At 33.6% G+C, this 119,368-nt stretch overlaps 2 protein-coding genes and 6 non-coding genes across 10 annotated transcripts; 3 read left to right on the top strand and 5 right to left on the bottom strand.

Moving 5' to 3' along the window:
* Positions 1-69,925: 69,925 nt before the first annotated feature.
* LOC112275011 (endoglucanase 18) lies at positions 69,926-73,843 on the bottom strand. The gene is made up of 9 exons (XM_024504923.3): positions 73,527-73,843; positions 72,794-73,080; positions 72,342-72,554; positions 71,915-72,115; positions 71,525-71,602; positions 71,236-71,388; positions 70,926-71,034; positions 70,592-70,758; positions 69,926-70,440 (listed from the first exon to the last, which is right to left on the bottom strand). Exons 1-9 carry the CDS (start codon positions 73,657-73,659, stop codon positions 70,084-70,086), a joined length of 1,698 nt encoding a protein of 565 aa, XP_024360691.2. The 5' UTR covers positions 73,660-73,843; the 3' UTR covers positions 69,926-70,083.
* A 1,450-nt stretch (positions 73,844-75,293) lies between these two features.
* On the bottom strand, positions 75,294-77,853 carry LOC112274855 (G-type lectin S-receptor-like serine/threonine-protein kinase SD2-5). Of its 3 annotated transcripts, XM_073530067.1 has the most exons (5): positions 77,711-77,853; positions 77,318-77,343; positions 76,507-77,080; positions 75,917-76,378; positions 75,294-75,785 (listed from the first exon to the last, which is right to left on the bottom strand). In XM_073530067.1, the coding sequence occupies exons 3-5, from the start codon at positions 77,058-77,060 to the stop codon at positions 75,482-75,484; spliced, it is 1,320 nt and encodes a 439-aa protein (XP_073386168.1). In that variant the 5' UTR covers positions 77,061-77,080; positions 77,318-77,343; positions 77,711-77,853; the 3' UTR covers positions 75,294-75,481. The 3 variants fall into 3 exon arrangements, with proteins under 3 accessions (XP_073386168.1, XP_024360438.1, XP_024360439.1); XM_024504670.3 differs by lacking the exon at positions 77,711-77,853 and having other exon boundaries at positions 77,318-77,462; XM_024504671.3 differs by lacking the exons at positions 77,318-77,343; positions 77,711-77,853 and adding an exon at positions 77,245-77,290.
* Positions 77,854-100,805: 22,952 nt separating this feature from the next.
* Positions 100,806-100,921, bottom strand: LOC112275405 (U5 spliceosomal RNA). The gene has a single exon (XR_002967718.1). It is a non-coding gene; the product is annotated as a U5 spliceosomal RNA (small nuclear RNA).
* A 629-nt stretch (positions 100,922-101,550) lies between these two features.
* On the top strand, positions 101,551-101,624 carry TRNAV-AAC (transfer RNA valine (anticodon AAC)). Its single transcript has one exon. It is a non-coding gene; the product is annotated as a tRNA-Val (tRNA).
* A 3-nt stretch (positions 101,625-101,627) lies between these two features.
* On the top strand, positions 101,628-101,700 carry TRNAF-GAA (transfer RNA phenylalanine (anticodon GAA)). Its single transcript has one exon. It is a non-coding gene; the product is annotated as a tRNA-Phe (tRNA).
* A 6,574-nt stretch (positions 101,701-108,274) lies between these two features.
* TRNAF-GAA (transfer RNA phenylalanine (anticodon GAA)) lies at positions 108,275-108,347 on the bottom strand. Its single transcript has one exon. It is a non-coding gene; the product is annotated as a tRNA-Phe (tRNA).
* A 3-nt stretch (positions 108,348-108,350) lies between these two features.
* Positions 108,351-108,424, bottom strand: TRNAV-AAC (transfer RNA valine (anticodon AAC)). The gene has a single exon. It is a non-coding gene; the product is annotated as a tRNA-Val (tRNA).
* A 629-nt stretch (positions 108,425-109,053) lies between these two features.
* Positions 109,054-109,169, top strand: LOC112275404 (U5 spliceosomal RNA). The gene has a single exon (XR_002967717.1). It is a non-coding gene; the product is annotated as a U5 spliceosomal RNA (small nuclear RNA).
* The last annotated feature ends 10,199 nt before the right edge of the window (positions 109,170-119,368 follow it).

The raw sequence follows: 119,368 nt of genomic DNA on the forward strand, positions 1-119,368 counted from the left end.
AATATGCAATAACAACACACTTTTTTAGATATTCAATTTTAGTTTTAACTTTTTTACCTATGTGCTTAACAAGAACCTAATGTTGCTTCTAATTAACTCATCAGGCAGAGTTTCACCTAGGGTAGCTCATGTAGGGTTGAAGGCCGCAAATTTTCCCAGGTTTGCAGCTGTTGCAACCAGCTCTGGCTCCACGCTATCGTGATGTCGCACTTGTTCTACCCCCTTCCTTCTTCTGAAACCGTCGGCGCCACCAAAGCATAGGCCAATCGCACCTTGAAAGCCTCCACGTACGACCCCATCTTTGTTCAGGTGAGCTGCAGTACAGAGTTACTCCCCTCGTGAGTTGCACAACAAAATTACTTCCCTAGTGGGGTCCCTACTAATCGCACCCTAATCACTCTAGGAAAAATCCTAAATTTACTCCACTTTCCACATCAGGGGTCCTTCCTGTCATGTTGAGCGTGTAGGACAGTAAGGTTTGTAGCTAATAAAACCTCCTGCTCACACCCCTTCAAATGAGCGCACAATTTCTAAGGGCCCAACGTGTTTACTACAACTACTATCGGGGTTTCTTTGCACAGTGCGGCCAGTCCCTCCGGAGCGTCATCGTCCCTTTCGATCGTCTAGAGTCAGTCATGCTAATTTAGATAGCTGCTGTGCGACTCATACCTACTTTGCATTATTTTTTGGAAAACGATTAAATAAATCCTGCACCACGCAATGAGCTAGTGCGCGTGTCGGAAAATGCTCCCCAGATAGCCGACATTTCGATCTATGATAATGCCACACAAGAAAATGTTCAGGAATCTTGACAGAACTCACAGCAATCGTTGCAGCAACATAAGCCCATACTCCACTACGATACGGTGTGTGTGCTTCTTGAAGATTAGTCTCTGAACAGGTATCGACATTCCACTTTTGTCGATTTCACGCCGGGGTAGATTTTCCACGGTATGATGGATTTCGGACTTTGCAAACGCAAATGGGAGCTACCGTCACTACGGTCCTCATCCTTTTGTCTGACGGACATAACAAGGCTGACAGAAGTAGCGTCGCCGTCTGGCTCACACGGTTAGCAATTTTTCTGGAGGATTTTTTTTTTTTTTTTTTTTTTTTTTTCCAGTTTGACTAGTCGCATACTGAAATCCTGTGAGAACTGTGATTTGCATTGCACATTCAAACGCTCACAACAGCCCATGCCATCGTCAGCCACCCCCCCCCCCCCTCCCGCTTTCGTGGCTTCATCAAAAATAGGAAATGGCGCTGACTTGATTCAAATAAAAAAGCAAAAAGAGGTTACTCTTTAGCTCAAATGCTGACCCAGGTAATTGGTTGATCGGAAGCAGGACCAGGAAACCAGTTCGGTCGTGCCCCATGCGTGACGGGTCGTCTTCGTCGTCGTCCGCAGAGACCCAAACGTGGTCGCCTAAAAAGTGCCAATTCAAACTTCCGAAATGGACGAAAGCAGCGGGAGAGCTATGCACCTTTCACCCACTTAGTCCAAAGGAACAAGTATCTAGAAACCCTTTTTACATTTCTGTTATTTTCTTCCATTTCGGCGAATGCACCGGTGCCATCCACCCGTGACGGTCCTCGTGGTTACTGCTGCCAGCAACCTTTGTGGGCCATCGCCAATGGCTTTCACCCGTTTCTATATGATGCAGCAGCGCTGGTATGTAAGCGCCGAGCCTGATCAGATGGCAGCAGTAAAAAAGCGGCGAAAGGGGACCTTTTGTGAATAATTGCGTAAGGATAAGATGGGACGCTGTTGCATCCAGCCTGGTTGGTGCAGGGTGAGCACGACGGTCAATCAGATTGCAACTTCTTTCTTAAGTTTCGATGAAACATGGATTTCTTACAATTGGTTTGCCTTTTGAGTTCGGTTTTCTATCCCTCGAGCACCATCTGCGAATCAGGACCCCATCACTCCACCAAGCAGCATGCAAAGTTATTCTTGACATCTGTGCTTTTTCAACCGCGAATTTTGAACTTTAGAAGCACCTTCCAGCTTTTCACCAACTGTCTGGTGGAATTTTCTTCGAACTCTTTTCTTATTTTGTTATTTCAGGTTGCTTTTTGCCAATTCTAGTTACCAATATGTCACTGTCTCCGCTTAATTGAAGAATCCGCGCAGCTCCAACTTCTTGACCTTGTGAATGAAGATTAAGGTATGATCTTTCTTTCCTCTTTGGCATGTATTCTGTCAGTCGAGTCTCGTGTCCTCGTGTAAAGTCGGATCCTCGGACTCATGTGACCGTATAAAGAAGAGTTTCTTCACTTTGTGTCATGGGTAGTAGAATCATTCAGGGTGGATTTTATTTATTGTTCTCCCGGCGGGCCCAACACTTCAGCTACAGCAGCATTCCGAGCTCCGGTTGTGGCAGTGAAGCCCATGGCCTACCCGGTCTCCGCACGCACGGACCTACCTAATCGGGCAATACGAGGAGCTCTGATGCTCCCATGTCGTGGTCCTGTAGCTGAGGTAGTGGTTTCTTTTGGTAGAGACCTGCCGCAACAATCGTCGGGGGAAGCATGTCATGCCCGCATCGCATCCTTCAGAAATTCGATCCCACCTGTCCCACTGATGATCACTGCTCCTCAAGCGACGGCTCGATAATTGTGCAGCTCGTCCCTGGCGTGCGCGGTCCTTAAACCATCCAAAATTGGCATTCTCACTGTAATTATGAACTGCATTCTAGAAACCTGAACTATTCAGGTCGGTGATAACGAACTTACTCAACCAATCGAGATTCTCTGTTTCCTCCGCGGCTTTTACTTCTCTCAAATTCTCGACGAAATTCCACGTGAATGCATGAGCAAAGCATTACTTTGTTGCACTTCACTTGGACTTTTCTCCTTCACGTCTAGATTCCATGCCTTTCTTCCTCTGCGACGACATTTCATGCTGTGAAAGTTACGCTAGGATTTCATCCGGTCCTCACAATTAGCACAAAAGAGAACTGGAGTTGAAGAATTCACTTCACTATCATGATGTGCACATTTAAAAGTTCTGAGAAAAACTGAACCTAGAACTGAACTTTTTTTCAGTTTCACCAATTGGGTATATAATAAGGCTTGCACTTTTTTTCTTCTTTTTTCGTTTCCCCGATTTTCACATGTGCCTTTTTAAAAGCACAAATACAGAAAGACTGGTCTCGACTGGAGTTAAGTTTAACTCCAAAGGGAATTAAAAACCAATAAAAGGATTTGGGGGCTGTGAGCTTCTGTGTTCAGACGATGAGTCCACAGTTTAGGGCAGTCCTTGCCTGTAGCATGGCTCAACTAACTCCACACAACAGGAATGAGCTTAGACGAGAGCAGAGAGACGAAAATCTTGTGACCATGACTGCGGTCTAAGCAACTGGTGCATGACTCCATCCTCACAACCACAACTGGTTAATATTCATAGTAAATTGCTTATTAATTTGCATGTAAAATAACAATCGTTGCTGAAGGTGGTTTAATTCGAGACAAGTTCATCTCCAGCTTTGATTGCTTGTCAGTGTAATGTTATTACGAAACCACTTTTAAGGCTACATTATTGGTTTAATCAGTTCTTGTATTTGGATCCTCCCCAATCAACAGAACTGCCCAGTACCTTGTCCACCTGGAGTACCGGATGGGTCTGTATCAATGCCTACGTGGAAAATCTTATTGATTTTTCGGACGTTATAGAATATGACATCAGCTTTGAAATCAGCTCTGAACTCATCTTCACCCATTCTTTTTGTCTCTTTGTCGACCAAGCACTTTCCTGCTGAGGTGTACACGTTAAGTCTTGGTCCAAATTTATCCCACTTTATCCGAATTTATTCATAGCAAATTGCTTAAATTTCGTACGTGTCGACTCCTCGTTGATCCACGTGGGTTCTACTAATCAGTTCAAATATCCCGGAATACACCTGAGTTGGAGGCGTTTTCAACCCTACGTGGAGTATCTAATAAAGGTAGACGTGGCATGCACAGTCAGCGGTAATGGGGAACGGGTCTTGTGGGGGAGTTGGGCACCCTCTCCTTGTGTTCATGGGATAATCAATTATTGGTCAATGAGCTTCGGTTGGTTGTGCCATGAATGATCACAAGCTCTTTCATTTTGTCTGCAGTGATAAGGCAGCCGACCCATTTTTGCCGTAAGTGTATGAAAAATTACAAATGCCAATGTAGGGAATATATAATATCAGGAGTTGAGGCAAAATGTGAATTAGGGAATGTGAAACCATAAAGTGTTAGAACTGATTGGTATTATCATGTCAAGTTGATTGGAAATACACCACCCTATACATTGGAAATGAAGAAGGGGGAGGGGGTGATTGAGAATGGGTCAGCTACCTTAAACCATTTGAGAAAAAATGTAATTTATTTATTTATTATGTTATTGGAGTAAAAATTGAAAATAACCATGATTTTGTGTCTTTTGAAAGTTAAACCAATGAGAGTGAGAGAGTGAGAGCATCCATTTCAATATCTCAATGTGACACAAGTGTGAGGAATCTATTTCATCCATCTTGCACCAAAACTGTAATGATTGTACAAGAGATTTATTTATTATTGTTATTTTTTGACACAAATAGAGGTTACATCTAGTGCAGAAATAGCGTATATTGTACAGAAGATTTGAACATTTGAACTAGACCTAACATGTTTTTACTTTTATTTTTTTGAACACAACCCAGACGTTTTCACTTCTTTTTCCAGCCTTGAATAAAATGGATTTGTATGTCTTGGTAAGTATAATAGATGCTGGTGAGAAAATGGACACATTTTCTTTAAAATTATTGTTGGCTACCTTGACACGCTACTGATATTAAGCATTAACAACAATGATAATCATAATGATTTTTTTAATCTAGGACATGAGGAACAACAAATAAAGCCCTATCATTGCAAATCCCAATCTGAAGAAGGTCAACAAAAGTCTTGCTGCAAGCTTTGTGCTGAGGGGAAGTATAATTGATCTGGTCTCATGTCCTCTGTGCCAATTTGTTCACATGAGGCTGAGAAGGAATGGAGGGGAGCTTCTAAGGGAGTGTCAAGGCACTGGTGGGCACATGTTGTTTCACTTTCAACAGGAAGGGTCAGCCCACAAAGTCCACGATTTGATTTGGTCCCTTCAGTTGCCTCACATCAAGCATGTGTGTGAGTATGTATGTGTGCTGTGACTTAAAAACAGAATTTTTAGGGTTAGAATCATTCAGTCAAATCAGGAATTAAATGGTAGTCCTTGGTTGGGTCATGAAAAGAGACCATGCAATCATACCCAGCACAAAGGATGCAAGAAGTTTTTAAAGTCAATGGCTTCATTGCTGGACTCCAAATTATTGTGGAATTTGAGTTGACCCGCTCTATGTACCTTTGCAGCCTGGAACGAAGAAAAAATGATAATAATGCAGGCTCTACCGCTTCGACCGGTTCAATTTGGACACACCCACACAACCACACACGGAGACAGCTGTATTTATGTTCTCTCTTAGTGATGTAATTTTTTTGCAAGTAAGGTGATTTTGTTTCTATGCAATTAACATTAAAAATGGAGAATTCACCCAAACCCTGAAATCTATAGCCTAGAATCTATTGAGAAACTAGTATGTAAAACCTTGCAGCCAGCTGTGTTTTAGACAACAGGCTCTGCTGGAATGTTGAGCTTGCTGAGTATGATTGTTCTGACAGTCATACAGATCTAGCAGCAAACACTTCGCACTTTTTCCAAAGATAGTATATGTTGAAAGTAATGATATCGTTCCACAGGAACCCTTGCATCAGCACATCATTCCAGAGTCATGCCTCCTCCCCCTGCTTGAACTTTCATTAATGGCTGAGGAATGAACAACGATTCTCCGTTTGAAACCAGAATTTGAATTTAAATTCATTGCTGTAGGTTTTGAACCAAGCAGTCTGCGCTAATTTAGGTGGGACCTGGGAGATAGCGGCAAGCAGTGGTCCCACCTTCGAAAAAGAACGATTGATCATTCTTGGGGCTCCGAAATCTGGTCCTGCTCCTGGTCTCTCGGAGTGTGCCGACCGACCAAAATTAGGATGTCGATGATCCATCCAGGAATGCAATTCGCACATTCAAATTACTTCCCTTGTTTGAATAGTCATTCCGCGGCCTCGATTGGCGTGGCCTCGCCATTCCATGGACATGTGTTGTCGATCCACTGCAGCTCCGGCGGTGAAGATGCGAATCGATCCCCGCACAAGTGCGCGGGTAAGGCTCGACGACTAGAAATCGGCAAACAACCTCTCCCATCTTTCGAAACTGAGGCAACAACATCGAAGAGTTATCATTTGTCGCAATGAAGAACTTCTGGACTGCTTCAATTCGCGAATGGCTAGAATGGAGGCTTCCGATCACGATGCAAGCTCATCCGCTTTGTAAATTCTGCAGCACCCTTCATCCCAAACCCTAATTTGGGTGTCGGGCTTGGGGTCCTGCCGAGGAAAGCTTCCTTATTCTTCATCTCACAAACCCTAAAACTTAATCTTTTCTAATTACAGAAACCCATAAGGTTGTTATAGTTTTTCATAACATCTCATCCATTATTGCAAAATGGGTTGTTCACAAGATTATTTTTTGAATGCTAGGTACTTGGACTTTATTACAAATTGCCTTATGAAAATAACTTAGTTGTGTTAAAGACTTGGTTCTAAAGTGTGTTGGGAATATGTCTTGTTGTTGTGTCTTTAACAGTTAAAATTATAGAAACATATTTTGATAACCTCATTTAACAAACTTGGTTCATAGTGGGTCAATGTTCAATTAACTTTATTTTCGTGGATTAGAAATAAAATATAATTTAAATAAGTTTTTTTTTAACATGTATCAACACAATTAATATAATAAAATTCATTTTTTGGATAATTAATTCATTGACCTGGGAGATTTAGGACAATGATTATATTGTTGTTGTTATTATTACTATTTTTATGTTACAAAAATAATTCAAAAAATGTAATTTTTGTATTGCTTTTACTAGATCAAAAAGGGAACAAACCATAAAAATAATAGTCAGTACAACCTATAAACTTATGGCCAATTTTACAATAACCATGGTATGATATCTTTAATGATAGCATATTACAATGAAAATTTAATACCTGAAAACTGAATGATGCAGTACTTTATACAGATGTGCAGATGATTTTAGTGATTTACATATATATATATATATATATATATATATATATATATCTATATATACAATATATATAGATACAATATATATACATACAATAAAAAGATTAGAACCTTGCTCAAGATTGTGAAAATTTCTCCATCTTGACACAGCACTTTCAGTACCGTGTCTGTTGTTGACAAGTCGAATGTTGTCCTCATAATTCTGACTATACATAGAAAGCGAGATAATTGCTCCTGATTTAGAACACAGAATATTGACAGGTGCTGGTTACTGCAACAAACAGTACAAGCTGGAAATCAGCAAGAATAAGAACACGATCTGTGATTCACCTGGGATCCAGTGATCTGATCAAACCCAGTTTTTCTCTTCTTATTATAGGTGCAATATTTACTGTCAAATTGCCCAAAAATGACTAATATTGACGGCTCTCATGGACGGCTCCATGCAGGTCTACTAGAAACCAAGGCACTTGGATCCAAGTGGCAGCTGTGATGGGTTCATAGGCTCACAATGTATCTGCACTTATTTAAATATGGAAAGCCTGTTATCCGAGAGTTAGTTTGTTTCCTGAGCATGCAAGGCCATGTTCAGGAGCAACTTGGCTGTAAACGGCTGGTCACGACCTCAGCTTGGCAGGAAGCGTCATGGCCTGGAGCTTGTCATCAATGAGCTAGGGCTGCACACAAGCACTGTTTCTTCACGCTGTTTATAACTGGTCGAAGTCATGGAGTGTCACGATACCCCACTAGCATGCTACGGCTGCCGCAATCTGTAGGGGGATATGAGGTTTCTGCGTATGCCCACCATCAAAGCAGAAGCACAACATCTGTGGTCGTCACCGAGGTTGGATCCAAGCCTTAGAAGATCCTAACCATGTCTGGTTAACATGACAGGATTCTCCTCAGTTGAATATCTCGGTAATTGTCTGTAGAATTCAGGTAAACAGAATTGGCTGATGAGGAGTGTCAAAGTGCTCAAACAATAAAATCTAATCCCGCTTTTCTGGTGGTTATCTTGCCACGAGGGGAATAAGGAAATCATGACTCTAACAAATATTGGATCGAGTAAGCGGAGAGTTCCTGATCAAATCACCACGGGTACTACGATTTTCTCCCCGTCCATTGACAAAGTACTGATTACCGATTCGTTTTTTTTTTTTTTTTTTTTTTTTTTTTTCCCCTTCTTCTTCTTCTTTCTCCCCCTTGACTGACACGTTTCACTGATTGTGAGGTTGTTCCGATTGGGCAAGTTGCGGCTTTTCTCTCCCCGGTCAGTTGCTTGGGAGCTTGATTCATCGTGGCTAGCATCTTGGAAGAGGAAAAAGGTCGGCTGGAGGAGCCAATCTGATCACACTGCACCAGAAGAACCCTTTTTGTTTAACGGTAAATATCTTTCATTGTAGGATGGGGTGGGTCGGAGGCTCCATCACCGGGAATTCGTTGTTAATTCTGCCACCACGTAGTCAGCGACACACGTCACCGATAATTAAATCCACCTAGTCACCACTTTTCCAGCAGCATCAACAGTGAAATACATTGAAAATTCCCGAGAAATCGATCTAATTGCGTTCATCATGAATTTGCAAACCATTTGTCAGTTTCTACTTAAAAGAGTTTAACCCTCCCATGGATTAGGCTCCATCAACGGCCACTCTCACGGTGTCAGCCGTGTTCTGTGTTCGGTGCAACTCGTGATGTGGTAGAACGGTGGAACGGTTTCTAGATAACATTAGATAAGAATCCGATTAGCATTCGATCGCCAAGGGAAGGGGAACGTGTTTGTGTGTGTGCCAGCGCCGTCTTGCTGGAGAGAGTGAAGCATTGCATATTTTGGCAATCTGGGTAAGTGCCCTTGGAAAGTTTAAATTAAGAATCATGTGATGTGGAGGTAAGGGAACGTGCAGCATGGCGTGATCCAGAGTTTTGTGAGTGTTGGAGGATGGATATGGTGAAGGAAGATGGCGTGGAAGTGCCTTCATCTCGCGAGGACAAGGAAACCGGAAGCAATCCTTTTTCGCTACGTTGCCGCGCCGTGGGACTTTTTCAAAAAGGATCCGACTTCCGACGCAAATTCGATCGCGACGGGACCACAGTGTGCATGTAGGCATCCGGTACGTTGTTGCAAAAAGACCCTGTAGAGTTCGAACAAGCCGGCAAAATCTGGTAACGGTTCTTCTACTCCTACCCCGGACCCTGCCTAAGTAACAACTGGTGGAGAAATATCAATATTTTGACAGCAGTTTTTAGCCGCCGCGGAAGCTGAAAATGGTTCTCGGAACCACAGGCGATGGGCCTGAGTTCATGCGGTGCATGTCCTGTGTTCCTTAAGTTGTATGGTACATCTCACAAGCAACATCTTAGAAAACGCCATCAGTTGCTTGATTCCAACTTCCATCTACGCTAACGGCATCTTCTACTTGCGTGCATGTTGAGCTCTAAGATAATGGGACTTGTTTCGGATGTTAGCTTCTCCTGGCCGTCATGTTCAATTCACAGAAAAAAAAAAAAAAAAAAAAAAAACAAACAAACAAACAAAACAAAACAAACAAAAAAAAACTACTGGGGTGAAAAGGTCGCATGTTCCTCAAACATTCGCGAGGTCGACTTCAACAGAATTTGAGGAGGGATTTGCTGCAAAAAATCTCGGGCTTTCGAAAGATCCTCGAAAGGAGGTCAACGAGGTCGAAGTTATTCAAATAGTATCAACTTGAAAGCATCTCCCGGGCTTCGATTCTAGCCTCCGCTTCCACAAGTTGGAGTATCTGAACAAAAAAAACCCCGCACCGAGGTAGATGCGTTCAAAATATCGGCCCCCAGAGGATGATGGGCGCCGTCAACTGCTACTTCACAGCCTCTCAAATTTCACCGATTATTACAACACTAGAGGTGACCCTTGATCCAATGAGTCCTTTTGGTTTTTTTTTTAAAAGTTTTGTTCTTTTTCTTTTCTTTTCTTCTTTTCTTCTCAGAGATTCAGATTGACTTGGGCTGCAAGTTTGAGGTTCTCGACCAACTTGAAGCAAGAGATCTTGTGCAGGATACTCTTAATTAATTATGATCAAGAAGACGTTCTTCAGCGCCACGGAATCGTGAAGATACGGTGCAGTTTGTTACAATACCCTTAATTGCATGTCTTGCGGTTTCTCTTATTATTTATTCAGTTACTTGTTTCGTGCTTTTACTTTCCACACATCAGAATGCTTTGTTTTTAGAATCATACTATGTTGTATAGATGGCTTTGTAGCTCATCGATTGAAATGTGATGGTCTCTTTGTAAGTTTGCATTGGAGCATGCAAAGCAAATTATTCCTGGCTTTGTTTGATCAAGATAAAGTAGTTGACACATTTTTGATAACTTAATCATTTTAGCATATCTGCAATAAGTGTATGAAAAAATACAAAAATATCCACATGTAGGGAAATAGATATCAGAAGGATTTTAGGTGTTGTCACATAATTTTGCTCAAAAACAGAATTCATATTAATGTTTTAGTTGTAGATTCTCTTTAATCCAAATTTGATATATAGGTCAATCTAATTTTGACTAGTGATTGGTTACAAAATTGAGAATGTTGGATTCCAATTGAATTTTTTGAGCTGGCATGAAATCCTTAATTTCTTTTCTAATGATGCCATGGAATTGAAGTAAAATATAAATTAAGTAATGTAAAACCAGAAGGTGTCAAAACTATCAATATTATCATATCAAGTTGATCAAAAATATACCATCCTACAAGTCAAAAATAGAGGGGTGATCAAGAATGGATCAGCTACCTTAATCATGGTGATTTATGGTTTTCACAATTTGAATCTAGACTATAGATTTGTAGTAAGTAATTAAACAATTTTTTGATAGTACATGAAGACTTTTCTTGAAATTCAATCTTTACATCTCATGTTGGCTAAAAGAGTAAATACAAAAATCCTAATAAAGAAACATGATCTTTATTGCCATTACATCTAATTTAGTAGATGTGATCCTTATTAGATTTCAGTCCCATAAGTATTATACTTTTTTATCTCTAATTATAAGGTTTTTAATAAATTATCTAGATTTTAAAAACCTATCATATTTTTAACATGGTATTAGAACATCTATAGCTCTAAGAACCTCCTAGAGTGGTTCTAGAAATACAATAGATAGAGAAGAGTTGCTTAAATTAGGAAAGTATTAGAACTTGTTGCAAATACACATAGATTAGACTTATAATAATTTAATTTGAAAGACACAATGATGTAAGTGGTTTATTTCAAGGTTGAAGCTACATCCATTAGTGAACACACTAAAGAAATAGATTTCACTACAAAGACTATTTGCTTTGCAGTACAATAATGTCAATATCAAGTCAAGATAAAATCCTATCATATATCCTAACATTGTTATGTTATGTAAAAACTAATTTGAGAATGTAATAGGCATCTAATTGTAAGGGATAAATTATATTTGCAACAAAAAAAAATCTAATAATTCTAATAAAATTCTAAAAAATCTTACTTGAATCTTAATAATTATAGTAAAATTTTAATAAAATTTTAATGAAGCTTAAAGAAATCTTAAAAGAATCATTAAATAATTTCTAAAAAACATCAAAAAATTATAAAAATATTAAAATAAATCTTAAAAAAATCCTTAAGAATTCTTAATAAAAAATCCTAAAGAAGTTATAGATTTAAAAAAATAAATAAAAAATTAAAAAAATAAATTTAAATCTAATTAATAGATTATTCAAGTTTAAAGAAATCTTCACTCATCTTTAAAATCTAAATTCCAAGATCATAACTTAGTTGAATTTTAATAAATTTTGATCTAATTATTAAATTAAGCTTAAATTTATAAAATTCTTATAACAAGTAGATGCACAAGCTTAGAAAGTTTTACTTATCAATGCATTAAAATGCTTACAAAATTCTCATACATATAAACCTTATTTTAATTTTTAAAAATTTAAACTAGTAAAGACACCTCTCGCTTTGAAAATCTTCTAAAAATTCAATACTAATGCAAAGCATTGAAAAACAATGTGCAATAAAATCCTAGCAAGCATCTTTTATAGCCTTACTCTTTGATTAACAAAAATATTCCTAATTTTTTTGTAGAAGTTCAGTTTTGTGCTTTAAGGTTTGATTTCAATCTAAGCTCATAATTAATCATCTCTAAGTATTAATAGTTAATTTTTCTAAGAAATTTTTACCTTAAATTATTATTTATTTTTATCTTAAGATGCTTATGATATAAATTTAGCTAATTTATTTTGTTATTTACGATTATATAAGATAAATAAAAGTCCACTTTACAAAATAGTAGCATTATAATTTATTAGTTTTATAACTTCTTTGAATATTATTATCGTAGACATATATATTTATTCTAATAGTTACTCAGATATTATAAGTAAGTAAAATAATTTAATTTAATAATATTTTATAGAAAAGCTTCTTAGAAGCTTTATAGATACAATTTCATCTTTATATGAGTCTATAGGTGGTTGATAGGTTAAAAACTTGACCAACAAGTAAGCCACATGTTGCACATATTGATAGCTTGTGATATAAAATAACAATGTGGCACACATATAGGAAATTTGACTTACAATTTAAGACATATATTTTGCAAATTGCACATGTGTTGGAGGTCTTATAGAACATATCTACATAGCGTCTAATTAAATAGTATATATAGAAGCAAGAGTGAAGCCTTCTTTACTCTTGTCAATACCTTTTTAGTTTTTAGTCTTATTTTAGAAGTGCTTAATCTTCTTGTCTTTGACAAAAGCCATTCTAATTTATTATTATACCATCTTTGAGTGATTTTCTAATCTTTTTAAGTGATACAAGAGTGTATTGGTCTTTTAGTTCTTTGAGATTTTTATCCTAAATAGTTTGACAAGAATACTAACTTATTATTTTTGTCTTGTTTTTAGTAATGAGTGAATTATGTCGCTTCTATTATTTTTAAAGACAAGAATTCAAAGAATTTATGTAAACAAATAAGAAATGAATCAAATAAAGATGAAAAATTAGAAATATGAAAGTAAAAATATTTAATAAAAAATTAGAATGACTAATACCAAAGGTTAGAAAATTAAAGATTCTTGAAATTAGACTAGAAGTAAGAAAGAAGTAGACAAGAATGAATAAGGATTTATTTTTGTCTCTATATATACTATTTGCATAAGAGCCATGTGACAAAATTCTATAGGACCTCCAACATGCGTCTATTTTGGAAGACATATGTCTTAATTTACAAAGTAAATTTCCTACAAGTGTACCATATTACTAGCTTTTACTACAAGCTACCACTATATGTGACATGTGGCTAACTTATTAGCTAAGTTTCTAACCTACTACTCACCTATAAACATATAAAAAAAAATCGCATCTATAAAACTTCTAAGAAGCTAGTCCATAAGATATTATTAAATTAATTTATTTTAACTTATTTCTATCTATTCATATTATTTAAATAATTATAATTATATTTCTGACATTATCACTCTTTTTAGGCATGAATTCTACAATGAACAATGATAATATGTTGAAGAAGTTTAAGATGTAATAAATTATATTTGCCAAATATTTTAATCAATATTTCCTTCAAAGATAGGTAATAGATCTTTTCAGCCACCAATAATATATTATTACATAATAAGAAGACCATTCTATTATTTAATTTTTATTGAGGCCTTTGTAACTTTCTTCAAATAACTTTTTTGTAATACCATAAAGAATCATTTTTACTTCCAATAAAATCAAGAAACATCAAGAGTCTCTTCTAAGGTCTTGATTTCAAACACATAATATCTTTCTATCTATTTAAAAAAAAAATGTTGTTCTTGAAGGCCTTGATATTGATTATATTGTCTTAAAAATTATAATAATCATAATATCTTACGTGATACGTCAATAAACAATGGTTCCTAAGCTGAATTTTCTAGTTGTTAGTTTTTTATCTCTTTAACATTGTTGTAATACATGTTGTTTTATTTGAAAATGTGCAAGGCACCTAGATGTGAAAGATGAAGTTGTGTTTTATAAATATCTAAAAAATCTTAATAAGTTTCATCTATATAAGAAGAATTCAATTCAAATTTTAATTTAAAATTACTTAGAGCCAATATGAAGTGCTCAAAAAACTCTTTTTAATAACTTCAACTATATATAAATTCCAATTACCTTATTTTTTTTATAATTAAGTAATTTTGATTTTTCTTTGCAAGCCTTAATACTAATCAATGAGCTTGGCAAGCTATAACTCTTAATTTGATCATTTACTTGATGCCAAATTTTGCATACAAATGCTATTATGAATCTTCTATATACTTAAAAAAAATTCAGCTCAATCCAAATTACAAATTTTGAGAAAAAGCCCAAAAATTGCACTTATATTACTTGGCCGCCAACTTGAAAGTTGATGTATATGTTCCAGTAGTAATTTATCCTTCTCCAATAATTAACTTTAACTCAAAATTGATATATAGCTTGACCTTAAAGTCTTCTACTACCATGCAACTTTTCACCTTGATCCAATTAGTAGACCTTCAAATATTATAGAAATCCTACTCAACCCCAAACTGCCAACTTCTAATACCTTCTTGTACCAAAATCCATATATCTTTCAATTACATTGTTAGATTAATATAAAGTTTTATATATACTTAACACATCTAATTAACTAAGTATTGTCAAATTTTGAACTATAGATGTAATACCAATTGAATGAACTAGCCGAGAGTGCTAGTTCTAATTATATTGTATAAATCCCAAATCAACCATACAAATCTTGATTTTGAATAATAATTACAAAATCATTCTAAATCCACTATCATAATGTAACACAATTAATAGGAAAAAATGATGAAGAAATTATTATATAATAGAAGATCTTACTTCAAATTTTATAGCAAATTATCTTAAAAAATAAAAAATAGTCCAAAAGAAAGTAAGATTAAAGGTGTAAAAACTACCTTTTTACAAAATAAGCTTCTATTTACTTTGTAAGGCTATAAATAAAGTAAGAAAAGATAGATTAGAAAAATAAAAAATATAAGCATATATAGGAAAAAAATTAAGAGTTGATTTTAATAAAAATTAATTTTAAAAGATAAAATTTGATACCTAAAGAGGACTAGTTATCAACCTAAGTCAAAATTAGTCCATAAGGCACAAAACCAAGTACCTACAACAACTCTGGGGTTCTTTTATAGATTAGAAAATAAAATTTGAAAGCAAACTTGATAGAATTTTTTTGGATGTTGATTTTGAGTGATTTAATTGTATAGATTTTTTAAGAATTTTACAAAGTCACAGTTGTTTTGAATGATTTTCGAATTTGTAAAATAAAAAGATATTATATTTTAGATAATTTTGTGAGTTTGATAGTAGATCTATAATTCAAAATTTGAGGACTTATGTAAATAGTTGGTTGGAGTGTATGTTGTAAGTTTGAGCTCAATTAAATGATTGAATTGAAGGTTATTGAATTTCATGTAGGTTGAGGTCTCAGAAATTGAACTTTAAGGGGTAGTGTCAAGGAGAAGAACATAATAAAGATAAATAAATAAGTGAAACTTTTTTCAAAGAAAGATGACAGAATAGAAATAACTTGATATGTATATTAAAAAAAAAATTGGAATGGCTATTGCCAAAAGAAAAGAAAACTAGAGACCCTTGAAACTAGACTGGAAGCAAGAAAGGAGTTGACAAGAGTGAAGAAGGCTTCACTCTTCTCTCTATATATACTATCTAACTAGGGGCTACGTAGTGATGTTCTATAGGACCTCCAATATGTGTTGACTTTGTAGGACACATGCCTTGACTTATAAGGTAAGTTTTTCTATGTGTGGGCCACATAGTTAGCTTGGTCTTCAAGCTAATAACATGTGTGGTACATGGCTAACTTGTTGACCACGTTTCTAATCCCAAAAAGTCAATTATAGACACCTATAAAGTCAAAATAGTGTCTATAAAGCTTCTAGGAAGCTTCCGTAGTAAATACTATAGAATTAACTTACTTTTACCTACTTTTACTTACTTCTATCTATTTATACATGTAATTATTGGCTTACATGCATATGTCCGTGACATTACCTCTCTTTCTAGGGACGAGTTCCACGAGGAGTGATAATCATATGTTGAGGAAATCTATAATGCAACAAATTGTATTCACCACATACTCTGATCTTTGTTCTCTTTGAAGATGATTGATAGGACCTCTCAACTATCGGTAGTGTCCCATATTAGGGTGGAAAGACCACCCAATTATTTGATCATTGTTGAGGCCTTCATAACTTCTTTCGAATAGAACATTTGGAACACCATCAAGAGTTGTTCCTACCTTTAACAAAATCACCAAACATCGGGAGTCCCTTCCAAGGTCGTGATACCAAACGCGTTGTATCTTGCCATGTATTCGAGGAAGAATATGTCGTTCTTGAAGATCTTCATCTCAATTGTATCATCATAAAGGTTGTGACAATCGTAATGTTTCATCCTACAAATCAACAAACAAAGGCTCTTGAGTCGAATCCGTTGGTTGTTGGTTCTCCATTTCTTGAGCGTCACAACTATAAAGAAGCTACAAACAAGGATTGAAAATAGAATGTTATCTTGCCTAGATCTTGTTTCTTTTATAAAGAAGGTTTTCAACTTGATTTTGATAGATGTCATCAATGAAAAGCCTCCACTGCCTTTGCTGTATTTGCAAGATTCTTTACTGGCTCCCATGTACGTTCACTAATATCATATCCACACCAATGGACAAGATATTCCAATTTATTTCGACGTCGCCTTGAATCTAAGACTTCTCTGACTTCAAACTCTTCTTTATTGTCCACTTCTATAGGAGGAGGTGGAGCTTGTCTTCTCCTTGGTATGTCTATTGTCTTGTATGGTTTAAGAAGAGATACGTGGAAGACTGGATGGATTTTCATTCACTTTGATAGATGTAAATGATATGCAATTGGATTGATTTGTACAGAAATAAAAAATGGTCTAAACCTTCGATAGTCCAATTTGTTATAAGGACGAGTAGTCTTAATATTGTGATGAAGTAACCATACCTTATCACCCATGTAGAATAGTGGTTGTTCCTTTCGATAGACATGTGCATTGATCTTTTGTTGTTCTTGAGCTTCTTTTAACTGCACCTTCATCATTGCATGCAGCTCTAACAAATAAATTGCCAAATCTTTAGTAATAGGATTATGAACTTTTGAAAAGTCAAAAGTATCAAGTCGTAGATGATAATCATAATTAGCAAAGAAAGGTGTTTGTTTTATAGAAGAATGTATAGTGTTATTGTAAGCAAACTCTACCAATGGTAAAAGAGTTATCCAATCATCTTGTTGGTAATTAATGGTATATCTTAAATATTGCTCCAAAGCTTGATTAACATGCTTTGTTTGTCCATCAGTTTCAAGATGGAATGTCGAAGATAATTTTATATCCATTTTTAGAATCTTAAAAAGAGTTCACCAAAATCTTGATATAAATTGAATTCTCCTATCTGATATAATATTCTTGAGTAATCCATGATAGCGATAGATATTATCAAAAAAGAGTTTAGCTATTTCTTCACCTGTGATAGATTTTGTATATGGTACAAAATGTGCCATCTTGGTAAAACGATCCACTATCACGAATATAGAGTCATAAGAACCTGAGATTAGAAGATCCGTGATGAAATCCATAGAAATAGAAGACCATGGTTGTTTTGGAATAGGTAATAGCTGAAGAAGTCCGTAAGGTCGATGATGAGGAGTTTTTGAACTTGAGCAAACATCATAAGATTGTAAAAAAACTTTGACTGCTTTCCACATTTGTAGCCACCAAAAGTCCTTGGATATTAGTTCGAAAGTTTTATTGTACTCAAAATATCCTGCTACTGGAAAGTCACGACGAGCTTGAAGAACACATAATCGAGCTTCACCTTCTGGAACATATAGGCGTCCCTCAAAATATAGTAGATTCTTCTTCAATTCAAACTTGGAAGTATCATGGGACTTTGAAGGATTTCTCTTTATATCATGAATAAGAGGATCAGAAGACATACTTGATTGAACTTACTTAATGAAAGTTGAATCAACAGTTAAAGTTGATTTCATTGCTCAAAGATGAAGATGCTCTAACTTCAAGAGAATTGTCTGTTGTTGATCAAAAGCAGCATCTCGTATCTTTGATGCAAGCTAAAATCGTCTAAAGAGTGCATCTGACAAACCTTGTTGTTTTCTTGATCGATAAGTGATCTTGAATTTGAATCTTGACAAAGATATACTCGAATGGGCTTGGCAATGATTCAAAACATGTGCTGACATAAAATATTCAAGGTTCTTGTGATCCATATACAATGTGACTGGACTAGAAGCACCTTTTAGAAAATAGCACCATTCTTGGAACGAATCTACAATTACAAAAAGTTCTTTGTTGTGGATCTCTTCATTGATCTCAGCTATTGAAATTTTTTTGGAATGAAAAGTTATTGGATGATGTTTATTATCTGTTTCCATTCATGACAATATGGCACCCAAAGCAAAGTCTGATGCGTCTGTTTCCATAAAAAATGGCTTAGAAAAATCGATGCGATATAAGATTGGTGCAGAAACAAAGGCTGTCTTCAAAGCTTCAAATACTACTTCTGCTTCTTGATTCCATTAAAATTTGTCTTTGCAAGTCAAACATGTAAGTGGAGCTGCAACTTGAGAGAAGTCTTTGATGAAGTTCCAATAGTAGTTGGCAAATCTCAAAAAGCATTGAACATCTCTTACCGTTTTTGGGATCTTTCAATCCATAATAGTTTGAACTTTCTTAGGATGCATCATAAGTCCATCATTTGAAATGATGTATCCTAAGAAATCGACTTGAGTAGTATGAAATATACACTTTTCTATCTTGGCATAGAATCATGCATCTCTTAGTTTTTGTAATACTTGGTGAAGATGAAGTTCATGTTCTTCTGGGTTCTTAAAATAGATTAAGATGTTGTTTAGGTAATAGACAACAAAATCATCTAAAAACTCCTAAAAGACATCATTCATTAGATGTTGGAATGCTCCTGGTGCATTTGTAAGTCCAAAAGGCATGACGTTGTATTCAAAATGTCCATACCTTATTCAAAATGTAATCTTCCATTCATCTCTTTCTTTGATGCGTACCAAATTGTATGCTTCCTATAGATCTATTTTTGTATAGATCTTAGCTTGATTCAACTGATCAAAAAGTCGAGATATCAAAGGTAGTGGGTGCCTATTTTTGATAGTGATTTTGTTGAGTCCTTGATAATCAACATACATCCGCAATGATCCATCTTTTTTCTTCATAAATAAAATTGGAGCTCTTGTTGGAGATTTGGAATAGCGTATGAAGTTCTTGGCCAAATTCTCTTTAATATACTCCTTGAATTCAACTAACTCATTTTGAGATAAATTGTAGATTGGTCCAAATGGCGGTTGTACTCTTTCTTGAAGGTAAATTGAGCAGTCATAGGAACAATATTTTGGAAGTATATCCACATTCTTTTTCTCAAATATATCTTGAAAATCTTGATATTGGTTTGGAATGCCATTTGAAGTCTTTTCACCAATAGAAAAAAGTGTGGCATAAATGACATAAGGTGATCATTCTTTTGCAGCATGCAAAAAAGTACTTGTACCTACAAATATAGGTTTAATTATACTAGACTTATGACTTTCTACTTGATTAACTATACTCTTAGTTATACTTTCAGAAAAGTCAAGACTACGAGAAGTCCAATCTATTTTAGAGTTATATTTTTCTAGCCATGATAACCTTAAAATGATTGGATTAGAAGGAGATCTAATGATATTAAATATTATAAAGCTACTATGACCATTAGTTGCTATTTCTATAGGAAGGATTTTATGAGTAACATCTCTTGAAGACAACGGACGACCATCTATGACTTCTACATGAACATGTTTAGTTTTCTTTACTAAAAATATGCTATATCTTTTAGCAAATTTTTCATCTAAGAAACATGCTGAGGTTCTTGAATCTAGCAAGGCAGAGGCTTTGAGATGTTTAGGTCCTAGAATAACATTTATTGTAAAACATGGAGAGGGTTGTGAAGAGAGGATAGGATCTTCATTAGACGTTGTATAAGGTTTCAGCCGCACGGTTCCTATTGTAGCTGGACAAATTCATTTTTTAACATGCTATCTTCTTTGATCGCCGTACTCCTCATTGTATGGTTGCGTCCCTTCTTTGGGCAATGTTGAGTAGTGTGCTTAGGTTCTCCACAATATAAGCACAATCCTTCTTGACGATGACAAGTCTTTTCTTGCTCAGTAAGAGGTTTGAAATGTATTGCATCAATTTGTATATCTTCTACTTCCGAATGTATGTGTTGAAGAGCAATTGGTATTGCCATTGAATTATAGTAACGTTGAGGTCTACTTATACGATTCTCAGATTGGAATTCAAAAAGGCAATTGTCACACTTCACATCGAAGTCGATTGCTTGATTCAATGTTTGAAGATGAGGTAAGTTGAGTATTAATTTTTTTACCTCATATTATAATCTGTAGAGAAATTGGTTAATAAGTGCAACATCATCTCATTTGATATCAGTTACAAGTTGTTGAAATTGTGAAGCATATATTGTTACTGATCGATTACCTTATCATAAAATATGGATCTTATTGATTGCAACATGAATTGCATCATATTTTCTATATATGGATCATAACTCCATCAAAAAAGCCTCTAGATTATCCAATATTGGATCTCGTCGTTTAAGAAAAGATGAAAACCATGATAATGCTAAACTTGAAAAAAACATACTAATGAATTTAACTTGCAATCCTGGAGTTGGATAGCTTTGGGATTGAAGTTCAATCACAAGTTACACTTGATTGATAAATCATCTAAACTTTGATCTAGTACCATCAAACTTCTCAGGTAGGGCAATTCTTGCTTCTCTAACACCGGAAGGATGTTCCACCATAGGAAAAGGGACATGATTTGGTGTAGATGTTGAAGAAGCTTCAATCATTTTTATATCTTCACTTCCTACCAATATTGTTGTTCTTTGTGGTGGTAAATTGAGTTGATGCATCGCAAGCATTAATTTCCTCAATTACTCTTGTATTTGTGCCATTATACTCTTCATTTTAGCAAGTTTGGCCTTGATAGTACTTAGAAAAGAGAAGATGTCTAATATTGCTTTAGACAAATAGAAGGGGGGATTTGAGAAGAAAGAAAATACTAAAGACAATATCAGTTTAGAAGAAGGTAATCCGCAACTTCTAATATGCTTATGTCTTATCAAAAAAAAAGGTTAATCCACTCTTAATCAAGATTAGATAAAGCTTTGATATTGTAAGTATATTCTTGTCAATTTGTCAAGCACAAGAACATAATAAAGATAAATAAACAAGTGAGACTTCTTTCAAAGAAAGATGACAGAATAGAAATAACTTGATATGTATATTAAAAAAAAAATTGGAATGGCTATTGCCAAAAGACAAGAAAACTAGAGATCCTTGAAACTAGACTGGAAGCAAGAAAAGAGTTGACAAGAGTGAAGAAAACTTCACTCTTCTCTCTATATATACTATCTAACTAGGGGCTACGTGGTGATGTTCTATAGGACCTCCAATATGTGTTGACTTTGTAGGATACATGCCTTGACTTACAAGGCAAGTTTTTTTTACGTGTGGGCCACATAGTTAGCTTGGTCTTTAAGCTAACAACATGTGTGGTACATGGTCAACTTGTTGACCACGTTTTTAATCCCAAACAATCAATTAAAGACACCTATAAAGTCAAAGCAACATCTATGAAGCTTCTAGGAATCTTGCATACCAAATACTATAGAATTAACTTACTTTTACCTAATTTTACTTACTTTTACCTATTTATACATGTAATTATTGGCTTACATGCATATGTGTGTGACAGGTAGTTAGGATTTCTTAGATCTTTAGCAATCTACCAGTTAAATTAGAGTAAAATTTATATGTAAAGGTAATAGACTTGATTTGATACCTATATACAAAATTTGAGAATAATTGAATAATTTAAAAAAGAGATATTAATATTTGAAATTCAATACATAGATTGGAGTAAGAGGCTGACCAACATCCAAGCAAATTTTAGGATTTTTTTTTTTTTTCATAAGTATAATTATCTTCAAATTTTTTGTGCTTATTATTAACTTAGTTTTTGAAAAGTATATAAAGTTTTATATAAGATCAAAGGTGTAATTGATAGATATTGAGGTTTTAAATTATATTAAGATTAGTTTGAATTGATTAGATTTTTGTGAGAGTTTGATTTAGGATTACGATTAGATTAGAGATTAGGCTTTGATTAAGATTTGATTAGAATTTAGGATTGGACTAGAATTTAGGATTTGGATTAGGATTTTTTTAGGATTTACTTAGGATTTAGGATCTTTTTAGAATTTAGGATTTAAGATTTAGGATTTGCTTAGAGTCTAGGATTTAGAATTTAGGATTTGCTGAAGGTTTAGGATTTAGAGTTTGTTTAGGATTTAGGATTTGCTTAAGAATTATGATTTAGGATTTTTTTAAGATTTAAGATTTAAGATTTACTTAAGGTTTAAGATTTAGGATTTGGCCTAGGATTTGATTGAAGTCTATTAGGGTTTCAATTAAGATTAAATTAAGACTTAATTGAAATTTATTTAAGATATATTTGTGATTATTCTAATATTTATTTAAGATTTCTTAGAGATTCTTTTAAGGTTTATTGTGGATATTTTTTGACTCCTTTAAGATTTCTTATTGTTTCTTTTGTAATTTTTTAAAGATTTTTTTGAATTTGATTAAAGCTTATTAAGGTTTAATTGGAGTTTATTTATTATTTAAGTAGAGTTAGGATTTTTATGTTGTAATTTCCATTCCATCTTCCATAGCTAAGTGCTCGGTACATTCTTGAGCAAGAATTCACATAATATGACACCGCTGAAAACAAATCTTATACCTTTGGAATCAATTTCAAGCTACTTTATTAATTCTAATTATTGATCTTCAAATGCCTCCCTACTTTGCCTTAGGCAGTCATTTTAGTGGCTAAAGATTTGATTTGACCTTGTTCCACAAATAATTGACCTCTGATTATCAATCTAATTTATCCTAGGGATTTTTTAATCCAATCCTATCCTTAATTTAATTTTAGTATCAATCATACTAATTATTTATCTCTTCTAATCTAATTTGATCAATTTATGGTCTTTCTAAGGTAGTAAAAGAGTTTCTATAGCCTAAAAGATAAAATCACTAATCAACCTATAATCTATTAGCTATTAAGATAAGAAAATAAATTAAGAGGCTTTTATAAAATTTATGTCTAAATACCTTGAATTATCATTGAACCAAGATGATTAATTATTAGTTAGAAATTTATTTTTGATTATATTTTCACCATATAATTATATTACAATATGATAATATTATAAATATATAAAAACTATAATCAAAGATAGTAGGTTGAATGAAATCTTTCATAAACTAATATTATTTTTTGATAAATATTTTTTATTTTTTATCTTGATTTTTATAGATATTATCAATAAAAAAATATTAATTTTTTTTATTGCATTTGTAAGATTCTTGGCTGGCTTCTATGTGCATTCATTAATATCATATCCATTCCAATGAACAAGATATTTTAACCTATTTTGGTGCCACTTTCAATCTAAGACTTTTTTGACTTCAAACTTTCAATTATTATCTATTTTTATACAAAAATGTCACTTATTGTTAACATGGTATATCAATTGTCTTGTATTGCTTACAAAGAGACATATGAAATATTAGATGAATCTCCATTGACTTTGATAGATATAATTGAAAAGTAATTAGATTGATTTATTTATAAATAGAAAAAAATTTAAACTTGTGATAATCCAACTTATCACAAGGACAAATAGTCTTGATATTGCAATGAAATAATCATACCTTGTCTCTCATATTGAATTGTAGTTTTTATTTCTTATAAATATTTGTTTTGATTTTTTATTATTTTTAAGCTTTCTTTAACTACACTTTTATTGTTGCATGTAATTCTACCAAATAATTTGCCAAATCTTTAGTTATAGGATTATTAACTTTTCAAAAGTCAAAATTATTAAATCATGGATGATAATCATAATTTACAAAAAAATATCTTTATTGAGTAGGAAAATTTATCAAATTATTATATGCAAATTCTACCATTAGTGAAAGAATTATCTAATCATCTTGATGATAGTTGATATTATATTTGAAATATTACTCTAAAACTTGATTCATTTATTCTGTTTGTCGATCAATTTGAAGATGAAAGGCCAAAGATAATTTTATATCCACCTTCAATATTATTATTATTATTATTATATTTTTTTTTCCAAAATTTTGATACAAATTGTATCCCTCTATCTGATATAATATGTATTGACATTCTATGATAGTTATAGATGTTATAAATGAGAAGTTTAATTATTTTTTTACCTGAAATAGATTTTATACATAATATAAAATGTACCATTTTGGTGAAATAATCTATTATCACAAATATAGAATTACGTGAACTTGAATTTAGAAGATTCATAATAAAATCTATAGAAATAAAACACCATGATTGTTGTAGTATAGGCAATGGTTGAAGAAGTCCAAAAGATCAATAATGAAGAATTTTTGACCTTGAGCAAATGTCACATGATTGTACAAAGTCTTTTAGAGCCTTTCACATTAGCAGCCACCAAAAATCTCTTGATATTACCTTCAAAATCTTGTTGTATCCAAAATATTGTGCCGCTAAAAAGACATGATGAACTTGAAGAATATATAAACCTTCTTTTCTTTTTAGAACATATAAAAAACCTTTAAAATAGAATAGATTTTTTTAAAATTCAAACTTAAAAATATCATGAGATTTAGAAGAAATATTCTTGATATTATGAATAAGAAGATTATAAAGCATACATAATTGAATTTTTATGATAAAAATTGAATCAATAGTCAATATTGATTTTAATGCTAAAAGATAAAATTACTTGGGCTTTAAGACAACCATTTTTTGTTGATTAAAAGTTGTACCATTTTCTTTTGGTATAAGATAAGAATATGTAAAAAGTGTGTCTGGCAAACCTTATTATTTTCTAAGTTGATATGAAATCTTGAAATCAAATCTTAATAATAACATACTTCAATGAGTCTTGTGATAATTTAATATATACATTGATATGAAGTACTCAAGGTTCTTGTAATCCATATATATGGTGATTGGATTAAAAATATCTTCTAAATAGTGATGCCATTTTTAGAAATAATCTATAATAAAAAAAATTTATTTTATCATAGATTCTATAGTTAATCTCTAATGCTAAAAATTTCTTGGAATGAAAATCTACTAAATGAAGTTTATCATCTACTTTTATTTCCATAAAAAATACCTTAAAGGAGTTGACATGATACAAAATTGGTACAAAAATAAATTCTTTTTTAAAAGCATTAAAAGATGCTTTGACTTCTTTATTTCACTCATGTTTATTTTGACAAGTCAAATAATTAAATAGACTTATAACATGAAAAAAATTCTTAATAAAGACTTAGTAGTAATTGGCAAAGCTTAAAAAATATTATACATTTCTTACTGTTCTTGAGATTCTCCAATTTATAATAGGCTAGATCTTTTTGGAAGTATCAATAGGCCTTTTTTGGAAATGATGTATCTTAAAAAATCAACTTGAGTAGTATAAAAAATACACTTTTTATTTTTGGCATATAATCTTATATTTTTAAGTTTTTGTAATACATGATAAATATGAAATTCAGGTTTTTAGATATTTTTAGACTAGATTAGAATGTTGTCTAAATAGTAGATGAAAAAATCATCAAAAAAATCACAAAATATCATATATAAGATATTAAAAAATAGTTGGTACATTTATGAGTAAAAAAGATATGACATTATATTTAAAATGTCCATACTTAGTTCAAAAAGTAGTCTTTCATTTATCTCTTTTTTGATGCAAACTAAGTTGTATTATCTTTGTAGATCTATTTTTGTATAAATCTTTGTTTAATTGAGTTAATCAAGAAGTCTTTAAATCAAAAGAAAAGAATATCTATTCTTGATGGTGATCTTGTTAAATCTTTGGTAGTCTACATACATCCATAGAGATTTGTCTTTTTTTTAACTAAAATCTTGATATTGATTAAGAATACTACTTAATATCTTTCTATCATAAAAAATAAATGTGGTATATATAGTAAAAGATGACTCTTCTTTTGTTGTATGCATGAAAGCTATTGCACCTACTAGTTAGACATTTGGAATTATGTATGAATGCTTTGACTTCTTTATTTCTAATCCATGTTACAAGCAAAGTTTTGAAATTCAGCACCATATATAGTGGCTAATTGTAATCCTTGTTGTAAAGATAAGAACTTTATTTTTGCTACTCTTTCTTCATCACTTTTTCTAAATAAGATTGTAATCACTTTTAAGAATGAATTCAAATTATAAATGAGTAGTGAATCCTTTTCTATCAAAGATACAAACCAAGAAAGAACACTTCCAGATAGAAGTGTACTTATGAATAAAACTTGAGTAAATCCATTAGGGTATTGGAAATGATGCAATCTTAGATAGATCTTGACTTATTATACAAATCCTTAAAATTTTGATCTTGTTCCATTAAACTTCTTAAGTATAATAATTTTTTGATTCTCTTATTCTTGTAGAAAAAAGACTTCATGGATTTGGTTATGAGGTTGATCTACTTACTTTTCTCAACTATTTAATTTCTTAGCATAGACTATAGATTCTTTTTATAGGCATATGTATAATAATTTTATATTTGACATTAGTGATGTGTGAAATTATCATCCTAAGAATATTGACAAATTTGTGAAGATTTGTGATATTTGCAAATCTATTCTCACTTTTATCAAATATAGTATCTATTTATTTTTTATTTTTATTTTTATTTTTTTTATTTCAAACAAATCAATAAATCCATAAGTCATATTAAACGAGGATAATTCATAACTTTTAATATCAAATGAGAATTTTTATAAAAAAAAGTAATCTATTTTTTTTAAAAAAAGAATCAATGTTATAAAAATAAATGTCACTTTAAGATAGATAGTCTGCAACCTTTGAAACACAACAATAGAAGTAGAGTAATCCACTTATTTTTGAAAATAAGATAAGAAAATTGAATTAGTATTCTTGTGAATCGATCAAAAATAAGAAGCCAAAAAAGATATATTAATAAGTCAAAAATGAATCAAAGAGAGTGATAAACTAAAAATATAAACGTAAATATATTTAATAAGAAACTAGAATAGCTATTGCTAAAGACTAAAAAATTAGAGACTCTTAAAACTAGACTAGAATCAAAAAAGAAGTTGAAAAGAGTGAATAAGGCATTACTCTTGTCTTTGTATATATAATATACTTTAAAGCTATATAGCAATGTTCTAAAGAATTTTCAATACATGTCCTATTTATAAGATACATGTCTTAACTTACAAATGAAGTTTTCTATATAAGCATGACATTATTAGCTTGTACCATAAGCTACTAATACATGTAACATATGGCTAACTTATTGGCCAAGTTTATAATATATTAATTATATATAGATATATATAAAAGAAAAATCATGTCTATAAATTTTTTTTGGAAGCTTTTCCATAAGATATTATGAAATTAATCTACTTTTATATACTTGTATCCATTCAAATTATCTAAATAATTATAGTTATATCTGTGATAATGATTGTGTTTTGAAGGTTGTCGACTATCCACCTTTAATCTAATATTTAAGTACTAAAATAATGATTTTTTCCTTAAAAAAAATAGACTAGCTCTCTTTGTAGAAATTTTCATTTGGTATTAGAGGTTGTAGATTATTCTCTTCTAATTTGAGTTATAGATTTGTTTTGAATTGTCTATGGAAGTAAAAATTATAGATGCCATTCTTGAGAGAAGTAAAAATTAATTTATAACTATTGTAGATCTTCATAAACTTATTAACACTTTTAGAATAAAAATCTTATATATCTCTAATCTAAAACATGGAGGTAGTATTCCAATACCTATGTAAGAGGTCAACAATGAAGTTTAAAATCTATAGTAAGAAGTTATGCAATTGAGAGAAGCAAGTAGATGAAGTTTACAAATAAATTCAAAAAGCATTATTATTACAAGTATAAAAGAGACAAAGTTAAGTATGCTGGAGAAGTTTGATGGAATAAGATCAAAGTTTTAGAGATTCCTATGAAAAATAAAGCTTTATCTATAATTTTTTTCTATTATCCTAATGAATTTACTTAAGTTGGATTTATAATTGCAATTTTATTTAAAAGTGCTCTCTCTTAGTTTTTAACTTTGATAGAAAATAATTCACAACTCTTTTATGATTTAAATTTATTCTTAAAATGGTTTATGGCCATATTTGGAGAAAGTGATCAAAAAAAGTAGTAGAAATTAAGTTCTAATCTTTACAAAAAAAATCACAATTAGCCACTATATATACTATTAAATTCCATACCTTGCTTGCAATATGGATTGAAATGACAAAGCTCTTATCAATAAATTTTGATATAGATGAATTAATAATATTAAAAATTTATCAATCAAAATGCTAACAATAGACTCATTGGAATGATTTATTACTTAAGCCATTACATTCAACAATGAATTCTTTAAATATTGTCAAGAATAAAGATTTGGTTGAAGAGATATAAGTCAAGTTATGGTGATAGCTTCAAAGTTTATGAAAGCTTATTCACTAAGATTTAAACCTATGCAAATTGAAATAATACATTTCAAATCTTTTATTGAGTGAAAAAAATTGATGCTATCAAAAAGAATTGTGCTTATATTGTGGAGAATCTAAGCACGCTACTCAATATTTTTTAAAAAATCAATATAATTACAAAATAAAGAGTATGGTTGCCAAAGAAGGTAATGCATTGAAAAATCAATTTTTGCAACTATAATAGGGACAATATAGTTGAAATCTTGTACAAGACTTACTAAAGGTCATATCTTTTTTTTAGATCCTTATCCTTATTTTATAGTAGAAATTTGTTTAGGACCGAAAAATCCCAAAATCTTAGCCTCGTTAGATTCAAGAGCCTTGACTTATTTTATAAACAAAGACTTTGTAAAAAAAGAAAGAACTATCTTTAATTAAAAAAACCAAACTTGTACATAAAAAATTAATTGATAATAGTTTTTTTGTTCTTTGGAGATATTGCTTATGAATTTTTTTCTTTAAATGTAATAATTAGTGGTTATAATAGCTTAATAATATTTAATATACTTAGATTTCTTTTTAATTCAATTATTTTAGGATTATTCTGATTAAAAAAATATAACTTCCAAATGGAGTAGATTTCTTGTATCTTTAATTTTTTCACACTTTAATCTAAGATTTTACTAGCTAAATAGAAATCCATAAGTCCAATTTGTTCAAAATTTTATTGATAGGTGCAAGAATTTTCATATATGCTGTAAAAGAAAGATCAACTTTTGTAATATATGCCACATGTATTATTGATAGAATTTTTTTTTAAGTGGCATTTGAAGTAAAAACTAAGATTATCAAGACGTTTTTGAATAAAAAAATATAAATAGTCTTTCAAAGCATCATTCCTATGATTGTTCCATCAAACTTCAAGAAGAAGTTTAACTACCATTTGGACCAATCTATAGCCTATTACAAAACGAATTGGTTGCATTCAAAGAATACATTGATAAAAACTTGGCTAAGAACTTCATTTGCCATTTTAAATCTCTAACAAGGGCTCTTCTTTTATTTGTGAAGAAAAAAAAATAGATTTTTGGAAATATGTGTAGACTATCAAGGACTAAACAAGATCAATATCAAGAGTAGCTATTTTCCATTTTTAATTTCAAAAAATTTTCATCAATTGAATTAAACAAAAATCTCTTTAAAAATAGATTTATAAAGAACATAAAACTTCAAATAAATCAAAGAAGGAAATTAATCAAAGACTACATTTTGAATTAGTTATGGATATTTTGAATATAATGTCATATCTTTTAGACTTAAAAATGCACCAATTGCATTTCAACATCTAGTAAATGATGTTTTTTGATGAATTTCTTAATGATTTTATTTTCTATTATATAGACAACATTTTGATCTATTGTAAAAATATAAAAGAGTATAAACTTCATGTTTGTTGCATGCTACAAAAACTTAGAAATGTAAGATTATATGCAAAGATAGAAAAGTATATGTCTCATACTACTCAAGTTGACTTCTTATATTATTTCAAATCATAGCCTTATGATATATTTTAAAAAGATTTAGATTATTATAGATTGAAAGATCTCAAAAATAATTAGAAACATGAAATATTTATTAGGATTTGCTAATTATTATCAAATTTGTATTAAGATTTGTTTTCAAGTTGAAACTCTTTTTACACATCTAACATGTAAAGAAAACTTAAGCAAAGCAAAGAAGCTGAAGCATCTTTTGAAGCCTTAAAGATAATATATATTATTGTACTTATCTTGTATTGTATCAACTTTTTTAATACATTTTTTATGAAAATATATGCATTAGACTTTATTATAAATGTAGTATTATCACAAATTGAAGCAAATAATAAGCTCCACTCAATAGCTTTCTATTCTAAGTAATTTTCAATAGCTAAGATAAACTACAAAATCCACAACAAAGATCTTTTTATAATCATAAAATCATTATCTAAAATGACATCATTATGTAGAAGGCACTTTTGATCTAATCATCATATATGTGGATCATAAGAATTTTGAGTACTTCATGTTGGCATATATTTTGAATTATTGCCAAATCCATTGGAGCATCTTTTTATCAAAATTTGATTTCAAGTTTATTTATCAATCCAAATAATAATAAGATTTATCAAATATATTTTTTTAGATATTTTAATTATGGATCAAAGATGCATCTTTGATCAATAAAGAATAATTATCTTCAAATTGTAACATTTTTATCTAAGAATAATAAAATAAATATTAATTATCGATTCAACATTTTTCAAGCAAATTTAATCAAGTATGTTCTTTCATCCTCTTATTTATGATATCAAAAATAATTCTTTCAAGTCTTAAAATATTTTTAAGTTTAAATTCAAAAACAATCTATTCTATTTTTTTAAAAAATCATACATTTTAAAAGAAAAAACGTAATTACATATTTTTTTTTTAACTTGTTATGACTTTCTAGTAGCCAAACATTTTGGATACAACAAGTCTTTAGAGCAAATATCAAAAGAATTTTTGTGGCCTTAAATATATAAGATAATTGAAGACTTTGTATAATCATGTGACATTTATTTAAGATTAAATTTTTTTTGTTATCAACCTTAGCTCAAGGATATACATAGATACTTTAGTAAATATCTATATTGTAACATGACTAATATATCTCAAATGTCCAAGACCTTTTCAATCCATAGTAATATAAAACCTTATCACAAGATAGGACAAACTGGACCAGAACAAAACTAAATAGAATTAAATAGAATGGAACATAGAAGAAAAAATTGAGTAATTGAAATTAAGATAGAATAAAATAAAACATAAAGATAAAAAATCCAATTGTATTAAGAAAAAAGGTCTAAAGCCATATCTAACCAAATGCCTCAAAAGGCCTTAACTAGTTCTATTTATACTTTATTCTACTACCTTGGATTTTCTAGAATATTCTTAGGTGATGGATCTTACTTAGATAATTGCTTTAAATTCATTCTAAAAGGTTCTATAGTAGATCCCACTTAGATAACTATCTTAAGTTTTCTTCTAGAAGATTCTATGGTAGATTCTACCTAGATAATTGTCTTAAGATTTTTTCTAAAAGGTTCTATGGTGGATCCTATCTAAATAACAGCCTTAATTTTTTTTTAGAATATTCTATAGTAGATCCTATTTAGTCTACTAATCTAATTCCAATTCAAAAAACTTCCATGGTTCTAACTATCTATCCATATGTATACATATATCTTAACTATACCTTATTATAATTATTCCTCCTCTACTAATGTAAAATGTCCTTATTTTGTTCTTGAAGGTATCTCCAAATTATCTTTTGGCAATGGATGAGATTTTGTGCAAGTTCTCACGTTGCATCGTAAATGGAATAATCTTTCTAAAGAATTTTGTACTAAAGTTGTAGACATCCAGTACCATAGTAAAGGTAGCAATACTCAAAAATATTATCTATTTCATATTCTTATTAGTCATCAATTACAACTGGTGGTGGTCGTGGTTAGTATTGATCTGAAAAGTGCTTTGGCTCAGTATAAAATTCCTTTAGTTACAAAACATAGAAGATTAGATGGACTCAAATATGTGGCAGAAGTTAGAGGTGGTATATGACATCAAAAATTATTGCAGAAATGGAGAAAGGTCCAAGCTACCAAAGTACTAGTTTATGAATTTGGGTTGATGTAGCAAGTGGTAAGTTGGTATTGAAAAATAACACCTAATCATCCTCTTGGAAGATCTTGTGTTGGTGGTGGTTATCTACATATTACTTTTATTAATTTTATATAGTAAGGAGGTAGTGTCGTACTTCTTGCAAGGCCATTATAAGCTATTGTATAAATTCCTCCATGGTTGACATGTTGGTATTGATGGAATAATAAAAAATTGGTGGTATAATCAAATGCTAACCAATATTAAAGAAAAATTTTGAATGACCAATACTTCCTTGAATACTATCATTGTAAGCAAATTTCAAGGGCTTCAAGTATTCATCCCAGTCATTATGATGAACCACCACAAATGCCTTCAACATATCCTCCAAGGTTTGATTTGTACTCTCTATTTTGGAGATAGAAGGTTTTAGACATAGCAAGTTGTATGTCTAATAGCTTGATAAGGCTAGCTATTTTTATTTTTTTTATTTTTTATGAAGCATGGATTCTAATTTGAAACGATGATACGAGATAATCCATGGTGACAAAAGATTATATCAAAAAAGACTTATGCAAGCATTGGAGCATCAATATTTGAGTGCATTATGACCAAGTGAAGTTGCTTTGAGAGTTGATCTACAAAGATGGCAACTACGGTATGATTATGAAGCATCTGTAGCAAATACATAGTATGATCCATAGTCACCTACTTCCAATGTGCCGTAGGTAGCAAAATTGGATGCAATAATCTAAGAGACGCTATATTGCATGCTTTATTACTTTGACATGACTCATAAGAGCATATAAAGATTTAAAAATCATAATCCAAACTTGTCCAAAACCATGTCCTTGAGATCCAATCTAGAGTCTTCTCTCATCTTAGATGTCTAAATATTAGGATGTCATATCTTTCTTGAAGTATATGTGTTTGAAATATAACATTGTCAGGTATATAAATCTACTTTTTAAAATAGAATAAGCCATCACTAAAAATATAATCTTGTTACTATATATTATCTACCTTCAACCGATCGCTAACCATCTTGAAATAAACATTCTAATTAGTAGCTTCCTTCTATTTTGCCTCTTTGGTTAGATTTGAAATGACACTACTAGTAGTAGCAACTTCTGCTATGTCTCTCAATTTGTCCTTCAAATCTAATCTTTGCAATAAGCTATTTGGCACAATGTTGTTGTTGCCCTTACTTGTACTCAAGTGGATATCAAAAAGCTGTAATTATTCTTTCCAACAATGATGTCGTGATTTCATATTTTCTAGATGCAAATTGTATGGCAAGGATCAATGGTCACTTCAAACAACCATTGGATTCTTCAACAGATAGTGTCATTATATCTTTGTGGCATGTATAATCGCTAATTACTTTCAATCATGTGAAGAGTAATTATGCTCTACCTTTCTAATCTTTTGTAATTTATATACCACAGCTTGAAAGCTTGTAGCAAAGTCTTGTAAAAGACTACTTAAATAGCAAAGTCGGAAGCATTAATGTCAAAGATACAAAGAAGATTAGGATCATAGGATTGTAATATTGGAGCAATAATGAGTGCCTCCTTCAACCTATTAAAGGCACTTTGTTGCTCCAGTTTTTCATTCAAATGGAACACTCTTCTCCAATAGGTTCATCAATGATACAACAATGTGAGCAAATCACCAAACAAAACAACAATAATATCCAACAAGGCTTAAAAATGAGCGGACTTCAGAAGAATCCTTGGAAGTTGGCCAATCTTTTATTGCTTTCATCTTATTTTGTTCCATATGCATGCCTTTGAAGGACATGACATGCCCCAAAAAAGTGACTTTTGACTTCCAAAGTTCACATTTTGATTACTTGCAATAGAAGCAATTGTCTTGTAGTCAATGTAATACTTGTAGGTGTTATTCATGTTCTTGAGAGGTTTTTCGATGTACAAGGATATCATCAATGAAGATGACTACATACTTATTTAAAAGGTCATGAAAAAATCAGTTCATGTAATCTATGAAAGAGGCTAAAATATTAGAGAGGCCAAAAGATAAAACCAACCATTCAAAATGTCCATTGTGTATATGAAATAATGTCTTTTTTACATTTTTTCTTGTAATAGGTATTCACCAATAGCTACTCCAAAGATCTAATTTACTAAAGATGATCGCACTTTAAAGTTAGTCAAGAAGATCATAAATGCATGGAAGTAGATATGTATTTTTAATGATTTACTTATTGAAGCCTCAATAGTCAATGCAAAGGCAAAGTCTACTATCTTTTTTGATTGTAAAGAATACATGTGTTCTCCATAGTGATGTACTTTTTCAAATGACGCCTTTCTCTAAGAATTTATCTAATGTCATCTACAGCTCTTTAAGTTCTTTTGGTGCTAGGTAATAAATTAATCAACTTATTGATTTGGTTCTAAGCAATAGTTCTATTTAAAAAAGAGCACTTCAATTAAGAGGCAGACCATTAAGTAGATCGATTAGAAAGACATCTCAATATTTTCATATGAATTGATCTGCTAGTTCTATTCCTTTGGCTATCTTTCCTACCAATGATCTAAGATTTTGAACCACCATATATACTGGTTGTTTATGTTATATTTGTTTCTTTATTAAGCTCGTTCCTATGAATAAGTCTGTAATTGCAGATTGTCTTTCTTCTTCATTTGATGTGGAGGTACAAAGTCTCACCTTGCGTCTTCCAACTTTAAAAGAGATTATTTTTGCTATCCAATCAACTTGTTTATTTTCCATCTCTAGCTATAGCATTCTAAGAATAATATCATATCTTAGCTTTGTCACCTTAAACTTCTCTCTTAAGATGTAGGTGTCAATCAACCTCAATATATTTATTTTACATGTTTCATTTAATATGTTTTTTCAATCATGTACATGGTATATACTTCCTTCTTTGATTGTCTTAGTTTTAATTTCAAGTTAGTCAATAATTTTAGTTGAGATGTAATTTTTTATAGAGCGATAATCTATAAGTACTGGACATGATTATCTTCTTAGTAGTCTTATTAGATATACGAGTTGACTCTTTTTTATAATTGTTTAAGGCTATGCCATTTGTCTTTGAGAGATAGTAGCTATCTCCAATCGTGGTCCTCGGCACCTTTATTGAAAAGTCCCATTTTTCTACTCTGTCTCATTATCAATTTGATAAGTTTTAAAACTATAAACCTGGCTTTTTTTGATGTTGCTTGAATTTTAATGCATTAAAAAACCTCCAATTTTATGGCTTGATTCTCAACAATAGAAATATAATCTCTTTTGTATCAATATTTGTCATCTTAGTGGTGTCAATGATCCTTGTAGGACATCAATCTCCATTAGCATTGGTTATTGTATCATAGTATTAAATAGGGGCATAAGACTTTGTGCTATAGGTTGTGCTCCATAACTTTTGAAATCTATTGCATTGACCTTCTCTACAATCTGAATTTCCTATTTGAATGTTTGTGGATCTTTTAGCTCCACCTCTCATAGGATCCGAAGTATCTAACCTCGTAGGAATCAATCAATCATCTTTGCCTTCAAAATATTACCAATTTAGAGATATAGGGATTTGAATCAAGAGACATAATCTTACATTAACCTATATTATATAAGATTTATCAATTAATTGCATGCTATCTTTACCGCATTGATGGACCAAAATTGATTTCTAAACTTGGTCTCAAACTTCTCTCAATCATAAAATCCACCTTAAGCTCTATAGCTTTGAACTCAATGTTGCCACCAAATGACTGCCGCATCTCTCAAATAGTTGGTTGCATATATAATTCTTTCATTGGTATTTGCCTCAAATAGTTGAAAGAATTGTTGCATGTTGAAGAACTATTGACATACATCTTCTTATCTTGAAGTCTCAAAAAATGTACTAGGCTTATTCAATTTCAGCCTAGCACATGTCGACTCCTTTATCCTCAAGGCTTCTATTTGCTCTTGTTAAGTAACTATCTAGTCTAAGAGGAGTTGTATTTGAGACTTCATCTGGGATTACTCTACTATATCTTTCGTATTATAATTTCTTTGCTGGACTCTATTATAGTGATGCCTTCTCACTTTCCGGTTGACTTTTTAAGAGTAGTTCATGGTAGCCTCAAAATAGTACCCAATGTAACTATAACAAATGACCTTAGACTAAATGATGACTATTGATACATTACCAAAAGAACACTTGCTCTGATACCAATGAAACAATATTGATCTATCTCAAATGTGTAAGATCCTTCTAATCTATAGTAACATAAAATTTCATGACAAGATAGAAGAAACTAGATTAGAATAAAATTAAATTGAACAAAATAGAATAGAACAAAAAAGATAAAATTGAATAACCAAAATTAAGATAGAACATAAAAAATAAGAAGATATAAAATCCTATTATATTAAGAGAAAGGATCTAAAGCCATACCTAATCAAATGTCTCAAAAGGCCCTCACAAGTCTTATTTATATTTTATTCTACTACCTTGGACTTTCTCGAATATTTGTAGGTGGTGGATCTTACTTAGATAACCATCTTAAATTCCTTCTAAAAGGTTCTATAGTAGATCGTACTTAGATAACTATCCTAAGCTTTTTTTTTAAAAGATTCTATGATAGATCCTACTTAAATAACTACCTTTAATTTTTTTTAGAATATTTTACGATGGATCCTACCCAGTCCACTAACCTAATTCTAGTTCTAGAATAGGTTTTAACTATCTATTTCTATGTGTCAATAATACATATATCTTATCTATATCCTATTACATATATGATTAGATAGAAGTAGGTAAAAATAAATAAAAGTAGGTTAATTTCATAATATCTTTTAGAAAAGCTTTCTAAAAGCTTCATAGATGGTGCTTTGACTTTATATGTATTTATAGTTGATTGATAAGTTAGAAATTTAGTCAACAAGTTAATTACATCTTGATAGCTTGCAAAATAAGTTAACTATGTAGTACTATCATGATGTAATACGACAAATAGGTGAAAAATATGAAGGAATTATTATATTGTAGAAGATCTTATTTCAAATATTATAACAAAATATCTTAGAAAATAGAAAATAGTCCAAAAGAAAATAAAACTAAAGGTATAAATACTATCTTTTTGCAAAGTAGGCTTCTACCTTCTTTGTAAGGCCATAAATAAGGCAAAAAAATAGATTAAAAAATAAAGAATATGAGCATATATAAAAAGAAGCTAAGAATTGGATTTAGTAAAAATTAATCCAAAAGGACAAAATTTGATATCCAAAGAGGACCAATTATTAACTTGGGTTGAAATCAGACCCTAAGGCACAAAAATACATACCTAAGGTAATTTGGGGGCTTTTTTATAAATTAAAAAGTAAAATTAGAGAGAAAATTTAAATTTTTTAAAGCATTTATTTTGAGTGATTTGAGTATATAATGACTTTGCAAGACCTTTGCAAAGTTACAATTGTTTTGGGTGACTTTAGAATATGTGAAATAAAAAAAATATTAATTTTTGGAGAATTTTATAATTTTAATAGTAGATCTATAGTTTAAAACCTAAGAACCTATGAAAATAAGTATCTAAAGTGTATATTATAGATTTGAGCTTGATCAAATAGTTGAATTGAAGGTTATTAAATTTTAATTAGGTTGAGGTCTCAAAAATTATACTTTGAAAGGTATTTAGGATTTCTAAGATCTTCAATAATCTACTAGTTGAATTAACATAAAATTTATGTATAAAGGTAATAGACTTAATTTTCTATACATATGTAAAATTTGAAAATAATTGAATGATTTAAAAAGGAGATATTGGCTTTGGAATTTTAATATTTAGATTCGACTAGGAGGCCGGCGAATACTTGAGCGGATTTTAAAATTTTTCTTTTATTTGGCAAGAGTGATCATCTTCAAATTTTGTATCCTTATTTTTAACTTAGTTTTAAAAGTATATAAGTTTTTAAGTAAGATCAATGGTTTGATTAATAAATATTGAAATTCTAAATAGTATTAAGATTAGATTGAGTTGGTTAAGGTTTCATTAAGATTTGGTTTAGGATTTAGGATTTATCTAGGATTTGATTTAGGATTTAAGATTTATCTAGGAATTGATATAGGGTTTAAGGTTTAGGATTAAGTATTTAAGATTTTTCTAAGATTTGATATACGATTTAAGATTTGTTTATGATTTGGCTTAGGATTTAAGATTTGATTTAGGATTTAGGATTTGTTTAGGATTTGGTCTAGGATTTAGAATTTTTCTAAGGTTTGATTTAGGATTTAGAATTTGCTTAGAGTTTGAATTAAGATTTAAGATTTTTTTAGATTTTTATTTAAGATTTTGGATTTGTCTAGGATTTGATTGAAATCTATTAGGATTTCAATAAGGATTAAATTAGTATTTAATTGAGATTTATTTAAGATGTATTTGTGATTATTTTGATATTTTTTAGGATTTCTTAAGGATTCTTTTGAGATTTATCGTAGATTTTCTTTCAATTCTTTTAAGATTTTTTATTGTTTCTCTTGTCATTTCTTTTAGGTTTATTTTGAATTTGATTAAAGCTTATTTAGTATTGTTAAGATTTAATTAGATTTTAAATAGTATTCTATTAGAGTTAGGATTTTGTTGTAGGAATTTTTATTCTACTTTCTACAGCATGATGCATCTCAAGCAAGACTTCACATAATATGACAATGCAAAAATAGAAAACTTACCTTATAAGTTAAGATACATGTCTTATAAAGTCAACACATTTTGGAGGTCCTATAGGACATCACTATGTAGCTCTTACTTAAGAGTGTATATGGAGGCAAAAGTGAAGCCTTCTTTACTCTTGTCAATGCCTTTCTAGTCTTTAGTCTTATTTCAAGACTTTTTAGTCTCTGTATTTTTGGCAATAGTCATTTTAATTTAATAATATATCATCTTTGAATGAATTTTTAATTCTTTTTAATGTCATAAGATTGTATTGAAGATTTCTTTCTTTGAGATTCATATCTTTGATAATTTGACAAGAATGCTAACTTATTATTTTTGTCTTGTTTTTTAAAATGAGTGGATTACCTATTTCTATTATTGTATTTTAAAGGTTGCAGATTACCTACCTTTAAATATTTTTTTTTTTATTTTCTAATACTGATATTTTCTTCAAAGAGAGTAGATTATCCCTCTTTGTGGAAATTTTTATTTGATATTAAAGATTACAGATTACCATCCTCTAATTTAACTTTTTAAATTTGTTTGAATTTTTTATGAAAGGAAAGATTATAGATGCTATTTTTAGTTGAAGTGAGAATAAATTTACAACTATTGTAGATCTTCAAGAGCTTGTTAATATTCTATGAGTAGAAATCTCACATATTTCTAATGTGAATCATGGAAGTACTAAGCCTATGCCTATAGAAAAAGTTTAAAGTCTACTATAAGAAGTCGTGTAGTTAAAAGAAGTAAGTAGATCGACCTTGCAATCAAATCTAAAGAATTTTGCTTCTATAAGTATGACAAGAACAAAGATTACTATGTGTGAGAAGTTTGATGGAATAAGATCAAAATTTCAAGGATTTTTGTAACAAGTCAAGCTCTATCTAAGGTTGTATCTCTTCCAATATTTCAGTGGATTTACATAAGTTAGATTTATAGGTGCACTTCTATTAGGAAGTGCTCTCTCTTAGTTTATACCTTTAATGGAAAACGATTTGTAACTCTTTTATGATTTGAATTTATTTCTAGAAGTGTTTATGGCCACATTTAAAGAAAGTAATTGAGAAAAAGTAGTAGAGACCAAGCTCATATCTTTACAGCAAGGATCACAGTTAGCCACCATATATGCTACTGAATTTCAAAATTTAGCTTGTGGTATGGACTAGAATGACAAAGCCTTTATCAATTAATTTTGATATCAATTGAAGGATAATGTCAAAGATTTGTTACTAACAATGCGAAAGGCTAAATCTTTGGAGCAATTTATCATTCAAGCTATTATATGTCATAATTGATTATTTAAAAGATATCAAGAATAAAAATTTGGATGAAGAAGAATAAATTAAATAATGTCGAAAGCTCCCAAGTTTTTAGAAACTTATTCATCAAGGCCAAAACTAATGCAAATTCATACAATATGTCTTAAATTCCTCACAAAGTAGGAAAAGATTTGACAATGTCAAAAGGACTTATGTTTATATTATGGAGAAGCTAAATAAATTACTCAACATTATCCAAAAAAAAAATATAATCACAAAATGAGAAGCATGGTTGCCTAAAAAGATGAGGTGTCAAAAAACAAGTTTTTCCAACTAAAATAAGAACCATATGGTTGAAATTTTGCATAATTCCTAATAAAGGTCTTGTTCTCTTCTCAGACCATTCACCTTGTTTTACAATAGAAGTTTATTTAGAAACAAAAAATCACAAGGTCTTAACTTTTTTAAATTTAGGAGCCTCAGCCTATTTTATAGACAAAGATTTTATAAAAAAAGAAGAAATATTGTTAATCAAAAAAACTAAATCTATATATGTGGAAGTCATAGATGGTTATTCACTATTTTCTAGAGATGTTATATATGAAACTATTCCTTTAGATGTAGCAATTAAAAAATATAATAATATAATAATATTTAATGTAATAAGATCTTCATCCAATTTGATTATTTTAGGATTATCTTGGTTAGAAAAATATAATCTTTAATTAGATTGGATTTTTTATAATTTTAATTTTTTTAATATTTTAATCCAAAATTCTATTAGTCAAGTAGAAAAATATAAGTCTAGTATATCTAAACCTTAGTGGTAGGTGCAAGAGCTTTTGTGCATGGTACAAAAGAAGGGTTATCTTTTGCTTTATATACCACATCTATTTTTGATGGTGAAAAGATATCAAGTGGTATTCTTAGCTAGTATCAAGATCTTTAGGACGTTTTTGAAAATAAAAATGCAGATATTCTTCTAGAACATCATCCTTATAATTGTTTTATTGATCTTCATGAAGGAGCTCTACTACCATTTGGATCAATCTACCAGCTTATCACAAAATCAATTGGTTGCACTCAATGAATACATTGATGAAAACTTGGCTAAGAATTTAATACATTATTCTAAATTTTTAGTCGAGGCACCTATCTTATTTGTAAAGAAAAAAGATGGATCTCTACGGATGTCTATGGACTATCAAAGACTCAACAAGATCACCATCAAGAATAAGTATCCTCTACCTTTGATTTCAGGATTTTTTAATGAATTGAAGTAATCAAAGTTTTATATAAAAATAGATCCATAAGGAGTATATAATTTGATATATATCAAAGAAAGAAATAAATAGAAAATTTTATTTTGAACCAGATATGGATATTTTGAATATAATGTCATATCTTTAGGACTCATGAATGCAGCAATTACTTTTGAATATCTAACATATGATGTCTTTTATAAGTTTTTTGATAATTTTATCATCTATTATTTAGACAACAACTTAATCTACTCTAAAAATACAGATGAACATGAAGTTTATGTTTGTCATATGTTACAAAAACTTAGAGATAAAAGATAATATACAAAGTTAAAAAAGTGTATATTCCACACTACTCAAATTGACTTCCTAGGATACATCATTTCCAATGGAGGGCTGATGATGGATCCAAAGAAGGTCTAGAGTATTATGGATTAAAAGATTTTAAGAATAGTAAGAAATGTGTAATGCTCTTTGGACTTTGCTAATTACTATCGGATCTTCATCAAGAATTTTTTTTAAGTTGCAGTTCTACTTATATGTTTGATTTGTAAAAGTAAACTTAAGTGGAATAAAGAAGTCAAAGCATCGTTAGATGCTTTAAAAAAGAAATTATTTCTATACTAATTTTATATCATATTGACTTTTCTAAGGTATTTTTCATAAAAATAGGTGCATCAAACTTTTCTTTGAATGCAATATTATGACAAATGAGAATAAATAAAAAATTCCATCTAGTAGCTTTTCATTCCAAAATTTTTTTAGCAACCGAATTTAATTATGATATTCATGATAGAAAATTCTTTGTAATCATAGATTCATTTCGAGAATGGCGTTATTACTTAGAAGGCATCTTAAGTCCAGCCATCATATATACATATTATAAGAATGTCAAATAATTCATATCAACATGTATTTTAAATTGTTGCAAAGTTTGTTGGAGCATGTCATTATTAAGATTTGATTTTAAGATCACTTATCAACCTTAAAAATAATAAGATTTATTAGATGTTCTTTTTAGATATTTTTATCTTATATCAAAAGAAAAAGATGCATCTTTTAATTAATAAAAAATGATTCTCTTCAAGCTGGAGAATTTTCACCTTCGATCAACAAAATCAATATTGACTATTGATTTAATGTTTGTCAAGCAAATTCTATTAAGTATATCCTTTGATCTTCTTATTTATGCTATTAAGAATAATTCTACTAAATCTTATGATACTTTCAAATTTGAATTCAAGAACAAGCTACTCTACTTTGAAGGACAATTACACATTCCAAAAGGTGGGACATGATTATGTATTCTTTAAATTCATCATGACTTTCCAGTAATTAGACATTTTAAATATAACAAGACTTTAGAACTAATATTGAGAGATTTTTTATGGCATTAGATATTGAAGGTAGTCAAAGATTTTGTACAATCGTGTAATATTTGTTTAAAATTTAAAACTCCTTGCCATCAATCTTATGTACTTCTTCAGCCATTATCCATTCTAGAAGAACTATGGTCTTTTATTTCTATGGATTTTATCATAAATCTTCTAGTTTTAGATTCATATGATTCTAAATTTGTGATAATAGATCGTTTCATCAAGATGGCACATTTTGTACCATGTATAAAATCTATTACAGGTGAAGAAACAACTAATTTTTTTCTTAATAACATCTATCACTATCACAGATGGCTAAGGATATTATATCAAATAGTGGGACTTAATTTATATCAAGATTTTGGAAAACTCTTTTTAAGATTTAAAAGCAGATATAAAGCTTTTTTTGACTTTTCATCCTCAAATTAATAGATAAATAAAATAGATGAATAAAATTTTGGAGCAGTACTTTAGGTGTACCATCAACTATCATCAAGATAATTGGAAAATCTTTTATCATTGGCAGAGTTTGTATACAATAATTCAATACATTCTTCCAATCATCAAACACATTTCTTTGCCAATTATGGTTATCATCTACAACTTGATACTTTTGACTTTTTAAAAGTTGATAATCTTGTAGTGAAAGATTTAGCAAATTATTTATTAGAGCTACATGCAACAATGAAGGCGCAATTAAAGGAAGCTTAAAAATGACAAAAAATTAATGCAGATGCCTATTGTAAAGAACAACCACAATTCAATGTAAGTGACAAGATATGGTTACTTTGTCGTAATATAAAGACTAATCACCTTTATGACAAATTAGACTATCATAGGCTTGGACCTTTTCCTACTAGTGAACAAATCAATTCTGTTATTGATTATATCTATTGGAGTCTATGAAGACCTACTCTATAATTCATGTATCTCTTTTTGAGCCATATAAGACAGTAAATATCTTGAGAAGAAGATAAATGCCACCTCTTCCTATAGAAGTAGATAATAATCAAGAATTTAAGGTAGAAGAAGTCTTAGATTTGAGGCAGTGTTGAAATAGATTAGAATATCTTGTTCATTAGCATGGATATGATATTACTAAATACACATGGGTGCCAACAAAGATCTTACAAATTTAGCAAAGAGAATTGAAGCTTTTTATTCATAACATCCATCAAAACCAAAATGAAGAATAGAAAATCTTTACTATAAAAGAAACAAGATCAAACAAAGTTAACACTTTAGTTTCTATCCTTTTTTGTAGCTTTTGTATATTTTTGATACTAAGAAGATAGAAAATCAAAAACTAGCATATTTAACTCAAGAACTTTTATTTTCAGACTTATTAGACAAGATACTACAATTCTTACAACCTTTAAGTAAACAAAATCAAGATGAAGATCCTCAAAAAATACATGTCTTTCTTCAAATAGATAGAAAGATATATTATATTTGATATCATTGTGAGTCACTAAATTGACTCATTTAGAAATTTAGTATAAAAATTTACTTATTGTCCTTAAAATTATAGATTTTGTGAGTTAATAGTAGAATTTTTGAAAAAAAAATAGAAATTAGATTGCTTATAGGAGACATGTAATCCAAGATAGAATTTATTAAGACAAATTTCCATGATGAATAGTTTTTTGTATAGTTGATATTAAATGATGGCCAATGGGAGTAACCCTCATTGTAAAAAGAAAGGAAAGAAAAATTATAAAAAATAAAAAAGTTAAAAGGTGACCAAGGTGGCTAGATGGTCTTGTTCATTCTTGTTCTTGTTGCTATTTATTGATCTTGTTGTAAATTACTAATTGTGCATTGAAAGAGCATGCTGGAATAAGTAAACATCAAAGAAGGAAGGTACTTTCCCTCTCCATAATCTTGTTGTTTCATGAGCCATGCAACCAACTTGTAGCTAGTATCATTCAAACTGGAAGGATCATAAGGATTCATGCTATCAAGCATGTGCGATAGCAAGGAAAGAAAAGCATTGACTACAGTTAGTTTCATCAACTTTTTGCTTTAGAAAAATGTTGCACTGAGGAGTGGGATTGTTCAACGCAAAAGACAACAATGGAATGAATCTCAGAGATACATCAGTGATCTTCTTTGAAAGAATACCATGGCTACTCGGCTTTAAGACCGCAAATTGTTAGAAGCAGCTCTGAAAGAGAATAAAAGTCGTTCCAAGCTTTAATCACTGTCAATTTTTTGAATAGTCGGAATCCAAGATTAAGTACAACTTCAACGACTAGCAAGATTACCAATTTTTATTGTTAAAATTTTTTCGTGAATAAAAAATTATTTTGTATGAATTTAAATCAATGGAGATGAACTTAGGATTTCAAATGGTTGAGTTATTAGAGATGACAATGATCTACAATTGGATGAATTCTTATTTATGGATAAAAATTCATTCATAAATAGAATTTTTTTTCAAATAAACTTTGAATTTTGGAATGATATTTAATACTAATAAAAAATAATAATAATTAATAATAATAATAATAATAATAATAATAAGATAAAATAAAAATTATATAGACTTAAATTAAATCATATAAATTTGTCTTTCAAGTGTATATTGTTGATTGAATTATTTGATTACCTTGTGTTAGAGTTGTGGTATTTTTTAAGTGGTTGTATTGTTACTATGGAGTTGATGGTAGGATTTAATTGATAGAAAATTAAAAAGTAAATAAAATAAGAAATAATTTAATCAATTAAATTTTAAGCTAGTTGATATTGATTAATTAGAATAGATTACACATTAGAGGAATTTATTTTAATCATAGTTGGGATTTTTTTTGGATTATAAAATATCTAATTAAATAGTAATAGATACTTGTTAGAAATTTGGATAATTACATCATTGTAAATTAGAATAGACTCTTGACTAGTGGAGATTTATTTTTCTTCACAATCACAACTTTGAAAGAGACTCTTGATGTTTGGTGATTTTATTAGAGGTAGAAACAACTCTTCATGGTATTTCAAATGTTTTATTTGAAAGAAGTTATTGAGGCCTCAACAATGACCAAATAATAAGATAGTCTTCATGCCCTGGTATGGGACACTATCAATGGCTAAGACGATCTATCAACCATCTTCAAAGAGAAGAAAGATCATAGTATGTAGCAAATATAATTTATTGCATCTTGGATTTCTTCAACATATGAAGACTACTCCTTGTGAAACTTGTTTTTAGAAGAGAAGATAATATCATGGATATACATGGATACTCTAATAAATATCTATATGATTAGATAGAAGTAAGTAAAAGTAAATAAAAATAGGTTGATTTTTTAATATCTTTTAGAGAAGCTTTCTAAAAGCTTTATAGATGCTTCTTTGCCTTAATATATATTTGTAATTGATTAATAGGTTAAAAACTTAGTCAACAAGTTAACCACATAATAATAGCTTACTGATTAAGCTAATTATATGGTGTATATGTAAAAAACTTGCCATATAAATTAAGATATGTGTCTTACAAAGTCAAAACGTTTTAGAGGTCCTATAGAATATATAACTCTTAATTAAGAATATATATGGAGGCAAGAGTGAAGCCTTCTTCACTCTTGTTAATGCTTTTTTAATCTTTAGTCTTGTTTGAAGACTTTCTAATCTCTTTTTTTTAGCAATGGCCATTCTAATTTAATAATATATCATCTTTAAGTGATTTTCTAGTTCTTTGTAGTATCACAAGATTGTATTGAAGATTTCTTTCTTTAAGATTTATGTCCTTGGTACCTTATGGATTTCTTCAACTATTACTTATTTCAAAACAATTATGGTCTTTTATTTCTACAGACTTTATTATGGATTTTCTAAGCTCAAATTTAAATAATTCTATATTTATAATAATAGATCAATTTTTTAAGATGATATATTTTATATTATATATAAAATCAATTAGCAATAGAAAAACAATTAAGCTTTTATTTGATAACATCTATCACCATCATGGATTATCTAAGGATAATATATCAGATAATACAATTGAATTTGTATCAAGATTTTGAGGAACTTTTTTTAAGATTTTGAAGATAGTCCTTAATGTATTTTTGGCTATCCATTCTCAAATTGAGAGCCATTTGAAGTGAATGAATTAAGTTTTGGAATAACAGTTGAGGTATACTATCAATTATCAAAAAGTTGATTAAAAAAATATTTTATTATTTATTTATAATAATATAGTATATTATATTATTCAATAAATATTTTTTTATTAATTATGGTTATTATCGATGACTTGATATTTTTGAGTTTTCAAAATTTGATAATCTTATAGTAGAAGATTTGACAAATTGTTTGTGAGAGCTATATGTTAAAATAAAGAAGCAACTAAAAGAAGCTCAAGAACAATAAAAAATTAATGGAGGTGCTTATTGTAAGAAATAACCTCAATTCTATATTAGTAATAAAGTATGATTATTATGTCATAATACTAAGTTTGTTTGTCCTTGTAATAAGTTGGATCACCATAGACTTAGACCATTTTTATATATGAATATATTAATTCAATTGCTTACAAATTATACCTACTAAACTCTATAAAAATCCATCTTACATTTCATATTTCTTTTTCTGAGCTACATAAGATAATAGATATATGTAAAAAAGAATAATACCACCTCTTCTTATAGAAGATAATAATAACTAAGAATATTAGATCAAAGAAGTTTTAGTTTCAAAGTGGCTCCAAAATAGGTTAAAATATCTTATTTATTGGCATAAATATGATATAAGTGAATATACATGAGAGCCAATTAAAAATCTTTCAAATACAATAAAAAAGATTGATACTTTTTATTAAGAATATTCATCAAAATCAAGATGAAGGATTCATTTAATCAATTAAAGATTAATTTAATCAAGATGAAGAATTAAATGTTAAAAAAATTACAATTTAAAAAAAATTGTATTTGATATTCTATCATTGTTTATAATTTTTGTATATATATGGCATTAAAGAGATGGAGAATCAACACCAAGTAGATTCAACTCACGAGCTATTATTTTGTGACTTATCAAATGTGATATTGTAATTATCACAACCTTCAAGACAATGTAATTAAGATGAAGATTCTTAAAAAAATATATATTCTTTCTTGAATAGATGGCAAGTTATAATGCAATTGATATAATGATCTTATTAAAGTAAATAAATATTACTATAGGTATGATAAAATAAATAAGTATTATCTTAGATAAGTTGTTAATTGTCAAAGGGCAGCAAAAGGGTGAAGAGAAGTAACTAAGGTGGTGGCTAAGGTTTAGGTGGCGGCTAAGTTAAGAAAGAACCTAGGATTTAGTTGGATAAAGTAAAAATGGATGTAATATCAAAAGGATGGAAGTTACTTCATTGATTAGCAATCACCACCTATAAATAAAGGATATTGGAAGTAGGAGGTATCTCATTCTATACTTCTCTTGTGTGCAACCTTGTTAATTTTTACTTACTTGTTTTTGCTTGTTGTATTTTTTCAATAGGTTATGGACACACTTACACTTTTTTGTGCCATTCAAATAAGTTAGTGTCATTCTCTTGTGGTTATACTTGTATGGAATAGATTTTATGGTATTTGTTGATGTTAGGATTTCTAAGATTGAAATTTATATTTTGAGCATGAAGAGGTACTGACTTTGATCTTATAGATCTCTAACATTGCTTTGTGGGTTCTTATCTCCTAAGATTGAGAGTTTAAGATGTTATAGAAAGACCTTGATAGTGTCTTTTGTTTTGATGATGTTGTTTCACTTATCTTATATAATATAATAAAATAGCTGATTCCAAAGAGTGAGAGTTCATAATAGTGAGATTTATTGGAATACACATACTTATTAGAAGCTTCATAGCTTGAATTGAGAGTGTTTTGAGTAAGAAAGCACTCATTTGTTCACAAGAAGGTATTTTGAGATTTTGCTAGTGTTATATTGTTTTGTTGATTTCAAGCTCATAGTCACTTCTTTTCTTGATATTTTTTGATAGATCCCTTTTTAGACATGGCTTCTAATGAAGGTGAAGGTTTGAGAGTGATTGAAAAGTTTAGAAGAGAAAAGTTTTGCCATTGGAAGGTCAAAATGGAGCTTTTATTGGTATCTTTGGACCTTTAGAACATTATAGATGAAATTAAAGACGCTTCAAGCATATATGTAGATGCTAAGAAAAGGAAGGACTTCAAAAGACACAAAAAGAAGAATTTTGGTATAATTTCCATCAATTTGGATGAAGCCAACTTTTCTCACATCATCTCTTGTAAAAGACTAGCAGAAGCATAGAAGACTCTTTGTAACATACATGAGAGCAAGAACTTGTCCAACACCATCTTCTCAAAGAGGAAGTTCTTTACTTGTAAGATGGAAAAAGGTGAAGATCACATGGCTCATGTCAATAAGATAAAGGCTCTTGCAAATCAATTAGCAATTCTTGACAAGCCTTTCAAAGAGGGAGATATTGTCATGACTTTTTTGATGAGTCTTTTCGAGTCATAGAACTACCTTATTGGTTGAAGGATGAGCATTAAAAACAAAGGATACTGAAGGTATATGCCGATTTTTATTGGAAGATGTTATTTATTACTATAATTGTATTGAAAGAATTACAAGAGATATGGATGAATTGGATGCAAAAAAAGCATGAAAATTCTTTAATAGAATAGGAATTAAATTATAATTAACAACAATATATAATCTAGCATATAATCTAAAATTTAGGATTTAATTAGGATTTCTTTAGAATTTAGTTAGGATTTATTTAGGAATTTTTTTAGAGATTATTTAGGATTTGGTTAAAATTTATTATAGTTTGACTAAGATTTGGTTAAGATTTGTTTAGAATTTGAATAGGATTTATTTAGAATTTTAAATAGGATTTATTTAGGATTTTATTAGAATTTGGTTAGAATTTGTTTAGATTTTAATTAAGATTTCTATTTTAATATTTTATTAAGATTTCTATTGTAGTATATTTTTAAATTCTATATTATTTCTTTATGATTTCTTTAAAGATTCTTTAAGAATAATTTTTATTTCTTACATAATTCTTTTAAAATTTTGATTGAATTTGATTGATGTTTGATTATATTTGCTAATCATTAATTTTAATTTGTTTAAGAATCTATTAGAGTTGTTAGGACTTGTTATTGTAATTTTTCTTTTATCTTCCACAGTTAAGTGCTTGGTGCATTCTCAAGCCAAACGCCACATAATACAACAACACACTTCATTTTGAAAGATACAACAACATAAAATTCCATCTTGCTTTTACTTATACAAGGTATCATCAGTCATCGTATACAATATATTTTTTAAAATCAAGTATTTTTTAATTTTATCACTATATATAGATAGAAATAATTAAAATATTAGATATTGAATTAATTTATTATATTTGGATGTAATCACATCGATGGTAAATAATTTTGTATGAGGTAGGATATTATTGATAGGCTCATTATCTAATATATTGGATAAACTAGACATGTGGTCTACATTGGCATGTTTCTTTCCTTGTCTGACGTTAATAATAAAGTTAAATTTTTGAAGTAGTAACATCCATTGAATAATGTACCAATAAATTGTGGTTTATTAACCATATACTTAAAAGTATCGTAATTTACATGAAACACAAATATAGAACCAAGCAAATAATGCCAAAATTTTTGAACATAATAAATTATTCTCAAAGCTTTCTATTCAGTCATAATATAATTTCGTTCAGCCACAATTAATTATTGACTAACATAATATATTGGATGATCCAAATTTTTTCATCTTTCTGACTTAATACGGATCCAATAGCAACATTGGATGCATCAACGTAAACATAAAATAATTTCATCCAACAAGATGCAACTAGTATTGGTGCACACATCAATTTTTATTTCAATTTCTCAAACATAATTGTATATTCCTAAGTCCAAATTGAATTAGATCTATCTAATGGTGGTTTTTTTAAGAGATTATTTAAAGGTTGATATATGACTGCAAATGAATGAATAAATCATTGATAATAATTAACATAGCTGACCAAATCATGAACACTTTATACTATTTTTGGCTTTGATAAAGTCCATATATGAGTAATTTTATTCGGATCAATAGTAATACTAGTCAATGAGACAATATGTTCTAATAAGTTACTAGAAAGGATTCCAAATTGGCATTTTTTTAAATTCAAAGAGATTCCATAATGGCCAGAGCGATCCAAATACTTATTGAGATATTCCAAATGATCAACCTTCATATTGAATGTGTAAAAATTATCTAAAAATATCTCCATCAAATATCATAAATGATTCTAAAAAGCTTGCGTCATTATCTTTTGAAATGTAGCTGAAGCATTACATAATCCAAATGGAATAACTTTATAAGGAAAGGTCTCTCAGTCTGTAGTGAAAGTAGTCTTTAATTGGTCTTTTTTTACAATTTTAACATGATTGTAACTTGAAAATCCATCCAAAAAGTAATAATATTCATGCCCGACTACCACATCCAAGATACTATCTAAAAAAGATAAAGAAAAATAATCTTTCTTGATAGCTATGTTTAATTTATAAAAATCTTAATAAATTCAAATTTTTCTATTCTTCTTTTACATCATTACAATTGATGAAATCCATTCACTATACAAAACTAGATAAATAAAATCTACATCAAAAAGATTGTCTAATTCATCTTTTACTATAAAGAAATGTTTTGCATTGAGTCGATAATATCTTTGCCAAACTGGTATAGCATTCTCCTCTAAAATAATTTGGTGCTCACAAACTTTAATAGGAATGCCTTTTAAATCCATATATGTCCACCCAAAAGAAGATTTATGATTTAAGAAGAAAGCCTTCTAATTTTCCAACTCGATATCCATAATTCCATTGTATATTTTGAAAACCTTTGATATTTCATTGGTGCCTAAGTTGAAGGATTGGTATACAAGTTCTTCAACAACATCCAATTTGATTTTCTTCTTTGGCTCATAATCTTTCATATAATCCAACAATTTGGAACTACCCAAATCTAATTTCAATGCACTGACTTCATTAATCACAAAATTATTCATCCAATCGGCAATAGCATGTAATAGCATTCATTAGATTCACACTAGAGCCACCATCTACTTGAACTCCAAAAATAAGAATACTATCAATGAATACATCAATAGTTGATGCTCCTTGATTAGGATTTAAACTAACTTCATAAATTTTTCTATTACGAGACCTATATCTTATTAATTAGGAATTCAATATAGAATGACATTTTGGTGCTATCGCCAAAAGTTGCTTCATTATAATAAAGGACTGAATTGCATCCAAATCTTTCAAAATATCATACGGTTCCATATTGGTATTGATTCCTAAGACCCTCTTCTTTTTCATGGATTTCAACTTAATCCCTTGAGATAATATATCTTTCTTTACAGAATTTGGATGTAAAATAGTTGAATGAACTTTTTTGAAATGTTTATCCATAAGAAAATCCTTCAATGTATAAGATGGCTCTTAGAACTTTCTAGATAATGGTATTGATTTAGGTTGAACCAATACCTCGGTACTAAGAATATCATTGGATTGTGTAGACGATGTCGTGATGTAACACGACTAATAGGTGAAAGAGTATCAAAATTATTATAATGTAGGAGATCTTAGTTCAAAGTATTAGAATAAATTATCTTAGAAATATAGTTAATAGACAAAAGGGTAGTAAAACTAAAAAGTACCAATACTGCCTTTTTAGAAAAGTGACTTCTATTTACTTTGTAGGACCATAAATAAGGCAAAATAAAATAGATTAAAAAAATAAATAATATAATCATATTTAGAAGGAAGTTAATAGTAAATCTAGTAAAATTTAATTAAAAAAAATAGATATTTATATCCAAGGAGGGCCGGTTAACAACTTGGATCAAAATCAGACCTTGAGGCACAAAATTGAGCACCTATGGCAACTCGGAGGTTCTTTTGCAGATTGGAGAGTAGAATTTGATAGTAGATTAAATAAGGTTTCTATGAGCATTAGTTTTGGATGATTTGGATTTGTTATAACTTTGTAAGAGTTTTACAAAGTCAACATCATTTTTGGATGACTTGGATTTTTTGAAATAAAATAGGATTGATATTTCTAGTATTTTCAAGAGTTTTATAAAAGATCTACAAGTGAAATTTTATAGATTAATGATCATGGTTGTGCTTAATATGTATTGTGAATCTTAGCTTGATCTAACGGTTTAATTGAGGATTATTGAGGTTTAAGTGGATTGAACTAAGATAATTAGATATTAATTAGAAATTCAAATTTGATTATAATTTCACTATATAGTCGTATTACATCACGACATCCACTCTCCCTTAACATGTGCATCCTTTTGCATACGCCAAATGAATCATATGTCATAATTGGCATCACGCCATCTCTTCATTTTTTTCATCAAATCCTTCATTTCTATTTTCACCATCCTCTTCAAAACAATTGTCTTCTTCAAAAATATCAATATCTTTAGTATGATCTTCCATATTGATTTCTCTATCTCGTCTTTTAAAAATCTTTACTCGCTTCCCAGCAAAAGGTATTTTCAACCTCGTACCATCTAATTCCCTTAATGAATATGTGGCATTATCATGAATTATTTCTACCACATATGATCTAAACCAATGTTTTGAAAACTTCCGTAAAGTACTATGTTGGTTATCCAGACTGCTATCATAAATAAGTACCCAATCATGTTCTTCAATTCTTCTAGGTTTCAATCGATGTTGCTTATCAAATCGAGTCTTATTTCCTAACCTTATCTTTTGTAAACTTTTTAATCTTAATTCCACATCTTTTGATCTTTGTTCAAGTTGTCGGATTCTAATTCCTAATAATTCCTCTCTTATCAACCCATCTTTCTATGGTAGCATACTCCAAGTTGGTACATTTTCTTCAATTGGCATAATTGATTTTTGACCTGTCATAAGTTCCACTAGCATATATCTTATCATCGAACTATGTGTTTTTTGATCAGCCCATAATGCATAAGGTAGAAGTCAAGGCCATTCTCTTAGTCTTCCATTGCAAGCTTTAACTAAGGCTTTTATAATTGGTAGATGTCCACGTTCACTCTTTGCATTCTCTTCTGGATTATAAGCAGTAGTCAATGATAATTTGATCCCACATCTCTTAAAAAAATCACAAGCTTCATGTGCATCTAATTTTCATTGATCTGCAGTGATCTTTCTCATACATCCATAATGACAAATAACTTCCTCAACTAAAAACTTACAAATTCCCTCTGTGAACTTTGTTCTTAGTGCCCTGCCTTCTACTTGGTTTGATAAATCTTCACGAGCCAAAACTAAATATCTCATTTGCCATAATCCCATTGGCATAATAACTAAATTCACAATCCATTTAAAATGAATAGCCAAAGGATATGTCGGATACAACCCATCTCGATGTCATATATTTGAATACATCTGACAAGTTATACAAGATTCTACAAACAAAGTTACATCTCAATATATATTCTTCTACCAATATCGTTCCTTCATTTTAGCAAAAGTAGTCCAAATTCCTCTATGTCCTGCCCATAGACTCTCATGAAACTCTTTGAGTAGTTTTTATTGATCTTCTTTGGTACCTACTACTCGTCTAGGCATTCCAATTTTTTTCTTTGGTGTCTTCCATAAAAACCCTTTTTGAAGCAAAAATCCATAAACCTTCATTCTTATTTGATTAAATTTTTCTGTTGACCAATTCTCTTGTTTAGTCGAGGTATTCAAATAAAGACCAATTTCTAGTAATTCTCCTTCATAAAGCTCTCCAAAAAAACATCTTGTCTTTTTTATTAAGATTTGATATTGAATAGAATTTTATTTCGACATCATCAATATCTTCAACCATCTCGTCTTCTCTTTCATATACTGCTCGAGATAACATATCTGCTACTGGATTGTCTTTGTCCGCAATGTGCCTAAATTATGGATTTAGTGATTTGATATAAGCAATCCATCTCAATATTGTAATATCTGATGTTGTACAATTGATAATTGCTCCAAGTAAAGGCAAACAATCTGTTTCAATTACCACCATAGCTCCAATCAAATAATCCTTTTCAGCTTTCATAGCTGAAATAACTTCCCATAGTTCCCTTTTCACCTATGAATATGTACGTTGGCGAGTACTTAAAACTTTAGCTCCAAATTGCACTACAAATCTATGTCCATTTGAGTCATGTTGACCTACAGCCCATCTAATGGCAATCAGACTAGTATCCACAATAAGAATCACTGATCTATTACACTTATAATGAACCTTTTTCAACATTGGAGGTGATATCAATAATTTCTTCAATCTTAGCACTACTTTAACATGCTTTTCTTTCCATTTAAATCGATAGCCTTTGCGTAACTATTCATACAATGGATCTGATATGTGAGCATAATGAAAAATCTAAATACGATAAAATACTTATGTACCTAAAAACTTGTAAACCTCTATTAAAGAACTAAAATCCTTTTTCATTCTCTCAATTGTATCAACTTTAGTCGGATTTGGTTTTCTTCCATAAAATCTACATAAATGTCCAACAATCACAACTTCTTGTATTCCAAATGTAGATTTTGTATCTAATAATGTAAGATGAACTTCTCCAAGCCCACTCAATATCTTTTTACAATCTTGTATATGATCAGCAATATACTTGCGACACCCCCTCTTATCTAAAGTTTCATCCTTATCTTCTTCTTTACATCCTTTTATAAGAACATCATCTAAAAAAGGTATAGTCTTCTTAGGAATAAAATCTCTTAATACCTTATTCATCCCATTCATCATATGTACAATTGAGTTGATTGAATATTCTATATATATATTCTAATTAATATATATTTTAACTAATCCAAGTAGTATTTTTATTGTTGTCATATCTCTACTTCCTTCTTCAAGTTGAAATTGGTCATAGCCCGAATATAAATCATCCATTGAATAGATTGCCCTTCCTACAAACGCCTCAACAAATTCATCTACTATAGGCCCAATTCCTATATTTTTGTTAGTTATTGCATTCACTGGTTGCATATCTTGAATAAAATGTAATGACCCATTTTTTTTAGGCATTGTAAACCATCGACTAGAATATGGTGCAAAAAAGGGCTCCAAAATCTTCATCTTTATCTTTTCTTTTAATAATTCCACCAAGCTTGATAAATGTGCCCTAGATATTAGAATTGGCCTTAGATTCTAAGGTACATATGGTACAGTGAAAATAACCATAGATGTTACAATATTTAGATCCTTACATCTAATTTCATAAGATTCAAAGGCAAATGATCTACCTTATTTTGCCAATATCTCTTTGAAGCAAGTAATTTCCTCTGGTAATAAAGAACTATCAGAACCAATCTTCAATTCTTCAAAAGTCTCTTTAATAAACTTAAAAACCAATATTCTTTGGATCTCTCAAGCTCCTTTCTCTTGATGCTTCTTCCATTTATTCTTTAGAATCTTCTAGCAAAGGTCCGACAACCGATTTAACTTTCTTATCTATTATCTTATATTTTGTTTCAACTATAACCTCCGGTATTTGAAAAAATTCAATCATATCATAAACTTCTCTTGAATGAATTGATTTAATTTTATCATCATTACTTAATCTAATAGACGCAATCAATTCCACAAGATCCTCCACTCCATTTTCTTTATAAATATCAGTAATCTTTTCATTATTTTCTAATATACCTAACCTATATAAGTATTTTTCAATAGTACTTAATTCCTTCCTTTCTTTTCTTTTTAAATCATCAATCTTCTTATATATAATGCTTCCATTTTTAAAAATGCTAATAATTCTTCCAGTAAAGGTATCTATATCTTGTGCGAGTACCTCTCCTTCTATACCTCTATAATCTCGCTTTATAGTGGTACTGTCACGGCCATAATCATGTAAGCTAATAATTACATATAGAAATAGGTAGAAGTAAGTAAAAGTAGATAAAAGTAAGTTAATTCTATAATATTTAATATAGAAGCTTCCTAGAAACTTCTTAGACGCTGCTTTGACTTCATAGATGTCTTTAATTGACTTTTTGGATTAGAAACGTGGTCAACAAGTTGGCCATGTGCCACACATGTTGTTAGCTTGAAGATCAAGCTAACTATGTGGCCCACACGTAGAAAAACTTGCCTTATAAGTCAAGGCATGTGTCCTACAAAGTCAACACATATTGGAGGTCCTATAGAACGTCGCCACGTAGCCCCTAGTTAGATAGTATATATAGAGACAAGAGTGAAGGCTTCTTCACTCTTGTCAACTCTTTTCTTGCTTCTAGTCTAGGTTCAAGAGTCTTTAGTTTCTTGTCTTGTGGCAATAGCCATTCCAGTTTCCTTTTAATATACCTACTTGTTTATATTTTGACTTATTATATCGAGATAGCCTTTTTGTATATATTTTCCCTCATCGTCTCTTTGTCCTTGACAGATTGACAAGAGTATACTTACAATGTCAGAGCTTTGTTTTTCTTGAGTGAGAGTGGATTACCCCTTTCTCTTGACAAGACATAAGCGTATTAGAAGTTTGCGGATTACCCACTTCTAAACTGATATTGTTCTTAGTATCTTCTTTGTTATCAAGTCTTTCTTTTCTTTTGTCTTGAGCAATATCAAACAAATTTTTCTTCTTAGTGTCATTATGGCAGAGCTTGTTGAAATGAAGAGTGCAATGGCACAAATGCAAGAGCAAATGAGGGAGTTAATGCTTGCGATGCATCAACTCAATTCACCAAGACATGAAAGAACAAGAATAGCAGAAAGTAGGGATATAGAGATGATCGGAGCTGCTTCAACATCTACAACAAATCACGTTCCTTCTCCAATTGTACAACACCCTGTAAGCACTAGAGAACCAAGAATTGCCTTACCCGAGAAATTTGATGGTACGAGATCTAAGTTTCGAGGGTTCATCAATCAAGTACAATTGGCAATTGAACTTCAACTACAAAGCTATCCAACTCCAGGATCACAAGTCAGGTTTATTGGCACTCTACTTTTTGGTTCTACATTATCATGGTTTTCGTCTTTTCTTGAACAACGAAATCCAATATTGGACAATTTGGAAGCTTTTTTGGTGGAGTTTCGATCTATGTATGGTGAACACGATGCAACTCGTGTTGCAACAAATAAGATCCGAATTCTGCGACTAGGAAATCGCTCAGTAACAGTGTATGCTTCACAATTTTGACAACTTGCAATTGACATCAAGTGGGATGATGCTGCACTCATTAATCAATTTCTTTATGGATTGCAATACGTAGTAAAGAAATTGATGCTCAACTTACCTGATCCTCAAACTTTGAATCAAGCAATCAATTTTGCGGTAAAATGTGATAATCGACTTTTCGAATTTCGATCCGAGAATCATTCACAAGAACCTCAACGTTATTACTCAATGGCAACATCAACATCTTTGCCAAACATACATTCAGAAGTAGAAGACATGCAAATTGACGTGGTACGTTTAAAACCCCTAACTGAGCAAGAAAAAATTCGTCGTCGTCAAGAAGGATTATGTTTATATTGCGGAGAACCTAAGCACACTGCTCAACATTGTCCAAAGAAGCGACGCAACTATAAAATGAGGGGTACGACGGTCAAAGAAAACAACATGTCAAAAAACGGATTCGTCCAGCTACAATATGGACCATGCAGTTGGAACCTTGTACAATTCCTAATGAAGGTCCTATCCTCTCCTCAGAACCCTCTCTTTGTTTTATAATAGACTTATATTTAGGATCTAAGAATTACAAAGCCTCTGCTTTATTAGATTCAGGAGCCTCAGCATGTTTTTTAGATGAACAATTTGTTAAAAGTCGTAAAATACCTTTTGTACAGAAACCTAAACTAGTACATGTAGAAGTCATAGATGGTCGTCCCTTGTCTTCTGGAGATGTCACTCATGAAACTCATCCTATAAAAGTAACAATAGATGGTCATGATAGCTACATAGCTTTTAACATAATTAAATCCCCGTCCAATCCAGTTATTTTAGGTTTATCCTGGCTAGAAAAATATAACCCTCGAATAGATTGGAATTCACATAAACTTGACTTTTCCCAAAGCGTTATTAATAGTTCTACCAACCAAGTAAAAAATTATAAGTCTAGTATAGAAAAACCCATACTGATAGGTGCAAAAGCATTTATATATGCAACAAAAGAAGGATCAACTTTTGCTATTTATGCTACACCTATTTCTGAAAACGTAAAGACTTCAAGTGGCATTCCAAGTCAATATCAGGAGTATCAAGACGTTTTTGAAAAAAAGAATGCAGATATTCTTCCTAAACATCGTCCATATGATTGTTCAATCGACGTCAAGGAAAGAACTCAGCCACCATTTGGACCAATTTACAGTTTATCGCAAGATGAGATGGCTGAACTCAAGACATATATTGACGAGAATTTAGTGAAGAATTTCTTACGCCATTCAAAATCTCCAGCAGGAGCTCCAATTCTATTCGTAAAGAAAAAAGATGGATCTTTACGAATGTGTGTTGATTATCGAGGACTCAACAAGATCACAATCAAGAACAGGTATCCATTACCTTTGATATCAGGACTCCTTGACCAGTTGAATCAAGCTAAGATCTATACAAAAATAGATCTAAGAGGAGCATATAATCTAGTACGGATCAAAGAAGGAGATGAATGGAAGACTGCGTTTCGAACTAGGTATGGACATTTCGAATATAATGTCATGCCCTTTGGACTCACGAATACACCAGCTGCTTTTCAACATCTCATGAATGATGTATTTCGTGAATTCTTAGATAATTTTGTTGTCTGCTATTTAGACGATATCCTGATCTATTCTAAGAACGTCGAAGAACATGAAATACATGTTCGTCAAGTATTACAAAAACTTAGAGATGCAGGATTGTACGCCAAGATGGAAAAGTGTGTATTTCACACTACTCAAGTTGACTTTTTAGGATACATCATTTCAAATGATGGTCTCATGATGGATTCTAAAAAAGTCCAAACAATCATGGATTGGAAGATTCCAAGGACAGTAAGAGATGTCCAATGTTTCTTGAGATTTGCCAATTACTATCGGATCTTCATCAAAGATTTCTCACGAGTTGCAGCTCCACTTACACGCTTGACTAGTAAAAATAAATTTCAATGGAATCAAGAAGCGGAAGCAGCATTTGAAGCCTTGAAGACATCGTTTGTCTCTGCACCAGTCTTATATCGTGTTGACTTTTCCAAGGCATTTTTTATGGAAACAGATGCATCAGATTTTGCCTTGGGTGCAGTTTTATCACAAATGGGAACAGATGACAAACTTCATCCGATAGCTTTTCATTCAAGAAAATTCTCAGCAGCCGAGATCAATTATGAGATCCACGATAAAGAACTTCTTAAGATCGTAGATTCCTTTCAAGAATGGCATCATTATCTAGAAGGCGCTTCTAGTCCAGTCACTGTATATACAGATCACAAGAACCTCGAGTATTTCATGTCAACACGCGTGTTGAATCATCGTCAAGCTCGTTGGAGTATGTCTTTGTCAAGATTCGAGTTCATTATCACTTATCGGCTAGGAAAACAACAAGATTTGTCCGATGCCCTATCTAGATGTTCTTATTTTGCACCAAAAGAAGGAGATGCAGCTTTTGAGCAACAAAGAACGGTCCTCTTGAAATCGGAGCAATTTCATCTCCGAGCAATGAAATCAACATTGACTGTTGATTCAACTTTTCTCAAGCAAATCCAGTCCAGTATGTCCTCAGACCCTCTTGTTTATGATATCGAGAATAATTCTTCCAAGTCTCATGATCCTTCTAAGTTCGAGTTCAAGAATAATCTATTATATTTTGAAAGATGCCTATATGTTCCAGAAGGAGAAGCACGTTTACGTGTTCTTCAAGCACGTCATGACTTTCCAGCAGCAGGGCACTTTGGATATAATAAGACTTTGGAACTCATATCAAGAGATTTTTGGTGGCCACAAATGTGGAAGTCAGTCAAAGACTTTGTACAATCATGTGATATTTGTTCAAGATCAAAAATTCCTCGTCATCGACCTTACGGACTTCTTCAGCCATTACCTATACCAGAACAACCATGGTCTTCTGTTTCTATGGATTTCATCACAGATCTTCTAAGCTCAAGATCTTATGATTTTATATTTGTGATAGTAGATCGTTTCACCAAGATGGCACATTTTGTGCCATGTACAAAATCTATCACAGGTGAAGAAACAGCTAAGCTTTTCATTGATAATATCTATCGCTATCATGGATTACCTAAAGATATCATATCAGATAGGGGAACTCAATTTGTGTCAAGATTTTGGAGGACCCTTTTCAAGATTTTAAAAGTGGACATAAACCTATCTTCGGCTTTCTATCCTCAAACTGATGGACAAACAAAGCGCGTAAACCAAGTCTTGGAGCAATATTTAAGGTGTACTATCAACTACCAACAAGATGATTGGACAACCCTTCTGCCATTGGCAGAGTTTGCTTATAATAATACGGTACATTCTTCCACGCAACAAACACCTTTCTTTGCCAATTATGGCTATCATCCACGACTTGATACTTTTGATTTTTCAAAAGTTGATAATCCTGCAGCAGAAGATATGGCAAATCGGTTGTCAGAGTTACATGCAATAATGAAGACGCAATTGAAGGAAGCTCAAGAACGACAAAAGATAAACGCAGATCTATATCGTAAGGAGCAACCACAAATCAACGTGGGTGATAAGGTATGGCTACTTCGTCGCAATATCAAGACTATTCGACCTTGTGATAAGTTGGACTATCGTAGGCTTGGTCCCTTTTCTGTTTCTGAACAGATCAACCCAGTTGCATATCGGTTACATCTACCGGAGTCAATGAAGATCCATCCTGTATTCCACGTGTCTCTTCTTGAACCATATAAGACAGTGGATATACAAGGAAGAAGACAAATGCCACCGCCTCCTATAGAAGTAGATAATAATGAAGAATTTGAGGTGGAAGAGATATTAGACTCAAGGCGGCGCCGAAATAAGCTGGAATATCTTGTTCATTGACGCGGATATGATATTAGTGAACGCACATGGGAGCCATCCAGGAATCTAGCAAATGCATCAGCTAAAGTCAAAGTTTTTCATCAACAACATCCATCGAAACCAAGATAAAAATCTCTCTTATAAAAGAGACAAGATTGAGGCAAGATAACATTCAATTTCCTATCCTTGTTTGTAACTTCTTTGCATTTGTGTCGCTAATTAGATGGAGAACCAACAACCAGCGGATTCAACTCAAGAACCTTCGTTTGCTGACCTGTCGGACGAGACATTACGATTGTTACAACCTTCAAGACGACGCAATCGAGACGAAGATCTTCAAGAACGACATGTTCTTCCTCGAACAGATGGTGAGATACAACGCGTTTGGTATCACGATTTGGGAAGGGACTCTCGATGTTTGGTGATTTTGCTAGAGGTAGGAACAACTCCTGATGGTGTTCCAAATATTCTATTCGAAGGAAGTTACGAAGGCCTCAACAATGATCAAATAACTGGGTGGTCTTCCCGCCCTGGTATGGGACACTACCGATGGTTGAGAGGCCCTATCAATCATCTTCGAAGAGAACAGAGATCAGAGTATGTGGCGAATATAATTCGTCGCATCATAGATTTCCTCAACATATGATGACCGCTCCTCGTGGAACTCGTCTCTAGAAGGGGGGGTAATGTCACGGCCATAATCATGTAAGCTAATAATTACATATAGAAATAGGTAGAAGTAAGTAAAAGTAGATAAAAGTAAGTTAATTCTATAATATTTAATATAGAAGCTTCCTAGAAACTTCCTAGACGCTGCTTTGACTTCATAGGTGTCTTTAATTGACTTTTTGGATTAGAAACGTGGTCAACAAGTTGGCCATGTGCCACACATGTTGTTAGCTTGAAGATCAAGCTAACTATGTGGCCCACACGTAGAAAAACTTGCCTTGTAAGTCAAGGCATGTGTCCTACAAAGTCAACACATATTGGAGGTCCTATAGAACGTCGCCACGTAGCCCCTAGTTAGATAGTATATATAGAGACAAGAGTGAAGGCTTCTTCACTCTTGTCAACTCCTTTCTTGCTTCTAGTCCAGGTTCAAGAGTCTTTAGTTTCTTGTCTTGTGGCAATAGCCATTCCAGTTTCCTTTTAATATACCTACTTGTTTATATTTTGACTTATTATATTGAGATAGCCTTTTGGTGTATATTTTCCCTCATCGAGTCTTTGTCCTTGACAGATTGACAAGAGTACACTTACAATATCAGAGCTTTATTTTTTCTTGAGTAAGAGTGGATTACCCCTTTCTCTTGACAAGACATAAGCGTATTAGAAGTTTGCGGATTACCCACTTCTAAACTGATATTGTTCTTAGTATCTTCTTTGTTATCAAGTCTTTCTTTTCTTTTGTCTTGAGCAATATCAAACAAATTTTTCTTCTTAGTGTCATTATGGCAGAGCTTGTTGAAATGAAGAGTGCAATGGCACAAATGCAAGAGCAAATGAGGGAGTTAATGCTTGCGATGCATCAACTCAATTCACCAACACAGGAAAGAACAAGAATAGCAGAAAGTGGAGATATAGAGATGATCGGAGCTGCTTCAACATCTACAACAAATCACGTTCCTTCTCCAATTGTACAACACCCTACAAGCACTAGAGAACCAAGAATTGCCTTACCCAAGAAATTTGATGGTACGAGATCTAAGTTTCGAGGGTTCATCAATCAAGTACAATTAACAATTGAACTTCAACCGCAAAGCTATCCAACTCCAGGATCACAAGTCAGGTTTATTGGCACTCTACTTTTTGGTTCTGCATTATCGTGGTTTTCGTCTTTTCTTGAACAACGAAATCCAATATTGGACAATTTGGAAGCTTTTTTGGTGGAGTTTCGATCTATGTATGGTGAACACGATGCAACTCGTGATGCAACAAATAAGATCCGAATTCTGCAACAAGGAAATCGCTCAGTAACAGTGTATGCTTCACAATTTTGACAACTTACAATTGACATCAAGTGGGATGATGCTGCACTCATTAATCAATTTCTTTATGGATTGCAATACGTAGTAAAGAAATTGATGCTCAACTTACCTGATCCTCAAACTTTGAATCAAGCAATCAATTTTGCGGTAAAATGTGATAATCGACTTTTCGAATTTCGATCCGAGAATCATTCACGAGAACCTCAACGTTATTACTCAATGGCAACATCAACATCTTTGCCAAACATACATTCAGAAGTAGAAGACATGCAAATTGACGTGGTACGTTTAAAACCCCTAACTGAGCAAGAAAAAATTCGTCGTCGTCAAGAAGGATTATGTTTATATTGCGGAGAACCTAAGCACACTGCTCAACATTGTCCAAAGAAACGACGCAACTATAAAATGAGGGGTACGACGGTCAAAGAAGACAACATGTCGGAAAACGGATTTGTCCAGCTACAATAGGGACCGTGCAGTTGGAACCTTGTACAATTCCTAATGAAGGTCCTATTCTCTCCTCAGAACCCTCTCTTTGTTTTATAATAAACCTATATTTAGGATCTAAGAATTACAAAGCCTCTGCTTTATTAGATTCAGGAGCCTCAGCATGTTTTATAGATAAACGATTTGTTAAAAGTCGTAAAATACCCTTTGTACAGAAACCTAAACTAGTACATGTAGAAGTCATAGATGGTCGTCCCTTGTCTTCTGGAGATGTCACTCATGAAACTCATCCTATAAAAGTAACAATAGATGGTCATGATAGCTACATAGCTTTTAACATAATTAAATCCCCGTCCAATCCAGTTATTTTAGGTTTATCCTGGCTAGAAAAATATAACCCTCGAATAGATTGGAATTCACATAAACTTGACTTTTCCCAAAGCGTTATTAATAGTTCTACCAACCAAGTAAAAAATTATAAGTCTAGTATAGAAAAACCCATACTGATAGGTGCAAAAGCATTTATATATGCAACAAAAGAAGGATCAACTTTTGCTATTTATGCTACACCTATTTCTGAAAACGTAAAGACTTCAAGTGGCATTCCAAGTCAATATCAGGAGTATCAAGACGTTTTTGAAAAAAAGAATGCAGATATTCTTCCTAAACATCGTCCATATGATTGTTCAATCGACGTCAAGGAAAGAACTCAGCCACCATTTGGACCAATTTACAGTTTATCGCAAGATGAGATGGCTGAACTCAAGACATATATTGACGAGAATTTAGTGAAGAATTTCTTACGCCATTCAAAATCTCCAGCAGGAGCTCCAATTCTATTCGTAAAGAAAAAAGATGGATCTTTACGAATGTGTGTTGATTATCGAGGACTCAACAAGATCACAATCAAGAACAGGTATCCATTACCTTTGATATCAGGACTCCTTGACCAGTTGAATCAAGCTAAGATCTATACAAAAATAGATCTAAGAGGAGCATATAATCTAGTACGGATCAAAGAAGGAGATGAATGGAAGACTGCGTTTCGAACTAGGTATGGACATTTCGAATATAATGTCATGCCCTTTGGACTCACGAATACACCAGCTGCTTTTCAACATCTCATGAATGATGTATTTCGTGAATTCTTAGATAATTTTGTTGTCTGCTATTTAGACGATATCCTGATCTATTCTAAGAACGTCGAAGAACATGAAATACATGTTCGTCAAGTATTACAAAAACTTAGAGATGCAGGATTGTACGCCAAGATGGAAAAGTGTGTATTTCACACTACTCAAGTTGACTTTTTAGGATACATCATTTCAAATGATGGTCTCATGATGGATTCTAAAAAAGTCCAAACAATCATGGATTGGAAGATTCCAAGGACAGTAAGAGATGTCCAATGTTTCTTGAGATTTGCCAATTACTATCGGATCTTCATCAAAGATTTCTCACGAGTTGCAGCTCCACTTACACGCTTGACTAGTAAAAATAAATTTCAATGGAATCAAGAAGCGGAAGCAGCATTTGAAGCCTTGAAGACATCGTTTGTCTCTGCACCAGTCTTATATCGTGTTGACTTTTCCAAGGCATTTTTTATGGAAACAGATGCATCAGATTTTGCCTTGGGTGCAGTTTTATCACAAATGGGAACAGATGACAAACTTCATCCGATAGCTTTTCATTCAAGAAAATTCTCAGCAGCCGAGATCAATTATGAGATCCACGATAAAGAACTTCTTAAGATCGTAGATTCCTTTCAAGAATGGCATCATTATCTAGAAGGCGCTTCTAGTCCAGTCACTGTATATACAGATCACAAGAACCTCGAGTATTTCATGTCAACACGCGTGTTGAATCATCGTCAAGCTCGTTGGAGTATGTCTTTGTCAAGATTCGAGTTCATTATCACTTATCGGCTAGGAAAACAACAAGATTTGTCCGATGCCCTATCTAGATGTTCTTATTTTGCACCAAAAGAAGGAGATGCAGCTTTTGAGCAACAAAGAACGGTCCTCTTGAAATCGGAGCAATTTCATCTCCGAGCAATGAAATCAACATTGACTGTTGATTCAACTTTTCTCAAGCAAATCCAGTCCAGTATGTCCTCAGACCCTCTTGTTTATGATATCGAGAATAATTCTTCCAAGTCTCATGATCCTTCTAAGTTCGAGTTCAAGAATAATCTATTATATTTTGAAAGATGCCTATATGTTCCAGAAGGAGAAGCACGTTTACGTGTTCTTCAAGCACGTCATGACTTTCCAGCAGCAGGGCACTTTGGATATAATAAGACTTTGGAACTCATATCAAGAGATTTTTGGTGGCCACAAATGTGGAAGTCAGTCAAAGACTTTGTACAATCATGTGATATTTGTTCAAGATCAAAAATTCCTCGTCATCGACCTTACGGACTTCTTCAGCCATTACCTATACCAGAACAACCATGGTCTTCTGTTTCTATGGATTTCATCACAGATCTTCTAAGCTCAAGATCTTATGATTTTATATTTGTGATAGTAGATCGTTTCACCAAGATGGCACATTTTGTGCCATGTACAAAATCTATCACAGGTGAAGAAACAGCTAAGCTTTTCATTGATAATATCTATCGCTATCATGGATTACCTAAAGATATCATATCAGATAGGGGAACTCAATTTGTGTCAAGATTTTGGAGGACCCTTTTCAAGATTTTAAAAGTGGACATAAACCTATCTTCGGCTTTCTATCCTCAAACTGATGGACAAACAAAGCGCGTAAACCAAGTCTTGGAGCAATATTTAAGGTGTACTATCAACTACCAACAAGATGATTGGACAACCCTTCTGCCATTGGCAGAGTTTGCTTATAATAATACGGTACATTCTTCCACGCAACAAACACCTTTCTTTGCCAATTATGGCTATCATCCACGACTTGATACTTTTGATTTTTCAAAAGTTGATAATCCTGCAGCAGAAGATATGGCAAATCGGTTGTCAGAGTTACATGCAATAATGAAGACGCAATTGAAGGAAGCTCAAGAACGACAAAAGATAAACGCAGATCTATATCGTAAGGAGCAACCACAAATCAACGTGGGTGATAAGGTATGGCTACTTCGTCGCAATATCAAGACTATTCGACCTTGTGATAAGTTGGACTATCGTAGGCTTGGTCCCTTTTCTGTTTCTGAACAGATCAACCCAGTTGCATATCGGTTACATCTACCGGAGTCAATGAAGATCCATCCTGTATTCCACGTGTCTCTTCTTGAACCATATAAGACAGTGGATATACAAGGAAGAAGACAAATGCCACCGCCTCCTATAGAAGTAGATAATAATGAAGAATTTGAGGTGGAAGAGATATTAGACTCAAGGCGGCGCCGAAATAAGCTGGAATATCTTGTTCATTGACGCGGATATGATATTAGTGAACGCACATGGGAGCCATCCAGGAATCTAGCAAATGCATCAGCTAAAGTCAAAGTTTTTCATCAACAACATCCATCGAAACCAAGATGAAAATCTCTCTTATAAAAGAGACAAGATTGAGGCAAGATAACATTCAATTTCCTATCCTTGTTTGTAACTTCTTTGCATTTGTGTCGCTAATTAGATGGAGAACCAACAACCAGCGGATTCAACTCAAGAACCTTCGTTTGCTGACCTGTCGGACGAGACATTACGATTGTTACAACCTTCAAGACGACGCAATCGAGACGAAGATCTTCAAGAACGACATGTTCTTCCTCGAACAGATGGTGAGATACAACGCGTTTGGTATCACGATTTGGGAAGGGACTCTCGATGTTTGGTGATTTTGCTAGAGGTAGGAACAACTCCTGATGGTGTTCCAAATATTCTATTCGAAGGAAGTTACGAAGGCCTCAACAATGATCAAATAACTGGGTGGTCTTCCCGCCCTGGTATGGGACACTACCGATGGTTGAGAGGCCCTATCAATCATCTTCGAAGAGAACAGAGATCAGAGTATGTGGCGAATATAATTCGTCGCATCATAGATTTCCTCAACATATGATGACCGCTCCTCGTGGAACTCGTCTCTAGAAGGGGGGGTAATGTCACGGCCATAATCATGTAAGCTAATAATTACATATAGAAATAGGTAGAAGTAAGTAAAAGTAGATAAAAGTAAGTTAATTCTATAATATTTAATATAGAAGCTTCCTAGAAACTTCCTAGACGCTGCTTTGACTTCATAGGTGTCTTTAATTGACTTTTTGGATTAGAAACGTGGTCAACAAGTTGGCCATGTGCCACACATGTTGTTAGCTTGAAGATCAAGCTAACTATGTGGCCCACACGTAGAAAAACTTGCCTTGTAAGTCAAGGCATGTGTCCTACAAAGTCAACACATATTGGAGGTCCTATAGAACGTCGCCACGTAGCCCCTAGTTAGATAGTATATATAGAGACAAGAGTGAAGGCTTCTTCACTCTTGTCAACTCCTTTCTTGCTTCTAGTCCAGGTTCAAGAGTCTTTAGTTTCTTGTCTTGTGGCAATAGCCATTCCAGTTTCCTTTTAATATACCTACTTGTTTATATTTTGACTTATTATATTGAGATAGCCTTTTGGTGTATATTTTCCCTCATCGAGTCTTTGTCCTTGATACCAACAATACTTATTACAACCTATTCTAATATATTGTGATAATCAAAGCACCTTAGCTTTTGTCAATACTACTAACTTTCCTGCACAAACTTAACATATAATAATTCAACATCACTTTTTTAAGCAATTAGCTCCACTTAAAAATTTACAATTCATTTGTTGTCCTATTCAAGACATGAAAGCAGACATGAAAGCAATCTTTACGAAGGGCCGGTCATCTACCAATGCTTGGCATGTTTGAAAGGGTGTTGGAATGCAGCCCTTACATCCAATGTTAGCTAAAAACCTGTCCTATTTCCAATAACTCGCCTAATGAGAAGTGCCTGATGAAGATTGAATCTCAGCATGCTAAGACCTCCTCATTCAGCTTAAATCCATGAAACAGATTCGCAGGAATGGACGAGGTGAAGTGATCAATGTGCTAACAGTCTCGGTCCCGCACAGAGGACAAATTTCTCCGACATATCCTGCGTTCTTTCAGGGGAGTCTTGCGGAACAAGTCCAAGAGTCTTTCAACTTGCAATCATCTAATTGATTGTACAGACACGGCTCCATTCTCAAATTCACCTCTCAATATGAATGTCCCACCATATTACGGCGTTATCATTACTCTATTTTTTTATTTTTTATTACATAGCACACATTATCACGACCTCCGATAGAATTACCGTATCAGCGCAACCTCGAAAGAATGGGTTGATTGATCATTTGTCAGCATTCCATTGCTGCATCATGATTATGTGATCACAACGACAATAAGCTTGTTTTTAAGGAGCTACCAGCACTACACGAAACTACAAGATAATTCTGTGGTCTAAACAACAAATGCATTTATGTCTGAAAAGTGGGGAAGCCTAGAATAAGGTCAGGCTGTGTTCCCCAGGCTTCAAATTCATGACAAATTTCGCAATGACGCCAACGAATGCTGCATTTATGTATGTAGTTGGCTCTGTCTGCGAAGAGACATTCCTAAAATCAGTGAAATTGTCGGCACTGTTGGGCCCTCCGACGATGGCGCCCGTCAAGACATTAGGGTTTGGGTTATTGCTGTGGAACCAGTCGACGTAGCCTTGTCCGCAACCAACATGCTCAGGGCTCACACGGATGGACGCTATGGAGGCGCCTCGGTGATGAAACTGGACCGGTGGATTCCTCCCAAACCCCGCCATGTATGATCGCTCAAGGGGATTATTTCCTAATACGTAATCGAGCTGCAGCATTCGCAACAAATTCTTCGCATTAGATAGGATCCTCCATAGTCAAGAGCTGTCAACATGGTAACATCTAGCTTTGGGTGGTAATGGATCGATGATGGTCCGCAGAAAGTTTCGATGAACGTAACTAATCTCGAAGAAGTTTTACCTGAGATTTGGCGAATGCCAATAAATTGCTGGATGTGAACGAACTTGAGCTTCCACAGACTAGCGCCCGATTGGCTGCGGCAAGTGCGTCCCCATATACTGCGGCCAAGAACGAAGATCCTGCAACGTATTGCATGTTTGCGCCTTCGCGAATGTAAAGCAGGCCGCCTGCATTCCACGGATAGCCTTTGTGAGATCTAAACTATTTCACAACTGCCATAAACTCACACAATGCAAGATGATATCTGTACACATGGTACAGCTCGACTGCTCTGGAAGAAAGGAGAACTTCTATCACAAGAAAAAAGTATACGAGCGATCACGAATGGTTATACCTGGTGTGTAAGTTACAGTCTTTTGTGAGCTTTGAGGGAGAGTGGAGCATAAAAATGCATCAGCCTTGGCAGGATAGCTTTGAAGAGATGTCTCACCAGAAAAATACAACTGCCAATTCAATGACGTCGTCAAACGAAGGAATCATAACCCTTGAAAGCTCATCCCAATTTACATGACCTCAATCAATGCAACTGCTCCTGATCCTGATTCAAGAGCAGGTTGAAGCTGTAGTTTTTCTGTATTTGTTCATGATACTGACATAGCTGAAAAACTTCCAAGCGAATCAGTTTTAGGGCTTAGGACACTTACACTTGAGAGAAGAATTTGTAGTCCGGCATGTTTGTTGTCCCAGCTGAACTCTGATATGACGTAGCTCAAGCTGCTGTTATCCACCACATATTGTAGAAAAGTTGGCAGGCTCGATGCCTTGTATAGCCATGCCGCTGCCCACAATAGCTCATCCTGCGAGACATTATCAAACACGGAGACATCGTTGGATCACACAACAACTGCGGGTTAATGTATTGGGAACCATAAACAAAACAACACCCTGTTTCATAAACCCAAGCATTAATCACAGTTTGTGAAGGAAACCTACGTCGTAACCTGATGTGGAGCAGTAGAAAGGGCAAGCATCCGAGTAGGCGCCGCGGTAGGAATTTGCGAAGTCGAAAACCTGCTCCCAACCCAATCAACTCATGAAAGCATTCAGTGACCATGTAACTACTACAATCAATTCAGGATCAATAGAAACATTTCCCGTAAAGCTAAGAATTTCTACACATCTCCCAAAATCGTGTCTAGGGAGTTGTCAATGTTAAATATTTCGAGCTAACATTGGACTCGGGTTGCATTTTCGTAATTACCAATAAATCTGTCTTGGCGATCTATCTGTATTATATTGTCTACTATCTAGTAGAGAATTCTTTCGAAAGTATGGATTGAAATGCCGACCAAGTTCAGTGATACTATTGGGGAATCTCTGTACCGTCATGGCCGTGTCAAGAAGCTTCTCAGAGTAGACTGCATCATCGTCTTTGAACACAATAGAGGCTGCTGCCAGAGCCGCAGCAGTTTCTGCGGCAACTTCTGTTCCCGGAGACGATGCGTTGATTTGGTGAACGGTGCGTGGAGTGTCCATGTCCTCTGGCCTTTCCCAGCAATTGTGGTCCGAATTTGGATCCCCAGCCTGATAACAAAAAAAGAAATAGATGAAGAAAAAAAGAAGAAAACTTAAAGCTTGATCGAAATTACGCAAACAATGAGTGTTGGTAAAGTAAAGAGCACGATGTAATTTGGCCCTGACAGATCTCAAAATGTCGATCCCAAAAACGTTGACTGAAGGATGTCCTGAATGCATTCAAAACTTTACCAAGAGATCCATATTGTTTACGGTGTAATTAGTAGCAGCTCACCTGAACCCATAGCTGGGTAGGACCGGTGACACACTTGAGAAAGTAATCCGTGCCCCATTTGACAGATTGCTGCGCATACTTGAGCTGTCCTGCGTTTCTAAAAGCGTCTTTATACTGGATCACGCTCCAAGAAAGCATGGTAATTGAGAATGCCATCGGAAACTGGTACTTCACATTGTCGCCAGCGTCGTAGTAGCCTCCCGTGAGGTCCACCTGCACGTCTCAGTTGTCCAACAATTTCAGCATTTTACTGCATCGAAATGCTTCAGCTGTCTGTCACGTAGTTGTGCGAGTTCGACCTCATCTAAGCAATTCCAGGTGCACTGATACTCAGTAATTACTGACTGCAGCGTCTCATGGACTTCGAAATGTTGCAGATTAGTAGTGCGAAGGTTCAAATTACTGATAACTCTTGATTGGTGGTTTAAGATATAAGATTGTGATGAGCTCACATTGGATTCGGAGCCATCCGTAAGAGCAGAGTCTCCCCGCCATGTCATGCGTTGGTCTTCAGGGAGCTTTCCAGATCGTTGCCCCTCGAAGAATAGGATACCTTTGTACAGTGCTTCGGTGTAATTGAAGCCGCAATCAGTCCTTGCGGTGACCTCCAGTGTAAATAACAGCAGCACCACAGAGATTATTATTGGGATCTTGCAGTCGCAATGTGAAGCGAACTTCGGGTTCCTCAGCAGTTTTGTTGCTTCTTTCATTTTCGAAGAATGAGATCTTCTTCCACCACCTGTTTACTTTTTTAAGTATACAACAATGTCATGTATATCGAAGGGCACCAATGCCTCACCGAAGTTATCCACCCGAAAACTCAAAAAGCAACGATAATCTTTTGAAATTCTGATTCAGGAAATGTTTGTTAGCAGGTACTGGCATTTCTGTTCGTGGATTTGAGCAAGGGCCTGGAGCTCCTGGAATTATACACTCCCATTGGCCCTGGACAGATGCTATCACAAGCGTAGAAATGTTGGCAGATGTGTTTCTCAAAACAGGATCCCTACACATTCTAATTGCGTGCTTGACTTCAGAAAAATTCTTATAGCTTTTTTGCAAACTACACAAGATTTGCACCGGTCAGGATTCGCTCACAGTAGACAAGCGGCACCAGATGATAGGTCCAAATTTCACGTAACTTCAACCTGAAGACAGTGGTTTCGTAAGGGTCAGGACTCATACCCGACTCATGCTGATCTACGCACAATGAAAGTAAGTTTCGCAATGCAAGGCCTTTCCGAAATCGACTTTTTAAGCTCCAAAATTGGCAGATGCGGTAAAGAATACTGTGAAACGAAGGCAATCCGAATATCATGTGTCGATCTGTCAATTAGCCTACTAGTTGAGCGCCGGGACATAATCAGACTGGAGTGCAGAATCTCCGACAGATTAATCAGTAGGTACTCTTCCTTCTGTACAATTGCATTGTCTGATGTACTTGAATATGAGGAAAAAAATAGGCGATTGACTTTGGTGCGGTAGGAAGTGGCTAAGTGTGCGCTGCTAGAATTAGTTACCCAAGTAATCAGTTTGTGTCAGTGATCAAATTTGGTGACTGACCGTTACTGTCTGAGGAATATGAAAGACCAAACGTTTCAGCCAGTTCGACACTCTTCCGTTACATCTCCCCTGACTGGCTGCATAGAACTAGGTGTGAATTCACCGAATCTTTACCGACGCCATTGTCAAAATTGTTGTCCACACAGAAGTCGCACTCATGGCCCAGTTTTAGCAGCCAATCCCTAAACCTCTTAGAGTTTTAGCACTGACCCATTTCAAAACGTGGGTCATTGCATCGTCATTGTACTTAGTCGGATCTGGGAACAGACTTCACAGGTTAGTTCCATTCAACACTTGCTTTCTCAGCTTTGGTTCCACATCCTCCAACCGCAGAGGCAATTCTCACCCGGTTGCTTCATCTCAGGTAAGCTAAATCAGGTCCCCAGTCCCCACTTCGAAGTTGACGAGCTCGCTATTTGGAATGATCAACTGGAAGACGTCACTTGTTCCTTTGAGTGCGGGCATTCTGGTCGGAGCCAGACGAAGCTTTAAATTGATATTTATTCTACTCTTAAGTTTAATGAATTATTCACCATTATATCTACATGCCAAACTAATATCAAATAAGATGATGTAGATTGACAAAACTGATAGAAAAACTACAACTTCAATACTAGTTAATAATTATAATTCAAATAATAATAATAATAATAATAATAATTTTGATAAATAGATGAATTGAAAAATTTCAACATAAGAATAAAATAAAATAAAATAATTAAGGTAAAAAGATGTCTTCATGGAATTTTATGATATGATTCTAATTGATTTGTAAAATTATAAACAAAAAAAATTATATCTTTTGGTGGCTTTTCTTTATAATTATTTCCTTGTTAATAGATGTCCATCTTGAATGTGAAGTCTTTAAAAAATTAAAAGCTCTTAAATAGATTTTATTCAAATAATATATCTTGTTAAAAGTACAACTTTATTTATTAAAATCATTTTGAGACCAAAAGTGTTGGAAAATGTTTTCAAAAATTATATGATAAATAAAAGTATATACTTTATATGTTTATTAAGTGTATATTACATAATAAATTACTTTACATTGCAATTATAGTAGGTTATCAATAATATTATTTATAATTAAACATACAATATAATCAAAACAATGCAAATAAAGTTTCTATTGTTCTGTTGAATACACTCCTTTATTTTCAAAAGCATTGAATACAGTAGAAGAATACTGGCCACGTGACCAACACACAGTTGAAATTGGTACACTTATCCAAATATACATATATATATATATATATATGTGTGTGTGTGTGTGTGTGTGTTAGGTGTTAGTTGTTACATAGCTAGTTGTTCACAACATGACAACTTCATCAACCCATGCACTGTTGTTAATCAGTAGCAAACAATTGCTTAGATTCCAAACAAGCGTTTTCCAAATAAAGTTTTTATTGATCTGCTGAGTCCTGACTCGGCAGTGTGCAAAACACTGTTTGGAAGATGATCCGCACTTTCAGGGCAAAAAATTAAAGCAACCAACTTGGAAATACCGGTCGACTGTTGAGCTACCGATCATCAAAAGTGGGGTTCTAATAGGATTAAGTCATGTCAGACCCACGTTACATTTTGATGTAAACCAACTTCTTCTGGTTGTTGACCTTCCTCAGCGTCCTGAAACGTGTTGTCTGGTGGCAAAACGCAGTGGCCATGTCGTAGTAGAACCCATCGCAGTCGCAAGATGCTAGACAGGACGCCTTGCAGGAAGTCAAGCCTATTCTCTTGGGGTTGATGTACATGTTGATGTTAGCGTCGTAGCCTTTCAGTTCCAAGAAAGATTTACGGCTGCACTTGGCCACGTTGCTGTTCCGCTTGCAGTACGGAGCGTTGCTGCGGATACCAGTCCTCGTGAACTGGGGTGGGCAACTGCAACCACGACGAGCGTTTCTAACATCAGCCACAGCTCTTAAGACAGCCACAATATGAACATCGAATGTTGACTGTTGACATCCAGTGAAGCCTATCAACTTAGAAGCGGAGATAAAGAGAGTGCTAACCTGCATTTGGAATCAGCGCCACTGCAGATACTGTAGTCACCACAGTGGTTTGGCAGATCGCAGTTGTTGTCAAAAGCCTTGAAGCTTGAAAACCACGCATGATTTTTGAATGCGTAGTAGGTCTTCAAGTTGCCGTATGTGTCGATACCAAAATAAGGAGATGCGTAAAAGCCCTTCGGAGGAGGGGGAGAGCCCCACACGAGCTGGTTGTTCTGGGTGAAGAGACCAAGTCCTCCATCCTTGTTAATGGCTGCATACGCCACTTGCTTGAGGTTTCCTTTGAACAGCGTTTTCTTGAGGCTCCAGTAAACTTGAGGCTTGGGTCCGTTCATGATTAGCTGTAGATCCCCAGTCTTCTGGAGAGTAAGGAAGTATTGCCCATTGTTAAACAACACCTGCACCGTGCTGTCGGCGCCTACCGCCTCTTGATCCTGATCTGGGCTTTTCAAAACTTCTCCTACTCTGCAGTTCGTTAGTTAGCACAAGCCACTTTCGTCAGGAACCGATGGAGTGCCTCAGACACGACTTGACTGGCAGCATATTGCATTCCTGAAAGATATGAAATTTTGTGGTTCTACGCGCAGTCTTACCTCAATCTCTGCGGTGGGAGCATAGCCCATTCCCTGACCCCGAAGCTGCTGAAGATTACTTTCTTGTCGGCATTCCTCAGCTGCAAATCACCAGTGTTTGGAAGGTACATCGACTTCACATTTCGGCCGCCGGTTTTGGTATTCCATGCCATGGAGGTACGTCCTCTATACAGGATGTGAAGCTGAAGGTCTCCTTCCTTAGTGAAGATCACGGTACATTTGTCGCAGCCACCAGGGGTCACAGCAAAGTAGTTCGCGGTCCATACAAGGCGGTAGATCGAGTTTGTGTGCGCGAGTCGTAACGAAAGGGCACAACGATTCTTTGGGTCTGCTTGCAGCCACAATTCGTGGGATCCAGTACTCGAACGTAACAGCAACTTTGGACCTAGCGGTGGCACTACCCCGTTTTTGCGATTGTCAATGCTCGCAGTGTAACCAACACCACGGGTTGCAGGCGCCTCCTGATTCGGTTGGCTGGCGCATTGTGCCGCGAGAAGGAAAATGGTAATGACAACAAGCTTGCTGCCCACGTGTAATCCAGTAGACGACTTCATCTTTGCAAGCTCCAATCAATCTGCAATAGTCAATAAAACTAAACTCAAATCTACACAAATGAACATGAGAAGGATCGCAAGAATCAGAGATCGGAATGAAAACTTCATGCTATTTGCGTAAATAATAAACTGTTAGATTGCTCACTGCCATCACAGAAACCTCATAAGCTTGCTTGAAACTCACAAACATGCTAAACAGAGTCCAATACAATGAGGATGCGATAGGGCAGGACTGTGTTGTGGGGCGACTCACGCACCCTCGAGTGGATCTGATCCCTAGGTTCTGCACACGGCAACGCCCACAAGAGCCGGCTGCATTGAACATCAAATGCACAAGCGAACTTATAGTCATCGGACATGAAACCTTCGAATAGCCGATCATGGTCCCACTACCTCCCCCGCTCTGTAATCACCTCTAAAAGCCAACTTCATGTCTGAGAAATGTAGATCTGTTGCTTCAATTCTTATATTATTTTATAAATTGTGCACGAGTGCTTTTTAAAAAATAGTAAAGACGCCTGAACTTCCTTGCAAAGTCTGGAATTTGCGGACACTGAGTCCCAATTTTATTTCAGAGGGATTCAAGTTCAAATATGTCATCTCAGCACCACATATTCAAAAATTTCGCATAGTGAGCTTGAAACCGATACCTCGTCGAGACAGGATCGCAATGAAGCGCCGGAGGAGCTCTCACGTCTGTAACAAGCCCTCCCTGAGCAGATCATAGATCCTTTGCGACTAAGTGTAACTTGTGGTCCAACTCGTGCTGCGCTCCAGGAAACGCCTAGAGATCCATCTTGCGGACCTCCGTAAACGAGATCTGGAGATCCAGACTGGTGTGGGATTGATGTTTAGAATATAGGGTTAAACAGATTTTAGGGTCTTAGGACCATTGAGGGAAAATCGTCTAATGCAGATTCTTACAAATTAGAATGGCCCACGCTCCAGTGGCCCCAGGCGTTTTGAAGGCAACAGGGGGCCATATTCAAGCAATGGGGGACAAGGAGATCAAGCCGGAGCTCGTCGGAACTGTCACGAGCATGGAAAGAAACGACAAGATCCATCCAACGCGTGCGGTGCCAGGGGAGGTTCTTTCGGAGGGTTATTCACGCAACTGCACCGGATTCTTTCTCTGTAACAATGTAATGGAGGTCGAGGTGGACCAGGATACCGTCAAGAAAGACTCTGAATACCTCCAAAATCACGCGATTGTAGCCTATTTTGTGGGCGGTAAGCAATTCGCATTGATCATTTCTAGTTGGATCGACTTCGTGCAAAAGCAGGTGGGGGACTGGGTGGGTGAAGGCCGCGATATGGATCGTGGCTTCTTTCAAATCATGTGTCGCCAACTAGTAATCACTCAAAAGGTACTCACGTTGACACCGCACAAGTTCCAGTTGGGGATCTACATTGTGCAATCCTGGACCCCGAGATTCAATGCCGCACGCCACACAGGCTTGAGAGTCCCGACTTGGGTTACCCTTAAGAACATACCCAGTGAGTTCTTGGGGGTGGATGCCCAGATGGCCAACAATTTAGGAGAATTACTGAGGAGCGACAAACGTAATGCTCTTTTGATGGACCAAAGATTTTGTATCGGGCTCTCTTTAGGGTCGGGGTGGAAGACCTCTCTCTTCATCACGAATGCCGTGACAAGGGATAAAACCATCATACTGATCGACTATTGCAATCTTTCCATCCAATGTCGATTCTGCATGTCAACTAGTCACCTCGTTAAGTATTGTCGGGGGTTCCCTAGTCAAGGGGAGGAGTCCAAGGCTATAAAAAATAATATAACCTAGAAGGGGTAGACTTCCAAACCCGCGAAATCTAGACTTCCTCCAACCCCCCTGGTAGAAGAAGGTAAAAACTCGACAATCCTACTTAATAGTTCAAACAGTTTGGGGGTTGTAAAGGCTGCTAGTGGCTCTCGAGAAAAAGACCCGTCTTTTAGTAATTGTCACACCAGCATAGGGCCCCGATCCTTAGACTCATCATGTGAAACTCCAGAATGGGAATGGAACGAGTAGGAGAAGGTGCATCGTGGCAAGAAGGTCTGGGGTCCGTCCGAGAGCGAAATCTTGAAGCAACAAGAAAAGCTGGAGACATATAGGCAACAGGCATAAGTAATCCGGGCATCAATCAATTCCGGTTTGGTTGACAGGATCGCATGTTTGGCCACCCCATCTCCTCGTAGCCGGTTGCCTTTTCCTGCTCATAATCTTCACCCCAACCCAGGGGTACATAATCACGCATCAATAGCCTATGATCCTCGAGACCCAGTGGACCCAAGACCTGCCCTTGGCCAATCCATTGCGGAGAGCTTGGACTTGGCAACAGAAGATGGATCAAACCAGGAGGAGGAAACCCAGTTGGAGCCCCCAACTATCTCGAGCCCAATACACATATGTAATAACCACCCCATCGAGGTGGGTGATATACAAAACGAACCCAACGAAGTGTAACATCAAGGGCCACACCTCCTCTCCATTATTACACCACTCCTTGCTCTTGTTAGCTCTATCCCCCCCTCAACCTCCTCAAGAAATAGTCGCAGGACAAGAAAAGAAGACGGATGATTCTCATGTCTAGGTTGATAATGGATTGGAAGCCTATGTAAGAATGGCCATCGATCTGAAGGGGGTCGCCCCATTGTCACAGTCCATGGTTATTGAGAGTATAGGTGACGCCTCAACGGCGTATCCATCGTAACTTCTGATTTCAATACAAAGGGAGGACTTTCCCTCAGCAGCCTCAACCCCCCGTTCTCTACTGATGACCCCATCCGACGCAGATGTTCCGGAGTAATTCCATGCACAGTTTCTAGAGTGGCTCCGAGATAGAAGACTGATTCCCTCGAATGGTGGCTTTTTCATCCTCCAAACGAGGAAGCTCACGGATTATCAACTTCAGCATCATTTTGACATCCCGAAGTCTGCCCGATGGTAGATGTCAATTCCTCTTCACTCTCGTCGAAGCACTCAAAAAACTAGTACCAAATCAAAGTCGATTCGTGGATCCTTGCAAACCCCCCCCCCCCCTCCTCCCTCATGAAGCTCATAATTATATCTCAAAACTTTCAAGGGCTTAACTGCTCACAAAAGGTATGCCCATCACACTCAATGTAACAAACAAGCTATTCGTCAAAATGTTACAACTCCACCAACAGCCCATCCTTATGGAAGTAATTAGCGCCGACCAGTCTGCCTTCCTGCCTTTGTATTATATTCTAGATAATATAATTCTAACACACGAGACCAAAGATTGGACTGCGCATTCCAACCAATATCAATATTTTCTGAAATTAGATTTCAGCAAGGCCTATGACATAGCCGATTAGCAGTTTCTCTTTCGGACTTTGTCGGCTCTTGGCCTCCCCAAGTCTTTTGTTTCCATGACCAAGTTTATCTTGCTAGATGCGACGGCTAGAGTGAAGGTTAATGGTGCTCTCTCCTAGACATTCAGTATCATGAAAGAAGAGTGCTAGGGGTGCCCCCAAGCACCCTACATCTTCCTCATTGTAGCGGAAGTTATGAACTCCATGCTCAAAGTAGGTGTCTCTACTGGGTTGGCAAAAAGAATCCATTTGCCTGTCTTGGATTGACAATAGGTTGTGGCCCAGTACGCCAATGATACTTCCCTCACTACTGTGGAGAAAGAATCCTTGGCTCGATTTGCCATTGACATACTTAATACTTTTTGCCGAGGCTCTGCATTGATCATCAACTATGATAAACCCCCAGGATATTGGCAATGGCAAGCAGCTAGGACATCTGATCGACCTCCATGAACCAACAAAGATCGATGTAAAGTTCTTAAAGAACCAAATTAATAAAAAACTTAGATATTGGTGCTTGGCCAAGCTTAATTATATCAAAAGGAGGGTCATTGTGAACAAGGTCCTATTGTAGTCGATATTCTTCTTTGCATTTATTTGGAGGAGAACAAAGTTGACTTTATCCAAAGTCTCCTCTAGTACTTAGAACTTTTTGTGGTCAAAATTGATAAATCACACAAGCAATAAGGTCACATAGATTCAATGTTGTCTACCAAAAGCTTGAAGAGGGTTAAATTTCATAAATCTATTTGACTCTCTTATAGCATTAATGACAAAATAGGTGCTAAAGCCATTGTCGAATTGCCTGGTTTTCTATCTAAGAATACACTAGATACCTAGCTATAGAGAGTCTAGTTTTAACTTATTGGCCAAGCTACAATAAGTTATTTAACCATTAAAGTAGAAGACAAATAAATACTACAATATCAAAAAGATATTATATTAATAAAACCTTTTATATTTAAAAAAGTTTGTACATAAGGCTTTCTGAAATATCTAGAAATCGTCTAATATTCTTGGTTATATCAAATCATAACTAACTATTTGCTAGTAAGTTAGATTTTTAATAATTCCAAAGAAAATCCATAATCTCTTCTCAAAAATTCATCTTTATATCAAAATTTAACCATAGCTCCATATATTTATCTTCAAAATATATATATATAAAGTTATTACTTCCAAAAAACCCCTTTACTTCTTTGTATCTCACAAATCCAAAATCCAAATACTACAAAACTTGTGTATAAAGTTTAATAATATGAAAATACACATTCTTAGAAATTTTTAACTAAAATCTTATCAAATTGCATAAGATATATCTCAAAACACAACCACTAGTAATTTGGATCACTTATTACTCCTTAGATTCCAAATGCTAACTTCAACTTCCAATAAATCTCTCATCTAAGCTAAGAATTCATCAAGCAATATATATAAAGTGTAGCCAAAAAAGTTCTACCAACAAATCAACTTCAAAAACTATTATCAAAAGAAAATAAAGTTATACAAATTCTAATAGTAATCTTTTTAAAAAAACCTCTTTTTAAAGTAGTAATTTAACCACACTCTACAATCAACTAAAATCCAATAATATAGCTCTCATTATGTTTTTAAGTAAATTTTATATTAAATATATAAACACATTATTTTCACGTGATAGCCAAACCACAACACATCAATATAAGAGCCCAGCACATGAAATCTACATTTGATAATTTGGTACCAATTATCCTACTTTCAGCCATACAAGCAGAGTTATTGGCTACCTAGCCTTATATACTTCATCTTGCCAAATTTATAAGCCAACTACAATTCAAAAATGTAGAATAGAATTGAGGTGTCATGGAAGTCATTTCTCAAGGAGGTCTCTCAATTTCAACTTAGTTTGCATGACAAACTAATAAGTAAACTATTTTGGTGGTTGACATTTACTCATTTGTTTGATACCAAATTTTTTAGATTAAAGACGATGCACTTACAATGGGCGGATTTGGATTTTGTTAAAGATGTCAAAACCAACAATTGCTTTCTCTTGACAATAAAAGCTACAACACAATATGAATTTTTGTTCATAGAGTTTGATATATGTAATGTAATTATTTAGCATCTCATAGTTTTTTTGAAGCATTTACTTATATTAAAACCATGTAACATGTTGGATAAAAAATAGATGAGGTATTTTTGAAATGATGACTATAACATATCTAGCCACATCATTTAATATGTCTAGGATCAATTATTCTTCTATGGAAATCTTCTACAAATTTCATCTCCTAAGCATGACTGTGATAAGGCATGGATAGAATATTTGTATTATTTACATATAGATATATATAATTAGAGTCATTTTGAGAAATTTCTAGACTTGAGGTTGAGGTAGTGGTTCATGTAGGATCCATCATAGAATCTTCTATAAAGACTTAGGGCAGTTATTATGGTGGAATCTATCTCTAAAGTCTTTTAGAAGGGAAGTTATCTTAGTGGAGTCTACCATTATAAATATTCTACAAAGTTCTAGAATAAATGAACTAAGTATAAATATAACCAACTGAGGCCTTTTGAGCATTCAGTCAAGTATGGCTTTAGACTTTTTCTTTCAATAAATTTTGAATTTTCTTATTCCATTCTATTTGATTCTATTTGGTTTTATTTGCTTTTGTTTGGTTTTATTCTCTTTTATCTAGTCATGTCTTTAAGGTTCTATTTTGTTAAGTTATTTTTAATTTTATTTTGGTGTACTTGATTTTACGTTGTGTCAAGATCTTTATTATTATGGATTTGATAAGATTTTAGATTTTAGAGAATTTGGTCATGTTTCATTGATATTAGAGTGAGTATTAGTCTATTCTTTGGTAGTGTGTTCATTGCCATCATTTAATTGAAAGTCAATTGTGGAGATCACATTGGATACTATTTTGGAACTACAATGAGGTACTTCAAGAAGTCAACTAGAAGAAGAGAAGGAATTACAATAGCAAAGTTAAGCAAGGAAATTATAGCATAGAAGATATGACGGAGCAATCTTAGATAGAAGCTCAGATATAATACCTCTTAAGTCAAATAGCTACTTTGCAAGGGAAAATAGAAGCTTTTAAGACAAAAGAATTTACATCTAGTAGGCTAAAATTGAATAAGCTCAATACATATTCATTGACCTTAAGGCAAGAAGATGTATGCCAATGAATCTTTAGCAAACAACAGTACGTCCAATTATCTAGGACAAACACCAATAAAAGAATTATATTTTCTTCCAATTATTTAAGAGATATAGTAGCCATTTGATGGCGACATTGAACTTAAAGCTATAGAGCTCAAAGCGGATTTGGTGACTAAGAAGAGTTTGAAACCAAGCTCGAAAATCAATTTTAGAGCATCAATGCAAGAAAATTAGCACACTGTCATGCTAGAGAAAGTTTGCCTCAAAAAAGGGCCGGACTTCTAGCTCCCACTAAATGTTCAATCAAGTCTAAGATATAAAATTACCAAATTTATGTATATAATATTTTCTCTTTTGAGGTAATTACATCAATACATAAGCCCAAGTACCAAAAAAAACACCCAAATGTATAATAAATTAACTTAAAACCTTATATATCCTTATGACAAATATTTTCTAAACTTCAACAGCTCATATCTCATGATCGGACCATCCAAAAAATCCTAAATTTTATATAAAGTACTGATATACTTTCAAAAACTACCACAAAAAAATTTAACTGCAAATTCATTACGGATCTTGAGATATCACTAAAATCCTAACAATAGCTTTAAACCCTAGCTTACATACACCCACGTGCTATTTTCTTCATATCTCACAAAATAAGTACTCAAATACCATGTAACTTTTATTTATAGCTTTTTAACCTAATAATTCACACTTACAAAAAATTTGATTCAAAAATTTGTCCAAAAACTTAAAATATGGCTCCAACTATTACTTACTGCATTTGAATTATATGTGCTGTTTTTAATGCCCTATAACTCCTTTATCTAAAGTTAGAATTCAAAAAATAATATATATTAAATATAGCCAAAAAAGTTTTCTCTCCAATTCCAGTTGTTGATCTTTCATTGCTCTTTGTATGCATATGTTATGCTTCAAAGAATGACAATAGGTAAAAATTTGACACCTTAATATTAAACACATATATCTCCTTCACAAAAACTCTAAATCATACAAATTCTTCATCCAAATTATATCTAAAACCCTGAACTTGTTGATCCTAGCCTCCAAAGCTCAAATGTCTCTGAAAGTAAAACCCTAATCTCTAATAAGGCCTTAGGCAGCCTCCTTGAAGTCCATTGGGCATGACATTTGACCAATAGGGATGAAGGTCTTCACTCCTTGCCTTCATCCAACCATACCTTACTTTCATCCTTCCCAATAAGCATCCTAATAGTTTAGACTTTCATCTTTAAACTCCAACCTTCTCTTAAGCTTTATACTAAATATCTAAATCCTACATAATATAAATACTATAATCAAAATAGATAAATCTCCAAATAAATTTTCTCATATCAATTCTTTTTAAATTTATTTACTAAATATTCTAATCTACATCAAGACTTACAAACATATTATATGTCTTAATTAATTTTTACATATTATAAGTAATTATAATACGATAACTCAATTAATTGACTAACTTTACACAATCCAGATCAATGCAAGTTTATGTCTTCCAATTCAAGTTCTTATATTTCTAAATTCGCAATGTTTTAGAGGTAGAGATGATGGATCAGTTTGTATTAGGATTGAAACATGTGGTCTAGCAAGATATAAAATTAAAGAATCCACAAACATTTGAGGAAGCAATTAAGATTGCAAAAAAGGTTGATACTATCGATTTCAGAAATCATGGAGTATGACCTATAAGGCGGAGTCCTATGCTACTAGTCAATACTATACCACAACAATCAATGCTAATAAAGATTGATGCTTTGCGAGGACCATTGATACCACAAAGACAATAAATATTGGCACAAAAGGAATTGTGATTTTATTGTCAAAAGTGAGACCATTAGATCAAAGACTATCTGAAATAGTAAAGTTCAAGCACCAACAAATCATGGCGGATTTACAATCTCAAAGACCACTAAGTTAATGAAGAAAATAAGCAAGAAAATAGCACTCCCCAATAAAGACATTGAAGGTCGATGTTCAAAACAATTGTTGTTTCTCAAAGACAAATGGCATAGCTTCAAACAACTATCAAAAGGGTCGATTAGTATGTCTAATGGATGAATTAAGAAGATAGCCATGTTAAGTGCTTGTAGATTGCGGCTCTATAAAAATTACATCTTAATCAAAATTATCAATTGATTTGGGATTAAAAAAAAAGTGATCAAAAAAAGAAATATATACCTAATAGATGATTGAAAGAACATGAGCAAGATAAGTGAAGAAATTCCTAAAACTAAATAATACATATGCCTTAAACGAAAAGTTCATTGTAACAAAACTTAGATATGATATTATCTTTGGTATGCCATGGCTAGAGGTGGAAAATAAACACATCGATTGGCTAGCAAGGATAATCTCTTTCAAGGATAGAAGACATATGATGATTCTTTATGCCTCTATATTTAGTGGAATAGCAAAATGATTTGTGGCTAAGAACTTACTTGTAGAAATAACCTTTATGAAGAAAAAAAATATAATATTAGCAACCAGATTATGTCGTAGGGCTAAATATGGGCTTCAATAGTTGGAAAGACAAGCAAAGGAGTAGAAGAGATAAAACAACTTATATGTAAATATTGGGATGTCTTTCCAATTGACTTATCTAGTAGTATGTCATTTGATTGAGGTACCCCTTTCAAATAGAACTAGTAATATGTGTTTGTAATATATATTTATATATTTAGATTTATATTTTGAAAATATAATATGTTCATAAGTCTTGATGAATGTTAGAATGGTTAATAGATTAATTTAAAGAGAGTGGATATAAAAAACTTTATTTTGAATTTTATCTATTTTTATTATAGTATTTAAAAAAAAATATAGGACCTAAATGTTTAGTATGAAGCTTTGAGAGGACATTAGAGCCTAAAGAAGAAAATCTTAACTAGTAGGAGACTTATTGCAAGGAATGAAAACAAGGCATGATTGGATGAAGGCAAGGAATGGAGATCTTCATTCCTATTGGTCGAAGGCCATGTTTATTGGACTTCAAGGAGATTGCATGAGGGCTTATTAGGGATTAGGGATTAAGATTTTATTTTTCAAGGTCATTTGAGCTTTGGAAGCTAGAATCATCAAGTTTAGGTTTTTGAATACAGATTGGATGTAAATTTTGTGTGATTTATATAAAAGAGTTATTTGCATTCAAAATTAAGGAGTCAATTTCATATCTATTGTCTTTCTTTTGGGCATAACATACCTTTACGAAGAGCAACGAAGGATCGGCAATTGGAATTGGAGAGAGTACTTTTTTAACAACACTTTTCATGTATTATTTGATGAATTTGGAATTCAAATGAAGAAGTTATAGAAGGTTGAAGTTAGCACATCCAAATCAAAGGCAATAAGTAAGTGATTTTATTCAAAGTAATAGTTGGAGCCATATTTTATGTTTTTGGAAGAATTTTTTAGTCAAACCTTTTAGAAAAGGTAGATTATTGTGTGAAGAAGCTATACATATAAATTTTGTGGTATTTTAGTGCTTAGTTTGTGAAATATGAAGAAAATTACATACGCATATATAAAAACTAGGATTTGAAGCTATTGCTGGGATTTTGGTGATATCTTAAGATCTTCAATGAATTTGCAATTGAAATTTGTTGTGGTAGTTTTTAAAAGTACATCAATACTTCATGTAAAATTTGAGTGTGTTTGAATGGTATGATTGTATGTATGAGTTTTTGATGTTTGGAAATAATATCCTATAAGGATATTTAAGGATTTAGAGGTTTTATCATATTTTGGGTGTTTTTGGAAACTTAAGACTTATATATTTGGTATAATAGCACCTAACAATGTGATATATATATATATATATATATATATATATATATATATATATACAAACTTGGTCTTTCTTATCTCAAGACTTGATTGAGCAATTAGTGGCAACTAAAAGCCTTGTGCTTTTTTAAGGCAAACTCTCTCTACCCCGACATCGCCTAATACTGAATGAACTTGAAGAGTTGTGAAAATTATTGGAGATGAATTCTTAGAGAAGGGCCTCATTTGAAAAAGCATGTTTCTATAGAGAGCACATGTATTCTTTGCACCTAAAAAAGATGGTGGATTTTGACTTTGTATTGATTATTGGGGCCTTAATAAGCAAACTAAGAAGAATGCATATCCACTTTCATGTGTGGATGATCTTCTTGATCAACTTCAAGATAGAACCATCTTTAGCAAATTAGATCTTTGAAGTAGTTATTTGTAGACTCCTATTGCTAAAGAAGATATAGAATAGATCACATTTCATATATGCTATAGACATTTTGAGTGGCTTGCATTACCTTTTGGCTTCACCAATGGTCCACCCTCTATTATGGGTGACTTGAATAGATTATTTTGAGACCTTTTAAATAAGTATGTGGTTGTCTTTATTAATGATATCTTGATCTATAATAAAATCTCTGTGAAGTATGAATAACATCTACAAGAAGTGTTGTGTTGGCTATATGATAGTTATTTCTATTGCAAGCAATGAAAGTGTGAACTTTGGAAGTTAAATGTCACATTTTTAGAATATATAGTATCTTTTGAAGGTGTGCACATGGAGTAGGACAAGGTGAAAGCAGTGGAAGATTGGCCAATTCCTAAGGATGCTTTTGAAGCTTGCTCATTTTTGAACCTTGCTAGATATTATCACTATTTTATTTAGCGATTAGTATATATTATTGTCTCACTAATAAGCTTGTTGGAGAAGAATGTTCCATTTGAGTAGAAATTGGAATAAGAAAGGATCTTGAAGGAGTTGAAGGAAGTACTAATTATTACTCCAATATTGCAATCATATGATCTTGACCTTCTATATACACTTGACATTGATGCTTCCGACTTTGCTATTGGCACAGTTCTTCAACAAAAGTTTGGTAGGAGCCTTCAATTTATGGCATATGAATCATGTTAGCTCAAGAGGGCAGAGTACAATTATTTTGTATAAAATCAAAAGAAACTAGCAATTATACATGCCACAAAGGTGTGGTGACACTATTTATTGGAAAAGCTAATGATTTTTTGGAATAACCATCGACTATTGTTATATGATTTGCATCTGAAAAATATAAAATCACGACACCATTGTTGAAAAGAGAAGTTGCAGCTCTTTGACATTCACCTTGAATACAAACAAGGGCAATAGCATACTATATCAGATACCTTATTCTATAGGCTTGACTTAAAATCTAAATCAGATAATAAAGCAAAAGTCACTACAATTAGTAGTATACTCCAAATATGCATACTTCAAAAAAGACATGACATCCCAATATCTAGATACCTAAGATATAAGAAGATTTTAAAACAGATATCAAGGATATGGTTTTGGATAGATTTGAATTGTGATGTTTGAGCTTTTGTGCATTCTTGTGAATTATGGCAGTGTAACAAAGTACACAACATAGCATCTGTTAGGCTATTATAGCCAATTCTACTACCTATAGTATGTTAGAAATAAGTGATTATAGATCTCATTACGTGTTTTCTACAGATGTCTCATAATTATACTACAATTGCAGTCTTTGTAGACTGACTTTCTAAGCAACTCCACTTGGCTATAGTATGCTCTAATATTGATGTTCTAGTATTTGTATAAGTCTTCTTTGATACAGGCTTTTATCACCATGGATTATCTTGTGTCATCATTTTAGATTGAGATTCGTGCTTCACGGAGAGTTTCTAAAAGGCCTTATTTAAGCTACTAGGTACACAACTTATTATGTCTATAGCCTTCTATCTTCAAATAAATGGACAAACAAAGCATGCAAATTGGATCCTAGAGGATATGTTACAAGCATTTGTAGTAGTTCACTATAATTAATCGAATGAATATTTGACATCCTTAGAGTTTGCTAACAATGATAGTACTCAAGCAAGTACTGATTATTCACCATTCTTTTTTAATACTACCTAGCATTCAATTATGCTAGCAACTCTCCATTGTTCCATCAACACCAATAATCTAATAATAAAAGAGTTTTATATAACGGCTTACAATGGCCTTGTTGGAAGCATGACACCATTTCTTTACTATACCAAATTGATAGAAGTAGTATGTACATAACCATTGGCAACACAAGACCATTTGGAAGGGTGGTCAAGAATTTAATCCAATGCCAACCTCTTATTTACTACATCAATCCAAGTCCATAAATTAGCACCTTCATGGCTTAGATCTTTTCACGTTTCTATAGTAAATTTTGATGTAACATATCGCCTTGAACTTCCACCACATATTTAGGTCCATCCAGTCTTCCATATTTTACAACTCAAGGAATTTCACATTAAACCAAGGAACTTTTTGGATGAACACCAACTACTACCACGACTACCAATTCCTATTAATGACTAACAGGAGTATAAAGTGAATAGTATTTTGGAACATTGCTACATTTACAATGGCAATGGACATTTACAATTTCAATAAAAAGTTTTCCAGAAAGGTTATCACATCCACGATGCAACATAGGAACCTACACAAAACCTAATTCATTCTCAAGCAGCCATTTGGAAATACTAAAAGAAGCAAAATAATGATGTTTTACATTAGTAGAGGGAGATCAGCTATAATAGGGCATGGATAGGATATTTGTATTATTTGTACATAAAGATATATAGTTGGAGTCATTTTGGAAAATTTTTAGAATTAAGGTTAGGATGGTGTTTCATTTGGAACCTACGATAAAATCTTTTATAAAAGCTTAGGATGGTTATCATAGTGGGATCCACCTCTAAAATCTTCTAGAAGGGCAATTATATTAGTAGAATTCACCATTTGAAACATTCTAAAAAGTTCTAGGATAGTTGAACAAAGTATAAATAGAAATGACTAAGGCCATTTGGACATTCAATCAAGTATTGTTTCAGACTCTGTCTCTTAAAAAAGTTTGGATTTTCTTATTTTGTTCTATTTGATTTTGTTAGATTTTCTTTGATTCTATTTTCTTTTATTTAGTCTTGTCTTTGTAATTCTATTTTGTTTAATTATTTTTAGTTTTGTTCTGATGTGCTTGATCTTACATTGTGTTGAAATCCTTGTTGTTATGAATTTGGTAAGGTTTTAGACTTTAGAAAATTCGGTCCTATTTCATTGATACTCTCTAGTATATAGTTTTGCCAATCTCAAGGTGCCTAAAGCCACTCCTTCTTTCATTTTCACTAGAAAGTAATAGAAGACTTCATCTCAAATTCCAAGGAAACTACAACAAATGCATATGGTGATTTTTTACATAGGTCTCTAGAAAATTGAAGCCCGACTATATTACAAAAGAATAAAAAAATTGATATGGAATCCTTATTGTTCGCATTGGCAAAGTCAAAATCCCTCAACCCCATTCATAAATTATTGAGTTAAAATAGATAAAATCTTATTATAACAAAGATATTCAATTTCCAACATGATTACTTAGAAATAGCATACAGTCCTTTCAATCCACTTTTGCTTATGATGGTTCATAATGTGGACTAAAGGCAAGACATCTAAAGAAGCAAAACTCCTCTAGTTAGTGTCGAAAAAGGTTGCTACAATCAATCTATAGAGGGGTCAAATGAGTATGACAATTGATATAAGGTGTCTTGTGTGCTCCAAGCAATTCAAAGAGATACTCCTACACATATTTTGGAAGTGCCCCTCAACACAATGTACATGGCAATCACACATCTATATCATGAATGTCTCTCTCATTTCTCGGTAAGCACATGAACCATGGCTAATGTTATCATGGAAACATAGAATTTTCTCAAACCACATCCCAAGGAAGTTCTAATGGATCAATCAGCTATAGATGGTAGTAAGAATTGTTGTCTTCTTGACCCTTTGGCGAGAACAAAATGACACACCTTTTAATCAAATTCATTGGCACTTAGATAAACTCCTTAAGCGGATATAGTTAGGTCTTATTGATTATGGATGTATCAAATGAAAGAAAGTAAAAACTCAAGGCCATCCTTGGTGGATCCTTAATTTATAGGGCTTCGTTCAATTACTGCAGACATGAATAGGCCTAGGCCTGGTCAATAGAGTACTCACTGATTTTGTCAGACTAACACACCTTACTAACCAATAGCTAGTTACTACTAATTGTCACTAACCCCTAACTCTATTGTGTCTGTCAGACTGCATACAGCTAAGTCGTTGTACTATTTGTCCACGCAATGAAAGCAGTGTTCATTTGTGCCAACAAACAAAAATAAATAAATAAATCGCATAGTAATAAATGAAGAAAGAACTTTGACAAAAACGACCTATCTTTCCATTCCAACTTCAACAATATAGTTGATTGTAAGATCTATAATCTTTGCAAATGGTCTACATGCCTATTAAAACAGATTGTTAACAAAGTTCACCACCAATCAAATGGAGTGGGGGCAATATTATAACAATGTAGGTGCTATTCCAGTGGCAGCTACCAAAGATCATGCAACTGAAACGTAGCTTTGGGCAAATTTAGCACCGACCTCGTGGGTGCAGAGCACGTAATCACGGGAATCAGGTTTACAGCGGTAGGGTTTAAACGATATTTTATTTCGTTGACTATGGTTTTTTGTGTGATGTTGACAGGATTCAATCACCACTCTAGCTTTGAATGTGGCTCAAACTGCACGGGGTTGCATTTCACTTCACCACAAAGTAGGAAATTCATTTTAATCGCACCTAGAGAAAGGCTTTCAAACGAACTTCAAGGATTGTCAGGGTTACGGAATCGTCGGTGCTAACTCAGCATCGTCCCAGTTGCAATCTGGCTCAATTACATGGCTTGAATTAGTCATAATTCGACAATATGTATCGACACAACCTATATTTCGCTGATGAGCTTGCAGGGAAACCGCTGCCAGTGATTTACACCTTGTCAGCGTAATTTGCTTGCCGTATGCGTTGCGAAAGTCAACATGTCGTAAATAAGATCACAGTGACATGCCGCCAAACATTTATACGGGCGGCTGTCTTGTCGTAAATCCATGGTACGGCCCGAAAACTATCGCATCAACAAACAGATTCCGGTCCAGCCTATATACCTATCGTTAACAATAAGTCGAGATATCTGCTATCTTGGCTTTCTACTGCGTTCAAAATCTCTTAATCACTCCCGCAACTCCAACCTTCACTCGAATGCCTTTCTCGTCGCCCCTATTCCACGAACCAGATTCCTAAGCAAATTCTTAGTACTCCGTGGATAGTATATGTTTTAGTATCACTCGCTGTATGCGAACAAATCTCTTCAGATTTTCATCACTACGAGAGTAGCTAGCTGTGAGGATGCGGCACCCACAACCCAGAACCTTGTCTTAACCCGATTTTATACTTGCACTAACGTACAATGCGAGGTACAGATCAACGTACAATGCGAGGTCATGCCACAAAGACTTTCGAGGACGACGACTAGGATCCGAAGGGTATCCGATGGGACAGCGAGCGGCGTCGTCGAAGGCAACGGACTCACATGAAAAGCCGATGGTGCGTACCAAGCCTGTGGCTTTTGAGCCAATCGCCGCATCCGTGAGCTGGGGTCGCCGGATTTTCGCCCTCTTAATCTCTTGTGCATTTCGTATTTCCAATGCCACCTTTCCGGTTTCATCTTGTGTCTTCCTTTCCACAGTGGTGTTGTCTCGAAAAACAATGATTGCCATCAAAGCAATGCAGACAGGAATCAGCGCAAGCACCGCACATTCATCCGTGAATTCATTTATACATTAGTGTGTTCATTCGCTCATACTTTCAATCATTGAAGTTGCTGTTGTCGGTGGTTGCAGTCTGTTGTACTTTAACATGTTTGTTAAGTTTTGAGGTCCAATTTCTAAAAGGTTCTCAGATTATGATTTATTTTTTATTTTCTTCTACATTTCACGTAGTTTTGCATGAATTCTCTTTTGAGATGTGTTGCTACACATGGCAACAAGTGAAACTTGGTCCATGTTTTGCTTAGCTATTGTAACATTTATTAAACATTTTATCATGAATATGAATGTTAATCAGCCTAGTTAACTAAGAACTAGATCCAAATTTATAGAATCTACATAATAGACAAACTTGAACCAATAAGATCTACATAATAGAAAAACCTAGACCAATAGGTCTTAGAAATATGGGAAACCCAAACCAATAAGATGCAAACAATAGACAACTTAACATTATATAAGAACCTACAACAAGTCAAATCTTTTTAATCCACTTAAAGAACCAAAACCTTTGGAAGAAAAATTAGGTCAAAATGGTTTAGTAGCTGCTAAAATAAAATAACTAACCATTGTGTTAATTAGAAATAATATAAATATACAATAAATTCAAGCGATATTCATTCTCTATTATTTTTTGGTAATTTCCAACATCTTGAAATTGTATATACCATCTAGATTAATTATAATTTAGAATCAATTTAACATCATCTTCTTTTATAATTCTTTATACTACCAAAGTGAGTTTTAACATCTCTTAAATTAAGATTTTGTTTAATTTTTTTATTTAGTAATAGTCAAAATTATTGAGATAGTTTGAAGTAAGTATTAAGTTTCAAATCAACTTATTTAGCATTCTCTAAAATTAATTGTCTTAAAGAAATTGTGTAAAGATTTTTTTTTATCTATTTATGTAAATTAGTAGATTTTAGACCAGCCCTAACATCTCATGCAATTGAAGAACTTTCAAGAATTGACTACTATCTTAATTAAATTTCTCAAAAGATTTTGCTACTAAATCTTGAGTTTTTAGACTTTGAATTGGTTGAGGCTTGTAAGTGCTAAAGTTGCAATTAAAGACTACCAAGTAAAACATTTGAAGTTGGACTTGATAATTACTTGTAAATACCAAGGTCCTAATTATACATCCATCAAGTAAATATTTTAGACTTGTTTTGAATATATACTTAGTACTGAACTCTAAAATAAGAATCTTCTAAAAATATGTCTTAGTTGAGATTGATAAGTATACACTACTTTCATCTCCATAATTCTAGTAATTGTTTTAGATAGAATCTTTTTTCAAATAGCTTAAAAAGCATGATCAACAATGACTATTGCATAATTTATTATACCTATTTAAACTACTTAACATATTAGTAATTATTAAAAACTTAAATATATAAAAAATAATAATAAATAATTAACACAAGAAAAAAGAAAAAAGATATATATATATATATATATATATATATATACATATTGAGAATATAGACTATTTATTTTTAAGTAAATATTTTTAGTAAATATCAAATAAAAATGGAAATAAAAAGAAGTATTGAAAAGACAAAGACGGCTTTAATATATATATATATATATATATAGTTATAACACATAAAATTTTCTAATAATCACAAGTCTTATAAAGCAAGTATTTAAAATGTCAGAAGCTTTTATACTAGTTTATTTAGATCTAATAACTCTTGACGTTATTTGTTGCTACATAGATTAAATAAAATTTAATTTAAATTTAATATATATTTTTAAAACTTTCACATATTTATACCAAAAAAATATTATTATAAATAAATTATTAATTAAAATAATATAATTTTATTAATAAATATAATATATTTTAATTTTTAGAAGCAATATAAAATCTATTATTTTTTTATTTATTCTGTTATTGCCTTTTCTACTTTCAAATTAATTTTTTATATTTAGTAAGTTTTTATGAGGTCAAAATACAATAATATTACACCACTTTCAAATTTAACTATATGTTCTTTAGATTCTTTTTTCTCAAAAATATTTAATACAAGAATATTTTAATTTCTTATATGTTAACAAAAAATCATAAAATTTTAAAATATGAGACTATAATAGATTTTTTTTCATTATTTATTTAAATACTTTTTTTTATCATTTTTTCTACATTAATATAAAATTATAATATTAGTTATGAGATAAAAGCGATATTTTATTGCAAACACAACAATAATCAAGAGCTAAACCCTAAAGCCTTACAACACTCAAAGCCAACACTTGTAAGCTTGTAGTATGCACAACTGACAAGGTTCAACTTTGCAACAACTTTGTGATCTCTTGGATTAAAGACACTTAGTCAAACCTATAGAAACAATTCATATTCAAGGCTATAAAAGTTGACATTTGGGTAGACATGTCTGAGCCATCAAGTATCCCAGTAAGACATTCTTTCTCAAGCTTGGAGTAGAGACAGTCAAGTGTGTCAATGCTCTGAGGAATGAGAACGGCTTCATTTATGTTTGCAAGGCCATGATTTAGAAAGGCTTTTTGTTCAACGTGACTGGCAAGTGGCATGTCAAAAAATTCTTGTTAAAAAAGCAATTGATTGTGGCTAAATACAAAGTTCACTTTGATGGTGAAGTTATGCCACCTTTTTGTGTATAAAATAAATTGATTGTCAATCCAAATAAAATAAAATAAAAATTCATCTGGAGGCTTCACCTTCAAAAACTCCTACAAGGAGTGCTACTCGTTAAACCCGCCTAGTGACCAATCAGCAGGACCACTATAGGAAGGACTACTGCCTCCCTAATCTTCAACAGTTGTTCCAAGTGTCATGCTATGAGCTAAAATAACCCCACAAGTTAGATGGTTATTGTAACTCACAACACTTGAACTGTTTATGTAATATGAATTATATCTATTGATCAAGTCTCGATTGAAATTATTCTCTTGCTTCTTCAAATTAATCCATCTAATCCATAAAAAAACATCACTATGATTACACTTGCAAAACAAGTCATACTAAAAATACACACACAAATAACATTTTTATTTTATTTTATTCTATTTTTAACATACTTCATCCATTAACAATTGTCATCCAAGAATAATTTATCATCCAAAATGAGTTCTCATCCAAGCATTGTATTCATCCAAAACTCTAATTTCATTCCAACGCTAACCTAATTTCATCTATTAGAATCTGCATCTTCATAAAAATATTCCTTACTATAGATTTTGGATCGATGCAGGTTTGCCACGCGAGATTTTCCTCGGTCCAACCTCCTTGTCTCCAGCAACCTTTAAATTCTTCGTAGTTGAGTACCACCTCCGATAATATAAGCAAGGCAGGTCTAGGCTGTTGCAGGTCCAACCTCCACCCTAGCAGAAATGGTTGTTGCAGCACTTCAACTGTTCCTACCAGCCCATGCATAGGCCAAGCACCATAAGTCTCCCAAGGAACCTCATCGCAAGGAGATAGTTATGGCTTCAGATAAGGATTCTGAACTTATTAATTCAACACGACATTGCTCTTGTTGATGCAACCACTATTCCCACAATCTAATTATACTGCAGCCTACAACACCAATGGCCTTGCAGACCAACGTCCTCCTGGTGGTTAGAATCGACCCCTTAGAGATGATCCCTTGAAACCAGCAAGACCCTACGAAACTAGTAATCGAAGAGGCGTAAGTTGCTGCTCTACTCGATGCCGACTGGATCACTACATCCCTAGTAGGTGTATTCCCCTTAAAAATTTGTGTTGCTCTGCTCAATTTTTGCCTTCTATTTTGCTCTAGCATTATCGGGCAAGCACCCCCAACATCAAGAGCTTCCAAACGCATCTCAAGCGGATAGAAAAACAGAAAACCACGTCGAGGCGCCCAGCTTCCGCCTCTATTTTTATTGAAGCCAAGCTACTATCGAAGCTCAACACCGGTGTCGACGATTCATCAACGTGATAAAAAAATAAAAAAATAAAAAAACAATGAGTATGGAGCTTCTCCGACACCACCACACGAGCTCGACAGCCTTCAACCAACCGTGTTGTACTTCCGACATTCCATAGATCGCTCACCCCTTGGCTGACTGTGCCGCATAAGGAACTGTAGGAAAACGCTTCGATGCTGCAACCGCAGATGCCGACAACGGCGTCAAAATCTAGACAATAGAAAAAGCCTAAACCTAGAGGCGGTGCTAGATCGCCGCAAGTAGTCGAACTCACTGCGAGCACCACTGCTGCTTAACGCTACGCTGCCCTGTACAGCCGCCACTCGCAGATTCCACGACAAAGAAAATAATAATCCTCCTAGAACCAAGCAAACGTCGACAAAGAAGAGCTCAATTGTAGCCCTTGCATGAATGGAACAAAAACAAGAAAGTTTGATGAGCAACAAGTGGTCAAGACCACTACTCCACCGCACAAAGGAAAAGGCGCAGTCACTCTGGATCGACCACCGTCGACGAGTGAAGGTCGACGCACCCGAATAAATCACGAGGAACTAACAGGATTTAAATCGCAGAGTAATTTTTGGGTTTTCAACACAATGATTAAAAAAAACACCAGAAAGCAATCTTGCCACTCATCACCTCAGCTCTCAGATTCCAATGACACAAAAACACTACTCCTACGACACCGGCTAGAGCCGAGCTAGCGCCACTATGTTACCGGGAAAGAATCAAAGGGAAGAAGAAAAAACAATTCTGTTTACACCACTACGACTAGCGGCAATCTTTGGATTCAACACGATAACAACAGGGACTACAACAAGCTAAAATGCCAGAACCAAGCCGTCGAAGATCAGCAACGGAACGAGGACACATGGAAAAAGCAGGAAAAAAAATTCGACAGCACCGTAATTAGCTGCAGTGCCTCAATGAACTAGAAGAAATCCTTCAACCATCTCGAAAGACACAATAAATGTTGATGACCCCTCCAAAGCTAGCCTACACTACAACAGCCGCAGTTCCTTTGTCGAGATCACATGAGCAACCAGTGCTGCCACTGTGAAATGGAAGAACCTGTGCCAACAGCCACCGGGGAGTGCCGAACACGGATAGGAAACGGAAAAAAAAAAAAAAAACAAAACAAAACAAAAAAAAACCAAAATGGGTAGCCACAACTTCCCGCAACCTGACCTCAGCGACAACGCCAAGCCTGACCACCGCTCCAATACTCAATCCAAAAAACAAAAAGCTCCACCAGATCAACAACGGACAGTAGCTCCACCGCCGAGTTCATGCAATATAGCCACGATACTCCATCAACAACAGTGCCGATGTCCAAACAGGGACCTAATTCCAGCTGAGCCAACACAACCCTTCAGCAAAATTTAGTATTCCTCTCGAACACATGAAGGAAAAAAAAAATAAAAAAATAAAAAAATAAAAATGAGCCGGTTTGCGCTTTTCGCCGGACCCGGACAGCTCCTCCCAGAAAATCGGGATCAGCAACCCAGTTACGGGAAATCTAGAAAATTAAAAGAATTCTTCATCTAGCCAATAGATATATATAAAAAACTCCTACTACTATGAAACTATAAATATGTATTAGCTACATTAAAGAGATAATACTTATTTTGGAATTCTTGCTAAAGAACTCTATAAAAGATCCATTCTTAAAACTAATAATAAAATTATTGCTATTTATCTAAAAATTCCTATACCAACTCATAAAACCTTGTGATTCTAACTGCAATAAGTACAACTTATTGCCCTAGATTGATAAATGAGTCAATATTGGAACTCATATACACTCAATTCTACAATAAATATATACTATCCAACTAGAAGAGGATTCATTGTATATTTATTATTATAATTATCATTATTCTTTTGTTTAGGTTTCAATTTTTGTTGCATTGATTGATTCTTGTTACACAAGATGTTATCAATGCCATCAAAGTATTTATTTATTAAGTTTGCAAGTTCTTGAAATTAAATTTAACAACAAAAGATCAACTGCTTGTAAAATCTTGGAATAAATTGTCTAGCAGAAAGATAGAAAAGTTGCTCAATATCATACCAATTTCTTTCATGCATTGATTGTTTGGATTATTTGAAGAAGCAACCATGTGATAATGCAATTGACATGTTTTGACATTTTATGTGGACTTGTTGGTTATTTACTTCTATTTTTTAATAAAACACTTACTTAGTATTAAAAACAATTGCTTCCTCTTTATTTTGGTTAGGTAAAGTGTTTTCTACTTGTTGAATTTGTATATCCTATGTCAACATAGATAGATAAACAAAATAAAGGCCAAAAAGCCCCTATAAAATATTTGTTATACTACTACTTAGTTTTAATAAGGCTCAAAATCTTAATCACAAAATCAAACTATTTTCAAGCTAAATCTCAAATATATAAATGTTATCTTTTTAATTTTGATTTTATTTTATTTTACTCTAATTCTTTATGATAACTCTAATTACTTTATTCATTATCATACAAGATATAAAAGAATAACCTACAATTCAAAATCCCCTTCTAAGTATTTTTTTTATTTAATTTATTAAGTAAAAATGTGCTAAAATAACACATTTTGTTTTAAAAGTAATTATTTTTAGACTTTATCTTCTCTACTTTATTCTTTTTTCTTACATCTATCATTTATGTAAGTTGTGAAATTATATCAATCATAATAAGGGCAAACAATCATAAAATGATTATAATATTTGATATTGTTAAATATTTTATTGATGAAAGTTTTATTTATCATTATTAACATATAATTTTGGTGTTGTTGTTGCCCTCATATTATAAATATGAACACCAAACCAAATTGGAATGAAGATAAAAATATAACATTCCAAAACTTAAAAACAACTCTATTGTTGATTTGAATTCATTGTTTAGCCAATCTTTTATGAGGATGGTGCATTTGAATTTCACATTAAAATGCATCATTATCATACACTAAAGCAAATGGTGAATACCACTTGGTTTCAAACACATCATTATTTTCCAGGCACTTGTACCCTTGTACCCTTACAACATATTCACAAAATCACATAACCATCAAAATGCATTATCAAAGCATGCCTCTGCCATTAACCCCACCATACAGAAGAATATGTACACTTGACAACGTACCATCCACTGAAGAAATTTAAAACAAAAAAATGGAACCAACAAAAACATTACAAAATTATAACAAGAAAGAAACGCTAAAAAGGAATAGAATAAAATAAATGACAGGGTTCTATGCCCTTGCAACGTAATCGCGACTGAACCATGATCGGCGGAGTGTGGCCCCAGGACCCGAGAAGAGAACCGTAATCGCACGCAGCTTGCATCCAAGTGCAACAGTCGAGGGTCCGCTTCAGCATGCGGGAAAGAGAGTGAAGGGCGTACCCCTCAAACACACGCCCTGTGGATTCAAGTCCGCAGAGAGCATAGGTGCACACGAACTCTTCAAAATCACCAGGCACAAGATCGCCGAGGCGGGTGAGGGCCAGAAAACACGAACCCGGAAGAGGGCGCCAAGGCCTAAACAGGCACCGGCGCCTAGAAGACACCGCAGTGGGGGTAAGTTATCCGGGTTGGGGCTTTGCGATGGATGGGCCCCCGCGAAGGGGGCAGTCCAAAAAATAGATTATACCGGTATGTGTACCCAGCGCACGGTATTCTTTAGTAAAAGGCGAAAGAATAGTTCGCTCTGAGCTGAGCACCCGGCTCCTTCCCTGCTCTCGCCTCCGACCGCGCTCCAAATACCCCAGTCGCAACGGATTCCGCACCACCCATATGGGTTATCTGAACCCCTCGCCCGTGACCCGGCACGCTCTGCCATCATTCCGGCGAAGCAGCACAGCTGGGGTGAGATGAGAGGCTCGCGACGCGATGCTGGCTGATACCCGTGGTCGCTCCTGTGAGGGGGACGGAAAGCCCGATGCCGTGCATCCAGAAACTCCGTTCCCCAAAAGAGGAGCAGCGTGTTCCACGCAAGTCACAGGGGCGTCAGGCCCTCGATCCGCAGAGCCAACGGGTTGCGCTCGATGGCAATGGCAGAGGCGTCACATGGGCATGACACTTGACGATGTCCGGTGGTGGTGAGGGGTGGGTGACGTAGGTGAGGTTTTGTGCGCGCGTGAGGTGCAGCGCAGAGAGGAATGGCTTCCGCTTCGACGCCGGTGCTAGAGTTGGCTGGGCATCAGCGGAGCACTTGTTGAGTGCGGAGGTGTGTGGTGGGCGTTGCAGTCGGCGACGCGAGCCCAATGTGTGTGTGAAGTGCGTGAAGAAGGGTGTGCAGGTGAGGGTGACGGCGGAGGGGGAGTTAGAATGTGGGCGGCGAGCGGCGTGCATGCGAGTTTTCGTGGTGTAGTTGGTTATCACATCAGTCTAACACACTGAAGGTCTCCGGTTCGAACCCGGGCGAAAACATGTGCGGGGATAGCTCAGTTGGGAGAGCGTCAGACTGAAGATCTGAAGGTCGCGTGTTCGATCCACGCTCACCGCACCGCATTCGCATTTTGTATTCCCTCTTTGCGCCATCCCGCACGCGCACATGCCTTCCTCGCCCACAACATCACCGCACCCTGGCACAGCGGAGGTTGAGGTTGCCCCTCCCCGCTCCCCACTCCCCACTCTGCTCGTGTACCTCACTTCACCCTCCTCCGCGCCTCAGCATACTCTCCCACTGCTACGCTTACTTTTCCCACCCCAACATGGACCATCACACAAACCATCCATGGCATTCCAAATCTCTCTTACCAACCACATCACTCCTCCTTCCATTCCTCTCCTATCCCTCCCATCCAAACACCACCCTCTACACCCACTTCCTCCAAGCTTCCAACACTCATCATGGCAATGGCCTCTTCTACCCATCTTCCCATAACAAACATATTGTATACATCTCACCTCCATCAAATGAAAAAAACAAAAATCTCCAAGATGTCAATGGGCTCTCAAATGGATGTATTAAGTTCACATTAAGAACATTTTCTAGAGATCTTTGAAGCAAATCCCATACTCATCAAAACAAAATATGGCACAAGGTGTTGATGCCTAAGTCAATCTTTTGAAATACACAAATTACATGCATGCCTCATTTGGATAGCAATAGCAACCAATTGGGTTGTCCAATTCAAAGACCATTTTTGTATATTTCAAACAAACAACTTTTTTTCACATTTCTTTGATATTTGATTTTGTAGCAACAAAGAACACTCATATTGCCTTGGAGGCAAAAGAAAAGTATTGCATGATGTGATTATTCGAAATATGCATAGAAAAGAGGTCAAAAGTATAATATGAATGATTCTAAAAATACTTCCAACTTGAGATGAAGTATGAAGCTCTTACAACACCTTTCAAACATTGAAATGTTTGATATGTTGCACTTTATAATCAAGTTGATGCATCCATTGGAGATACCATTAACATATTGGAAATTATTTTTCTACTTTTGTTGTTATGAGATGTCTATAATGGAGGAGAAGGAAAGGGGGGAGGGATTTCAAACATGGCACTTTTGTAAAACCAAATAATTAAAATTTAACACTTGAGTTTTTTTTGGATTACTTAAAATATCAAATTCAAATATCATTGTTCAAATTTTATTACCATCTTTAAGTTTATGAAATATCACGTGATATTTTGATAGTGTATTAAGTAATATGAAGTGATATGAAGTCGATTTCATATGTCATCTTAACATTCTACATCCATTCTTCTTATGTTTTTTTTTTTTTTTTTTTTTTTTTTTTTTTATTTATTTCTTCAAAGGAGTTCTTTGAGCGTAATAGAAAATAGCAATGGATGTTATTTTAGAATAAATGAGTATGTTGTAATTATCAATTGGTTGGAAGAACTAGCAAATTTCGAAAAGTTACATAATTCCTATAAGATTACAATATGTATGGAGTAGAGAACATTGACTAGAGCTTTGGTACAACAAGTGCACATGTGAATATGGTTTTAAAAGATAAGTTCAATCTTATTGCAATTAATGTACTATCTAGACTACATACTTTAGTAACAAAATTTGTAGATGCATATGATTGATTTATTGATACCAACATTGGCAATAATAAAGAGGATTGGTTGGAGGAGTATTTTCAATGGCTACAAAGTTGGAGGACTTATGTCTACTCTTCAATATATATATATATTACAATACAAGGCCAAACATGATTCATTTCTACAAGATGGATTCCACTATAATACCAAATACAATCTTCTTAATGCCATCACAAGACTCTATGGTGATATCAATGATCAATTCACCATTGTTGTTGCCTTGTTCGAATTTATTGCTTGAAGAAGCATTATTCAAGGATATTAAGAGGCTTTCTTATAAGACAAATTTGATGAATCAAAGGAGGTGTACAAGAAAGAACATAATTTCTTATTCTCCTATATATTTCTTAGGTCCGCATCTATTTTACCATCATCACCTTTATTAAGATGTCTATTGCTTAGCAACATTGTCACTATCATCCAAAAAAAGAGATATCAGCCATTCTTTTCAAATTCAAAGAAAAATCTCTAAAGAAGTGCAACGTGTTGGTGAATACATTTTCATAGTCATCATGTCTAAAATCCATGGTAGAAATAGATCTCTTGGCTCTACTAAAGAAAGATAGTAAAAGAATTAATGCATGTTAGCCAAACGAACTAGAAATAAAAAAGATGTTGGACACTAATAATATGGCATTTAAAAGATAAATTGATCATAGAATAGATGCAAAAAATGTGTTTTATAAATGTGATAGAAAGAATAAGCTCTTTAATTTGATCGAATATCACTCAATTGATAGAAAGAATATGTAGAAAATGGAATAAATTATAGTCCTTGTGAAAAAAATATATGAATAAAATATTGATTTTTGACTTGAATTGTGATTTAAAGTATCATTTCAAGTTTTTTATTGTGAGATTGTACCATTGCCATTTCTAAAACTTGAAACATTGGCTCAAATTTAATTACATGAAGTTATCAAGAAGAGATATGAGATAGAAAGTACAAGGTAGTGGAAGCTTTGTGTATTGGAGGTTATGTCTTTGCAAATTATTGCACTTGAAAACATTATCTTTTGTATTTTTTCATGTACGTTGAGATTTTACTATATTTTTAAAATACTTTAAATCTTATAATTTTTGGTTTTTTGAGTTAATATATTACTTACAAAATAACAGAGATTACAAAATTATAGCATTTAGAGTCATTCTTATATAGATGATAAAATTTAGAAAAATCATCAAAAAAAAATAAAACTTTTTTAATTCTATTATAACTATGTTTCAATTAACTTGTTTCATTTGAATAATAATTTTATCTTCAAGAGAATTTTGAAAAGCTAAAATTTTCGTCTATTAAGTCTAGACACTTAGAGAAAGCAATCCAACCATGTAAAATATATCCTTGGAGTTAAATATTTTAAACTGTATAAAATTTTATTAATCTTCCATATAATAATTTTTTTTATAAAAATGGCCAATTGCATCCCAAAAAATTGTTGCTACTTCCAAACCTTCTTCCAACATAGATGATGTTGTATTATATATACTTATTGTATATAAAATATAGATAAAACATATAATATGTTCATAAGTCTTAGTGTGTCTAAGAATGGTTAATAGATTAATTTAAAGAGAGCGAATATAAAAAACTTTATATTGAATTTTATTAATTTTGATTATGGAATTAAAAAAATTATATGACTTAAATATTTAGTATGAAGTCTTGAAAAAGATGGAAGCCTAAGAATAAAAATCTAAACTAGTAGGAGGCTAATTGAGAGGGATGAAAGGAAGGCATGGTCACATGACACCAAAGAATGGAAAACTTCATCCCTACAGATTGAATATCATATCCAATGGGCTTCCAGGAGGCAACTTGTGATCTTAACAAGGATTTTGGCAACATCAAAGAGAGCATATAGAAATTAAAAGCCAAAGTTGTAAAGTTTAAGGTTTAAATTATAATTTGTATACAAAAACTATAAGATATGGAATTAAGGTGAAGAAGTTATAGCTGTTTGAAGTTAAGGTGTTAATTAAAGACATAATCTTACCTTTTTAAGGATATGAAGAGTTGTGTGGTAGCTTTTGAAGAAGTAAAGTGCAATTGGAACAACAAATTCAAGGCCTACATTTTTTATGAAAAAACTATTGTTATTGAAGTTTCTTTGCTAAATATGATTATCATCCACGACTTGATACTTTTGACTTTTCAAAAGTTGATAATCCTGCTACGAAAGATTTGACAAATCGTTTGTCAAAGCTACATGCAATAATGAAGGTGTAATTAAAAGAAGCTCAAGAATGATAAAAGATCAATGTAAATGCCTATTGAAAAGAACAACCACAATTCAATGTAGGTGACAAGGTATAGTTATTTCATCGTAATATTAAGACTACTCGTCTTTGTGATAAATTGGACTACTACAAGCTTAGAATTTTTCCTATTTGTGGACAAATCAATCTAGTTGCTTATTGATTACATCTATCGGAGTCAATGAAGATCCATCCTATATTCCACATGTCTCTTCTTGAACCATACAAGATAGACAACATACCAAGAAGAAGATAAGTCTCACTTCCTCTTATAGAAGTGAATTATTATGAAGAATTTGAAGTAGAAGAAGTTTTAGACTCAAGGCAATGCCGAAATGAGTTAGAATATTTTATCCATTGGCACAGATATGACATTAGTAAACACACATGCGAACCAATAAAAAATCTTACAAATGCAGCAAAGGCGGTGGAGGTTTTCCATTGATGACATCCATCAAAACCAAGATGAAGAATAGTAAGACTTTGCTAGAAAAGAAATAAGGTCCAACAAAGATTGCATTCTACCGTCTATCTTTATTTGTGGTTTTTGTGTATTTGTGACACTAAGAAGATGGAGAACCAACAACCAATGGATTTGATTCAAGAGCCTTCGTTTGCTGATCTGCCAAATGAGACATTATGATTGTTACAACCTTCAAGATGATACAATCGAGATGAAGATCCTAAAGTACGACATATTCTTCCTCAAATAGATGGCAGGATACAATGCGTTTGATATCATGACCTTTGAAGGGACTCTCGATGTTTGGTGATTTTACTAGAAGTAGGAACAACTTTTGACGGTGTTTCAAATGTTTTATTTGAAAGAAGTTATGAAGGCCTCAACAACGATCAAATAATTGGATGGTCTTTCTATTCTAATATGGGATACTATTGATGGTTGAAAGGCCCTATCAATCACCTTCGAAGAGAACAAAGATCAGAGTATGTGGCCAATACAATTTGTCGCATCTTAGATTCTTTTGACATGTGATCACCACCCCTCATGGAACTCGTCCCTAGAAGGGGGGGGGGGGAAGAATATCACAGACATATATTTATTGTAATTATTATCTACGTGATATGAATAGGTAGAAATAAGTAAAAGTAGACTAATTTCATAATATCTTCTAAAAGAAGCTTTTCAAAAGCTTCATAGACTTTGCTTTGACTTTACATGTGTTTATATTTGATTGATGGGATAGAAACTTGGTCAAAAAGTTAACCACGTGCCACACATGTTGATAGCTTGCAAGAAAAGCTAACTATGTGGCGCCCACATAGAAAACTTGCCTTGCAAGTTAAATTACATGTTATGCAAAGTCAATACGTTTTTGGAGGTCCTATAGAACGTCGCCATGTAGCTCTTAGATAGATAGTATATAAAGAGGCAAGAGTGAAGCCTTCTTCACTCTTGTCAACTCCTTTCTTGCTTCCAGTCTAGTTTCAAGGGTCTCTAGTTTTCTTATCTTTTAGCAATAGCCATTCCAATTTCTTTTTTAATATACATATTTGGTTATTTTTATTTTTTCATCTTTCTTTGAAAAAAGTCTCACTTATTTATTTGTTTCTATCAAGTTTTTGTCATTGGCATTAATACATTACCAAAATATCAAGTGATATTTCATAAACTTAAAGATGGTAATAAAATTTGAACAATGATATTTGAATTTGATATTTTAAGTAATCCAAAAAAAACTCAAGTGTTAAATTTTAATTATTTGGTTTTACAAAAGTGCCATGTTTGAAATCCCTCCCCCCTTTCCTTCTCCTCCATTATAGACATCTCATAACAACAAAAGTAGAAAAATAATTTCCAATATGTTAATGGTATCTCCAATGGATGCATCAACTTGATTATAAAGTGCAACATATCAAACATTTCAATGTTTGAAAGGTGTTGTAAGAGCTTCATACTTCATCTCAAGTTGGAAGTATTTTTAGAATCATTCATATTATACTTTTGACCTCTTTTCTATGCATATTTCGAATAATCACATCATGCAATACTTTTCTTTTGCCTCCAAGGCAATATGAGTGTTCTTTGTTGCTACAAAATCAAATATCAAAGAAATGTGAAAAAAAGTTGTTTGTTTGAAATATACAAAAATGGTCTTTGAATTGGACAACCCAATTGGTTGCTATTGCTATCCAAATGAGGCATGCATGTAATTTGTGTATTTCAAAAGATTGACTTAGGCATCAACACCTTGTGCCATATTTTGTTTTGATGAGTATGGGATTTGCTTCAAAGATCTCTAGAAAATGTTCTTAATGTGAACTTAATACATCCATTTGAGAGCCCATTGACATCTTGGAGATTTTTGTTTTTTTCATTTGATGGAGGTGAGATGTATACAATATGTTTGTTATGGGAAGATGGGTAGAGGAGGCCATTGCCATGATGAGTGTTGGAAGCTTGGAGGAAGTGGGTGTAGAGGGTGGTGTTTGGATGGGAGGGATAGGAGAGGAATGGAAGGAGGAGTGATGTGGTTGGTAAGAGAGATTTGGAATGCCATGGATGGTTTGTGTGATGGTCCATGTTGGGGTGGGAAAAGTAAGCGTAGCAGTGGGAGAGTATGCTGAGGCGCGGAGGAGGGTGAAGTGAGGTACACGAGCAGAGTGGGGAGTGGGGAGCGGGGAGGGGCAACCTCAACCTCCGCTGTGCCAGGGTGCGGTGATGTTGTGGGCGAGGAAGGCATGTGCGCGTGCGGGATGGCGCAAAGAGGGAATACAAAATGCGAATGCGGTGCGGTGAGCGTGGATCGAACACGCGACCTTCAGATCTTCAGTCTGACGCTCTCCCAACTGAGCTATCCCCGCACATGTTTTCGCCCGGGTTCGAACCGGAGACCTTCAGTGTGTTAGACTGATGTGATAACCAACTACACCACGAAAACTCGCATGCACGCCGCTCGCCGCCCACATTCTAACTCCCCCTCCGCCGTCACCCTCACCTGCACACCCTTCTTCACGCACTTCACACACACATTGGGCTCGCGTCGCCGACTGCAACGCCCACCACACACCTCCGCACTCAACAAGTGCTCCGCTGATGCCCAGCCAACTCTAGCACCGGCGTCGAAGCGGAAGCCATTCCTCTCTGCGCTGCACCTCACGCGCGCACAAAACCTCACCTACGTCACCCACCCCTCACCACCACCGGACATCGTCAAGTGTCATGCCCATGTGACGCCTCTGCCATTGCCATCGAGCGCAACCCGTTGGCTCTGCGGATCGAGGGCCTGACGCCCCTGTGACTTGCGTGGAACACGCTGCTCCTCTTTTGGGGAACGGAGTTTCTGGATGCACGGCATCGGGCTTTCCGTCCCCCTCACAGGAGCGACCACGGGTATCAGCCAGCATCGCGTCGCGAGCCTCTCATCTCACCCCAGCTGTGCTGCTTCGCCGGAATGATGGCAGAGCGTGCCGGGTCACGGGCGAGGGGTTCAGATAACCCATATGGGTGGTGCGGAATCCGTTGCGACTGGGGTATTTGGAGCGCGGTCGGAGGCGAGAGCAGGGAAGGAGCCGGGTGCTCAGCTCAGAGCGAACTATTCTTTCGCCTTTTACTAAAGAATACCGTGCGCTGGGTACACATACCGGTATAATCTATTTTTTGGACTGCCCCCTTCGCGGGGGCCCATCCATCTCAAAGCTCCAACCCGAATAATCCACCCTGCATTTCTGTGTGTTTTTGTGGGTTTTAGACTGGTTTCCCGAATCCGTGAACCTATCAGTCCAGTTAGCTGTCTCAACGTTTTTGTTTGTGTTTTTACTGCTTCGTCATTTTAATTATATGTCATTTGTAGTGATTTTTTTTTTTTTTGTTTTTTTGTTTTTCTTGGTTTATACCGGAATTTTCGAAGTCATGCTTGGTATTTAGTTTATGGGGCGGTTTTCTGGCGTGAAGTGTGAGCGGAGGTGCTCTATCGCGTTGGTTGCCAATTTTTTTTTTTTAATTTTTAGATTTTGCTCTGAACATTTTATCACTGCTTACTTTTTTTTCGATGGTTTCATTTTTGAACTCATTACAAACACCGGGGCTGTCCTTGGTTGTAGCAAGTCATTGGAAGGTAATGACTTAAATTTTGGTGAAGTTTTATTTTTTTAGTTTTATATTAAGGCATTTTTATTTTATTTTGAATCATTAGAGAGATTTATGATTAGAGTATCTTATCATTTGATCAGTTTTACATTAGTGTAAATTAAAAGTCATCCGTTTGTTTACTCACGCACTCGTTCGTTCGCCTGGTTACGCTTCTTCTGTTAACTGTCCGTCCGGGTGATTCGTGGGCTATGAGCTCTGTACAGAACAATTGCAACAACATAACGGACGACATGGGGCTCAGAATGATTGAGTCAGAATGGTCGTCCTCTCCCTTCGTGGTGGTGAGTTTGTTTCACTGTCGTTGTCGGCCTCGTCAGAGCTTCAGATGTTGCCTCTGCTGGATGGATGAAATACTGATGAGCTCCCTTCCATTGCCCATGTAGATGACAAAGTAGTTCCCGTCCCGTTCTCAATCATGTCTGACATGGCATCCATCACATTTTCTGAAGTGTTTTACAATGTTGGCCTCTTGGGGTTTTTATATATATATATACGAGAAAAAAAGTTATTGAAGAATTTTCTTTTTCTTTTTCTTTTTATGTTATCATCTGTCTCAATGGCCTGATTTTTTATTCACTGAGATTTGAAAAACATCTTTCTCAATCTAATCTTCAGATTGAAATTCTGAAACAGATTCAGAGTATTAATTTGTATGCATAATTACACAATTTAATTTAATAGAGACAATCCATAGGTCTAAGCAAATAAATAATTAAAATACAGGTCATTTTCAGATGTCTTCAATGTTGTAAGCACTCTTTTATGTTTTTGTTTTGTTTTGTTTTTGACACGCAATTCAAATTGAACTCATGTGTGTTCTCTTGGTACATTTTGTGAGAAAACATGAAGTGTATTGCTAAGATAGAAACTTAATGATGCAAATATACAATGAGCTCACCACTTAACCAAGAAAGATTGAAGAGAATTAATTGCATGAAGTGAACCTAGGCTTTGGGCTCTTATATTACATGTTTGTAGTTTAATAGCAAGGACTTTTTAGTACAAAAATACTAACAATAGCTTTCCAATAAGATCCATTTGACTTGAAAAGAATTATTTTATTAAATCACTTGTGACAATATGGTAGTACCACCAACTTATGGCGGCTTGATGTTGTCAATTGATAATAGCCTAATATCAATCCATCTACAAACTAGTCAGACACATAATGTCTAAAACAATTATACATGTATCTAATCGTTCTTTTAATACTCTTATTTATGAAAATATCATACTAATTTAATTTGATGATTTCTATCATTTTCTTGAATTTATAGTGTTTTTCATAAGTTCAACCTTTGGACAAATATCCGCAACAATGTCTTGACTCTTTCAAAAAACTAAGTCAATTTTATTATTTTCAATCTTCTCATGAACAAAGTGATGTTGAATTTTAATATGCTTAGTGTCAACATGGAGTGTATGATTATTCAAAAGAAAAATATAACTCTAATTATCACTAAAATTAATCATATGACTATCTTGTGAAAATCCAATGGCTTTAAATAATTTGTAAAGCTAAACTATTTTTTTTTGTTTTAATAACAGTTGCCATACATTATATTTTCAATAGTAGACAATTTAATCATTAGTTTCTTCTTGTTATTCCAAATAATAGTACCACCAGCCAATAAAAATGTGTAGCTAATAGTTAAATGAGAAATATTAATATCTCATGTATAATCTACTTGTTTGTAATCAATCACTTAAAAATTTGAAGAGACTCTATTTTATTTTAACACATGATTTAATATATCTTTTAAATATTAAAAAACCTACTCAATGACTATTCAATGTTGTAGGCTAGAATTTGCCATGTATTAGCTAAAAACTTCCATTGGATATGTAATATCAACTTAAGTGTTTATTATTGCATAAACTAAGTTGTCAACTACACATTAATATATAATATCCTTCATTGCTTCAAATTTCTCATGAATTTGTAAATTCATGTTTTTTAATAATTTTTATTAGGAACCAAATGTGTATTTAAAAATTTATAGTCTTTTGTGCATAATCTTTTAAGGATGTTTTTTAAATATTTTTTCTAGGATAAATAAATTATATGACTCTTTTGATCCCTTATATTTCTTATACCTATCGTATAATAGATTCATCTCAAATCTTTCATCTTAAATCCTTTATTTCAAATCTTTCATTTTAAATCTTATACTTAAGTAATTTTTTCTTTAAAAAGAAGTCTCTTGTTGAAAACTATGATTAAATCATGTATATATGAATATAATAATAAGGAAAATCTATTGAAATTCTTCATCACATAAATATTAGGATTTACATAGCTTTTCTTTATGTATTATGAAAAAAAGTATTTATTTTAATTTTTTTTTCTTATATTATATCCTAAGAAATATCTTAAGTCTATATAGATTTTAAATAGTTTATACATTAAAGATTATTTGTTTTTTGAAACATAGCCTTCAAGTTATTTTTTTATATATCTTATTTTTAAGATCTCTATTTAAGAATGTTATCATCACATCCATTTGATACTCTAATCTATTATTTTATCTACTTCTAAATATTATTTTTATAGACATACATATTTATCTAGATAAGAAGTATTAGGTTGAAGATAAATATAAATAGATTTGGTAATATCTTCTAGCATAGCTTCTTAGTAGCTTTATAGATGCAAATTTGACTCTAGACGTGTTTATTGTTGATTAATAGGTTAGAAACTTGGCCAACAAGTTAGCTATGTATTGCACATTTTAGTAACTTGTGATATAAGCTAACCATGTGGCACACATATGAAAAACTTGTCTTACAAGTTAGACTCATCTTTCACAAATTAAACATGAATTAGAGATCCCATAGAATGTTGCCATATAACTCTTAGTTAGATAGTATATGTAGAAGCAAGAATAAAACCTTCTTCATTCTTATCAATGTCTTTTTAATTCTTAGATTTGTTTCAAGGATCTTTAGTTTTCTTATCTTTGGCAATAGTCATTGTAATTTTATTATAATATAAATTTTAGTGAATATATATATATATATATATATATATATATATATATCACAAGAGTATATTGAGATTTTATTTGTTATGATTTATATCCTTGATAGTATGATAAGAATGTTAACTTACTATTCTTATTTTGTTTTAGAAGTAAGTAGATTATCCTATTTCTATCATTGTATTTTGAAGATTGCGAACTATCTACCTTTAAATTAATATTTTTAATTTTTTAACATTGATTTTTATTTTTGAAAGAAGTAAATTATTTTTTTGTGTAGATATTTTTACTTGATATTAGAGATTGCAAATTATTCTCGTCTAGTTTGACTTCTAAATTTTTTTGATTTGTATTCAAAAGAAAAACTTTGCAATACTACTGTCTGAAAAAAATGAAAATAGTTTTGTAATAGGTACAAATCTTCACAAGCTTATCGACATTCTTATGGTAGAAATTTCATATATTTTTCACATGAATTTGAATTAAATTTAGGAATTTTTTATTTTACAAATAGGATAAGAAGAAGGATTAGTATGCTTGAGAAGTTTGATGGAATAAGATCAAATTCATCCCTACAGATTGAATATCATATCCAATGGGCTTTCAGGAGGCAACTTGTGATCTTAACAAGGATTTTGGCAACATCAAAGAGAGCATATAGAATTAAAAGCCAAAGTTGTAAAGTTTAAGGTTTAAATTATAATTTGTATACAAAAACTATAAGATATGGAATTAAGGTGAAGAAGTTATAGCTGTTTGAAGTAAAGGTGTTAATTAAAGACATATTCTTACTTTTTTAAGGATATGAAGAGTTGTGTGGTAGCTTTTGAAGAAGTAAAGTGCAATTGGAACAACAAATTCAAGGCCTACATTTTTTATGAAAAAACTATTGTTATTGAAGTTTCTTTGCTAAATATGATTATCATCCACGACCTGATACTTTTGACTTTTCAAAAGTTGATAATCCTGCTACGAAAGATTTGACAAATCGTTTGTCAAAGCTACATGCAATAATGAAGGTGTAATTAAAAGAAGCTCAAGAATGATAAAAGATCAATGTAAATGCCTATCGAAAAGAACAACCACAATTCAATGTAGGTGACAAGGTATAGTTATTTCATCGTAATATTAAGACTACTCGTCTTTGTGATAAATTGGACTACTACAAGCTTAGAATTTTTCCTATTTGTGGACAAATCAATCTAGTTGCTTATTGATTACATCTATCGGAGTCAATGAAGATTCATCCTATATTCCACATGTCTCTTCTTGAACCATACAAGATAGACAACATACCAAGAAGAAGATAAGTCTCACTTCCTCTTATAGAAGTGAATTATTATGAAGAATTTGAAGTAGAAGAAGTTTATTGAAAGTCTATTGAAACCTTCTAAAATCTTCTTAGAATCCATTGGAACCTTTTAGATCCTTTTGGAACCTCGTAGAACCTTTTAGAGCCTTTTTAGATCCTATTAGAACCTTTTGAAATCTTTAAGAACCTTTTAGAAGTTTTTGAAATCTTCTTAAGTTGTATGTCCATAACATCAACTCCTCTCCTAGCTTTTAGGTCTCCAAGTAGCAATGTTGTCACAAGTCAAAATATGTGTAAGAAGTTGAAGATATATCCCATGGTATCTGATATATATCTAGTTGTTTTTTGTGAAGTTAATGATTTATAGGCCCTTATAGCCATCGATAGTGCTCTAAGCCTTCTATTTGTGACCAAGCATGAACTTTGATATCTTCATTGTAAAATTATCCTACAAACATTACTTCTAGATGTCTTTTATCGATAGGTTCTACCTCAAACATAATTATCAATGACCTATTATTAGATAGTGTAGAATAAGTAGTTATTTTCAGAATATAGATACCTAGTGTATGGTGTAAACAGAGATAGATAACTATTGAAAAGGTGGTTCAGTAGGTAGAATGGATGAATAGTCAGGAAAAGTAGTTATCATCTGTAGTATAGGAGTTGGTATCTCGGAGTAGTATAAGGAGGATGGGAGAGGGGAAGAAAATGCCAAACTATGAGAATCGTAAGCCGAGGGCCAGAATGTGAGAGTCGTAAGCCGAGGGCCAGACTGTGAGAGTCGTAAGCCGAGGACCAGACTGCAATAGTACTGAGCTGGGGATAAGCTTGGTGCTATCTCTTCTTCTTAGTTTTCTTATTTTTTTTGTGTTAGTGTTGATTCTAGTGAAGAGAATTGATTTAATGAATTAATATTTGATTTACGAAGTTATTTATGGATCACTGTTTATTAATTGTTGTGAAAGATTGAGGACGTATGGAAGTTTCCAGTCACTGTTTATCGCAAGGTTGTAAGTTTAGTGGAGAGGAATTGTAATCGAAGGAATTATCTTGATCAGATTCTGTGGATTGGAAGTTGTTTATTCTAGGGTTTGGGATATGCTTGTATGTTCGTGAATTACACAAGGTACTGAAATCGTTGTCGTGGATGTTATTGTATTGATATGAGAGAGTGGACAGTAGGAGAAAAAGTTAAGTGTTCTTCGGTATGGTAAGCATTCAGCAGTAGTGGTTAATTGCGTGACCCTAACAATTGGAGCTCATATACATGGTTATTCTCTATGTTCGAATCCCCCTATATGGATTTATTTTGGGAGGTTTCTTTCGGAATAAGTAAAACGAGCAATCATATTTTGGGATCGCTGTTGGGGATTGACAATATTATTGAGTCTTAGGAATTAACTGTCGAAGCAGTAAAGGAGATTAGGAAGCAAACTCAGTAGAAATAATAAAAGAATATGGTTATTAAGAATGAGAATTTAACAGCAAAGAGAATAAAGTAATCAAAGGAAAGAACATAGCGATCGTAAGCAAGAAATTTATTACATAATGAGCAAGATCGTAAACTAAAAAAGAAGCATTGATAAAGTTGGATTAAGCCGTGGTTGCATGCATGTCGGCATATTTAATCGTACCCAGAAGACGATCGACCTCTAATATTTCAGAAGTACATACCATTAAAGAAATTTCCAAGAGTACTTGCGGAGAGCGCTACTAATAGTCCAGCAAACCTTTCGAAGCCGTTAACAAAAAACGAGGAAGGCATAGAGGAATTAGGTACCCCACTGGGTATCTTCTCAATTGGAAATACGTCCGATCCTAACAAGACTGATTCTGAAGATCGGCATAAATTACTAGCCAATAAAGACCAATTCAGAGTCTATCAAAACTTATCGTTTTCACCTCATATTCAACTAGTAAAGTTATTTGGGGATAATAATAGTTAATCGCGAAGGCCTGGAAGTCCAAAAAAGACTTTTGTGGGAGAGAGTTTTATTTTAATAAGAAATTGAGCAGAGCACCGTCATCTTTAATGACGTTAGGAGGACTACCAGTTTTGATTGTAGTTCAAATGGATGCAGTGGATGATCGAATGACTAGCATCGTGCCATTACCTACTTTTTGGGGTTTGTCAGGTGTGGATCCAGATCAACATTTGTCTCAATTCTTGACGACATGTGTAGCCAATAATGGAAGAACAGAAGATATTTGGCTGAGATGGCTGCCAGCGACATTGAAAGACACAGCATTTGAGTGGTATACTTGCCAACTTATGGGACAATTTATTAATTGGAAGGCATTGAAAAATGCATTTTTAGCCCATTTTCGACCAATTGGTTTTGAAGAACGACTTAGAGAAAAATTAATGAACAACAGAATGGTACCAGGGGAAGCGGTATAGTCATATTATGGTCGTGTAGCGGATATACTTCAAAAATGGCTAAATAATCAAATTCCAGAATCATTTGTGTTGTCCATATTGGTTAATAGACTATACCCACTATAATTGAAAATGTTTGTAAAGGAGGCCCAATCAGCCACCGATGCATCATCTCTTAAGCGAGCAAAAGTATGGGAGGAATGTCCACCATCTAATTTGGGCCGAAGGCAAGCCTTCTCCTTGGGCCTTCAATTAATAAATTTATATAAATAAACATACATTGATGAAAAAAATGGATGAATTGGTTGTGAATCTGGCCAAGGATAAAGAAAAAAGGGATAAACCAACCAATATGCGTGCCAATGTCTAGTGCAACAATTATAAGGGGCAAGGTCATTTGGTAACAGAATGTCCTTTATCACTTCAAATAACTATACAATGTACCTTTTGCGGGGACAAGCATATTACCACCAACTGTTGGAATTTACAGAAGCAACAACAACTTAGTAACCAGATAATGACTCAACCAACTTTGTGGGATGTCAATCAAGTACAAACAAATAATAGGTTTGGCTGGAATGGAAATCGAGTGAATAAACAAAACAGGAATTATTTTAATTTCCTCAACTCTGAATTTTACCAAGAAGGTGTATCCAATACTCACGGATTGGTGATGAACCAACCAAGATACCATCAATATCCATCCATGATGAAGCCAATGCCAGACTCTACAGTAACAATGAGTCAACCAGGATCCTTTACTCATCTGACATGGAACAGACCTAGCCATTATATACCAGTAGAGACACCCATTATTCCTGAAGGAGTTGGCAGGAGACTGCTTCGTTGCTATCGTTGCAGACAAATTGGACATTATGCAAGTGAATATCCTAATTCAAGGGCCAGTGATGACTATGCTCTAATATGTGGAAATTGTAAGCAGTCTGGTCATACGTATCAGCAATGCAATGCGCCCTTTAATTATAATAATCGAGACCAGCAAATGCAAACAAGCCAATTGGCGGAGGACAAAGGCCCTGTTCAACGAGACTCACTAGTACATCGTATCAAGGTGGTGAACGCAGTGCTTACCAAAGGCCAACAAAAAGACAAGAATCTAATTCAAGACATGAATGAACTAATCGCAAGAGATTAGTTCATGGCGCTAAATGAACCAATATCAGTATTGGGACGTATCCCAATATTGACACTTCAACAGACTGAGGAACTGTCACGGACACAAAATACAGACTTGAAATCTAACAAGAAGTTCAAGAAGAAGTGGCAGAACTAGATTAAACAGATGAATACAAGAACAACACCAGAAAGGTGAGCTAGAACTCCAAGAGATGTGTTGTCGAGACTGAAGAACCCTTCAGCCTCGACTCCTATATATACTACTGAATAGGAAGCTTCTCGAGCTACTTCCGCTAACTAGGACGCTTCTCCAACAACTTCTACTAATTAGGAAACTTCTCGAGCAACTTCCTAGAATCTATCAGAATATTCTAGAACCTTCTAAGAGAATCTTTAGGGAATATTCTAAGAATCTTCTAGAACCTTCTAAAGGAATCTTTAGAGAATATTTAGAGAATATTCTAGAAGAATATTTGAAGAATCTTCCAATGTATGTCCATGACATCACCTCCTCTTCTAACTTCGAGGTCTCCGAGAAGCAATGTTGTTATCAGTCAATACCAACGCAAGAAAATGAAAATCTGTCGCATCACATCCGCTATGAATTCCAATTGTTGTTCGCGAGGCAAATGATTCATCGGCCCTTGGAGCCAACGGTAGTGACCAACACCTTCAACCTCTGACCAAGCATGGACTTCTGTGTCTTCATTGTGAAACTGTCCTCCAAACACACCTTCTGGCTGACCGTCGTAGGCAGGCTCGACCTCAAATACAATTACTAGCGATCTGTTGCTCGGTATCCTCCGACGTCGTCGTGGTACAGGCTGTTCTTCATCTCGCAGTCGTCTTCGTGAGCTAGTCGCTTGAGATGACATAACAAGTGTAGTATCTTGACTATCCATGTCCAAAGGCTAAAATGATGAGACCAAACTATAGTTGCTAACAAAGTTCTACACTATCGAACTATGGGTTTTGGAGGTGCCCTCCCCCCTTTTTATGCTACTTGATGAGCAAGCTTCAGCAAAAAGCTATCGTTGAATCGGCTTAGGTTTATGAGGATATCGTTGATGAAATTCTTGTACCTTTTTTGGTGCATTGGCAAGATTTTCGGCACGCTCCCATGTTCGTTCATTGATGTCGTATCCACTCCAATGCACTAAATACTCCAATTTTCTCCTATTACGCCATGAATCTAGTATCTTTTCCACCTCGTATTCCTCATGGTTTTCAATTTCGATACTTGGTGGCGGACTTTGTACTCTTTGGGGAAAAGCTGACTCTCGATAAGGTTCCAACAAAAACACGTGAAAGACTGGATGTACCTTCATAGTAGCTGGTAACTCCAGACGATATGCCACCGGATTGATCTGCTTCTCGATAACAAATGGCCCTAATCTCCGATAGTCCAATTTGTCACATGGCCGCTTGGTCTTGATATTCCGTCGAAGAAGCCATACTTTACTTCCAACTTTAAAAGTAGGCGCCTCATTTCGATATTTATCTGCAGATGCCTTGTAACTCTCTTGGACAGATTGCAATTGAAGCTTCAACGTCGCTTGAAGCTCCGATAGTTGCTTCACAAATCCTTCAGCTGCTGGGTTGTTATTTGCTGAAGAACTCAATAAATCGAGCTTGAGGTGGTATCCGTAGTTGGAGAAGAATGGTGTTTGTTGAGTTGACGCATGAAGAGTGTTGTTGTATGCGAACTCAGCAAGCGGTAGATATGCAGTCCAATCATCTTGTTTATAGTTGATGCTGCATCGTAAATATTGCTCCAAAACTTGATTCACCTACTCCGTTTGACCGTCAGTTTGAGGATGAAAAGCTGAAGAGAGCTTAATATCCACCTTCAATATCTCAAAGAGGGACCTCCAAAACTTGGATACAAACTGAGTACCTCGATCCGACACGATATCATCT

The sequence above is a fragment of the Physcomitrium patens genome, chromosome 22, assembly GCF_059467195.1.
Source record: "Physcomitrium patens ecotype Gransden chromosome 22, ASM5946719v1, whole genome shotgun sequence".
In the NCBI taxonomy this organism is placed as follows: Eukaryota; Viridiplantae; Streptophyta; class Bryopsida; order Funariales; family Funariaceae; genus Physcomitrium; species Physcomitrium patens.

Excerpts from the sequence above, each read along its gene's own strand:
- LOC112275011 (XM_024504923.3), bottom strand. The coding sequence starts at position 73,659 with ATGATATTCGGATTGCCTTCGTTTCACAGTATTCTTTACCGCATCTGC. Across the intron at positions 71,035-71,235 it reads TACAAATTCTTCTCTCAAGT|TTGTATTTTTCTGGTGAGAC; the intron begins GTAAGTGTCCTA and ends TTGAATTGGCAG. Across the intron at positions 70,759-70,925 it reads GACTGTAACTTACACACCAG|GCGGCCTGCTTTACATTCGC; the intron begins GTATAACCATTC and ends CGTGGAATGCAG.
- LOC112274855 (XM_073530067.1), bottom strand. The coding sequence starts at position 77,060 with ATGAAGTCGTCTACTGGATTACACGTGGGCAGCAAGCTTGTTGTCATT. Across the intron at positions 76,379-76,506 it reads CTCCCACCGCAGAGATTGAG|AGTAGGAGAAGTTTTGAAAA; the intron begins GTAAGACTGCGC and ends AACGAACTGCAG. Across the intron at positions 75,786-75,916 it reads GGCGCTGATTCCAAATGCAG|TTGCCCACCCCAGTTCACGA; the intron begins GTTAGCACTCTC and ends TCGTGGTTGCAG.